The sequence below is a fragment of the Pholcus phalangioides genome, unplaced genomic scaffold (assembly GCF_987345545.1).
Source record: "Pholcus phalangioides strain wild (caught in Gottingen) unplaced genomic scaffold, Ppha-v1.0 ptg000042l_1, whole genome shotgun sequence".
In the NCBI taxonomy this organism is placed as follows: Eukaryota; Metazoa; Arthropoda; class Arachnida; order Araneae; family Pholcidae; genus Pholcus; species Pholcus phalangioides.
The window spans coordinates 33534810-33669032 of NW_028301628.1; the positions used below are offsets into that span (position 1 = coordinate 33534810).

General features: G+C 35.0%; 1 protein-coding gene across 3 annotated transcripts; it reads left to right on the top strand.

Annotated features, from left to right (window-relative positions):
* The first annotated feature begins 5269 nt into the window (after positions 1–5269).
* On the top strand, positions 5270–112832 carry LOC149064927 (uncharacterized). 3 transcript variants are annotated; one of them, XM_089255208.1, is made up of 4 exons: positions 5270–5584; positions 94608–94987; positions 110249–110359; positions 111117–112832. In XM_089255208.1, exons 1-4 carry the CDS (start codon positions 5536–5538, stop codon positions 111477–111479), a joined length of 903 nt encoding a protein of 300 aa, XP_089111334.1. In that variant the 5' UTR covers positions 5270–5535; the 3' UTR covers positions 111480–112832. The 3 variants fall into 3 exon arrangements, with proteins under 3 accessions (XP_089111334.1, XP_089111335.1, XP_089111333.1); XM_089255209.1 differs by lacking the exon at positions 5270–5584 and adding an exon at positions 55891–56150 and having other exon boundaries at positions 111117–112605; XM_089255207.1 differs by lacking the exon at positions 5270–5584 and adding an exon at positions 86224–87101 and having other exon boundaries at positions 111117–112619.
* Positions 112833–134223: the final 21391 nt, after the last annotated feature.

Here is a 134223-nt window from a genome sequence, read left to right on the forward strand (position 1 = left end):
GTATTTGATACTTTCAGAGAACTGTTACAGCCAGAAAACTCTCTCTCTCTCTCGTGAGATTTCTGCTTCTACTGGGACCGAAGTTTAAAGGGTGACATAACGGTTTCCCGAAGGCTTCATGAGATAAGGGTTTTTGCCGGAAGATCCGCTGTTTGTGTCCAACCCAATCCCTCACACAAGGAAATGTGTCTGACATGAACAGCATTTGTTTGAACCTCAGTGAGTTTAAGTGACGAGTCTAGATCCAACCTAAACATTGATTCTCGCCGAACCTTGATCAGTAGAGAATCTGGGAACCAATAGGGCGTCATGTTAGATAGACATATACCACTCCATTGACAGTCTTCCTGGATGTCAGAGCATTTCTGAGCAAAAAGATCTTCAATTCCTCTGTGTGATATCTACGAGGTATAGATGGTTTTTCTCGCTCATTTTTTTTGGTAAATGACAACACTCGTCTACGCAGAGATGAAGTGGTGATTAATACTAAAGGTGAATGTATTCAGCAAATGAATTGGGCAGCAAGATCTAAGGGCCTGAAGCGGATTGAACGTGTCTGTGAAGCGCTTTGTTGTTCACATAAATCGCCCACCTTCGAGAATCACTCTGGCAGATGGGAACTTTGGTGCAGGAGTGAGTGCGGCTACGGCTACCACCAACAACTGTCATGAACTGTTTCGTTAATTGCATAATGACTAGTTGTGCTATCTGTGTATGGGCTGTCCCATATATTCGTAAAAAGTCATAAAAATTGAAAGAATTGATATATTTTCCTGCGGCTTGCTAAAATGTTATTTTCACGAAAAGGGATTTTTTATATTACAAGAAAAAATTTAGTTCAAATTTTTGTCGATAGAAAGCGATGCACGAAAGCAAATTACTGCAAATAAAAGGCCCATAATATGTAGGTATGGTGTACTGCTAACCGATCTCCCCTTTAAAAAGTTTCGCCTCAGAGAACAACAGGCCAACGGTTTCAATCATTACATCGTATCACTTCACTTCTGAAACATAGATAGCAGCACCGACAGAAATCAGACATAACAAAAGATACACACTCAGACTGTTAGGTACACACACTTACACTTCACTTACACTTCCGGTACATCTCACCAGGTAGTATATTGCTCATGGCGATAGATCTGAGTTGTGTTCGGTTTGGAAGAAAGAAAGATATGATGTACGTACGATTTAATAGCTCATTTCTGAATTTCACTGTTACTGGTGCTTACATTAGTTTTTCATTGTGATGTTGACATTGATGGATAAAGCACTATTGGTGAAGTTATTTTAACTCAACCACGTATCACCGGGTAAAGCTTTACGAACGTTTCTGGCACAGAATAGATTGAAGAAAGGTTTAGGTCCAATCACACATGGCGGAATTTCGTGCAGTGCTCTATACCAACAAAAATTTAAACTGCTTTTTTTAAAATCCCCCTTCGTGATAGTGATTTTTTCGCAAACGTCATTCAAATACACCAATTCTTGAAATTTTTATGAATTTTTAACCCATACACACGAATTCATATGGCACCCTGCATATATGTAGTCGTCTCTCTTTATTCGCGGGGGTTACATTCCGTGGGTAACAGCAAACACGGAAAATCCTCGGATAACGCAAACCATAAATGTGTGTTTTTTTTTTTAAGATATCCCATTTAATCTGTTTTTTAATGGGCATTCAGTGATTTTCACCGATGTTTTCTGATCGCCTATTATCATGTCTATTACCCGTTTCTTCTTCATTTCAGTTCATTCAAACTAACGAAGCCCTTGCGCTATATTGCGCATAATCAACTTGTCTTCCACTTCTTAATCTTGATCATCTTCATAGAGTATCGCTTCGGTCTCCGGAGCAGTCAGCTTGATTAATCCCCCTTACGCCAATTTCTGAATTGCTGTTAATTAATTCTTAAATTTACTTTTCTTTGTACACTTCATTGAAATCTTCTCCATAATCTTCTCCATCTACCTGCTTCGCTAACACACAATATATTTCATAACATTTTCGGCTGGTTCCGTAAAAATTGGGGTCGTCGGGGACATATTGTGGCCAAAAGTTCTTCCAACATGAGATGACAGTTTCCATCTTCATAGTTTCCACAGTTCTAGCAATGACACCGATGACATCAGTGAAATTCATTTATGACTTTAAGACGTTTCTAGTATTTGAATCTTCACCGATTGCCTGTACAATCATCATTGAGTATTATGTGTAGGGAGCCATAAATGTTCGCATAACATCCGATCAAGAAGCTGAATAATATGCCAGCAACTGTTGGTGAAGCAAGCATATAGAGGAAAATGATGGAAATTGTTGAAAGTTTTGTGATTTCGCAATTTAGAAGCGAACAAGCTGAGACTTAATTCAACAAAGCTGAGGCTTAAGTTAATTTTTTTCTTCCAACTGGTTAGCACTTCTTGATTGCATGTCTGGACTTGAGTCAGAATATGACTGAGTTTTAACCCACTCAATTATCACGATACGTCCCTGTAACAATTTTTTTCCATCATTTACCAAATAACTCACTATAAGAAATCTAATGGTAAATTTAACTATTCATATTATTTTATGTATTAAATATAACGAGGAAATAACATTATAAAAATTAATTTAATCTCCGAAAATGAGCGTAAGAATCATCATAAGCATTTATCCAGCATTTGATTGAAGAACAAAATGAAATAAGAAAGCAAAAAAAAAAAAAAAAGAAGCTTATTACACTTTCTGAAGCCGCACCCAGAGCTTCATGTGGGTCACGTACACAACGGGCGGTACCTACGTAATAATAATAATAATAATAATAAAAATAAAAACGACGATATACAGTATAAATGAATGAACGGGAAAAAGTATAAAATAATAATAATAATAATAATCGAGCATTGTTTTCAGCGACAGTAAGAGATGTAAATGTATTCTCTGATACGGACGATTAAAATACCTAAAAAAAAAAGAAATTGTATTGCGGAATTTCACTCGTAGTTATTAATCGCTCCCTCCCTCCTTTTTTCGGTATTTAATGAATTGTAATAACAGGTTGCGCTTCCCGATCAATAGATTAGGACGTCAAAAGATCTTGGCGGAGAATAAATGCAATTTTATGCTGTGATGTTGTTTTGCCGAACCATAAATTTTATCTACCGAACTGTAGGCGGACGGTGTTTCATCCATCCATTTTATGTCTATTCAATATAAAAGTACGTACGTATCATACGTATAATAGAGGGAGGTAAAGGTATATAGTGCTCTTCTTTTTGCCTCAAAAAAATTAGAGGTCGTATAAGTATTATGGTTCTTACAAGATTTCTCAATTATCGAGAAAGATAAATTCTTATATTACGGGATCGTGATTTTTGAGGTCAGGCTTTCAGCGGTCTTAAATTTTGTGCTAGTTTGATGTATTTTATAACTATAGCTTTAAAGAGTTCACAGATAGTCTTTATTTACGATTGGGGGGCTTATTGAAGGTTAAAGTAGTGTTCTTCAACCTTTTTATAACTGCTGACCGGTGAAAGTAGTTGAACATTTTGCAGACCAGTGAAAAACCAATCATGAGAAAAGTAAATACAGTAATAGTATTGTAGTAATAATTTGAGGACCAACAAGAAAATACATAGAAATAATTTACGGAACGGCAAAAAATGAATAAGAAAAATAAAAACTGTCTGTTATATTATTTTTTACCAACATACATGTAACGACTATTATTTCCCGATTCTCACAAGCTAGCTTTTTTACCTGCATTTTACCTTTTTTTACTGGTATTTGCCTGTCATCAAGAAAATTTTACGGGCTTGAAACTTTGGATAGAGTTATAATAGTGTTTTTTGTATTTAGTAGGGGGTGTTTGCCTCCCATGAGATGTTTTCCGTGGAGTCTCATTGACTTATGCTTACCATCTGGCCAAAATCCGCTGGCGTATTAACTAGTGTGACTATTATTATTATGCAAAATATTTTGTATCTGTATTTTGATTGAATGAATAAAATTAAAAAAATGATAATTTGCGTACCGGTAAAAAAATGAAAAAAAATATAATAAAAAGCAATTATAATTTGTAGGCTGCGGCAAGAAATGAATGGATAGGAGGAAAAATAAATAGTAGAAATTCTTTGTGGGAGGGGGAAAAAATGCAATAAATAGGAGAAATAATTCGCAGACCTGCTGGTGGGTTAAAACGGGAAAAAAACTAATTATAGATTCGGTATAATATTTCAAACTAAACCTATATAACATTATGCAGTGGGATTACACACATGAATTGAGTGTAATGTTTTGCGGACGTGTAGGAAATTCCTACGGACCGACACCGGTCCGCGGACAAACATTGAATGTTTGCCTGACAACATCTTGGACACGGGAAACATGATTTAAAGACTTATGTTTCCCGTTTTAAGAATCAAATAACAAAATAAAGACTAAATTTTTTTACGGTCCCCTTGTACTTTAACTTTCAATAAGAAAATTGTTGCCCCGTCTCTCCTGATGCCAACAAAAAAAATATTCATGTTTCTAAGTGCAATATTCACAGAGATATTCGAATTCGAAAAACGGAGGAAATTTGAGAAAACACAGTGTTAAAAAAAATATGCGTTTTTATTTTTTATTTTTTCACATTTAACGCTGTTCTTTCCCAAATTTCTTCCATTATTCGAATTTGAATATCTCTGTGAATATTGCACTTAAAAACATGAATTTTTTTTTGTTGGCATCAGGAGAGAAAGAGCAACAATGTTCTAATTGGATGTTATAGCACAGGGATACCGTATAAAAATTTAGAGCACTATTTTGTATGGTCACACTGTATTTTCACTCTCAAAACTGTTACAGGGCAATTTATGAACACTTGTCGACCATTTTTTAAAAATTGGAATCATACCTGTTTATGATCATCATAAATCATTGATTTTATTTTTAAAAAATTACACATCATTAGATCTGCATACAAAAAACGCTGGTTTACGACGCATGTAGGTCTCCTCCAGAAGCAGTCGGCTAATCACGCTTGACATAAAACGCTCGATTGGGACGTGTTGCTATCTGTGTGGAAAATGATCATGCCCGCTTTTCTATTGATGAGTTGACGGCGAGTCGTGCTCGATTTTTCACGTTGTACGCCGCGCAAAAAAACCTGCTCCCAGGAAAACAGGGCCTTACGTTGCCAATAGTTTCAAGTTGAAAAACAGATAAAGACACTGATTTTTTTTTTAATCTACGGGTCCGACCTCGTTGCCAAAGCCCTGTATAATTATACTGTACTTTATTGTAAGCGAAGGGTCCCCTCAAACTTAGCCGCATCGAATTTGCCTTCGCGATTTTTCAAACAAATTTCGATGCCTCTTCCTATACAAGCATCATTTCTCGATTGAAGTTCACTCGTTTAACTTCACAATTTCAAAAATTAACTCGAAAATGAGGGGGATACGAGATATAAGCGAATTCATTTTTTGGTTATAATAATTATAAATGGCTAAATTGACGTTTGATTAAATGTGAGAAGCCATCGAATCAAAGTGCCGCTGGTGGTCATGCCCGAATTCCTTGAACTAGTCCTGTATGTAAATAGCATCGAAAACAGTAAGTTATGTTGCTTGTTTTTTTTCGTGAGGTTTTTGATCATGAAAATATAGTTTTAGTCTGTCTTTGAATTCTGAAGGAATCGTGATTCACATGCATGTTAATCTCTTGAAGTGTGAAAATTTATGTTGGTTGTTATTTCGTATATGAGAACGATGTGACAAGTATGGAATATATTGAGTTTTATTGAAATTTGAACTCATTCAACAACGATCATTGAATCAATCATGGAATTTAATATGAATGTTACGATTCGAATCGAATTTACATATTCGATTGACGGTACATTATATGATAATATATAACCATTTAAGACGGATTTTTTTCCCGTGTGAGCACCGTCTTTACGGTCATCATCAGAAGAGCACCCTCACTTGGACATACGCTGATGCCTAAGTGAGCAAAATTCAAGTTTTTGAATGTAACTTGCATGTTGTTTACGACATATAAGAGAAGTTCATCACCCAGGGCATCTCTGCCTAGCTGCCAACACTACCTACCGAATTACATATTTGCTCTCAAAAATCATTGTACATCATCATCAGATCTTATAATGGAGGGACCGTGAATGATCCCTCGAGGCAATGCCTGGGTGGGCCCAATGCCGGGTTGGAATTTAAGGAATCAGTTTTTAAAAATCAGGAGTACTGTTCCTCCTGCAGTTTTTCACCTTGCAGTTTGACAACCCTAGATCTAGCTGATCACATGCACCATGGGAGGAGGGGGGGGGGGAGTGTGTCTTAAATCTTTTTCGATCCACGAGCACCGTTACTCCTCTAATCAGCAAGACACAGCTGCTCTAGCTTTCTAAATAACATGTTCACGCAAGCCACCTGGTTAGAAATTACCACTTTTATATTTTCTAACATTTACATCAACTTGAATATTTATAATTCAGCATTAAAAATCGGCCACGAGAGAGTACAACTTTTTGATCCTTAAACTTTCCTCATACGGAGATATTCAAAACGATCTCGAGTAGCCCGGAGAACAAGAGACTAGACGACTTGAGTTGCTTGTTCTCTCTCGCACGACACTAAAAAAACGTCAAAACCCAGGAAACTGATTAATGATGAGTTTTTAATGCATTAAAAATAAACGGCCATCTCAATGAATAGTTGGGGGGGGGGGAGAGTGGTGATTCCCGAAGAATTTTTCGGGACCCGATTAAAACTTAATTTAATAAAAAAAAATTGGGAGGAAAGAAAGTCGGCGTCCAAGAAAGGCATGAACATTTAAGGCATTAATTTGGGGAAAAAATTCAGAATTGATGGGAGAAATAATTTCAGAATAATTGAAAATCAGAAATTGATGAAACAAATTTTAGAACTGATAAAATAAAAAATTTCAAAATTGAGAAAATAAAAAATTTCAAAATTGAGAAAATAATTTTATTTTATTTATTCTATAATTTTTTAAGTAATGAAATAATAAGAATAGAATAAGTGAAATAAATTTTAGAATAAATGAAGTAAAGAAATTCAAAATAAATGAAATAAAAATTTTTAGAATTCATGAAATACAATTTTGATAATTTTTTGGTGACTGACTCGGGACACCGTTGGATAACCCCCCCCCCCACCCCGAGATACCACTACACAAGAATATGAAGAAATATTCCGATAACCGCGATACTGGTGTAATGAGGAGACCAGCGTGACAAGTCGCAAATCAACAAGTCGCGCCAAGTCACCGTATAAATTCACGTGTTGGGTCGCTTGGATATGTAGTCTTCTGGTATCTAGACAGCATCGGCATCCCATGGTAAGGAGTTCCTTAAAAATCGTTGTCCGAAGTTGAGACTAAAAAAACTTTCCAAATCTTTAAGGCAGTGTTTCCCAAAGTGGGCCCTCTATAGGGCGATGGGGTAGCGGTAATAGCTGCTGGTTTAGTATAGGATCCTATGGGTTAACTTGAGTTGGGAGGGGGGGGGCGATGAGAAGAAAGAAGATTTAAACAGGCGATGGAACAAGATGTTTGGGAATCTATGAACTAAGGAGTGAAAAGCTGAAGGATTGAATTCTCATCAAAGACGGAGTTGCCTTACACCCCCCCCCCCTCGTTCTCTAAAATCGGTCGGATAAGTCATTTATCGCGGCTTTAGTCTTGAAACGAGTCTTTAATCCAGTAAATTACGAGGTTGATTTTATGATGAGCAAGAAAGATATCATTCAAGAAAATACGTACTCTGTCCACTCATTTCTGGCCCGAATCCAAAAAAATTCTTCCCAAATGTTTTGACTCACGACATGATGAATCATTGCAGCAGGCGTAGGAGCCCGTGGCATTGTGAAGGACATCGGAGTGAGTGCGTGATTGTCCTGGAAACAAGTCATAGTAATTCCTTGTACAGAAAACTATAAGAGAAGGAACAAAAAAATAATAATAAACGTAGTTTCGAAAAAGGCCTTTTCTTCCTCAAATGGAAATCATTTCCAGGAAGCTTTTCTTCCCGGCCCGTGGACGTCCTTCGATCAGCTAGACATCCTATCCATCGAGAGAAAGGCATTTACTCGATTCTTTTTTATTCATTCAAAGAGGAGGATCATGATGATGATCTAATGCAATTAAATATATTTCATTACTGCATGATTATTAAATGAAGACTTTCGCTGTAAAAATGCATGGAGTTTGTTCTTCGAATTCATTTGCTTTTTGGTCAATTTGATTACTGATATTTGTGTTTTTTTTTTTTTGTTATTTGGGTTGCGTGTCTTAGGTGTTTTCTCAGAAGGGCTTTGTCCTGTGGGATGAGCAGCATATTTCTTTGAATGCCACCGTCTCAATGAGATGTTTTTCCGATATCAGGGACGATATTAGGGCGTTTATGGGTAGGAGTGGTCGTATGACCCGTATTTTACGGGACTTTCCCGTTGAATTTTTTTAAAAACTAGAATCGCGGATAAAGAGTCATTTCTCGTCGATGTCAGCGATTTTCTTATTGCTGTCTACCAATGCGGCAACTATTTTTGTGTAAATTGGCAATTATCCGTATTTTCAATCGCAGCGTCCCGTATTTGTCTCGATAAACCATGATTAGCCCATTTATGAATAAATGTGCAATAAATATCTTATCAAAGTATTTTAAATGACAACTGAAAAAAAATTAATGAAAAAATATACAGTAGAACCAGAGCCGCGCGCCCTTGGAGGCGTGTGACAGGTGGGGTCGCACCCGGCTTAGCACTTATGGTAATAGAAGTGGAGCAATATATATCAAACACACACACATTTTTTTTGTAGCAAACAAGATATCTGAGCTTCAACTATGGAATTCTGATTTATTTTTTTCATAAATTCTGAATTTTTATCAATTCTATAATTTCTTCCATTAATTTGGTAATTATTTTTTCCATTGATTTGGCAATTATTTCCTCCATTGATTTGGTAATTATTTCCTCCATTGATTTGGTAATTATTTCCTCCATTGATTTGGTAATTATTTCTTCCATTAATTTGGTAATTATTTCTTCCATCAATTCTGGAATTATTTCCTTAATTTTGTTATTTCTTCCATCAATTCTGGAATTATTTCCTTAATTTTGTTATTTCTTCCATTACTTCTGTTATTTCTTTGATTAATTCCGATATTTCTTTAATTCTGTTATTTCGTTCATTAATTTTGAAGTTTCGTCAGCTTTCTGGGATTATTTCTATCATAAATTCTGAATTTTCACTGGTGTTCATCACTCCAAATTCATCAATCCTAAATTGTGATGTAGGGAATTATTTGTTCTTCGAGATATAGTTTCACGATAGAAACAGAAATAAAAATGTTAATAGAATTCAGTGCCTATATATTTGGTACCTCCAACTCCCAAACACGTTCCGAGCTACAATTTACTGTCTAATTGGCCTCGATACCAGTATTGAAATGGGTATGACCGACATATATATGTATTTTTTAATGTTTTCATACACTAGTAATCGGAATATTTATGTTACCGTAATAAGAGAACACCTACGGGGTAGGATGGGTTCGTGACTTGACATCGGTACCATCTGGCACTGCGTGATTTAAATCAACCATAATCGCGGGTTTTAGTACTCTCTCTACAGCACGACAAAACCACAAACCGAATCCTTTCTACAGAAAAAAAAACAACAACATAGAGACATTTCCATGTTCTAGCGCCGTGTCTCTTTCCGTGACCCCTTATGATATGGCCGACCACTTCTTCATTGTCTTATGAAGACCACCTGCTGGTTGGATCAGTGTGACGAAAAAGCAGTGAAACTGATTATTATTTGAATTGGCGATCACTATGCACTATATAGGCAGAAAAAAAAAAGCCTAAAACAAAAGACGACCTTTTTTTTTTATGAAAATGGTCGCCCGTGTTGACGACGACGACAGGCAATAGACGTGGTGGTGGTGGTTGTTTTCGGTGGTTTTCACTCGCCAAGCCAGCTGGCGGCCAATAGTTAACGTTTCGCGCCGCTTAACTCCCAGCTAAGATCACAGAGGATGAATTACTTGTCCTTTATTATACTTTTTTTTTCGTTTTGATGGTTGTTGCCTTGCTTGAATTGAGTTTTATCGTGTGCCGGCTGGCGTTTTTTTTTTTTGTCTTTTCTCTGTGTTGCCTTCCGGTAAATTCTTGGCACGCGGCCACCTCGAGTATTCAAGGTTAATTGTTGTGCCTCGGTCATCTTGATGGAAAAAAAAAATATATTAAGGTGTGTGTGAGGGCTGTCACTTCTCTCTCTACTACATGGAGCTTAGAACCATCAATTTTTATCGAGTTTTACTCTCAAAACTCACGTGGATTTGCGGTTTTGCGTACTGAATACTACTTCTGTGCTCTGTTTCCTAGTTATTGTCGCTGAAGTTTTTTGCTTGAAAGAAGCAGCGGTGCGAAGCAGTCGCAGGTGTTGCCTCGTTCCCATGGTCAAGTGCACGAGGCATCACGTTTCGAAATCGATGAAATGAGGGGTAATTCATCAGTGTAAATAATGGAAGTAGACTCTCAACGTCAAAAGGAACAATTAGTTAATCTCAGTTGCACGAGATAGAGGGAATTGATTTCAATCAGACATTGGATTTCTTTTTTCAAATGCAAATTTAAATAAAAGGATGTTAAATATCGAGCATATATAGCCGTGGGAGTGCGAACACACCTCTATGATTTTAATAGATCAATTAATGATTGATGCTAATTAAATTTTAATATCAGTTTTAATGGGACAAAAAATTAGATTTATATAAATATGTTATATAGTTGTGTGTACATTCCACTTATATTTTTCGACCCTTCAATGTATGAGAGAACGTTTGTTTTATAATTTAAAATTCCCCATATTGGACTATGTTTAATATATCAGCCCTTAAATGCGTAGCTTTGCATGCGTGCAAAGGGTTTTCTTAGAAGTTCATTACTGCAGCCAATTTGAAGATAAAAATTCAGAGCCGCCTTTGTACATTAGCTTAGGTCATTTTCTTTCCATTTTATGTTTTGAATTTGCTGGTAGATGTCCAAATTAACGACAACAATTCTTTGTTTGTTGCAGAGAGCCATGTGTGGCTGTTATTTAGATAATTTGTTAAAATGCTTTTTTTTTCACCTTGAAGTTTGCAATCCATATTTTTTTTTTTATTTTAGTTTGATCACAAAGTAGTTAGTTATATACTTGGAAAGAAATATTACTTCAATATTTTATATGCGACTTTACGCCCTCTTTAAGACTTTGTATAAGCAGTACAATAACACTAAAAAAAAGTTATCCGCTTAAAAAGAAAAACAAATTGTGCATTTGAGGATTAATTTGTCATACTTGAAATATAATTTACCCTTTTCAAAACATCTTTTCAGTTAGATTTTTCTATTTTCTATAGCTTTAGAGAAGTTTTCATTGATATCAATTTAGTGGAATAGTTGGTTATTGGCTGTATCTTATCAACCACTCCAGGGGCTCTTAACCTATGGGTCGCAGGCGCTAATGAGATAGGTCGTATGAATCTGGTTATAAATTCATACCTTTTAGTTCGAGGGCATCCTAACGATTTCTGCTCTGTCTGGGTTGGGATTCGCCCAGTTTTGGGCCCGCGCGAACCATGATTTTGGATACGAAGTTTTCGGGGAGAAGGCAGCATCTGAAATGAAATAATATTGCAGAATGTACAGGAATACTAAAATTTGATAATTTTCTTGTCCAAAATTCTTCGTTTTTAAGAATTTGTGTTGAGAAGTTGGAATAGCATATTTCCGAAATTAATTTTTTAAAGATTTATGTATGGCGTATTGATGCAAGTAGAGAAATAGACAATTTTTTAACAAAACAAAAATGTGACACAGCTCTCTCCCTTTAATTAAATTTCATTATTGATGAATAAAATTTTCACGTGTGAATTTTACAGGGTGTTTTAAAATTCGCGCACATCATAGTTTATTAATGTTTTTTGAATGCATATGCTGTTTAACAAAAAATAACAAGTTAAACTTATGAATTGAAAATTACCTTTAAAAAAAATTTAAAAGAAGTTTGAATTTACTATAAATGTTGAGAATGCTGGCCTTTCTCACGGACACACGTTTTACCAGATTGCTCGGAACTTTACGAACTCTGTAAGAATTAGTGTCCGATATTGCATTAATGATGTTACGCTTGAGTTCATCAGTCGAATGTATATTATTGCGGTGAGCCACATTTTTAAGATAGCCCCCTCACAAGAAAAAGTCCTGGGGTTACAAGTGCGGTAAAAGAGGTGGCCTAAGTCCGTGTGTAATCACACGATTGACAAAAAATCTAGTAAAACATGTATACTTTCTTGTAAAGTGTCGGGCACTACCCGGTTGAATCCAGGAGTACCATTCATCGCTGTTTATCAGTGAAATGAATTAAGTAATAATGTCTGTGTAGACTTGGCATCACAGTGGAATAAGAAATAATACGCCATACAATCCGACGGAGTGATATAGAGCACAGAGCACAACATTTTTTAAAATCATGCAAGGGATGTTCATGAACAATATGACGGTTTAAATTTTGGGCTATCTTAACAATATGGCATACTGCAATGATCCACATACGATTGATGAACTTAAAACTAACATCGTTAATGCAATATCAGACATTAATTCTGCGAGAATTTGTAGTCTCGAGCAATCTAAAAAAACAAATGTGCCTATGTGTCCAAGAAGAAGGCCAAAATTTTCGATATTTATAGAAAATTCCAAGTTGTTTTAAACTTTTATTAAAGGTAATGTTTCAATTTATCTTAAGTTTAATTTGTTATTTTCTGTTAATAGTTAATATTTATTTAAAAAAACCTTTTTGAAACACCCTGTACGATGAGTAAGTAGCAAAATTTGCATCTGTGGGGATTGTGTGCAGGAAATTACAGTATTGAACACTAAAGTGGAGTAATCCTTTTCAAATCTGGGAATCGGGAAGCAGACATTTTGGCTGACGAGAATGAATGATGATCTTCATTTGAAAAAAAATGCTGCGAGGGTCAGTCTGGAAAAGATGTAATTAGTTCTGGGAAAATATACCAATAGAATTGGTTACATTGATTCTTTGATCATCTAAAATGAAAGAAAAGGGAGATCCTCTCTCTGTTTAAAAAGATGCGCGTAATCGTTTTCGTGGATAAGGGATGTGGCGCCTTGAGATTCTTGGTTTCTTCTGGTCAACGACCTCCCGGACAGAGCGTGTTGTATCGAAATGCTGCAGAAGGGCGTGGACACAATGTTCGAGTGACCAAAGATTTGACACCAAACAACTGTTTTCCTTAGCTACTCTAATGGTTAAAAACAAAGTGATATTTTTCCTCCGATATTTAATGTACTGTTTACATCGAAAATCTATTAAAATTAATCTGAACATTTTGCACATTATTGATGAAACCTGGTAATATTGATAAAAATAATGAATTTATTTCTTTTTCCTTGTATTAAAAGAGACATTATTAGAGTTATTGAAAAAAGGAAAGAAAAGAAAGATTTCAAGAAATTAAATAAATCTAGTTTTGTTAAGAAATAATGCAGATAAACTTTTTTGCATAAAATGATTCATCAAAATGAATTTTAGTTTTAGCGAGTGCCTAATAATTACTTACTTCTAGAACATTTAAGTAAAAATTTACGAATTTCTCCAATTTTTTTTCGCGGTTATAAAATTTTTAATAGTCTGATATCTTAATGAAGTTTTCTTTCTTTAGCATACATTCATTCTACCATAACTCCATATGATGTGTGATGATGCGTTTTTAGGTTTTGTTTGTAAAACTAAACCGTAGCCAATGCAGCTTTTTTTTTTATGTTTCCAAATTCATGTTCAGCACTCCGAATTACATAAGAAATGGGTATTTTTGTGTCAAACGCAGAAACTTTGTCGAAATTTGTTGCAGACAGACGCAAAATTGAATGAAAAAATAAAATCAAAAACCTTACACAAATTTCAAATAACTACTAATCAATATGAAATCAACGCAATGGGATAAGATTGATATTTTATTTAAATATCTCTCTCACACACACGCACTATAAAGGGTGCATAGGTAACGGGGCTTATGACAATTTACTGGCAAACCGTTGATCCTGGAGGCATACCTCGAATTTGAAAAATATCCAAATAACGCTTAGTACTCGGATATGCCATTCATATTTCAAGGGGTTGTATAGTTATTAAAATGAAAAAAAAAATAACTTTTTACACAGTCCCAGTGTGCCCAAACAAGCCAATAAGAAAATTGTTGCCCTAACTTCCCTGAGGTCAATAAAAATTCCCCGTTTCTAAGAGCATCATTGGCTGACACATTTGGATTCGATAAACTCAGGAAATTTGAGTAAAAACATTAGATTCGGGTAAAACACAGTTTACCCGTATTTAATGCTGTTTTCCCCCAACTTTAATCAAATTCGAATATCTCAGGCTATAATGTACTTATAAACGTGGAATTTTTTTTGTTGGCCTTAGGAGAGGCAACAACTTTCTTAGAGTTTTTGAGGCCTGTGTTTGCATAGAAAGTTATTTTTTTATTTTAATTATACAACCTCTTGCAAAATGAATGATGTATCTGAGTTCTACACGTTATTTGAATACTTTTTATAGTTAAGTATGCTTCTAGGATCAACGTTTCGCCAGTGAAATGCGTCAAGGGGGGATTAAATAATCACCCTGTATAGCAGTAGGTATAAATTTCAATATACCCTGTGGACGGATTGTAATAATCCCTTGGGAAATTATGTTCTAATTTCCATTTTGTGTTTGTGTGCATTTTGTTTTTGTGCATGTAGTATTATGTGTGTGAATAAATTTCAATTTCAAAGTGTTATTGATTTACACGTATAACAATTTTTTGTAATTTAAGATTTTTTGTATTCGATTCCTAATGAAGTGAAGCATATTTTTAACGTCATTTGGGTATTCAAATGGTTATCCAAATGCTAACATATTAAAATTATGTGTGTAGTTCACAAATTTTCAAAACTTTTCGTTCAGGAAGTTATACGTATTTCATTAATTTGAAACGTTTGTTTAAAAGTATCATGTTGCATAAAAACCTGATTTTTTTTTTTCTCGTTAAGGGGTTTCATATCTTTTAACTGGTGGAAACTGGTCTAGTAGAAAATTATTAAAAATAATATTTAACCACTGATTTATTTTAAAAGTTTTACACATATTTCCGATTGTATATATTATCCTATGCCAGCGTAAAATTTTACACGTCTCTAATACCCAGATAACATAACATGACATCAATTTAATTGAATAAAAATTGATTCAAAATGAAGGAAAATGTTCAGTTCATGAAATGAAGCAAAAGATTGAAATTTCATTCCCTTAATCTATTTAAAATTAAATCTCAAATTTTAAATTTAAAAATGTAAACAATTTTTTATTTATTTAATTTCAATAATGATTGAGTCAATATCAATCTTTTGTTTCATTCCATGAAATAAACCTGTTCCTACATTTTGAGTCGATTTCTATTCAGTTACATTAATGTCATGCTATATTATCATGCGCACAAGTGGTTTTTAATGAATTTTTTTTGAAAATTTGCAAAAAATTAAGTATTAGAGAAGTGTAAAACTTTTTACTGGCAAGGATAGCATATGAGCATTTTACTAGCTTTTAGCTACTGCTCTCTTCCCTGTCCCACCTTTCTTCATCACATTATGAATTAACTGTTCTACCGTGTCCATTCAAATATTCTTTTCTTTCTCTTTGCATTTTTTTTTCAATATTGTAAGATATGTAATTTAATTGTAAACTCTAATTTGTATAGCACTGTCGTAATTGACTGGGGACAGATAAATTATGTTATGTTATAAAATCAGAAATGTGTGAAAAAAAATGAGAAATAAATTAATAGCTAGTATTTCTACTAGAGAGCTTTAACCATGTTAAAAGGTATGAGATCCCTCAATATCAAACATTCAAAAACGTTGATGGATTATTTATTTAGATAAATTATCCATTATCATTTAGATAAATTATCCATTATCATTTAGATAAATTATCCATTATCATTTAGATAAATTATCCATTATCATTTAGATAAATTATCCATTATCATTTAGATAAATTATCCATTATCATTTAGATAAATTATCCATTATCATTTAGATAAATTATCCATTATCATTTAGATAATTGTTTATCGATAATTAATTTTGCCAAAAATGGTGCAAATTTTTGCATTCGATTCCTGATGAAGTCAACCTTCTTTTCAAAATTATTTCTGAAAAGAAAATAATTTTTTGTTGAAGCACCAAGGGACGTAGTACTCCACGTTAAAAAATGCCATATTACGAATCGTTTCCCACTGGTTCATAATTTCAATGAGTTATCCCAACCAGAGAAGCAACTCGATTACTCATCACGAGTGGGAGGCAGACCCAACGCACACACGAAAGTGAGTTTCTTTCGCTCGTTCTCGTGCTGTCAGAGAAGCGTGCGATTAGTGCGTTTTTTGAAAAAAAAAAAAAAAAATAATAATAAAACACAGAGAAATGTTGGATTATTTCGCCATCGCGATCGATTTTGCACGGCTCAGTCCAAAAACTTTCCCCCATTCCGAGAAGCGATCCGATTCGCGCATGCGCCGGAAAGTTAGTCTTTCGAGGGCACAATCCGTGGATTTTTTTTACGGATGGATTTCTCTAGTGGAATGCGTTTGGATGTGACACGAATATTATATAAATATTTCTTTTAAAGAATCTGATCTCTCTCGTATGTTTCATATTTTACGTATTTTTCGAAGGGATTTTCATTGTTCGAAAAAAAGCGGGAAAAAATCAAATTTCATTTAAATAAACTAAATAAAACCAAAGAAATAAAAACCCTGAGTTGTTTTGTGAATCCTAGAAAAATGTGATGGAATTTGGTGATAGTATTCACCGATCGAGAACAGGTATGTTTCATTTATTTATTTTTTTAAATATTTATGATGTATTATATAAATGTATTTTTCTTCATTTTTTTTTTCTGTAAGGAACAGCAAGATAAAATTTCATATTTACTCGCTGAGTGTAGTTTTGTTCCTAAATAAATTTCATTAGAATTTTTAAATTCCGGTAAAATCTAAAAAAAACAACCCACCTCTTCTGCTAAATGAGTCTCGTAGTTTATTTTGAGTAATTTAATCATAAATTTCAATTGATGTAATGTTTTCATTGTCTTTAAAATTTTAGTTTCGATTTGGAAACTTAAATTTTATTTGAGGTAATTTAATCGAAATAATGGATTTTATTCATCAAATATATTTATAAAAAATTGTTTTTGTTATTCAATTGTTTTTGTGTGCAGTTGTCAAGCTATGAGGCACGAGACTAAATTTTTTCAACGGTTTTTATTAAACACTAGAGGAAAATTTTAGAAGCTTGAGAGGGGCTTTTGGAACGTAATTCGTGATTCTTTTAAATACCAATAATCATATTTAATTATTATTCTGATGTGTTTTAGCTATTTCAAAAGTATAGTATTAGATTTTTCAAACAGAATTTTTTTTTGTCAATCATGAATATCCGCTAAAATGTCTAACTTTGGTCATCGGTTCAATTGACGTTTGATTAAGGATCAAGAAATCCTTGAGCAATAGATAATTAAAAAAAACTAATTTTTTTTAATGAACAAGTAATTTTGATAAGATTTACGAATTTCACTGTGCAATCTAATCAATTTCACCGTTTAATAGTCATGATAATTGACGTGCCAAAAAATTATCTCAATTTTTTTTTGGAATGTATAATTTTAAAATTAATTTTTGGTGTTTAAATGTTTTAAAGCATAATTTCTTTTGTACGTTCCGCAATGCAGCTGTGGCTTATTTAGCTTCAGAATTTAATTTTTAGCTGTTGCGGCTAATTCAGAGCCGCGGTCTAGCTGATGACTTTAATTCCTGACTTTGAAAAACTAACTTTTTTGAGAAATCTCTTTATTTTTCTTTTATCTAGTTAAAAAAATTAATTTCTACTCCAGAATAATGTCTAATGACACGTAAAACTATAAATTCCACAAAATCTAATTTTATTTCGAGTGAGTGCTTTTTATGATTTTATAATGAAAATTGTGCGTGTCTTGCTTATACGGAGTTGTGTGAAAAAGCCACGGTTTTTTACGAAAATATTTGGTTATTTTTTTTAAAGGCAACTTTACACATCAAAGTGGCTTATTTACTGGAAATTACTGTGTATAAATATGTGAGAATGTCTATTATGCCGTACGTGTATCTGAAATTATTTCAGTTACGTATGATTGAAAGTAAGGTACGTAAAATCAAGTTACAATGCATATAAACAGTGGCGTATCATCGGGATTTCCGTCTTAACTCTCTAAGCGGCATAGTAGAAATTATTAAACCCTGTATGAAATCGTTTCAAATTAACCAGGCTCTCTTTCGATTTTTCGCAAGTGCAAAATAAGTGGTGTTGGGAAAAGTTTTCCATTGAAAAATCAACTTTACCATATATCTGGGCTTGTCAATTTTAAAATAAAAAAGGTTTAAAGGCGAGATATCTCGTCAATGCCGCTGAAAGGGTTAATGCATTGCCGCATGGAATAATACCAAAAGTGAGAAAAATAAATGCTTGATTCCAACAGCAAACAAAATTTTAAATTAGAGTGCCTGGCTTAGGTTGGGGACTTAAAATATTTTTTTTGACCTGAGGCCCATGATGTTAGGACGGCCCTGTCAATAACACGCCTCGAATAATTAATTTTTATTTAGTTATTGAAATTGAGTATTTTAATTCTAAAGACAATACAGGGATACATCAAGATGTCCTGGACACATTTTAAAAATTGATTATAAATCAAACAATTGGCATAATAAGGTGTGGTTTGCGCTGAAATACTTAAAATGGCCCAGAATTTTTTTTTGATAAATTTAAAAAAGTTCAAATTTCACTCACAGGTGGCACTGCAAAACGAAAAACTCGACGTAACACATAAAATACAACACAAACAGTGCATAATTAATGTTTATGACAATTTGTCTTATATAAAGCTACCACATTTCAATATGAGCGTCTTATTCAGCTCGGGCTTCATTTAACCGGGTGAAAGGATGCTCATGTTGAAATATGGTGATTTATGTAACCCAAATTGTCAAGAAATGCAGCACAAACATAGCATAGTTAATAGTTGTGTGTTTTGAATTTTTCGTTTCACAGCACCACCTGTGAGTGAAATTCAAACGTTTTTAAATTTTTCTATGAGATAGTGTTGTGACCGTGATACAGAGCGCCAGATCAAATAATATTTAAATTTTAGATCTACATCTCCTTCATCATGGGTTTTCACTACTAAAGTGAAAAATTTTAATTAGACCTTATGTTATATTCTTATTCAATTTTACCCATCCACCCCCCCCCCTGCTTTTTTTTTCTTAGTGTTATGTAACGCAAATCGTCATTAAACATTAATAATACTGTTTGCGTTGCACATTATGTATTATGTCGAGTTTTTCGTGATACGGCGTCATCTGTGGATGAAATTTTGAACTATTTTTCTTAATTCATTAAAAAAAAGCTATAAATCGTATGTAATTTAGTGCAAACCGCACCTTTTTATGTCAATTGGTTGAATTTTTATTAAGTTTTAGAATGTGTCTAGGACTTCTCGTCCACCCTGTACATCGTTCGAGTAGAGGCCTTCATTAAGATGGCTCTGCATATTGACGATCCCAAGATTAAATCGGTCAATTGCTTCTAATTATTTTGACCACTGATCAAATCTTTAAGGAGTGGTTATTGAAATCGTTCGTGAAATTGAAGGTGTCTCTCCTCCTCGCGACTTTTAATATGTTCAAAAGATGATTAGTATGACCTTGGCCTTGGCGACAAGGTTCAGCAGCAGCAGCAGTCTCCGTTGTCGAAGGGTCTTCTTCCTTGTAACAGGTGCGTGCTAATGCCCTTGTAGTAGAAACGTGACTAGCTGACCACTGAGTCACGAATTTTTTCAAGGTCGGATTCCGGCTACACAGTAATTCCATCAAAGAAGAAAGAAAAAAAAAATCAAACTGGAGTAGAGTATGACGACACACAGAGAATGAATGCTATGGAGAGGTAGAATGGAAGAAGTTGGTGTGGTCATCACGTGAAGGTCCCAGTGACCTACTTCTCCTGACAAATGTTACCCGGCGCAATTTTGATGATCGTTATGTCACTCCTTTTTGGCGCGGAATGCGATTGCTAACTTCCTCTGGACTTCAACCAACGCCAATCTAATCGATACCGGCACAGCCAAAAAAATTGTTCGCGTGCTTCATTTCTCGTAGACATGTTCTCCTCCTTAGGACTTCCGAAAACATACATACGACGTGAAATACGAAAAACATGTTCTGGTCATGTGTGTGTTGTTCCGAAATCCTACGAGCATCAAGTGCCAGAATATACAAGCGTGGCCATGGGTTCAGCTACCATGAGTTCGAACTTCCAATGTGATGTCAAGGTACTGCTTAGCATGATAACGAGATTAGCAGTTCATCCTGGTTTTGCGGGCAGGAAAGAGCATAAATTGGGCACCCGTTGCCGAGATTTTTTGCTCAAACTTATTCACCGCCTGGGATCAGGGCCAGACTTAGACAAGTGACACATGCTACCGCATCAGGCCGCAAAACTGAATAAAAAGACTTTCATTAAGTTACATTATGACTTCTTAATAAAGCAATGGCTTAAAATGCTTATCAAAAACAGAACCTACAGGACTTGAATTTTACCCCCCCCCCTTTCCCTCATAAGGCAAGAGCGCACGTGTGTTTATTGTCCTGGACCGCTAACGTCTCCCCCCTCAACAACACATTTAAAACTACACGGGGTGGGAGATGCATGCTTGCCCCTGCCAAAAGAGTATTTAGTTGTGGCTCTGGGTAGCGATTGTTTAGCCTTGACAACCCTTCCATTTTTTGGTGCCCTGCGTATAGATATTGTAGACTTGCCCTCCCCCCACGACAGATTTTTCACGGGTGAATTTATAGGGTGAAGAAACAAAAATAATTGTTCTGTGCTGGATCTCTGACGGCCCTATCCTTACGGGGAGGCCATGATTGTACAGCAGTGGTTCTTATTCTTCAAGTGCCCAGGAACCACACAATGTTTCTCGCTGGACAGTTGGGCGCTATTACCCAAATTGATTGCCAAATGGATTTTTATCATCAAAGTGTTATTAGTATTAAAGTAATTATTAGTAGTAGGCTACTATATAATTTGTTGTTTACTAGTGCAAACCTGGCGGGCGACGGGACATCCGAGGTTACGAGAAGAAAATATTTCCAGATTAAACCGTGGGCTAAAAAAAGGTTGAGGAAACACTGGTTGAGACTGAAGGGTTTAGGGTTCATGCAGGATAAGGAATTATCTGGACTAGTAGATACTGGTAATTGTTGCTGAAACGGACATTATCCTCCTTAGGTCATAGCACCTGGCCAACATGCCGGTGTGATGTCATTATAAATGAAATCTGCTATAGAAACCAATGACAATCCAAACCATACTGCTGTATTGTCGAACTGCATCATCGTCCGATGGTAACGAAATTCATGATATTTTTCATTATTTTTCATGATAGATTCACGATTTTTATAATGTCAAACGGTGATAATCGTGGCTACCACAGATTGGAGAAAGGCATCACTGATCTTCACACCCAGTTCACAGAGTTCCGACATTATTCAATGACTTTTACCAAAATTGTCAACTGACTTAGTTTGATCCTTGTTCTACAGGTGGCCACTAGCATTATAAAAAAAATCGGAGTGATTTTCAGAACTGGTTGATTTACGTGTTGTTGAAAAATGCTAATGTACTTGAAACTAGGATCAGTCACGAGCATGTTGAGACTCACTCCCCGTCACGCTAATGATGTCTCAAATGATAGGAGCTTGAGTTTGTTATGACAAACGAGTTAAGCATCAGAATTGATCTGATAATTTGATAAAAAAAAAAACTTTTGAGGAGCGTCTGCGCGGGGACCCAACATGGAATTTCTGGGGGGGGGGGGTGTTCTGAAGTTTACGCCGTGCAACCCCCCCCCCCACCACACACACACACACACGCGATTTATAGATTTTCAGTTCATGAGTGAATATATAAAAAATTCTTCACAGCGCAATCATTTATGCCCTTTTTTTCCACCAGTAGAGAGCACTGTTTGGCTTCAACTGCTTGAAAGTAACATGTTTGCTTTCTCGGAAATCGTAAGATACCTCTAGCGTGCACAAACTGAAATGTTCATCTTTGATTTCCAGGAATTTGTACTATCAGAGGGATTCAATTAATTTGGTCAAGCTAAACAGTCTTCTACCGGTGTGAAAAAACAACACAAATCTATTTATCTATCTCTCTATATATATATATAATATGTTCTGAACAAAGTCAAACATCCCGAGTCAAAACCACCGAAGCTATAAATATGAAATTTGGTCGGAAGTATTACTTCAAGACGTAAAAACTAAGAAGAGGTTTTTGAAATCGATCTCTAAGGAGGTCATAGAGGGAGGAGAGGGTTAAAAGGTAACAGAAATCACGCCGAGCCGAAACCACTGAAGTTTCAAACATGAAATTTAGTCAGTATTTTAATTTTATGATCTAAAGACTCCCTAAGGGAGGAGGACTTATTGAATTTCAACCTCTAAGAACGTCATAAGGTGGTTCAAAGGTATATGAAGCAATCATGGCCGGGCCGAAATCACTGAAGTTCTAAATATGAAATTTGGTCAGCATTATATAATATAGATACACACTAAGGCGGGATTTCTGAAAATCAATACTCAGAGATCCTGAGGTGTTCAAATGTTACATGGAGGGGGGCGGGGAATCATCACCGAGTAATTTTTAGATTACCAAATCTACGCGCGCGCGTAACAGTAGTAAGACAAAATATGAATAGTAATTCTCGAACTTCGGATTCCCTCTTATTCGCGCAAGAGGTTTGCGCAATTCAAAAGATGAAGAAACACTGCTTTCGGGCTATTCAGGTACGAGTTCTTAGTTCTCGACTCCAGACCCCCGCTTTTTCAGAAAAGTATTAAATACATAATTTTCTGCGTACGTTCTGCTATGAAAAATTGCATTCACCCATTTATACTACCTATTATCATTTATAACCCTATATTACGGAATGTACTACCATTCTGCATTATATTGTAGTAATATCTGATCTGGGCCACACGCGACTCAGATCAGATATTAATGCAGTCCAACAAGTACTTTCAAACTTGCTGAAATAAATACTATCCCGATTTTTAATTCATTGTTTCGGGACACTACTGACTTGACCAGAAAAAAAAAAATTCGTTCATTTTCCCCCCACTTTGGATAGTAAATTTGGTTTCAAAATGCTGTCATCAGCTATCGTTTGCATTTTCAGTGCGGCCAAAAACATTTTTCCTCCCAATGCTGCCCAGAAAACAAAAAAGATTAAACACCCCTGCTTTAGACATTGCATCATTAGTACAGAATCACCCTGTATATATCAATTGTTAATCAGCAAGAGAAAGTATAAAATTAATTTTTCTCCGTATTTTTTTTTTTTACAATGAAAAAACACATCTTTGATAGAATCTGAAGATTTTTCCGACTTCTAAAAATTAAAACCTCTGTCGAGAATTAATTTTATTTAAATTTAGGTACTCGGAAAAAATTAAAAATTCTCTGAAATTAAAAATTTTAGTCATTATCGCAATGATTAGAATCAGCTTGGTCAATTCATTTAATATTGGTAAAATGCCAGAGAAATTTCGGGAAAACGCCCAAACGGTCAACGACGGACACAATTTAGAAACACACCATCAATATCTAAGGCGAAACAAAAGACTCTCAGCGTCGGGGAATAAAAACTTTCATTATCCACATTTTTGTTGTCCTCCCATGTCCCTGGTTGTCCTGGAAAAAGGTCACGTGGCTCTCTTGGCAACCTATCACCAAGCGACTCCGGTAAGTCCCGTGATCTCAGCCCTGGACCTTTCCTCGTTTCCACTTCTACCCGTTTTTAGCAAGATAGCCATCTCGTATTGCACTTTATCTCGACATCCGCCCTCGCAAAGAATTATTTCGAGCATATTCGGCGATACTCCTTTTATTACGAATTTCTCCAGGACAAAAAAAAAGTGACGTCACTGATCCTCGACTCCTACACACGGACACAATAGCGCATTAGGTTCGTAAGCAATCATTTAATAATGTTATTTTATCCCAGGTTGCATACATATAACGGAAAAAATTCTATTTAAATTAGTTATTATCCATAAAAAATATTTTTTATTTGCAATAAATTTAGTTGCAATACCGCTCAAAGACTGGAATAAAATTCTTGAAGATTAGTTATTGCAAAAATATTTTTTTACGGATATAATAAATTTTCAAAGTATTTTATTCCAGTCTTTCACCGGTATTGCAACTAAATGTATTGTAAAAATGTTTTTTACGGATATACGTTCAAGGACTGCGATAAAATATTTGGAAAATTACATTAGTGTATACATATTTTTGCAATATGTTCGATTGCAATACCGGTCAAGAGACTGGAATATAATTAATTTTCCGAGTATTTTATTTGTCTGAATGGTATTGCGATTGAATGTATTGGAAAAATGTTTTTTTTACCGATATAACTAATTTTCCAAGTACATTATCAGGCACAAAATATTTTTGCAACACGTTCAAAGACTGGAGTAAAGTATTTGGAAAATGTAGTTATATCAGTGAAAAAAATATATTTGCAGTGCGTTCAGTTTCCCTATCGTTCAAAAGACTGGAATAAAATACTTGGAAAAGTGTAACCGTAAAAGAATATTTTTGCAATATGTTCAAAGACTAGAACATGACTAATTCCTTCAAGAATTCTGTTTCAGTCTTTGACCGATATTGCAACCGAAAGTATTGTAAAAATATATTTTTTGCTGATATAACTAGTTTTCCAAATATTCTATTCTAGTCTTTGAACGGTATTACAGCTGAACGTATTGGTTTCCAAAAATTTCAGAATTTTTGTGGTGCAATTTTTTCTTGTAAGTCATTTGAGATTTTTGACACTATGACGATACAGCATGAATTTCAGAGACCAAACTGACACGTTATATCATTCAAAATCATGAATTTGTAGATGAATGTACAGCAATACTTGTTCCTAGAAGTCCACTTTCGGATGAGTGGTCGGAACGAATATTTATGATCTATTTTTTCACCATTGTACTTACTATTTCTTAGTATCCTCCGAGAAAAATCCTTTTAGACTTCCTTGAAGTCTTTTTTCCTCTCTCTCTCAAAATTGATTTATATTCCGACGCCATAGTTTCGGGAATATAGTCTCGAAAATGTCGGCCTTTTTATACTATTATTATTTTTATATTGGGAAGTGAGGTTTGTGTAAATGACCCCTTAACTTTCACTTTTTCTTTTGGGGTAAGAGATTTCTTGGAATTTCTTATTTTGTTTCTTGAACTAGTTTGAGGCCAAGGTTAGTTTGTATTTTTCAATTGACAGATTTATGAGATTGCTATATTCATGTATGATAACTAAATACGGCAATATAAATGATTGCAAGTTTTTATTAAATAGTGATTTTTCATTTTCGATCAATATGAGTGGTATTTTTAGCGTTATGATGGGAATTGGGTACGTGTATTGTCACGTGACTGGTGCAACGAGTAATTGGTCCAATCAGGACACGGGAATTGCACTGCATAATGTAAAAGTTACATCGGACGTTGACTCCGTATTTAGCACAATCAAAAATTTCTAAAATTTTATTATGGAAAATTTTTAGTTTGGATATTTTTCAACAAAAAATCTACAATTTTTAAAGCAAGAACTTAGATCAAAACGATATTTGTTTTTACGAATATTAGCTTTTTCTTGGCTTTTATTTTTTGTAAACTTTTTTGGTATGATTGTAAGAAAAAATTAAAGTATATTTTCTAAATTCGGAAAAAAATATTTTTTCTGCTACAATAAGTAAATAATGTTTCTTTCTCACAGGAGTCAATAATGCAATCCTGTAGGAGGGATTATATTGAATGCACAAATTAAAATTTCATAAATCTTCATGATTTGTTCTTAATGTTTTCGGGTGTTTTGAAGCATCGTTTTTTATTCACTTTTTGGATTTGATTTTTTTTTTTAAATTTGGTTTTCAATATTTTGATAAAATTCATCAATTTATTTTTTTCTTGCAAATTTTCCTTTCATCAGTTAAAGCCAATAACGCAATTCTTCCACATGTTCTGAATATTTTTTTTTATACATTGGATTGAAAACTTGTATATTTCCAATATTTTTCTGAAATTTATTTTCCGTTGCAGTCAAAACAATTTTTTTCCTTACCAGTTGCCAATGCAATTCTTTCATGTTTTGTTTTTAACAATGTTTTGAATCTTAATTTTTTCACTTTTGGTGCGGTATTTTAAAAAAATTGTAAATTTAGATTTTATTGTTTCAAAAAATCAATTTTTAATGACTTTGCCCACAAACACCATTTGTCAACGTTTTTTTCTACACAGCAGATGATGTCAACAATAGAATTTTTTTTTATAATTTGTTCCTAACAATATTTTCTTTGAGTTTTGAATCCTTGTTTAAAACTTTGATGTTTTTTTCTTAAAACAATATCATAATTTGGATAATTTCAATGTTTTTCAAAAATCTCTCAAATGATTTTTTCCTGAAAGGATTTGTCCACACAGGGTTTTTTTCCTTTTCAAGTCAAAATGCAAGTCTTTTTCTCTTGAAGAGCTTTCATTACTTTGTTTCTGTATATTGAATATTTGTTGTAAAATTTCTGTATAATTTGAAGCAACAGTTTAATACTTCAATATTTTAAAATCGCTCCAAAATTTTCCCACAAGAATTAGTGAACTATGCTTTTTTTTCTCAAACTAAATCCGTTTCTCTCCATTGCCCTCCAATCATGTTCGTAACAATATTTCCCTCTTGTGTTTTTGAATATTTTGGTTGGAAATTTTTTCTAAATTTTTTTTTCTTAAAATCATATCAACTTTGATATTTTGCAAAAATAAAAAAAAAATGGTTTTGATTTTTTTTTTAGCAAGAATTAGTGTCTACAGTATTGTTTTTTATTAAAGTGAACAATGCAATCCTTTCATGCTTAGTTCTTAATATTTTCCTTGTATATTTTGAATCTGTTGAAACTTCTGGTGTGATTTTGAGTAACAATGAAATGTATATATATTCACTGTAATTCTTCGCTACTTCTGAATGTAATACACAATGAAAATATGATCTAGGATTGAGGAAATAGGCTATATATTCTTTTTACGATTTCTCTACTTGATTTGCAGAGATATTCGAGATGGTTCGTACAAATCTACCAAACGCCAACAACTGTTGACGTTTTGGTCACAACCGAAACCTATGTGATGCGCAGGGGCTTCTCAGAAGTTCCATGAAAATATCCACATCATTAATATAAGTTTTCTAAAAACTTTAAACAATGTTTCCCCCCCCCCCCCGCAAATATTGCAGCCGAGAATGCTTTAGTTGCTAATAACACTGATCAAGTGATCAAGTTTCAACTTTTTTTTATAACATGAGTGAAAAAAGTTTTTTTTAGATTAATTTTGGGGTGCTGAATTTAAATATGAATGTAAAAAGTCTTCACGTACAGTTTTTTTCTGTATGTATGATGACCATTTTTTTAAAAATACATATACACTATTGAAAACTTGCGCCTCTTGAAAATATGGATATTTAACGTATTCTTAATAACAAATACATTTATTACGATAGTTATTTTATTATATCCATACATCGATATGTATGAAATAGCAAAAAAACCCTTTTCTTTCCTCGTACACATACATATAATATCCATAGAGTGCACATGCATTATACAAAACGAAATTTATAATCATTTTTCCAGTATGCTATAAAAATTCATTTCTTTTATGTCGTCGTCTTCCTGCAAAAAACCAACAGTGATCACTCATCATTGGAGGAGGGAATCAGTCTTGATTCCCTAGAAAAAATCTCTTCATTGCGGATGTGAATGATTGCTACGCAGTGAGTTAGTTCTATGTGCAAACAAAATCACTCGATAGTTACCTTATATGAGGAATTACAAATGCTTTCTCTTTTGGTTTTGTCCCATTTAATTTCGGCATTTTTTTTTTTTAATGTTTGAGAAACCTGGAACAGATTTGTTCATAGCCTTCATAATGTTTTCCATCAGCCCCAGGGCCCAAGGGTGTACGCAGCATCGATGGAGAGGGTCACAAAAAAATTTAAAGGAGGGGTGGATTCAGAACGATTTTCTTCCAAATTTTTAGTTATCTTAAAAAACATCTAAGTTAACAGAAATTGATTAAAATAGCTGATAAAGGTATTTTATTAGTCTTTCGATGCTTTATTTTTATTACAAAAATACTTTAAAATGTTTTTAATTTTTGACTGTCTTGATGGGAAGGACATAAGCCCCATTCCTTCCGCTCACACTTCTGATCAGCCTAATTAAATGTGAAGTGGTGCCAAAAAAACATATAGCAAAACTTATTTGGAACATTAGTGCATCTGTGACATTGACTTAGCTTCATTTTTTGATTAAAGTGTTGTATATAAACATAGAGCCCGTGTTTCTCTTTCAATTAAAGAATCTGAGAATCCGGTTGCAATTAGAGATGAAATCAGTGTTGCCATTTCCCAAGTTTTAGATGACAAAAATAGAAATGTGATATCTCTTGTATATATCATTTCCCACGTATAGTCTGAACATGTAAATCTTTTGGGCGCGATAGCGCAGGTCGATAAGATACTCGCCTAAAGTACCAAAGGATGTTTAGAGGTGTCGCGAGTTCGATACCCGTTCATCCTTGTCAGAAAACTTTCCTGACACAGGGGTACAGCAAAAACGGCGACATGACCACAGCAAAAATTGCTACCGCAGGGAGTCCCCCATCGAGGGGTTAGCGCACCAACCTCTCGACGAGTATAAAAAAAAAACAAGCCTGCCGTTCGGAATCGGCAATAAATTGTAGGTCCCGGTCTAATTAGCCTTCGTGAGCAGGAAATGACCGGGATGCGACAAAAGTGATCAATGAACAATGTAAATCTTTTAAAACATTTTAAGGATTTTTCATTAGTAAAAGGGAAATTTTTTTAGGGACATTTTCCCATTGCAAAAACCGTGACACCGTGCAAGCCATCGCCAATCATGGCCTACCAGTGGGTTAAATTCAAAAATCAAATCTTACAAACCAAAAAATCTCCGTCGGGCCCGAAACGGGACATGAATAAAGCAAATACACGTGATCGTGCCAGTTGGATTTCGAAACGCCGGATTGATGATTGGCTAATTTTGTGTTTTCTCCCCAAAAATGAAATATTTTTTGATTTGACGAAACGGCAAATTTTTGGGGATTTTTTCCCCTAAATGTAGGGATTTTTTTACAATCACGGGCGAAATTCGGGAGATATAAGAATTTGTCGGGAGTCCGGTAGATACAGTAGAAATTCTAGAGCCTCCTGGGGGAATCCGGGAGACTTGGCAGCTATGATATATGAATACACGTGCAGTGCAAATACGATCTATGATTCATGGAACATGCCATTTAAAGAAATTTGTGTAGATTTTGAATACGTATAATTTTTTAAAATATCGTTAATTTCACTATTAAAAATGGAATTTATAAACAAAACGTTGTATGTGTGATGTATATTCGATTCAAATTAATAATTATTATAAATATTAATTTTTGAGTCTTGCGTAGCTTACACTGATGTGGCATTTGCTTTAATTTTTGTTTCACTAAACGCTATCCCCAAGAAATCGCTCTGAACTTGATTGTACAAAAAAAATGTTTCGACTATTCAGGATTATACTGAGTATTTAGAAAGCATAGCTTAAATATTTGTGGAATGAAGTAAAACAGTATTATTCCAATTGAAATGGGAATTATACTTTCAATGGGAAAAATACGGTGCTTACGTGAAGCTCACAAACGTATTTTAATGATTTTTTTTTTTGCGCTCACTGCCACACTTTTTTCCAAGAAATGCGGTATATAATAACTTTAGCAACAAGATACAAATTCTTGTGAATATTTTCAAAATTGGTTATTTTCGATATTTCTACGAAACAAACACGTGAAAAAGCAATCGATTTTAACGGGAAATAAACAATTTCACATCGGGGTGATACGATATGCGATCAAAATTCGATTCGTTTCAGATGTAACCGAATCTGTTCGAGGTTGTATTTTTCTACCATCGAAATAAATTGAAATTTTAATTGCATAACGATCTGAGTTCATTTTAATGCTTTGGGATTAAATACGTGCATATACAGGGTGGGCAAAAAGTCCGTAGAAACTTTAAAAATGAATAAAAACCGGGAAAATAACCGGAATAAAAAACGGTTTGCAGGGTTAGCATCGCTAGGTCACGGGAATTTTTCTGGAAGGAAAAAAATAACTTAAAAATAGACTTCGGTTGAAATATGATGAGACGGTCATGCAATCCACAATCAGTTCACCGTTGTAAACCGTGTATGTGGAGCTGCTGCACTCTGCCGTTTCTGGATTTGTGACTCGTCTGCAATGTGTTATCCCCTGTGGTGGTGGTGGTCATGTGGAACCCACACTGCTGTAATAAACGATTTGGCATTCTGTTCGTTATTTGCATATCTTTTCTTTGAATTGTGTATGTCGGCGCCACCTATTGGCTACTGTTTGAGTTATTTTTGTCCTGTCTTAAAAAAATTCCTGTGACCTAGCGATGTTAACCCTGCAAACCGTTTTTTGTTTCAATTATTTTTCCGGTTTTATGAATTTTTAAAGTTTCAACGGACTTTTTGCCCACCCATAATATACATAATTTTTTGCTGAGTTTTAAATCACCCAAACCGACAGAGTTCTTGAAAAAACTGCACAATGGGAAATGCTTTAAATGCTCACATCTGAAAAAATTTACAGAATGTACTGAATTTTCTGTTTATGGATAGATCTTGTTTGAAAAAATCCATTTATCTCCTATTTAACTTGAATACGTCTGAATGTTTGAGTACCAGACCCGCCATATTACACGTAATTATGTGTGAAACACCTGCATCTAAACACAGGGTGCCCCTAAATTCGTAAATAGTTTGAAAAATCTCCCTGGAAATATGCAAATCTGAGTCCTCTATAATGCAAGATGAACGATGAACAGCTCATTTATGAATTTTCCTGTTTTTGGGGTGGTCACGTTTTCGTTGTGACGTTCACAAAGATGGTTAAAGTACTATTGATGAAGTAGTTCTACCTCAGCCACAAATCACCGACTGAAAATTACGAACGTTTCGGACGCAAAAGGTTGAAGAAAGGCTCAGGTTTCCAAACTATTAGGATTTGTTTTAGCACAGTGCTCTCTATCGAAATAAATGCGAACTATGTTTTTCTATGTCGAAGAGAAATTCCCCTTCGTGAGATTAGTTGGTTGATGACCGCTCACGCAAAGAGCCGTTGACCCCTTCGTGAGAATAACTTTATGCAAATCGCATTCAAATATACTATATTTTTAAATTTTTTATGAATTTTCGAACTATATACGAATTTATGGGAACATTTTGTTCTTTAAACGCTCGTATCCCGAAAACTTACTGAATATACTGAAGTTTTTATGTACAGGGTGTCTTGTAAGTGGTAATGCGGCTTTTTTTCGTCATTCATCCTTCTTAGAGGTATAGTTGCAACTTAAAATTACCCTGTACCAGTTTTGAGAGTGAAGATACAGTGTGTAACAAAATAAAAAGTTTTTCATGGTAATTTCCCCCTCCTGTGTTCTCTAACTTCTAAAACGAAAGTTATTGCCCTCTCTCCTGAGGCGAACAAAAAAATTCCAAGTTTGTAAGTATGATATTCACTGAGACATTCGAATTCAAAAATCTGAGAAAAGATGGGAAAAGGACAGCATGAATGAGGAAAAGGAGCGTTTCCGTTAGTTTTTGCTGTTCTTTCATAACTTTTCTCCGATTTTTGAATTCTAATATCTTAGTGAATATTGTACTTATAAACATGGAACTTTTTCTGTTGGCGTCCAGAGATACAGGGCGATAACTTTCCAGTTGGAAGTTAGAGCACGGGGTATCGTATAAATTTTTTTATTTTGCTACACACTGTTGTATTTTCACTCTCAAAACTGGTACAGAGTAATTTTTGAAGGATTCTTGAGCATTTTTTGAATTGCAATCATAACTATACGACGGAAGGTTGAGGTAAAGGCTGCATTAGCACTTACAGGACACACTGTATAATGAAGTTCTGTATATATATTTCTTCGAAAAATCCATCTGTAAATGAATACGTCTGAATGTTCGAATAGCAGAATGGTCATATTACATGTGATTTGCTATAAAAGAGGTGCATTTAAAATATTAACCATAGCCGTATCGATATAATACAGCCTCCCTTTATTAAATTCTTACAAGGCTTTATCGACAAAAACACATTAAATGAGACTATTGAGCATTTTACGGCCGGAGGAAATGGAATTCGGCTAATGGCCAGCCCTAAAAAAATGTGATATTTCTTCATCTGATACTGGAGAAAAATGTTTTTACGTCAACGTAATAAAATAAATTATCTTTGGCTCATTATAATCTCGTAAAAGTATTTTATTCTACTCTTCCTCTTTAGTTTATTGCCCTTGGTAACTTTATACTGAATCGGAGGTTTTCAAACTTTTAATTGTAGCGGACTCTCAAATGAGGACGCGCAACTCACAATTCCTCGACTTACGAACCGTGTACATTTCCAGACATAGGTTAGGAAGAAAGATTTTTTTCAAGGCAATACTTTAGTCAAATGAAAACAAACATCCACAATGAATATTACCAATAAGTGTATAGCATGATGATTTTCAAATGATGTACCTAGTGATGTTTGCCGCTGTGGTGGTCGAGTGGTTATAGTGCCGGACTCGTGATGCGAGGATCCGGGTTCGAACCCCACAGTGGTGGTCGGCTGAAGTTGGTTTTCTGTGGTTCCCAACTTCAAGGCGCGAATGCGAGCCGATCTCCCCGTTAAAAAGTCTCGCCACAGAGAGCAACAGTCCTACAACGATAAATCATTCAATCATAACACTTCACTCATAGTTAGAAAAACTGGGGGCAGATGACAGCACTACACATAACAAGCATTACACAGAAACAAACTTTACGTCAGGTTGCACTACACGTACACGCACATTCCCGCATGTACCGATTCGTTGGGGGGTTTCGCGGGGGGGGGGGTGCATGTGTGGTGTAGCAGTACTAGGTAGGGCTCGGGGATCCATGATGTTCTTAAGTCAGCCACCTCGTTGGGCAATTTGCCTGTTGTGGCGTTGTATTTGTAGTTGTATTTGTATTTGTATTTGTTTTAGGGCAGTGTTTCCTCAACTTTGCTATGTCCCCCCTCCCCCTTTTGAACCAATTTTTTTCTCTGGGGGCGGCTCCGTCTTCTACAGTTTATTATTCAGGAGAGGGACCCTTTTTTACTTATTGGTCAGATTTTTTTTTTTTCAATAAATTTTTAGTGAAACTTTTTTTATAAATAAGGTCGGTTTCCGCATTTCTAGGTTAGTAGTGATTCAGAGAGTTTCTCTGTTCACCTGGTACTATGCAGGGCCATACAGATATTATGTCCATTCCGACCAAACTGTTTCTCTGGAGCCTGTATTAACCGCTTACTTACTCTCGAAAATCATGGTACCAAATCTTGTGTAGTTCCTCCTTTGGACACGGGGCTCCCAGATCAGTCCATATATTAAGATGGTATTTGTTCTATAGGGAGTTCTGCTGGATTCTGTAGACATTCAATTTCTCAATCGTATTTCCCCTTGAATATATGAAATATATTCAGTTTTGAAATATATGACATCCATATTTGTTATGGGCTTCTTTTTCTCAGCTACCTCTTTGAGCATTTTGCCTGTTATGGCGTTGTATTTGTATTTGAAATATTTAGCCACAGCTCTGTGGCCCCATAACACTGGTGACATATAGCTTTCTTTTAAATAATTTTCGCCTGTAGCCCCATTAGAATATCCCAGGACCACAGGATGGTTGGGCACAGGTTGATAATTACTGCTTTTAAGGGGGAGGGGGAGCAAGTAAATCAGCTATGTGTGCTATGGTCTTTTTTGGGGCATAATATTTTCGTTTCAAAAAGTGTAAATTAAAATTTTTCGGAAAAGTGGTAAAAAATCAAATTTTCGCATTTATTCATAAAACATGGCAATCTATTTCGTAAATACGAAAATTACGTATCCCTGCTTGTAAGGTATATTTGAACCATTTTTTTTTACTAAGTATCGGCCAGGTCGATCTAAGATTTGTCAAGACTGCCACAAAACGGTTCCTAATTCGGAGAGTGGCTATAATTGAATTAATGAAGGAAAATTATAGCCAAAAAATAGGACTGTCCAACGGTTAAGAGGTTTGATGCTTGATAAAATCCCTTAGATACAAATAAGAGTCGGATCAACCTACCATGTTACAGTTGTAAGTGCACGTTACATAACGACAATATTTCATGACATTATGGGGCTACGTAATCGTCCGCATACGCAATTTGTATTTATATATGCACGAATTACCACCGTCTGTATTGCCGTTGGGTGCTTCACATTCGGTGGCGATTTTTCTCATTTTAATACCTCGCGGCTGGTTTTTTTTCCTCCACTATATTACATTTTTTTTTCGTTTTTTTGATAGTTTTGGTTTGTGTGCCGCATGACGTTTTTACGCCTTTCTCCTCCTTTTTAATGTTTTCGTCATGGTAACGAATCAAAAACACAGGCAGAACGTTGGGTATTTTTCTTACACTATGGCTCTTCCAGTCTTTTTCGCAGACAACGTCTCTGGCGCTGTTAATCATTTGACAATTATACTTTTTTCCCCCCCATAGAAATAATTTTGATATCCAGTAGACTAGACTCCCCATTTTGCAGTAAATTGAAGATTGATGTACGTAACTCCGACTATCGTAATTCATTTTCTTGAATAATTTCAATTTTCCAACGGTCAACGAAATTCGTTCGTGTGAATTTATTGAGACGGTATGAAAAGCTAAATCTGATGGAGCGACAGAATTATACTGAAAACAATCTGCAAGGAAGCCATATTTTTTTTCATTTCAAACCGAACACGGTCCATGCTCTATCGCCGTCGGGCAATATAAAGTAAGGAGAAATAAACCCGCATTCAATTTTTAATGGAATGATGCACTTGTGCTCATTAGATCGCTCCACTCGTATTCAGATTTGCATCCTGAAGGAGATGGTTGATACCGTCCGTAAGGAACCTGAGTTAGTTCTCTACGACTAAAAAGATACCGTTTCCATCCTTTCCGAATTCATCCTCTAGTTCAGTGATCTCAAACTTTTGCTTCCGCTGCTCTCTTGCCCTAGTGGGCTTGTATACGACGTAATTGAATAAGAAGCACCAATTTATTCGATTGGTGTCTCATTTTTTCTGATAATTCATTATACAGTGCTTGTGGATAACGTGATCGCTCGGGGTTTCTGGCTATAATAACTGTGAGAGCTACATCCGAAAAAATATGGAAGCGAAATCATGACCATATGTCCCGTTTGATAGAACGAGACAGCTTCGTGATTTTTCCCACACAACTGGAAAATGCACCATGCAAAATGCTTAATCGTACCACCCGCCCTTCCCATTATTCCTAAACGGGATATTCTACCTTCAAGCTAAAATCATACATTTTTGTTCAATTAGAATTAACAGTAATCGAATGATAACATTATCCATGATTCTAATAAGCGACGTCTGTAGTAGTAGTCGCACCCGCCACAGGCAATAGATTAAAGAGGAGGCCGAAAATTCAAAATTTTTGATCGCATTATCTAAATTGAATGTCTACAGGTGATATAGCTACTGGAAACCACAGGCTGACTTATCCACTATTTTTGTGCAAAATGTGACGTCAGTTATTGCCATAGCTGTTCCCTATGACTTTATTTTTATAATTAGACGTCACTTTGTAAAAAAAAGTTTTTTTTTTCAACCTTAAGATGAAAGATGACGAGTTTGCAAGGTATTTTATAGTCATTTCACTATCTCCTCGTGAGGACCCGGGCAAGAATACCCCGGTACCACAGTGGTAGTCGACTGAAGAGGGAAACAGGTCTACAACGGTTCAAATATTCATTCATTACACTTACAATTCGAAATATAGATGGCAATATTTTTTTCTCTCATCACTTCCGCCGGCTGCATTGGTTCAACCAACACCATCTATAGCAGAAGGCTTCCGCGCTTAGCTCGTGACATCATTGCAGTTATTTCACTTGTAGCCACATTGGATATAGCAGGCGAACGCATACGTTACCTTCATCTTTTTTGCAGTATATACAATGACTATAGGTGAAATAACTTCTTCAGTAACGTCACGAGCTTCAAGCGGAGGCCTTCTGCTATATATGATGTTGGTTCAGCGCGGAGTCAGATGGCAGCACTTTCTTTCATTCAAACTCAGGTTTATAACCATCTATGGGCAATTTACCCCCGAGTGAGTTGTGCCGGAAGTCTGTTGCTCTCTATGGCGAGACGTTTTAAAGGGGAGATCGGCTCGCATTCGCGCCTCGAAGTTGGGAACCACAGAAAACCAACTTCAGCCGACCGCCACTGTTGCGACAGTGAGGTTAAATGGCAGCTCTGCACTACTTCTACTTAACCGGTACATCCACCTCGTATACATTCCTCTACGGAATTACTAACGAATTGGCATTTGCCAGAATGTGTGTTGTGAATGCACGTGTGGCCCCTAACGTATTATACGAAGTACGAAAGCCTGGATAACCGTTTACTCTCATCGTTTCTCTCTACCTAACATATTATGTTGTGAAGTTGCGCTTGTTTCGAGTTCATGATGCCATCTGTCTTCCATTTTCTGAAGTTAAGATGGAAATGCTTGAATTTTCATGTTTTTTCAGTATCGTGTTGTAGGACTGCCTGCTCTCTGCGCAGAGACTTTTTCAAATGGGAGACCGGCTCGCATTCGCGCCTCGAAGCCGGAAAACCGCAGGAAACCAATTTCAGCTGATCACTGCTGTGCCGTCAACGGGGTTCGAACCTGGATCCTCAGGACCGCCACTATACTTAAAATCAGACTACACTAGATACGCACCCAGACTTAGGTACTCACACTTCTGGCACAACTAACTCGTAGTTAATTGCCCATGGCGATTGACCGGAGTTGAGCTCGATTTGAAAGTAAGTCACCTTATTACAGATAAATGTTTAGTGAATAATTGTCTTCTACATGTTCAAGACATTCGGGAGGAGCTCAGAACGAACACAGAATAGACCGTTTTCAAGCAAAACCCTTGCAAGTTATTCTATAAACACCATCTATGTTGGTCACCTCTGATCAATCATGAAATTTTTAAGTACTCATTTATGCAAAGATTTGTGCAAGATGGGGGAAATTACAAGCAAATATAAACAAGTTTTTTTTTTTTCAGGTGAGAAAAACAATTGATTCATCATCGGAAAACAAAAATACCGTCCACTACAAACAACAGAAATTTCGCAGTAATTTAGTAGATTATGACATTGAATCGACACGCATCAAGGATATAACCATTGATTCGTATCGATTTTCCAAGTCGATTACGAGGTTTTCTTTTTCGTACTCTTACCGAAGACAAACAGTTGAATCATTGACGATGTTACGCGTTACCCATACAAATACAGAAATGTAATAGGAATGTTTATTTGGTCTATTGATTTTTTTTTTTCAAGGTTCGACTTGGATCGATTCCGGAGGAAAAGACATCGAATAACAAAAAAGAAGTGAGAGGTTGACCGTGAAATACTGAGTACGTGGTTTCGTATGTCCCCACGAAGGACGGGTATCGGTGGTAAAAATGTAGACGAAGGTTGTACCCCAGATGGATCGCTCGATCGATGGAGCGTACGCCAGATATAGCCTGTTGCTCGTGCCTGTGTGCGTACGCTAGACGACTATTATCCATACCGTTGGAAAAGAAAGTTGTTTAGTCGGATAGAATCCCTTTACTGTAAAATCTTCCCCATCTCAACATATTCATTGCCATCTGAAATTAAAGACCAATAAGACCAGATACATCCCGCCTCACATCTTTTGCAGATTTCAAGGCGTTACCAGGAGATGGATGCATTGAAATTAAAGACCGCTTTTTCTGAAATGAAAGAAGTCTAACTCTTCTCTGAAATTATACGGGAAAGATGTGTTTGAAGACAACACACCCACAAGTATTTCAATTCGTCTATTAACTGTATATTCGAACTGTGTTGTCTCGAGAATGTGGAGACATCTATTGTTGGTATGTGTGTGTAGACCAGACTGTATAGACTAGAGATCTTCAACGAATGTTTAGCTGGATACCTGTGAACCTTGGATTGACCCGTTGACAAAAAGGCTTACGTAGTTACAGAATGTATAGAAATGGTGATTGAGATTCCTTTATGAAAAAAATATTCCAGGATTGGAGAAAGAAGTAATTTCAAAATTACTTTTAGCCCACGGAAACATAAATTTCAGAATTAAGGAGAGGATTTCAAAACAAAGGGGAGGTGATTCCAGCTTTAATGGAAATAAATCGTAACTATTAGAAGAAATAATTTCAGAGGCGGGGAAAAATGATTTCACCATTCACATGAAAATTCAGAATTGATGAAAAATATTTTTATATCTTAAATATTTTCAGAATTAATGGAAAAAAAAGTAGAATTATATTCAGGGTTATTTAAATTTTTTAGAATAAATGAAAAATATTTTCAGAAATAACGAAAATCAATATTTGTGATGAAAATATGAATCTTGGAATGAATGATACCCGCAAATAATATAGGGCTTCTTGTTTGATTTCATTATTGTATTGGGTGGGGTATGGACGATGTTTGTTCGGATAAAAATTTATACTGTATTAACCATAGGCCTATTCAGTCACTTCATAGTAAGTTGGTGACCCATTCTTGGTCTGTCAATGCTTCCAGTCCTTATTTGAACCCGTTGATAGCATAATACACTGCCTATTCGGTTGCGGAGATGGAAAAGATGCTAGGAAAAGCAAAGTGACACAGCATGTGGGATCACCATTGCCGAAATAAGGTGAGATGTCTCGTAATTGCCGAAATACAAAGCATTAAATTAGGTGAGATATCTCGTAAGTGCTACCGAGAGAAGATTAAGTAAGAGAAGCATTCACGTCGAAATACCTCTCAATAGAGTTACAATTCCATATTGGAGTTTTACTGAAGACAATCTTTTCAAATTTGTTTCGTCTGCAATTGTTCAAATCTTCATAAAGATTGGGTGTACGACGTGTCGAGACAACGAACAATGTTAATGGTATCGAATACTATTGAAGCAAACCCCATTTCCACAGTAGAGATATGCTATCGGAATTCGTTGAATTTTGGATGTGGAGTTCAAAGGCCAAAGTCATTGCGGAGAAAGACACGTGCTGGCCGAGAGGTAAATGCCGCTAAATGCCCGCAATGCATTTCTTTTCTCTTATACGAATGGCGTCTACGAGGTATTTTCATAAATATGCACGATATTTCTTTCTCTTCCTCCCCATCATCCACGACTAGTAATTATCAATTTTTGCAGTTTATTGCACGGCGCCCGTCGCTCTTCAATTGTAGGGTTTGCAATTGCTGCTTCGATTCGCGAGAAAGACGTCCTCCTCTTTCTTGCAACAAGTTGAATAGAATGAAAAAATAACAAGCGATTTAACAAGAATCACTTAAAAAAAAAAACAACTATCATCCCTGGCAGCCGCATGCGGCATACTAAATACGTCTGGCTGCGAGATGACCATGATAATGTGGCTAAAGGTAAACTTTCTAGGAATAAAAACCGAAATGTCACGCTACTGTTTTGTACTCGGAGCGACGCCAGGGGCATGTCACGTACGACATGCAAATGTTCTCGCGTTAAAGAACTCGTTGCTGATTCCATACCGAGAATCCCACCAACGCAATCGAGAAAAAAAAAATGTGTACTTATCTCCCACCACTTGTATAGATAATTTGTCACAATTATCATTTCGGATAGTGATACAATGATTGCAACCTGTTGATATCAAGATTCTAGGTGCGATGTATTCACTTACTCCGACGCCCTCTTCTGGGAATTATTTCAGATGGATCACGCATCAACCGGAAAAGCAAAGTTGAAGCTTTTTTTTTTTTTGAGTGGGAAACAGTTTTCGTTTCATTTTTGTGTCGTTCTAACACGTACGCAAAGAGCTGCTCGTTCGCGTTTGTAACTTTTCCCAAAAATGTCGATTTCGATCCTGTTATTTTTCCCTTTGAATTTCTGATAATTAATTTGCGTTTTTCAGATAACCCATTTGGCTTCATTTATTCCACATTTGGTTTTTTCAATTAGTCATTTAATTTTCATTTGAATTTTTTCCGATATCTCTTTATTTGAATTTTTTCCGATATCTCTTTATTTGAATTTTTTCCGATATCTCTTTATTTGAATTTTTTCCGATATCTCTTTATTTGAATTTATTCTTTATTTGCGTTTTACAGATAAATCCTTCATCTGGCTTTCTCATTTATTAACCATTGGGCTTTCTCATTTATTTTTCATTTGGCTTCTGATAATTCTTCATTTGAATATTTCAGATAATTCCTCACATGAATTTCAGTGTGATGCATTCGAAATCACTCCAACACCCTCTTCTGGGAATTATTTCAGATGGATCACGCATCAAGCGGAAGAAGCAAAAAAAAAAAAAAAATCTTTTCCCACCCAAAAAAACCCTCAAAGTTTTCGTTTCATTTTGTGTCGTTCTAACACGTACACAAAGAGCTCTTCGTCCTTCGCGGTTGTAACGTTGCCCAAAAGCGCCGATTGCGACCCAGTTCGTGACGTCACAGTCTGTGACGTTTTGGGTGTCAAAGCGAAAAAAAAGGATGTCGAGTGTCATTGTGTCGTGTCGGCGTAGTACGTTTCGGTGGTTTTAGTTGATGACACTTATTGCTAACTAATCCTCGTTTTTTGTGGGACATCAAGCGTCGTAGTAGAAACGACTTTGGCTTGAATGCCATGTTAAATTGTGACGCCCCTCCCACTCTTGGAAGAGAATAAAGCACATTAATGGACTGATATTATCAATTATTTTCGTGCTCAGTCTAGTGAATAATTTACATAAGTGGATTGCACATTAATTGCTTCTTTCTCTAATAAATTTATCGATTATTTACTAAATCGTGATTTTCGGTTACGTTAACATTTTTCGTTTGAGCATAGAAATAAAAACGTTTTTTAAACAATATTGGAGGGAGAAGTGTTTCTTATTACTCTCTCTTGTAAGTCTTTTCCAAACTTATACAGTCAAACTCGGTTATTCGACACCGGCTATAACGTCGAAAATTGGCCAACTCGACTGATTCCCACAAAGAACAATGGTAATTAACCTTTCTTATAACATCGATAAAATGCAACTACCTCGGATATAACGACGCTTTTGCCTTCACTTTATGGTATTTTTCAAAGAAATTAATTGAATTTATATATATATATATATGGTGTGCTCAGCAGATAAAGAAAGTTGTCCTATTGATAACCCAGTAACGATAAAAATAAATGTATATGTTTGACGGTTTAACTTACTTATTAGTATACTAACTTTCCCTTATTTTTCTATAATTTTGCCCAATCTTTTATAAAAATGTTCCGTTTTTTTGTTTTTTTAATGAATTTTTCAGTTTGCAATCTTTACTATAATCGGGGATGGGAGACGAAGTTGTGTAATTTATAAATTATATTATGACTATAACAATATGCCTGACTGATCAATGACCATCAATATGATGAATATGGCTATCAACATCCAGATGAATCAATTTTAGATGATTCTTCATTAGAATTTTTCAGATGATTCTTAATTTAACTTCTTCAGATGTTTTTATAGATAATTCTTTAGATTAATGTTTTAGATAATTCTTCAGATTAATGTTTTAGATAATTCTTCAGATTAATGTTTTAGATAATTCTTCAGATTAATGTTTTAGATAATTCTTCAGATTGATGTTTTAGATAATTCTTCAGATTAATGTTTTAGATAGTTTTCAAATGAATTGTTCAGATAATTTTCAAACGAATTGTTCAGATAATTTTCAAACGAATTGTTCAGATAATTTTCAAACGAATTGTTCAGATAATTTTCAAACGAATTGTTCAGATAATTCTTCAGAAAATTCGTCATTTAACTTCAGATAAATGATCATTTGACTTTAGATAATTTTTCAATTGGTTTCTCCAAACAGTTCTTCCTTTGACACTTCGTCAGATTTGGCTTCTTCCTATAATCACCCGATTATCTTCCTCAGACAATTTTACGTTTTTACCAATTTTTCCTTTTTTTTGTTTTGTTTTTTCAGGTGATGTTTATTTGGCCTCCTCAATTTTCTATAGCATCAGATATTTTTATAATCTCCTGAAATCTTTTCCTTTATTTAGTGCTTGGGGCTAGAGTAATCAAACACCCAGGGAAGCAAAGACATCCGGTGCTAGTCCATAGTCGCCCCACACGGGTAAAGGGCTTGCATCCGAGAAGGGACAGAGCCCGAGTCGTGTCTGGTCTGACAAACCATAGTCACGAAGCGTCCGAACGGCGCAGTGGTAAGATGCTCGTCTTGCACTGCGAAGTTTACCGTCAAGGTCCAAGGCTTCGAATCGAAGCATAGAATGTCAAACAAGTTCTTTACCTACCGAGCCTGAGGCGACCACCGATAGATGGCACCTTCATTGCCCATCCAACTCCACTGGTTGGAAATTTTCGTATGGCGTCGTATGTTGAATATATAACCTGAGTTGGTGTGCGGTCAAGTAGTCCATAGTCACACTCCATCCTTTCAATTTAATCCCTACCTTGTTTAAAACAGCTCTACGTTTCATTTTCCGTAACTTTTCAAATAAAGAAAAAAAAAACCCCGTTTAATAAACGTTATAGTTCAAAATGACTACTGAGAGTAGTTGCTTGAGGAGTGAATGACGCAATATAGATGCAACAACCTCCTCCTACTACACTACTTGCTCTACAGTGAAAGAGTAATTATTGCATCATCAGTCAAATAGAGATTGAGAGCCGGCATCTCTCATCTCAAAACTATCGTTAATCCATCAACACAAAAGACAACGCCCCCAATTTCTTTTTCACCGTTTTCTTAACCCAAGTTAATTCTTTGAAGAGTATCGAGACCGAGTTGTGTCGTTCGCACGTGCAACCAACACGCACACAAGTTAAGATCATGTCCGTGTCCTTGGCCGTAAAAGGACCACAACCAAAGGGTGGTTGTTATTACGCGCAGTAACCTACACATTAGCCTAATGAGAACTGAACGTAACTCCGCCATTTTGGCTTCAGACAGACAGTTTCACTCAAGAATTTTATTGTTTTATTAAGTCGACGTTTTTTACAACGACTTTAATCGTTTCTTGAAAAAAAGACGTTATATCGAATGTTTGAAAAAAATTTGGCTCCTTAAAAGAATTCACATTTGGGACGGGATAGAAAATTATGAATTTTTTTTATCATGTAAGCCAGAGATCTTTAACCTTTCAGACAATTGAGGGTAAAAAAAAATATTTCCATGAAGCCCAAGGGCCAACAAGTCATATTGCAGTATTTAGGTTCTCACAGTGGCATCTTAATGGGTGAGCCTATCGGGGTCCAGGACTTCGAGTTACAAAGGGGGCCCTATATTGGATATTTTTATTCATCGTGAGATGTTTTCTCCATTCAATATGAATTTTCTTCAATTCCAAAATTATTTTTCATGAATTATTATTTTTAATTAATTCTGAAGTTATTTTTCATTAGTTATGAATTTCAAAAAATAATTAAAAAATAATTTCCATAGATTTTTGAAATTAGTTTTGGAAATGTTTTTAATTCGGTCTAATTTTGAAGAATTTCGAAATACTTGTGAAATTAATTTTTAATAAACTTTCAATAATTCTCTGAAATTATTTCTCATTTATTCTGAAATTATTCCTCTCATTTATTCTGAAATTATTCCTCTCATTTATTCTGAAATTATTCCTCTCATTTATTCTGAAATTATTCCTCTCATTTATTCTGAAATTATTCCTCTCATTTATTCTGAAATTATTCCTCTCGTTTATTCTGAAATTATTCCTCTCGTTTATTCTGAAATTATTCCTCTCGTTTATTCTGAAATTATTCCTCTCATTTATTCTGAAATTATTCCTCTCATTTATTCTGAAATTATTCCTCTCATTTATTCTGAAATTATTCCTCTCATTTATTCTGAAATTATTCCTCTCATTATTTCTAAATTGATTTCTAAAACTAATTTTGAAATTACTACTTTCACCAATTCTGGAATAAATTTTCAAATTGAATTTTTATCTTTCAACATTTCTATAAACACTAACTATGTAAGCCTTTCCGTCGGCGGACCACTGCAAAAAGCTTGGATGGTCACACTTGATCCCGCCCCCCCCCCCCCGGACCATGCATTGAAGAATCCTGATGTAAACAGTTGCAGTGAAAATGCATTGGCTAGAAAATGTTGTAAAAATTACATGCTTACCCTTATCTAACAAGTTCTCTTTTATCAAAGACAATGTCAAACACAATTTTAGTAAACGACAAACACGCATTTTGTACCTTTCTTTGGGAAAAAAGAGTCGCAGCAGAGATGAGTTCAGAAGTTGGATTGAAAGGTCTTTGTAGGTCGTGATATTAGAGGAAAAATAACATGGCATGTTATCGTACCAGTCCGTATAGTGGAACGCTTGGTAGTAATAACGGGCGTCAACTGTATTGTGTTTGACGTTGACCTTTTATATCTGAGAATTTGGTACAAAGTGCGGGCGTGTAATTATTTATTAAAATTTTATTTCTTACCAACTTTGATGTATTTCCACTGCAACTGCTTACGGTATAATAAAATGAATTTTCTTAATAAGTTAAATTTTTCACACGTTCGATATACCGACCTCCCAATACAACGTCCGTTTTCCTTGAAATGACGAGACTCGTTACAACTAATGTCGATTGTAAAAGTCACACTTACAGACTGATTTTGTTAAGTTTTTGGCAGTTCAGACCTTGTATTGGATTAAATGTTCCATGTAGGTCATTGTATTGCGGATACAAAAATAACACGGAATGCATAAGAAAACATTCGGGACTCATCGTACCGGTAGTTAGAATGGAATGGCAGCAATAACGCGTCGTCGTTATAACGAGCGTCGATTGTAATATCTACTTCAAAGTGACAATCTACCCATTGCTGGAATTTGTTTTTACCGATTGTTTTTTTTTTTCGTTCTCATTATTCGTAATTGTTTTGCGATATCTATTGACGTAAGTTTTTGGTCGTCTTATCATCGATGATGCGCATTTTTTGTTTTTCATTTTCAAATAAATATCCGTGATTTATTTTTATCTGGTGCGTTGACAGCAGATCCTTTCTGACATCCTGGCTCCTTGATTGTTTCTTGTCCTTTTCTTTAACCTCATGTCCACAATATTCGAGCAATATTCTTGTTCCGGAGAAAAATATCATTTGAATCACTGAGAATGAGCGTTTTTTTTTTTTCAATGATAAAAATTTTTCCCGCCGAAGATATTGAATAATTGGATTATTAATTGGATAATTAATTGGGTAAGAATATTGAATTAATATAATTTTCTTCAATTAAACCTATTTTTAGGCGTTTTCGTATATACGCCTATAGGGTCGTAACTAGGATTTTTGCGCCTCCTGAACTTCAAAATTCGATAAACTGTCGCCCTCTAAATTTTGTCACTCGGGGCACATGCCTGTTCTTTAGTTCCGGCCCTACACATATCCATAGTTATCGGGGCTGGACAGAGCGACATGCCTCGGGCATGCATTTTTTTCGGCGACTTTCCCGACGCGGGCGCATAAAAAAATTTAAATATTTTCGGTTTTTCATCGACGATGATGCAAGTGTTCCTTCACACATGCGTGAAATTTCATAGAAATGCATTTTTTGGCATCCATGATGAAAATGTGTCAATGTATTTTGATCGATCTCCATAGTCCTGATACCCGGTACGGTAACGGGCCTTGGTATACTGCAACTGGGCTGTTCTGGGAAACGGAAACTTTACTTCCAACGAAGTACATAGTGGAATTGGAATGGTACTCATGAAAGAAGAGAAACTTCATATAGTTTGTGTGCATAAAACTTAAGTATATTTTATTATATGGCACTTTTATACAGCACAAAAGTGTCCGAAAGGGATAAAAATTATGAGATTCTAAAATAGTAGAGAAATTTATGCGCGTTTCTTTACGACACAAAAATATCGGGAAAATATGGTACCTCTGCTGTGTGTGCCACCTATCAAATAAAAACTAAGCTATAAATAAGTTTTCAAGTAAAACTGGTTGTTAGCTTCAAACCGGTACGCAGCATGAAATACAAATACAACGCCACAACAGGCAAAATGCCCAACGAGGTGGCTGAGAAAAAGATTCCCATAAAAATATGGATGTCATATGTTTCAAAAATATGTCAGTAAGAACAGACAATGTGTTATAATACCATATATATTTTTTTCTGCTGCATACCAGTGTAAAATTTTATGCACCAGAATACCAGTTATTGTAATTCAGCGGCAAACATATAACATATTTTGTAATTACAAAAAAAATTGGTATTTCCACACGTAAAATTTACATAAATGTAAAAAAAAACCCTTTTATACAATGTTTATTGTATTCTGCTCATCGGTTCAAATCTACCGGTCATTCTATTTTAAGAATTATAACAGATAGTTATGTTTTTATTCAATAGGTGTCAGTAGGTCCTAGCTTAACGCGTTGTTCACGTATTTATACTAGCAGAGTATAAATATAAAATATAAAAAGCAAAAGGTTGGGAAATTTTCCTTAGTTTTTTCTACCGGGAAAATTCATTTTCTAATTTATACCGGTCCGGGATAAGCGGACTGCTATGAGAGAAAGGTTGAAGAGAACCGAACTAAACCGTAAAAGGCCCAGGATTTTGGTGGCTATAGGTAATTATATATGTTACTTCACGATTCGACACTATAATGCATCTGAAAGGTTTTTTCCGAGATGTCCCGGTTTTATCAGTGAATTTGCTTTAGATTCCCCTATTTTATCAGGATTTGTCCCAGTTTCAAACTTTTAGGGGAGAGAGCGGGCCACTTCATTGATTTGAAAACGTTACTTGGGTTACTTAAATGAACTGTAAATGTGCCATGGGCCGCTTGGGTGCTCTGGAACAGTTCTGCAGTGATCAGTGAATATACCGCGTCACGTTTATGATCAAGGATTGGGCCTCGGACCACTCAATTGACGTGAAACTGCATCGTAGGGGTCACTTAAGTGATCTGAAAATGTGCCGCTCAATTCATTCTTACAATATTAGGTTTGAGGTGCTACATCGGATGACTTCAAGAGCTGTGAGTGCGGGCAACTTCATTGGTTTGGAAATGTGTCGCGGGTCGCTTAAAAACTCTAAAAATGAACCAAGCGGCACATTTGTATGGAATTAAGTTGGAGGTCACTGGCCACATCGGATGACTCCGAGGGCCACATGCTCTTCAAGCACGTCTAAAGCTCTAGAAAAAACATGTAACGGTAACTTGATTAGTTGAAAAAATGGTTTTTGATAATGGGATCCCGGTTTTGTTTAGTAGAGCCAAATGTTGCTGAAAATAGAATAGTGTGTAGCCTTCTTAGTGTAGGTCATCCGCATGAAAGTTAAAAAGTGTGTGTCTGGCTCCATTTTGTGTTTTTTGTTTTCATTTTTTTCCCGCTTACCGTTCGTCTAACCAAATAAAGAACTACGTCTGTGTCTGCAACTAATATTTTATGAGTTTCAACCGGTTTTCTGCCATTTTCTATATTGGAACACTTTGTTCAAATGTTTTTCTAGCCATGTTCTTGTATATATAAACGCGGTACGAGTGCGAAAAATAAAATTACACTTTCCGGAACTTGCCGCATCAATTTCGATTTTTTCGAGTCCTTTATCGCAGTGGTTGCGAAAATAGGTCCATATGGCCCCTTTGTAGTCTTGGGAAAGTGCTGCCGCACTTTTAAGCGATCTGGAAACCTCCAAAGGTCGATCCTGCGTAGTACCAGGACAAGAAAGAAGCTCACCGAAGTCTATCCCAGGGGTTCAGATGCTGATATTATAACATTTTTGTTGGAGGGGGGTTTTCGCTCCTGCAGTGGGGAGGAGTAAACTACAAGAAGAGATATCAATTTATTTTCTGGATAAATTTGGCATTATTTTAAAAGAATAGACTTAGGTGAAGAAATCGTGAATGTGAAAATGTTGAAATTTCTTCACTGAAGCGTCCATGAAGCCTCTCTTTAGACCCGCTGAACTTTACCTGAGGCTCACGGACCCCTTGGATTGTTTCTTGAAGAGGTTCACGTTGTCCGTAAGCTTGGATGACGAAACAATTAACTTATTGTTTTTATATTATCCTGTACTGAACATTATTTTGTAAAGGGTCCCGTGGCCTGCTAAAAAGGGCCATAGGCACAAAAGGTTGAAAATCCTGCCTTTAGGGCATTGATAGAAGAACAACGGTTAAGTGAATCTCGGTTATAACACGATATCGAAGTCCCGGGAAATTTTGCCATTACAACCGAATTCGACGTTTTCAATACCTTTTTTTGACGAGAAGTATAAGATGCAAAAAAATACCATCATTAGTAATTTACGAAGTTATTTCATTATGAAAAAAGTAAGCATATTTGATCGAGAAAAATAAGAAATTTGGATCATGAATACGGGAAATAATATTCTCGCAAAAAATGTTGCCAATTGCCATCGAATTTGCCAAATATTGCTTATAAATAACCCTTGTCTAGAAATATAATGCTTCGGCATGTCTGCAGTTATTTAAAAGGTATTTCACAAAAAGTAAATCGGTATCTGTGACACTATAGGCCTATACGTGAGATGAGTATTTAATCGCATTCATAAACATGATTTTCAAAAATTATATGCAAATTACTTCCATTCCCAATTTTAGTGAATGCAGTCAATGCTCGTTATAACGCCTGGTACGTTTAAACCAGCTTTTTCATATATACGTTATTTTCGCAAAGTATAACGACCTACAAAAACCATTCAATCCAATACAACGTCAAAACTCAGCTCAGCTCGTTTTTTGCAAAGAAATGTACAAAATCAGGGTTTTTCATTTACCAAAATTCTGTTTGATCTTGAAATTTATTACATAGGTGCATGCAAGTAATAAAATTACAAATATTTTTACAATTTTGGCATCATTACAATTTAATTTTTTAACCTCTAGCATTTTCATTGCAACTTAAATTACAACCAAATAATATAATTTTTATTTCGTTCAAATATGAACTCTCCTAAGATGCTAATTTTTTTTCTTTCAAATGCTCGATATAACAGCCTCACAATATAAAGTTTGTTTGTAGTGGAAGGAGGTCGTTATAGCGAGCTTCATTGAAAGAACGACACATTTTTATAAAAAAAAAAAGTAAGGAAAGGCAAATTACGGTAATATCAATTAGCAAATCAGAGCGTCACACATTTTTTTCAAAAATAGGTACCAATGACAGTGCCTGAATGTGATGAGCACAGTTTCTTGGGATAACGCCATAAGAACAGAAGCAAAGCAACGGGAAATGTGCCGCCTTATGAGAGTTTGTTGCGTTTTCATCAACTACATTGTAAAAGCAAGGTCCATTAGCATCATTCAGGAATACATTATTTAAAAAAAATGAAAACTATTGGGAATCGGAACCGGTCCGCAACACACATCTTGACGTTATTACGATTTCTCGCAGACACCCCAACGAAATCTCAAGATCCTGAGAAATACTTCTCTAAATATTAAAATAGTTAATGAATTCTTCATACAAAAAACTCCGGTCTAACTAGAAATCTCACTCAACAAAACATACACGCTTTGAGATTTCTTTTCAATGAAATTAATCATCACTTTTTCGGAAATCCGAAACCAAACGGAATTCATCATAAACGGAGCCCCCGTTAGAGCGGAAATTCCTTTTTAACGCGTTGATTGATCTGTTTAAAAAGAGATGGCTTCAGGGTTTTTTTTTTTTCGAGTAGTTATAAACCAATACCACATCCGGCAATGGACCGTTTTTATGCTTCGGCACATAAGGCACTTCCAGAATGGGGCCCCCTCTACTAACTATATTCCTATATTATTTCTCGTAGAATAATATCTTCGGTGCACTGCAAAGTAGTTTTTCTTTCTGTCGGCAGCTCTTCACCACCTTTTTTTCGTAACTTCTACCGCCCTTCTTACTCTTATTTTTTTTTTTGGCCTATAGTATTATTTTTTTAGGCCCCCTTAAAACAGGTGAGTAACTGACGAGGGGGGTAAAGAAATCATCGGCCATCTTAAGACTGAAAATCAAGTCTCTTGCCCGACAGCCCTGTAATTTTGTCGGTGTTTTTCTGATGGTTCTATTTTTTTTTTACCTTTTTTTTTTTTTGTTAAATCTTCCGCCCAGTCTTCTTGCCGATCGCCACCCCCGATAGTTACCATCCCACCCAGTTTGTGCACCATATATTCGCCTCAAGATGAAAGTTTTTTAACGAAGATGTCTAGACTTCGTGATTGTAAAAGACCTTAAGAAAAACGTCCTCCTCCCTCTAGGGTCCCGGCTTTCGAAAAAAAAGATGCGTTTTGCTTACTCTTATATACATATAACATACCATGTATATACATTTTTCTTTTAAGGTAAAGAAACACTTTACTTTGACTTGAGGATTCGCCCGCCTTACTGTTTCTTGGTGGTGGCCACCTATACAGGTTGTCCCAAATTGTTCGCACAGCGGATATCTCCGCAACCGTTGACTTTAGAAACTTATTTTCATTTGCGAAAGGTTTTTAAATGACGTGCAGTAACTCGAAATGTCTTGGATTTTCCAAGGGATCGTATAGATGAAAAGTTAATTTTCCTATTTTTTTTGCGTAGAATAATAGGACACATGCTCAACCCATTACCCGAGTGCTAAATTTGGCCCTAGGATTACAGGCACTCGTATGGGTGTTGGACTGCCAGGATGCTCCCAAATCTCTCGGTATGGGAAGCGTACCCCGCACTAACGGTAATAGAAATGAGAAATATACAATATGTCAAATATATACATTTTGTTGCAGTAAACAAGGTGTCTGAGCTTCAACTGTTTGATTCTGAAATTTTCATCAATTCTGTAATTATTTCTTTCATCAGTTCTGAAATTACCGAAATTTTAAAATAAGTGCATATTTTTAGAATTTTTTTTCAAATTAAATTGCTTTGTACTAATTGTTGTTTTCAAGATTATTTTTCTTTTTCATTCTTCAAATTTAATCATTTTTAAAATTTTTCAAGGGAATATTTAACCACTGAGTATTATTCATTTTAAGATATATTTAAATGCATATTTTTAGCCATTTCCTTCATCAATTTTGTAATTTTCCTTCAGCAATTTTGTAATTTTCCTTCATCAATTTTGTAATTTTCCTTCATCAATTTTGTAATTTTCCTTCATCAATTTTGTAATTTTCCTTCATCAATTTTGTAATTTTCCTTCATCAATTTTGTAATTTTCCTTCATCAATTTTGTAATTTTCCTTCATCAATTTTGTAATTTTCCTTCATCAATTTTGTAATTTTCCTTCATCAATTTTGTAATTTTCCTTCATCAAATTTTGTAATTTTCTTTCATCATTTCTGGAATTGTTTCATCATTTCTGGAATTGTTTCATCATTTCTGGAATTGTTTCATCATTTCTGGAATTGTTTCATCATTTCTGGAATTGTTTCATCATTTCTGGAATTGTTTCATCATTTCTGGAATTGTTTCATCATTTCTGGAATTGTTTCATCATTTGTTAGGCATGTTTGAATGCATATTGTTAGGCATGTTTGAATGCATATTGTTAGGCATGTTTGAATGCATATTGTTAGGCATGTTTGAATGCATATTGTTAGGCATGTTTGAATGCATATTGTTAGGCATGTTTGAATGCATATTGTTAGGCATGTTTGAATGCATATTGTTAGGCATGTTTGAATGCATATTGTTAGGCATAGTTTTAGACATTTTTAAATGCGTATGTTGCATTCCTATATAAAAGCATGTTTTCTTCATTTATTCTGCATACTTTTTAGTTCTGCGCATTTTTCTTTTCATTTTAGTCAACAATTCAGTTCTTTCAATATGAATATTTTTTTTCTCATTTTTGTGCATATTTTTCTTTTTAGGCCATATTTTTGCATTTTCAAATAAACATTTTTTCATTTTTTGCCCATATTTTTCCTCTTTAGGGAAACAGGCATTTTTGAATGCATATTTTTCATTTACGTGTATTTTTCTTTCAAAAACTCCTATACATACCCTTTTCTGCGTATTGCATTTTTAAAACGTATTTTTTATTTTATGCACGTTTCGGTATTTTTGAATGCACATTTCGATATTTTTGAATGCATATTTCAGTATTTTTAAATGTGTTTCCACAATTTTTATGCATTTCTTCGGTACTCTTGAATTCATATTTTTTTTCTTTTTGCGTATATTTTTGATTTTTAGTGCCATACTTCGGCATTTGGATGGATTTGTTTTCATTTTCACTCATATTTTTAATTTTATGTCGTATCGACATTTTTAAGTGCATTTATATTTTTCAGTGAATATTTCAGTGTTTATATTTTGCCACACTATTTAGCGCATATTCCGGGATCTAGTAATTAATCTATGACAGACAAACCCTTTGAATGTCACTCCATTTTTGTCCTCCGGTGTACGATTATGAACTCAAAGACGCAGTCACGTGATAAAATTTAATTAAAATTTTGTTAAGTGTTTAAAAAAAAATAAACTCGAACTGCGTATGTACACGTGTTCAATATCAGAATTTTATCATTGGGGGACGGATAATTAAAATTTACACGATTGCATTCAATTTGAATAGAGGAAAGGTGTTTCCGCATTCCTTCAACATTAGTTGATACAAATGTCGTCATTGCGGATAGGATGTGCATTTCTTTAACCCTTTCCTTACGGCATTGCTACGGAGTCAGGCCATTGTTTTTATCAGAGATGGAAATTCTTTACTTAGAGATAAAATAACACACTGACTCTATTTTCGTTTCACCGTAGAATTCCGGTATCTGATTTTTTGTATATAAAACCGATACTACCCATCAAATTTATTTGGAAGACTTGAAACTAGTCATTATAGTAAGGTTTTGATCAAGCAGTGTCTTGTTTTTTGACCGTATTGGTTCAGATTTGATCACATTAACTATATTAAAATGGTTTCAGAATCGAATTCCGGTAAGTAGAATTAAAGATTTATTTAAAAGCCATAGCAGTTAGTTTTAGATTTTATAACTGTTCTGACCGTTACTGGTCGGAATTATGAATCCTCAAATTCCTAAGAGAAGGTTTTTCGTGAAATTTTCTGAATCCTCAAATTTTCGTAGTTTTTTTTGGTGAAATTTTAAATCATGTTTGGCAAAAAGACCAGGTTCGGCTTAACGCATGGGTTCACCCCGGCACCTTTTGTTGCATAAAGGGGGGGACTTTGAACTTTGCATGGCAATTAGCATAAATTGTGTCGGATTTAAAGAAGTCGGGGATATCCTCAGGCATTTTGCCTAAGTTAGGGTCACATTCATGTCCAGCCTGGCCCAATACTCATTCGCAAATATTTTCTTCCAATATTTGCCGTACCTGCTGCGATGAAGTCCCAGTGGCATAGGCTCACTATACACTGGCCCAAATTTCCCTTGGTGAATATAAGCTTCTAAAACACTCTCCATGTTGTGACTATTGGTGTTCTTTAACTAATGTGTGGCCAGATGAATTGAAAGATTGGGAAAGAACGCGGATCCTTTTTTGATTTTGGGTGGGAGCCGGAAGGTCCTCTTCGTTTTCTTCAACCTGCCTCCAACATTTGACGGTCATTATCAATGGTGGAGTGCCCACCTACTTGCCCATGAACAACTTTGAAACGTATTGGGTCAGGCTGGACATAAGCGTAGCCCTAGCTTACGATAGACCAGCAAAATACACTTTAGATTATGCTGAAGATAACAGAAAACTGTAGTCATTAATTTCATTTTTGGTACCGTACCGAACGGTGCATGAGAAAGGGACTAAAAAAACTCCTGGCTGTCAGAATGACTTTTTGCTCCAAGTCGCGGACTCGAATATACGCATATTGATTTCATAAAACTTCACAATACTGCAAATGCTGAGTATGTTACCCTCCTATATCCTAAACCTTCAGTAAAATGTTAGTAAATTAAAGAGCATTTTTCGGTCTAGTAATCCATGAAGTATTCAGAAGTGATCGAGTTGAATATGAGACCAATATCGTGCTCGAGGTTCAGGTGAACAAAAATTAATTTGAATGGTGCTCGCGAGAACTTACAAATATTTCAGATAGCAAATTTTTCGAACTGAATGTGAGTGCATGTCAGAGTTGCCACAAGCGGACTTTGGTGTAAGGCGTGAATTATGCTCGAGATTTGGAAGGGGATCGAAATGTTGACCACATGAAAAACATTTCAAACTATCGACTGTTCAGGCTGGTCTGTCTTTAAGGAGGCGAACCACAGGGACCACAATAGTGACGATTGCCTACTTTTCAAGATCCCTTGCAGTAAATGAGCCGCTTTTATAAAGCAACATCCAAATGCTTGTTGAATCCTAGAATCCTATGCTCTTTTCTCCTAGCAGAAAATTCAGCATGAATAAAATACAGGGTGCCCCATAAATTCATAAGTTATTAAATTCACAAAAATTTAAGGAATTTGTTTGCGAAAAGTTGTCTCTACGAAGGAGGATTTTTTTTTGGTGCAGAAATTTTTTTTAGTTAACTTTTGTCCATAGAGGACGTTGCACCAAAGCAAATCACTGGAAATATGCAAATCAGAGTCCTATAAAATGCAGGATGTACGATATATTTCTGAATTTTCCTGCTACTGGTACTTGCGTAAGGTTTTCATTCTGATGTTGACACTGGTGGGTAAAGTACTAGTGGTGAAGTTTTACCTCAGCCACGAATCGCCGGCTGAAACTTTAGAAACGTTTGGAACTCGGAAGAGATTGAAGAAAGATTCAGGTCCAATCACTCCTGCCGGACTAGTTTTTCTGGTCTTCTACCGACTAAAATTTGAACTAAATTTTTCTTCTGATCCAAAAAAAAAAATCTCTTTGCAAGAATATCTTTTCGCAAACGGCATTAAAATATAACAATTCCTTCAATTCAATTTTAATGAATTTTTAAACTATTTACGAATTTATGGGACACCCTCTATTTCAAAATAATTTTTATCGAAGTTAAGTCAGCCAAAAATATGAATTGAAAAAAATATCAAAAACTGTCCCGTAGAATACAGGACGCACAGCTTTCTTTATAGAAAGCTGCTGCTCCTTCCTGACCCAGGACTCAAAGTGCTGTGTCCGATTTCAAAGAATCATCTCGAAGTCATGCGGCTCCTTATTTAAATCGCCACCTAAAGTTCTGACGTGACAAAATTTATGTCTCGCGTTGCTATTTCAAAAATAGCATTTTTTTTTTTCTATACAAAGAAAAGCGTTTCCGTTTCCTTGTCGGCTTCCGTCCGGGACTCTGAATCATCTTTACGAAATTTCCGCGTTATCTCCGGGAATATCGTAAAAAAGGCATTTCAGTCACTTCATTCTTCAACATAACACCACACATCGTATCCGTATCTTCAAAACATAGTAGTAGTAAGAAAACAAAAGGAACGATAAAAAAAACAAACTAAACAAACGCGCGCAATTCGCACATCAGCAGAGTAAACTGTCATTTCCTTGGAAAAGATTACAGATTGCTTGAGAAATGTTCCTTTGGGGATTATCTCTGCCTGACTGACTCTAGCTAGAGATAGAAAGAAAGAAAAAAACGCCGGTATACACAATGAGAACGTTCATTCAATTCACAACAGTTGTGTGTGTCTGATATTATACTCGTAGATTTTGAATGAATTACGTTCCAGAGTGGCTATTTGTTTACATCATTCTCCGTCGACTACATTTCATTTTTCCTTCCATGTTTACTATGCGTTTTGAAGATTTGAATGAAAAGTAAGCCTCTTAAAATTAATTTATTTCGAATATAGCCAATTAATTTGTTTCGAATATACCGTAAAATTTTAGTAACGAAACTCTTGTGATCCAGGTTGGTAGATTTTATTATTTTATGTGGTCTAAATGTATCCGTAATTTCGAGCAGTGTTTCTTGACGTTTTTTCACCCGTGGTCCCTTTTGACGTGATCCTCATGTGTTTTCGAGAGATCCGTATGATCTGTCCAGTGATTTTGTAGTGTTAAGCAAGGGCCACACACATGTCAAGTCTGGTCCAATAGCTATTCGTGAATATTTGCTTTCAATATTTACATCCCTCAATGCAAATAGGCAGCAGTGGCATAGTCTGGCTAAACGCTGGCCCAGACAAGTGCAATGTCTCTTGGTGAATCTTTGCTCTCAGAACACTCTCCTAGGAAATGATACGCCAACGCGCGTTGTAATTGTTGGCGTTCTTCGACCAGTGTGTGGCCAGACGGATTGAAAGATCGGTAAGGAAGGCGGCACCTTTTTTTGACTACTTGGGTTGGAATTTGGAAGGTATTCGACCAGCCTTCCAATACCTCCAATATTCGACGATCATTGCCAACGGTGGAGCAGCCACACTACTTGCCCATGACCAACCTTGGAACGTATTGGGCAGCCTTGACACGAGTGTAGCTTTTCCTTCAGTACCCATCCATGCCCAAATCGGCATTCCAACCCAGACCTACACTGTCTAAGGCTAGCTCCCTAACCACTCGACTGCCAGGCGTCCATTTTCGGACCATATTTTCTTCTCATGGCTCCCATGTCTTATACAGTCGTCCTTACCATCGTTCAGTAGTGAGACCACCTCTATTTATTGAATTAATTTTTTTCAGTAAACTGAATTTAGTGAACAAAAATCACAAATCAATTTTTTTCATTTTTGATTAAATAAAAATTAAATGGAATAATTTAAATGGTGTAATTAAAATAACAGAACATTTTCAAAAGCGATTCTAATTTGTTTTCAAATTCACTCATTTAAGTGGACAAAAATTTTATAAATATGGTCGGTCTGCAAATGCTTGGCTACAGTTCATTGAGCTTCTCTCTTGTTTTTGTACTATGTAGGGCCCTCGGGCAGAATGTTCTGAGACCCTGTACTTGGCTGAAAGTAATAGTTTACATACACACTTTCGAAAATCATAGTGACGCAACTTAAAGTGCTATGCGGAAGTGCTAACATCACTGAGCTGGAAAAATCTGCATATGCCTTTCGAAACCCTACATAACCCACAACCTCTCAAGATTGTGGCACCCTTGAAAATTAAGTTCATAGTTACCTTGCCGGCATCTCTGTAGGATCCCCATTTTTTCGATGTAATTTAATTTCCAAAATATGTACAAGATGATCTCATGGAAACCAAATTTCAAAAGTTGTCGAGTTTTTCGTGCCTTTGACGGAAAAATTTGGAGCTTTATGCCGGTTAATATCCCTGGGTTGGACATTAATTGAATCTAATTTTTGCAGTACATGAAATTAGCGTCATAAAAATGATTCAAACACTCTGTGTAGTGAAAGGGTGTTACAAGAACACTTATTGCCCAGCTGAGAGTTGACCCCAGACTTATTCAGCTGGAATCTAGGTGTCTTAAATGCATGGTGCACAACCTTTTTTTCAGTCCGCGGGCCAGAAATGCGGTAATTCTGCCGCTCGAGGGTGAGAAACTTGTATATGTAGGATGACTCCCCTCCCCGTATTTCATGGAGCATTCTCGTAATGTTGGTCATCTCAACTTTTCATAAAATTTCCTGTTTTTTCTCATTTTCAAAAGGAGCTTGCTTGAATCTTTAGATCAAGAATTATGGTCATTTTCTTGACTTACGCCTTTGACATTGCTTTAGATCTAATTTGCAACTTGATTTGCCTTGAACACTAACGGGGGTAAAGAAATTTGCCCATGAAAGGGCTAACAATCGTATGGGGTTTGAAATTCATACTTTAAAATAGACCCGGAAATTATCATTTGGCCATAAGATGAATGGCCGCATCTGAGGGGTGACCGTTAAGAGGGGTTTTACTTTACACCTCAGCCTTTGACCTTTTTTGGGTTGTTATTGGGAACTTTGTATGCCTTTTTGAAATTTTTTTGACTAATTGACAACTCTACTTGTTTTTGACAGTTTTTGAACTGTATTTGGGGACTGACTTGCCTTGAAATTGTTTTTGCCGTAATTAGCAACACTACTTACATTTACAAAAATTTTTGGTGATAACTCGAACGGATCGCGATTTCTTATATTTTTATGAAGGAAATATGATCAGCCCATGCATTTATCGTGCTGTGTGTATTTATACTTTCCTACCGGAACACCTTTCGCGGGTCGCATGGAGCCTTTTGGTGAGCCGCATTTGGCCGGAGGTTGGTAACCTCTTCTTAAAATAATTTAAAAGTAAAATTAAAGTGACATAAGGCTTGACATAATACAAGGAACAACATAATACAATTAAATCGAAACTGAGGGGGAAGAAGAAACGCTTTGACGTCACAAGTAAACATAGGTAGGAAACGTCTTATCACATGCGACGGTATTCTGAGAACAAGCAACATCGAAATGATAGTCTGTGTTTTTGAAAGCGTGATAAGGCTATCGAAAGGATTTTTTCAATATTTAACGACATATATCAATTAGAATGATCAATTCGGAAATATTTCGATCGCATCACCTTATAAACAGTGAAACTCCTCTATTGCGAACACCGGCGAGAGCAAGAAATTCGTCCGCAAAAGAGGGATGACCGTAAAAAGCAGAATCTTGAAATACATACTTTATAATAAACCCGTGAAATTATTTGGCTGTGAAACAGGGATGACCGCCAATAGAGGTTTTACGGTACACCTCAATTTTTGAGGTTTTGGATCAAGCCATGTAAAATTAACAATTACTTCAATGCTTAATTTCTTTTAAATTAAACGACATAAAAGTGAAAAAATTATCATTGAATTTTCGAAACAAAAGTTTAAACTTTTCAAAATCCAAAATTGTGTTTTTCTTGGTTATGTTCAATTTGGAGTATTTTTTTTTTGTTGTTGATAAAAATGTGGTGCTTCACCAATAACTAACTTTTTGATTTTTGAAAATATCGGAATGATTAAAAAAAATCAAGATATTTAGGCAGAAAATGAACTAAATCCCAGTAGTTGATACCGTTTCGTTAACTGCTGAATAAATTGCTTAACACTTAGAGCTGAATTGACGAGATATCTTGCTTAAAGACTTCTCATTTTAGCAATGAGAAGCCCAGATGTTTCGTAAAGTTTATTTCTCAATGGAACAGTCTTCCCCTTTACCGTATGCATCCACGGAAAATCGGAAGAAAGCATATTTAGTTAAAGATAGGGCATTTTATTGGGTTTCAGTGATTTATTTTGTGCTGCTTGAAGTGTAAAATGTGTAAAAAATTGAATTTTTATGGTCGAAACCGTCTCGTAAAACTATGATAAAATGACAATGATAAAAACCTCTTATATGAAATCGTAATTTTTCTTGAATAAATATTTTATAGCCACGGCTATCTTAACACATGGGGCCCAACCGGGTGTGATCTAGGGGGGGAGGGGAAAGAAGTTCAGGTGCATTTCAGAGCCTCCATAATAATGAGATTTGCGCTACGATTTTTAAGAATAAGCATTTGAATTATTATTTTCAACCAGAAAATAAAAAATAGCAGAGGCGGGTCGAGAGGAAAAAAAAGCTACCCTTGCGGACCTATTTTTGTCGTCCCTTGACCACGTTTATTGGTCGACAAAGCTTTTTCCCCTTTCAACTGGGATTTTGCACCGTTTCTAGAACAGTGACCGCATAGGTCGCAAGGCCAAAGAGCTACTCGTGGGGAGTGAGGTCAGGATATCACTTACCTTGAGGGTCTACGAGGCCGTAAAGACGGCCCTCCTCTCAGAGAAAGTAGAAAATCTCGGAGGCAGTTCCTGTTCCTCATAAATTTAGTTCTTGGTCAAATATAATTTTTGAGCCCCCATGATAATGAAATTTGTCTATCACTTTTTGAGAATAAGCGTTTAAATCTGTACTCCCAACCTGGGGAGAGGGGCTCAGAACATCACTTTTCCTAGGTGCTCACGAGGCCGTGAAGACGGCTCTTCTGTCAGAGGAGTGCAAAATCTCAGAGGCAGGACTTGATAAGTCCGGGCCCTGAGAAAATACGAGTTTCTGGTTCCCTTGTGTATAGTGTTGTGACAGAGGCGTAAGTAGGGAGAGATGATAATATAGGGGCTGTGCCTTAAATGCATCAGTAAATACATTTTACAGGCGATTAAAAGTGAACGTTCAATCGTGATCACCCTGTATACGTGATTCAGCGAACACCTCGACTTATGAATATCGCAAAATATTTCCAATCGCAACGCAGTTGCCATATTACGATCATTTTTATTTTTTTGAGGTCGGAGAAGCATATAATAAAGAAAAAGCACCGGCCACCACATACTATACACACACGTTTTATTATCCTGCGACGTTACTCATATTACACAGTAACATGATGGCGTGCGACGGCAAGCCATAATTGTCTTATTGCGGAAGATTCATGGCCGCGTTGCCACCCTCATAACCCGATGCAATATTTAATGTCCGTCTGGTGCTCCTGCGTGTTTAGCTCAGCTTTTTTACTGGACTATCCATCCATCTACCCATCGCCATTACTATGAGAAAGACACTGTGCTGACCAGCTCTGTACTTCTTTCCTAAACATAACCACTGTTTTTATATAATCATTAACTTTTGGGAACGCATAGCCATTTTTTTAAACACGTGTAAGGTTTATTCGGGGTCATATAGATCGGGGTTTTCATTAATATACGCACGGATAACGTTTTCTTTCACTGATATGATAAGAGAACATTAATTGATATATTAACATAATTGAAACGACAATGATTAATGCACATTAATTGTGATTTAAAAATTTGAGTCATCAATTTCTGTCAGATTCAGGGCCAGAATTCAACTTGATAGGTATTTGTTGCTTAGAGTGCTATTATAGTGCACGCGTGTTTAAAATTGGTTAAAAACCCGAATTCCAACTTCTTTTAGCTTGAAATTCGGATTTTTAACCAATCGGAGACGACGCGGGTTTCCCAGAATCGGAAACAGGTGTGCACTATAATCGCACCTCTTTACATTTGAAGCCCCGCAAACTGTAAGTGGCACGGAGAAAAATGACCGAGGGCACATTGCATATTGATCGATGCTTAGATCAAAGATTTTCAGACATAGCGGGCCAAAAAAAAACCTATGAAGCCCGATTGCAACATGCCATACTGGTATTTAGACTTACACAGTGGCGTCCTAATGGGTGACCCCAATTGGGCTTAGGGAATAAAACGGACCCTCTGTATTATTGGAGAATCTTGATTTATTCTATTTTTTTTCTGTTTCGGACATCCTCGACCATAAATTCTGAATGGAGACCCTCGTCTGCCTAATATATGGATGAGGTAAAAATACCTGAATATGTAATAGCTAAAAGTCATCTTTTCATAAATTTCAATAGGACTAATATGCGACATTTTGGTCCTGCATTTTCCGGGATCATGCAAGTCAGGGTGCTCGTTGAGATACGAACGGATGTTTTCATTCACTGCCGTGATAAAAGAGAGCATTAATTGATATGTAATTATTAAGAATACGTAATTTTTGTTTACGAAATAGATGCGGCAAATGCGGAATTTTCCATATTAAATGAATAATTGCGAAAATTTGATTTAATACTTTCCCGCGAAATCTTGATAATTTTTATACTTTTTGAAGATAAATAGATAGCAATTATGCTAAGCAGTTGAATTTTACAAATTTCAAATAAGTGGAGCACTTTAATACTTGGCCTCGTAATTAAACTATAAAGAAAATTGTGTCCTTAGTTCTGTTCGCATTTGCCGATAAATGCAAAATTTTTGATTTGGAAACTTATTTATGAGGAATGCAAAATTTGAGAATTTTTTTAATGAATTTTATGGTTGATATCTCTGAACTTAAGGATCAGGAAATCTTATCTTAATTCGACCGATAAAAGGAAATGAGTAATCGTGTGATTGACCTATGAATGGCCAAGTGAGTGAGTTACCGTGTGAATAACGGAGTGAGCGGATGACCAATTTAGTGAGCGATTGCATGAGTCAGTGACTGTAAATGCCGCTACACACTACTCTGACGTTATGTCTTCTCACGTCACGTCAGAGACGTTGTAAATCGTGGAAATTCTGTGACACGGGAATTTCCACAAATCAGAATACACAACTTCTCTGACGTGAAGTAGTCCTACTTCACGTCAGAGTAGTGTGAAGCGGCCTTAAGAGTGATCGAGTGAGGGACCGTATGAGTGACCAACTGACCTGCTCACTCATCCACTCATTCACCAACTCGTTATCTGACTTACTGAAATTGTTTATTGGTGAATTTTTCTAGCTGTGAATTGTCATGGCGGGAATTTGCGTAGCGGTGGATTTTCATTTCGATGAATTTCGTGGCGTTGAACTGTTGTCGGGTTAATATTCCGGTGGCAGATTGTTGGCGATGCATTTTCCTCACATCCAGCTCGCGCTTCAAATCGAACCGTCATCCGAAATTTCCAACAAGTCCACTGACCTTCTCAAGATTCCATCCGCATATCCGACCGGAAATAATCCTTCAGTCAGGATACAGACATGGTATCATAACCACCAAGTCAACAAACAATCGTTAAAACACACAAATTCGATCGTATAGGCCATCCCTTCGGGAAATCCGAAGGGATGCCGGAGAATTTTTCGGGCACTTGAATTAGTCTGATTCATCATTACACGCTGTCTGTAAACTTAATGGCCAGAAAGAATCTGTAGAATTTACCGTGTAGGAGCCTCGGATACAGCAATATTTCATTCGTCGAGTGTCCCTTTACCCTCAACAAACCACTTACGATACATTATTATTAGCGACTTTTTTTTTTTGTTTTGGCTATTTCAGCAGTGGCCATTAATGATTTCAACACGTCCCATTTCATTCTTCATTCCGCCCGAGGAAGTGATAATTATAAGGTTTTTTTTTTAATATTTATTTTCATTTATTATTCTTTTACGGAACTACATTTATTTTATTTTTTTGGCTTTATTTCGCCAACACACTCATCATATCGCCATTAATCTCAATAAAAATATTTGTAGTGTGTACGTGATTCGTTATCGGTGGTATTCTCATTGGAAAACTATTTGGAGATGCATTCTTTTTCGTATTGAAATACATGTTTTCTTCCCGTAGGTACTGGTTCAAAAAATATAAATATTTAGTAAATATATATTTTTTGATAATTGTGTGTACCTTGGCCCTGGCAAGGATGAAAGGATCCGGGACAATTCTCATAATTTTTTATCTTTTCATGCTATAAATTAACACGCTATAATTAACAAGAAAGGCCCGTGAAATGTCTGACCGGGGGGTCCGCAGAAGATCCCAGCCTAGGGGCCTTGCTCCAGTATGTGGGGGGGGGGCCATGTGTACAGGGTCGACCAAAAACATTGACTTCTTGAAAGTTCATAAAAAATATATATAATCGTTTGTTGTATGAATATGCTGCTTGCATTAAAATTGGTCATAGACTTTAATTTGGTATTTCTAGGGAAGTCTCCCGAACATTTTTTAGGACACGCAAATGTTCTAAGCCTTTCAAGAAGGGGAGGGTACCCAAGTCTCCTAACTAGGCCAAAACAAATCTATTTTCCTACATGCCTGGGCATGTATTTTTTCCCACTACATATCCGACGTTTAGCCTGTAAAATTTTGATTCGGGCATGTAAATTTTCGGGGATTTGTCTAATTTTTTTGTAGAAGTTAAGCAAGTCTTCTGAGTATTTCTAGAATACGCAAGTCCAGTTTTTCAATGATACAAAAGTCTCTAAAAGCAGGGATGAAGAAATATATTGCTGGATATGCCCGAAACGTGTTTCTTCAACCACATGCCCGGCGTTATCATATAAACTATTGGTTCAGGCATGTGAAACTTTTGCAGACTTGTTTTGTCCAGCCCAGCTCCTGACTTTTCGTAGGTGGTGAGAAAATTTTGTAAAGTTAGGTGGGGTAAAGTATTCCAAGTATTTCTGAGGGGCGGGGTGATGTCAGTCTAAGCAATTTTAAGGGGTACGCAAGACTCCTAAGGAGGGGGTACTTGTATCATGAATCTCTGGAGAGCAGCATTTTTCTTTTTTTCGCCCGTGTCCCCTCCACTTTTGAACCATATTTTCCCTTATGGCTTGCCTTATCCAGAATCTCCCCAGTCCCCTTTAAAGAGAGATCCTTTTTGCTTATTGATTTTTTTTTAGATATTCACAGTTAACAACAAAATGTCTGAGTAAAATCGAACCCTGATTGTTAGACTTCTTGATGGGGGGGGGGGGTTGGGGTGGCTCTATGCAGTGCAGTCATAACATGGGTGAATTGAACCTCATTAATGACAGAAGACGCTGACCACAAGAATAATGTTTGGTATACATCGAATATCAAATACCAGAACCCCTGCACATTCATCATAGCTGTACGCTAATGGCATCAGGCTCATGGGGGCCATGCATTGTGATGGCTCTTATTCTATGCAAGAGTTCATTTTAGCCGTATCTGGGAGGAGCCTACCTGGCTCTACCAAGTTACATACTTATTCTGTAAAAAAAATAGCATCAGATTTCATTGTCGTGGTACCTTTTATGCACTCGAAGTCCCCAGGCTGTGATCGGTTGAGCTGCCATTCGCCAAGAAGGCATGGTCCTGTGGGCAGTTCTGCCTCTTTCTGAAATTAGTCCCACTTTCTCCCTTAACCCACCCATATTTCAGTAAGAAGCTTCTACATCTGAATTTTTTTATGGCATTCTGTGACAGCCCCCTCCGTAGCCAGTCATGGCTTCCCCTCCAACTCGATTTTTACCTGTGACCATTTTGGAATATCATAGGACTCTCTTCGGTCGAATGACGATTGGTTGAGAAAACCCAATCTAAAAGACATGGGCAAACTAAATGTATAACTCCGAAGAAAAACATGTTGACATATCCATAAGAACTTGCTTTGTAACATCTCTAATCCTATATCGTCCTGCGTTACAAAGCATGTCCCTATTTCATAAATCCCATATTTTATTTTCTCCTACAAAGACATTGATCCCTACCGTAAAGCCGTCGTTATAGAAGGGCGTAGATCTAGACGTATACCTAAATTACGACTTCCTTTCGTCCCACTCACCTTATAACAGAAAACACAATCATCCCACCATCCTTATTGGACCAGCCAGCAAAAACTTTTTCCATCGTTAAAAGAAAACTCATCCTCAACAAACATACAAACCTCTCAGATTTTGCTCGAATCTCCCGAATCCCATTAACCATACAAGTAGTTACGGATAATCGAATGAATCTAAATTCAATTCGTTAGCTTTCATTTTATTTTTGCTTGTTGTGGCCAATGGAGGAGGTGGCCCCGATTCCGTCTTTGACGGCAAAGTGTTTATTGAGGATCGTGTTTTTTTTTATTTTTTTAAGGAAGATGATGATAATACCTTAATCGTTCGATGTGTTTCGAGTGTTAACTTTTGGAGGAAAAACCTCTTGGAAGGGCCCCACCCCTGGAGCCAGAATGAGTGCGGTGTTTTAATAAATATTAATGTAATGAGTGAATTATGGCCCTCTGACCGTTCGTTGTTCGTGATTTGGTGCCTGATAGCGGTGTGTGTAAACTGATAACACTAAAATATCGAGACTAATTTTTTTTTCTTGTTCCTAGTGTGATTTATCTTAATTCTTTCCCGAGACCGAGAGCCTTGTGTCGGCACCTCCCACGGGCATGAACTCGTCTTGATTTTTCAAAGGTATTCGATACGGTACCCGAAGTGAAACCTAAAGCAGGGGTTGTCAAACTGTGAGGCGTTATTCCCTGGGCAGGCGCCGAAATTTTCGTTGGAGGAGAAAAAAGCTTCAGAACTTTGAGAGCTATGAAAATATTTGATTGTTGAACTATCGCAATAATTTAATTATTATAATGAAACTGCACGGTTGGTTTCCTTGAACAAACCATTTTAAAATGAATAAAACACTTGAACGGGAATGCAGTATTAGCTTTCGCAAGCCTGCGGTAGGTGTGTTTCAATAAATGAGAAACGCGGCGTTTTGAAGGTAAATTTTTGAAGTTTACGCGGAAAGCGCGTGTGGGTTTTTGAAGCTAAGGAGAAAAGGCGTGCAGCCTTTCGAAGATCACAGAAAATGCGTATGGATTTTTGAAGATCACGGAAAATGCGTGTGGATTTTTAAAGATTACCGAAAATAAGAACTGCATGTAGATTTTTTGGCATAGTTTGGTTTAAGCAGAGTGTGGATTTTCAAAATGCATAGAAAGTGTAGATTTTTCAATCACAGGAGAATCACGTGTGGATTTTCAAAAAAACACAGGAGAATCGCATATGGATTTTGAAGCTTTGGGTTGCACGGAGCGTAGATTTTGAGGGGCACAGTTGAGGCACGTCAGTATTTTAGCAGCTCAGGATTGACATTTACAACAAAAAATGTGTAGGAAACCGTGTATAAAATATGACAGTATATTACACAGAAGTTAGCAGACAAACGTCACGTCACCGCATTTATTGCATCAGTCATTCCCCATGTCTCACCTAATTAGGGCGAGCGGGAGCAAGTTGGTTTGTAAGTGAAGAGTTGCTCGCACATGACATTTTTTCGCGGAAATCTCTCGATGCATTGAATTTCATTAGTGCAAGAGGTTTATTATAATAGCCGTACATTAACGACTAGTGCGTGGGTAGAATACGGTGTGTTTTTCCTCATGGTAAGGGACACAAAGAAAAAAACCAACATTAATACCACAAAGAAATCCAGTTTGGTATAGAGGTCGGAAGATGTCCTAAGTGGAGTAACCGAGGTCTTGAGCATGTTAAACTGGCCATGATCGAGTTCAAATCCTGCCGTATTGTTGAATTAATATTAACCGGCGTTTCTTCTAGACTTATTTATAATATTCTAGGAAATTCTCGTCAAAATACTTAAATATGTACCTAATAGAAAAATATCTAATTTTTTTTTTTTTTTGTAAATAGTCAAGCTCGGTTATAACGGCATCGCAGATTTCGGCAAAATTTTGTAGTTATAACCGAGGTGTCGTTACAACTAAGATTCACGTTTCCAAGACCTTTCAAGTATAAAAAATGCAATCAAATAGTGTTTATGAAGTTGTGTTAAAAAAATTAGGGCGTCCATATTTGATCAGGAAAAATACCGAAAATTGAGATTATAAATACAGGACATCGCCAACTCTCGTCAGAAAAGTTGCAAATTGTCAGCCAAATCACCAATTATTCCTTATAAATAACTCCCTTGACCAGAAATGCTGTGGTACTAATTTTCCTAGTAATTTAAAATATATTTCACAGAAAAACAGTTGAATTTTAGACGACAAATGTGTGAGATTAATAGATTTTTTAGCCATAATTTTCACCATAATACAATCTCCAAATTATGCAAAAATCGGATTTATAGCTCAGCTTCGTTGCTGTAACAAAAAACTACTAACTTAATTATACAGGGCAGTTTAGCTCAAAGTGACTTCAACACGCTCTTTACAATAATAATTATGCAGGGTGTTTTTTAGTTCAACGGACAAAAACAGGCTCTTCACAATAATATCTCGAATCCCCACATGTAAAGCAGCAAACGTTCATCACTCGCAATAAAATATGATAAATGAAAATAATATAATTATGATTGTACAAAGCCACAATATTCCTCTTTCGAATGACACCAAACATGCAGGAGATCGTAAAGTAATATAATGGATTAAAAATTATAAGAAACTCAGTACGTCCCAGTGGCCAACTGCATAAGTCGCGCGACGTACAGAGTTGTGGGGTTGATTGATAATAATCAATTATAAACTAAAAGATATTAATTTATAACCATTGTCGTAAATTGTATCACTGAAACAAAGATTTGCCAGAATTGTGTAGAGCCAAAACAGAGAAAAAATAAATATTACACAACACATAAAATACGATGAAAGAAGAGATTGAGATCGATTAATAAAAGATAACTAATCGATTTTTCAGCAGGTTAAGAGGAACGCCCAGAATTACAACAATTGAGCGGTGTTCCCACGCTCTTTATATATACGGTTACGCTCGCTTTTTTTTTGTACGCTATAAGTTAACAAGTCAGCTTCTCTTTAGCCCCTCACCTTTGTAATTTTACCGAAGGTAACGGGGCTAAAATCGACGATCTATATACGAGTATATATTTTCGTAAGGCTTTTAAGGAGCGCATCTTTTAGTGTTATTATTTTACTTTTTTTTGGGCGTTCACCTGTCGTAAATATGGAAAATGTAGACAAGATAGTAATAGTGTTATCCCAGTTAAAAATGGACGCAACATTCTTTAACAGTATAAGTATTTTTTTTAGCAGAAAAATATCCAATATGTCACAGAATGAAGCTTTATTGGCAGGAATCTTCAACCTGGTGCTCGCAAAAGCGCCTTTCCACCATTCCCATCTACACACGAATTAAATTCACATTTAAGTATTAGAGGCGGATTTAACGGTGGGCTCACCGGGCACCCTGACTTCTGAAGGGCCCTCGAAAAACCCAAACTTTACACCTTTTCTAATTTGAGCTTCCCAATATTTTCTTTTGCGTCCAGGGCCTCAACTGACTTTAATCCGCCATTGGTATTAGTCAAGGGCGTAGCGAGGGGGGGGGGGGGACTTGGGGGTCTGGTCCCCCCCCCCGAAATGTGAGAAAATGACCCAAAAAAGGGAAAAAGATGGCCAAATCCATTGTTCTGTCACTTTGGTCCCCCCCCGAAATGAAGTGGTCCCCCCCCCGAACGAAATTTCTGGCTACACCCCTGGTATTAGTTGCTATTTTGATCATCTCCAGAAATGTATTAAACATTTGGATGCTCGGTTTGAGTTTTATGGAAGAGATTCTGATTCCTGTAATTATAAATTAGGATTTGCTGAGCTTAGTGTTGCTACTCGACAAAAGCTAGGCTCACGTTCATGTCCGGATTGGTCCAATAGTCATTCGCGAATATTTGCTTCCAATGCTTTCCTCCCCGTGGTGCAATGAAGCACCAGCGCCATAGGCTGGCTACATACCAGGGTTAGACAAATCTATCGTCTGACATGCCCGGGCATTTAAAATCTTTCGTCGATGCAAGTGTTCCTACCCACATGAGTCAAATACCGCAGAAATGTGTGATGCAAATGTGTTAGCAACGTATTTTGATCTATTTTTTCACTGTCCATGTATATATATCAGCCCGGAACGGTCATGGGGCCCTCATATACTGCAACTGGGTTGTTCTGGAAAATGGAAACCTCACTTCCAGTGAAAATGTTTCCCCCGATATTCACGGGAGATAAGACAGATTGCATAAAAACTTACATTTTTTTTGGAAAAATATATTTTTATGACATGACCATTTTCCACAGTTGCTATTGAAACACAGTTGCTATTTTAAAAGGTCCGGAAAGGATAAAAATTCTGACTTATTCTGAAATTGTAGGTAATATTTAAGTGCCTTTCTCATCTACACAAAAATATCGGGAAAAAAATACCATTTCAAAAATATGGGATTTTTGCTGCTACCTATCCAATCGCAACTAAACTATCTAATAATTTAAAATGCGTAGTAGTTGGATTTAAACTGGTATGCAGCATGAAAATTAACAAAATGTGTGACAATACTATACATTATTGTTTTTTGTGGTGTATATTGGCATAAATTTTATGCGCCATAGTACTAGTTATGTTTTTATGTATAATAATTACAAATCCCAATCCACCGGCTAAATTTCCCTGATTATCATTTGTTTTTCTAAACAAAATAAGACCAACAATTTTAATGATAAAAATTGTTTTTTCGGGTCGTTGTTGTTTTTTGGCCGCGAAAACCTTATAGACTATTTATAGACAATTTTAATGATATCAGCTATAATACTAATATATATATATATTTGATTCACAACTTCATTGGCAACTATTATACTCTTGGCTAATAATGGAATTCCACCCCCCCCTCCCTTTCCATCAGTTTCTTTTCTGATTATATTTCTTCATCCTCATACAATAATCGATTTTATATGAATTTTTTAAATTTACATCATTTTTTTTGCACAATAATTATTTTTATTGAACAATAAGCTCAATAAAAATACAGGGTGTCCCATAAATTCGTGAATAGTTTAAAGACTCGTAATAATTAAAGAAATCGGTATATTTGTATGCGGTTTGCGAAAAATTTACTCTCACGAAGGGGTACTTTTTTCTCTTTTGGTACAGAAAAATAAGTTCTAATTTTTGTCGACGGAGGACGATGCTAGAAAGCAAATCATTGGAAATATGTGAATCGGAGTCATATGATGCAGGGTGACTAACAACTCATTTCTGAATTCCATGTTACTGGCACTTAAGGTTTTGATTGTGATGTTGAAATTGGTGGATAAAGCACTATCGGCTGTCGATTTACAAACGTTTCGGACGCAGAAGAGAATGAAGAAAGGTTCAGGTCCAATCACTCCTGCCGGATCGGTTTCCCTCGCCCTCTATCGACGAAAATTTGAACTAAATTATTTTCCTGTTTTAAAAAAAACAAAAAAAACACATTTATTCCCCCATCATGAGACACTTTTTCGTGAAACCGCATTCAAATATACAGATTCCTTGAATTTTTAAAAATGTTCGAATTAGCAAATTTATGAAGACCCTGTATTCAATAAACATCTGAAGCCAATTGATCAACACTCGATATCACCTCAGGAAGTTCAGACCCGTAATAAAAAAAGAAATGCATTACATGCTAAATAAATAATAAAATGAAAATACATATTCAAAACTCATAAAAAAAAACCCGAGGCCATTTTTTCTGAATAAAATCATAACGACTATTTAGATATGATATCAGCTATAATAACATATTTGAACCACAACTTCATTGGAAATGATTATACTCTTGGTTCGCAATAATCCACCCCTGCCCATCATTTTTTTTTTCTGATTATTGCATCAGGTTACGCAACTTATTGAAATGACCTGTTTTAAGCTTTTTCCGACAGACACCAGGTATATATTTTTTTTTCTTTTTCACTCCTTGTTAATAATTTGCTCGTCGGTTGTTGACCTTCGTATCATTATTCTCATCCCAAGTACCGTAAATGTTTTTATTATCTTCATTCGCTATTAGTCTATTTTCTTTTATAAAGATTATTATCCTACCAATTATATATTACAGACCTACACGTAAGAAGTGCATATGGGGATAATTTGATTATTTATGTGCGGCCGGCACGGTTCTTACATGATGAAATGTAGATTTCTTAGTGATATGGTTTGTTTTGTTAGTTTTATACACCTTGATGAATAGAATATACTTAATACAGTGAAACCTCGATATAACGATACTCTACGGACCAAGAAAGAAATATCGTGGTAGAGAGGTTTTCGTTCTATCGAGAGGTAGCATTATCATTAGGCGCCGCCAAAACTTATACTGTTGTATCCCTTCTAAATTGGCGTTGTTAGGTTAATGCCACCATAACATGCATTTCTGAGTGTTTATTCACGGGAAAAAAATTCTAATTGATTGATGAATAAAATTCAGTAACCGCTGTTTCACCCTGTAAAGTAGTTCCTTGTACAGCACTGATGTGCACTACACAAAAAGCAGCTTTACGGCAATTTCATTAGTAATTTTAAAGAGTAGATAGTGCAAAAATGCTTCAGAAGAAGAACCGTTGAGGAATTTAAAAATATGTTGAAGTTGCGATTTTGAGCGAAATGTAATAAATATCGTTTTAGCAGTTTCGAAACCTCTTCAAAAAATATCGTAGTAAAGGATATCGTTGTATTGATAATTGTAAATAACATTAGAGTATAGGCAATTCCAAAAACGATTTGAAAAAAAATTGTTGTAGAGGGGTTTATCGTTGTATCGAGGTTTCACTGTATTATAGAATATTGTTACGTGCCAGGAGTTTGGAGAATTTTGAAGTTTTCGTAACTATTCAGCAAAATAGTGTTATCCCTTTCTGTGTGTCCGTGTCATAACGGAAATCACCAAACCCTTGTTATGAGCTATATATTGTATATCTCATGGATTGGTAAATACTTTGAAAATTCATATAAAGTGAAAGAATTGGCATGTTTGTGTGTGAATGCGGTTTGTGAAAGCGGGTTTTTGTTTCAGAAAAAAATTGGTGCAGTTCAAATTCTTGTTGATAGAGGGCATTGCAAGAAAGCAGATGAGGATTGATTGGACCTGAAACTTTTTTTTTAATCTCTTCTGTGTCCGAAACGTTCGTAAAGCTTCAGCCGGTGATACGGGGCTGAGATGAAAAACTTCACCAATAGTTCCATTTCCTTCAATGCCAACATCACAATGGAAACCTTATGTAGGTGCCAGTAATACGAAAATTCAGAAATGAGCTATTAATCGTACATCCTGCATTTTATCAGACTGATTTTGCATATTGAGTGATTTGCTTATTTGCGGCGCTCTCTATCGACAAAAATTTGAATCGATTTTTTTTGTAAACCCAAAAAACCCCTTCTAGCAAACCACATTCAAATATACCGATTTCTTCAATTTTTAAACTAAAGTATTTACAAATTTTAATGATGCCCTGTATTGATTTATATAACCCTAAAGGTAAAGTTGTACGAAAAAAAAACATACATTATTACTTTTGTTATTAATTACTTAAAAAATCATCATCCCGATGAACTTCCTATAACTGTCGGGGAATATATAATTTAATAATATAATAATAAATAATAATAATAATTTAATTATTAATATAATTTAATACTCGATACGGTAATGGTTATACTTCCGAAATGAAAAAAAAAATTATAGGTAGAATCCATCATTTCTCTCTTACTTTGTATTAAATGTTTTTATACTAACTATAAGTGTATCAGATGGTGGAATGGAAGATGAGATATACAGACCCCAAAAGAAAGGTCAGTAGTGTATAACAGTCAGGGTAAACGGCGCGTGATGTCCGAAGATTGATGGCCATTTGTTTGTAATCAGCTCGTATATTTACCGTGGTCAGTTTGGTTATAAGTAAATATGGCCCTAAGATAATGGTTGGTGGATAACGGAACGGAAATTGGATTTCAGTTATGGAAAATGTGTTGTCTCTTTATTTGTGTATGGACATAAATCCGAAATGTTGCCGATCCAAGGCCGCGATCTTCCTTTACTTATCGATGGCCATTTCTTTTATATGTAGGCCAAGTTAGAGATTAATGGCTTCTGGTGCACTTGATGATTAAGTTGTTTGGGTACATTCTGATCAATCCATGGCTTTTTGTTTTGGCTGTGAGATATTGGGATTCATCTACGAATTTTTTCGTTTTTACCTGATGGATTGGTTGTAATTCTGATAATGTATCAACCTTTATACTGCGCTGTGAGACTCGAAAACTTTCATTGGGAATTTTTTAAATCACTCGGTAACTATTTTTTTAAGAATTTGATAGAAGTGATGAATTGTGAGATACACAAGTACTTCCGAATCTTTCTAAATTATTCAGACTTGTGGAGCACTTCAAGGTTGAATAGTTACTAAGGTATCAGGTAAATTTGACTGAGTCGTAAAATATTAAAATCTAGATATTAACTGCAAAACGGTCAGTACACAGCCCATAGAAATATTTTCTTATTGAGAATTTCTAACCATACGAATGAAGACCTAGGAGGTTTTGACCACTACCTAAAGTAGCAGTGTTTCCAACAGCTGTAAGTCTGGCAATCAGTCTCACCAAGCCAACATCGAGCTCATCCAGAGTTAAAGGCTCCTACATATAGACCCTCAAATGTCAGTACCGCCCTAATAAAGCTAGCCTATGCGTCCAATCACTAACTATCACATAGTATAGCCTTAGCATAAATTTGTAGAAATGTCAAACGAATAATATTAGTCTCATGTATGCAGATGGGACCATTTTTACACAACGGGTTTTTTACGGTCAGGAATGTCATGCGGGATTATTTTCTCACCATAAATTTACTGAAAATTGATTCGTTTTGAAAATGTAGAGGCGATTCCAGAGCCTCTGAGCCTTTTTCGTTGAAAAGTATGTACAATATAACCTCTATTTTTCGTACAGCAGTGGGACAATAGAATTTGTCCGTAACAGAAAGGTAACCGGTCAGTAAATGTTCTTATTGAAGAATTGGAAATAAAACTTTATTATTTAGCCGTAAAATAGTAGTGACCACATCAGCAGGGTGTTCGTTAAGATGAATTATCCTCGACATAATGATACGCTGCCGACCAGGAAAAAATATCGTTGTAGAGAGGTTATCGTTATATCGAAAAGTCGCATTATTATCAGGTTCCGTCAAATTTACGAAATTTTGGCATTTCTTCTGAATTGGTGCTGTTAGTATCACCATAAAATGAATTTTTGGGCACAGGAAACATTTGTAATTGATTTACTGATGAAATTCAGTCAGTTGATTCGCATTGTGAAATAGTTTCACATTTATGCACAGCACAAAGCAAAGCTCCACGGCAACTTCCATAATATTTTCAGAGGGTGAAATACATAGCGAAAATATAGCAAAAATAAATAAATACCAATGTTGTTATTACACACCCTCGAAGAAACAAAAACTGGGGAGGAATTAAAAAATATATTGAGGTGATATTGAGCGAAATATTAAAAATATTGTAACAGTTTCTTGAAATCGTCTTTTAAAAACATCGTTATAGAGGGATTTATTGTAGTAAATGATATCGCTGTGTCGAGAGGAGTTAAACATTAGAGGCTATAGGCAATTTCAAATACGATTTGAAATATATCGTTGTAGAGAGATTTCAGACAGATTTCACTGCATATAGATATCGAACCGCAAAATGTCGAAGTCCAGTCATGATCTATCTCGATGGAAATACGGCAAGAGGAGGTTCATCAATTGACAGTAAACTCTATATAAGATCAACACACTTCGTATATGATCGATAAATTTTGATTGTTCCCGTTATTAGATCGGTTCCCACGATCCAAGGCTATCGGAAGTGTGTGAATTTCAATCGCCAAGCTGATCATAATTCGCCAAATATTTTAACAAGTTCTATAGTTATTTTCAAGGGCTTATGAGGTTAGAAGAAAAGACACCCGAAAAGCAAAGAAAACGGCGAAAAAAGCAAATATCTATTCTACTTGAAGACAAAAGAGAATGATTTTGAAAATGATGGACTTTTTCTTGAGGAAATTCCGAAGGCGCACCTTATTTTATTATTATATATATTTTTTTTCTTGCGGCCATTTCTCAAGGTATTCGGAAAGCATTTCTCTACCGGAACATAATATAATACCCATCATGCTAAAAAGTTGCTACCGGTTTGCGGTTTCCGGTTGTACCGCGGCGGGAAATTTCAAAGCTATTTCTTTATGGAAAGATTTGGTTAATGGAGAGGACGTTATATTTGATGGACGGCTTATTTATTTTGGTTTTGCCACAGTTGGTTGGGTAAATACTAACAAGGGCACCTGAGATAAAGTGATTAGAGATCCCGCTTCTTTTTTTAGTACCTTTTTCTGTGTTTTTTTTGTGCCCTTCCTGTACTTTCTGGTCAGTTTTTAGATCGGCCAGCCGGATGCGGGAAGTCACCACAAGACTAATCCATCTTACGAGATGATGATAAGCAAGGTCTTCTAGGGGTGGATATGTTTCTTTGTGATGATATTATGGGACTATAATAAAAGACTCGGCAAGATTTTTTAGGTATGGGAACGATATCGTGGGAATTTATTGCGGAAATTCCAAAATTGATGAATCCGCATTCAATAACATTTTAGCTAAATGGGTAATGAACATGGGTCTTTTATACCCTATCTTTCTTAAAAACTTATTTCTTCTCCGCCTCTCTCCTTGTCAGTCATTTTTTTGATTAATTTTGGAAATGATTTTCATTAGTTCTGGAAAAAATTTTCATTAATTTTTGAAGTGATTTTCATTAATTTTTGAAGTGATTTTCATTAATTTTTGAAGTGATTTTCATTAATTTTTGAAGTGATTTTCATTAATTTTTGAAGTGATTTTCATTAATTCTGGATTTTTTTCATTTCTTCTGGAATTACGTACAGTAGCCTATTCCTTTTATTAATTTCGAAATTCAATTATGAATTTCCATTAATTTTTGTTTCAGATGTTCACATTTTTTCTGGTGGTTCAATGCTTTTCTGAGAACTGTTCAGGAAAAAGATCATGAAAAACGAGTCTCTTCCTCTTCTTTCAACAAAAATTTTGATCATTTTTGTCGCACCACGGTCATTTTTCTGCACACGAGGGCTAATTAGACTGGGACCTACAATTTATTACCGATTCCGCACGGCAGGCTTGTTTTTTATACTTATCGAGAGGTTGGTGCGCTATCCCCTCGATGGGGGACTCCCTGCGGTAGCAATTTTTTGCTGCCGTCAAGTCGCCGTTTTTTGTTGTACCCCTGTGTCAGGAACGTTTTCTGACAAGGACGAACCGGGTATCGAACTCGCGACACCTCTAAACATCCTTTGGTAATTTAGGCGAGCATCTTATTGACCGGGCTACCGCGCCCAACAAAAATTTTGGTCTTAAGGGTCGACCAATTAGTAAAGTCAATTGGGGACACCCATGAAGGGAGGGGGAGTTTCGCATTTGTTGACTTTTTCTGACGAGGCGGTGGGGAGGGGATTCGAATGGTGATCACGTAAGCGATTGGGTATGAAAATATGAAATTGAGAAATCTATTACTAGATATTCGATGGCACATAATTTTTTACAAAAAAATTTTGTCAAAAGTGTAAATTCGGAGGATTTGGAAATTATAACCATATTTGAAAACTTTTGAAAATGTGTTGTACTGTATCGGAAAAATAATTTCTCTCAGATAGTTAATAATTTCTCTCAGTTTTGTTAATCAGTTTAATTTTGTTTCGATGTAGTGCCATCTGTGTATTAGATCAATTAATACATATTAATTAATTAGAACGAAAGATTTCCGTTTAGTCCCGGAGAAATTTTTTACAATTGTTGAATTAAACATCTTAAAAAAATGAATGACGATAAAATAACATATTCGAAATAAATTTTATGTTGGATAATATTTTTTTAACGTCAGTTGAAACATTATTAGCATAAAAAGTATGATAAATAAAATATTTAAAGTACTACCAAAGAAATATGTTGCAAAAAATCAAGTTTATAAACCCATCTTTTGGAAAGGAAGAGAGCATTTACTGTGCTGTCGAGTTTAACCTTAGATAACTAAACATTCGTATAATAGACTACCCAATAGCTTATTTACTGTGTAACAATGATTTAAGTTTAATTAACTAGGATTAAAGGTGTTCTACCTGAACTTTTCGACTTAAAGGAGTTGTTACAAATGATGAATATATGTAGTGTGAACATAAAATAAAACTAAGGTATCCAACTACGTTTACATACCCTTAAAATTACGTTTTACATTTTGGAAGAAAATATACATTTATTTATATTTTTTTGTGAAAGGGTTATAAAAGTGTAAGAAGGCAGTCGGATATCTTAAGTAAAAACTAATCTGCTGAGACAAGGATACGAGGCGAGACATAACAGCCCACTCGATAAGCTAGTACCCAAATAATGTAAATTACTCCGTGAAATTCCCACTTGCTCATGTCGAAGTTAGTCCCAGCTTGTTTGCATAAAATGATCGATGAAGATCAAGGTGCATTTTGATATTCTAGACGATAATCACAAAATACGTACGACTTGAAAAAAATTTAAGTGGCAAAAATAGTCCAATGTCCGAAAAGTGATTAGACATGAAATAACCTTTTAGCTTTTGAATCACTAGTTCATCAACATTGAGATTTCAATCCACACAAGTACCGTAGATAAACTTTAGCAAGAAATTGAGTGGACCCGCTTATTATCATTATTATTGCATTCTAATTATTTCTATGCCTTTTCCCTCAGACTCCTTACGGCGAGTCTTTCTTGCCCTATATCTGTAGGAATTGAGTCGTTTTCCCAAGGTTAATTATCTGTTTTTTTTTTGTACTTTTTTTGTCTTTTGGTCACTCATTCACCTGGCCCCTCGTTTTCTACGTTCACTTTTGGTCGTTCACATGCTTGCACTCTTCCGCTCATTCACATGCTTGCACTCTTTCGTTCATTCACATGCTTGCACACGCATTTGTTCACAAATGCATGCCGACACTGTCCGCCACTCTTTTGGTCTTTCGTTGACCTGGTTCCTCGCTTTCTAGGTCACTTTTTTTACCATTCGCTTGCTTGCACTCACTCTAGGTCACTCTTATAGTTATTCATAATATGCTTGCACACGTTATAGGTCAATGCTCACTCATATACTTGCAGATTTTCTAGGAACTCGTTTGACCATTCACTGACCTAGCCCTTCGCTGGGCAGAGGTGGATTTATGGCAGGTTTTACAAATTTTGGAACCCACTAATTTTCTTGGTCACTCATTCCTCAAATTTACCGCCTTGCTCTATAGTCCGTTAACCCCCCCCCCCCCCCGTTAATACGCAGCTGCTTAGCTCGTTTGCATAAAATGATCGAGGCAATAGCCGTGAAGTACGGCAGTACGACTTTGAAGAAAAATAAAATTTGTAAGCGGCAATAATATTGTCTAAGTCCAGAAAAGTGATTAGACATGACCTTTTGAATCACAAGTTCATCGACATTGAGATTTCAGTCCACACAAGTACCGTAGATAAACATTAGCAAGACATTGAGTGGACCCGCTTATTATCATTATTATTACATTCTAATTATTTTTTTGCTTTTTTCCCCAGTCCTTCCGGCGAGTCTTTCTTGCCCTATATCTCTAGGAATCGAGTCGTTTTCCCACGGTTAATTACCGTTTTTTCCCGTGTTTTTTTGCATTTCGTCAAAAAAAACCAACAAACCCGTGCGACGCAATACTTCTATGAAAAAATACAAATAATTTTCTAATGATTTCAAAAAAGCTCATCATCATAGCCGTATATTTCCAAAGAAAACAAAATTAATTATACCGAGAGGCAGTAGTTCATTTTCCAAGAGAAGTCAACACGTACATGTCCGTACACAAAAATGTATTAAATTACATTTTAACGAGTTTTTTTCCTCCACTTTACGAGTTCTATTGTATTATGGTAGAATTATATATTGTGGCGCGTTTTTTTGCCCCTGATGGTAAGAAAAAAGTGGCCACGTGCAAAGGAGCACGTCCATTTGTATAGACAGAGGAATCGTATCATGGATCCAATCGTCTTATGTACTTGTTAACAGAACTTCCATTATGCTTTCTGGAAATGATTTAAGCCTTTTCTTCTGATGAGTAGAGCGAGACAAACAAAAAGAAAGCAAAACGTCTACTGGGGCCTCCGTGACGTCACAATAACTCTACTGTCCATTTAGTAGCTAGCGGCTTTGTTTTCATGTCTTTGAGTGGTAATGGATCAAACAAAAAAAGTAATGTGATGTGAGAACAATTACAAATCGACGGGAGACTGATAAACGCATTACAATCCCGAAGTAATTATTAAAAAAAAAAGCTTTTGTTCCGACTCTTGTCAAATCGGTAGAGCTGCGGCCATATTACATGAATAGGAAGAGGCGAAATAAGCAAGAATATTGTTAATTATTACCAATTAAATGGATTTCGTGGTTTGTTATTACTAGAGTCTGCATTATATGCTCTCAAAAGGGGCAAATACGGCAAAAAAACGCTGTAATATACACTAAAAATCAAGATAAATTTGTATTTAGAAATTCCGAGATATGCCATGAAATAAGTATGTACGAAAATAAAAACAAATTCATCTAATAATGCCAAAGTATGACACTGAAAATGGAAAAATACTTTATAGGCAAAAATGGGGAAAAATATGCATTTAAAAGTACCGAAATGTGAGGTTTTCATTAAATATGAATTTTTATCAATTTTGAGAATTTTTCATTAAATATATTCATTAATTTTGATTTTTTCATAAAATTTCAATTTTAATTAATTCTGAAAAATTATTTTCATTGATTGTGAATTTTCATTTATTCTGAAATATTTTTTATTTATTACTATGAAAATATTTTTCATCCATTACAAATTTTCATGAATTTCGAAGTACATAATTTCATGATTGATGGGAACAATTATTTCTCATTAATTCTGAAATAATTCTCATTAATTCTGAAATAATTCTCATAAATTCTATATCTCATAAATTATATCGATACATCTCATCATTCATAAATTTTCTCTCAAAATTCGTTCCTTATTATATATTTTCAAAATTGTTTTGAAATTCTTTCTTGAAGTAATTCTGAAATTACTACTTTCATCAATTCTGGAATAAATTTCTTCATTGAAGTTTATATATTTTAGTCTATAGTTCTATAAATTTTGTAACTATGTAAGCGTTTCAATCAACGGGGTCACTGCTAGAAGCCCCGAGGGCCACATAGGTCCATGGGCCATGCGATAAAGGGCCTTCTGGTCTATGCCATAGTTTAGCCATTCCCTGCTCTCCATATTTCCACTAATTTCTACTTTATTCTGGAACGCCTCCTACGGATTTGTTTTTCAAATTTTTTTTCGACTGAGTTGATATTAAATTATATCATACGTATTCTATGCTCGATCCTTTTCTCTCGTGCAAGAAATTTGGTACTGAGTGCTTTTCAATGAGCGCCGAAGTATTCTCGTGCAACCTGTCGGAAATGCCTCTCGTATCCCTATAGCCTCGTTAAGTCTAAATCGTCTTCAACTGTCAAATGAATCATCCAAACTCAAACTCTTCAAAGCTTTCGGTCACAACCAGTCATTTCCTTAAAAAGATGTTATCAACGGTAGCAAAAGGAACGGGATTCCACTTTTCTTCGATTGTTCTTGCAGAATCGTGAAAGGGACGGTTTTTTTGGTGCTCGAGGACGCTCTTTGAATTCTTGGTGGCATGGCATGCTTTTACATGTTTTGCATTCCTGCCGAAGAAAAAAAAAAAAAAAAGAGAAGAAGAAATGTTTTCTCGCATTCTTATCTAGAGTGAGCGTCACTGGACAGAAATTTTTCACCTTTTTATCTTGTGAGAAGAGCGGGTCCGGGTATTATTATAAAAAGAGAGGATCGAGGTTAAAAGAACATCCGGCCAAAAGAAGAGTGACCACCCGCTGATCGGTATCTTAAGGCATTTTCAAGTGCCGATAATGGAACTCTGAAACACACAAGTAGTATCCAAGGAAACATTTTGTTTGAAAATCTTTTTAGCTTGAGAATATTATTACAGTATTATGGAATAATAATAGACTTTTCGTATAAAAGTCGCTTCATTGCATCCGAACATTCTAGGGAAATCAGAAATGATTATTACACTTTTTGTTTAAAATAAAAATTTCTATATCGATTTTCGTTTTGAAAAAAATTTACGGAATAGTATATAAATACACACACACAGTAATAAAAAAGCAATTTGAAATTTTCGGATATTTGTGAGATTTGTTCAGATACATTTTTTTCTATGCATAAACCGTTTTCGATTTGCCAAATGACCTCATGTTTACATTCACATGGGAACTTTTATGGTAAATATTTTGTTTTTGATGTATAAATTAATTTAAACTTCATTTTTTATTGGCAAACTGCTATGGAATAGTCTTACAAAGTCTTACAAATTCCTTATTTTCCGCGTATCCAAATTTTTTGGAGGAAAGGGTGCTAATCTTTTCGACCCTGATACAAAACTGGCTATAATTCCCCCCCCCCCCCGATTCATTTACGTTTTATTGTACTTATGTCAAAAATGCCTCTTAAAAATTTTCATTTTTCAAAAGAACTTTGGGTCGATATCTTTGTTAAGATCATTAGAATTAGGTACACGTATGTGTACAACTGGAAAATAGAACAATTAAAAACCATTTAATACTGTTATACACTAGTGCGCCGATCTAGCAAAGGAAGACCCCCTGCAGCGGTTCAAATCCTTTCGTGGATACGCAAACTTCCTTTGTGTTCATTGAAAAAAACCGATTCCAGGTGGGTCCAGTGAAAAAAGTTCAAGAATCGTTCACAACACCGTTCAAATTACTGAACAACAAATTGCGAATGCTTTCATTGCATCATCCGCTCGATAATATATACGCACCTTTAAACCTGAGGGTCCTCATATGCGGACCCTCTGGAACGAAGACGGTAAGAGTAGTTTATATATATTTATATATATAAATTTTTCACACGCCCAATGGAGGTGGGTAGAAAGGACTCCAATCCGTGAGTCATGCGTGAATTCCCCCCACAAATTTACTTTAAAGAAGCTCGTGAAAAATCTAAGACACTACCTGAGAAGCGTCTTGACTCGATCTGAAATAATTGAAAAGGTAATGTTTAATGTTTGATTAAGGGAAATATAGGAGTTCCTACAAAAATTCGTTTTATGGAGCCTACTACTGTATTTTAAATTAAAATATTAGATGGGGGAAAAAATTAATCGATAGCGGTGGTTTTAAAGATTCTAAAGCTTCCAGTGTAACGCGAGTGAACCTACGAAAATCTTATAGTTATTGAATAAAAGGATGTCAAAAATGCTTTAAAATCAACATACGATCTGGTAAAAAGGGAGGGCGCGCAGATTTTGATAGCTAAATGAAGCCATAGCAGCAAAAATTCTGATCATTACTACTCTATTGATAAACTAAAAGAGTAGGGCTGTGTTTCTCAAACAGTAAAAATGTTGGTAAATTTTTTTGGTTAAAGAAAAAAAAAGTAAATTGATTATTTATTTAAAAAAATTATTAGTCAAAATGAAAAAAATTATCATGGGTAAATATAATATCGTAATGTTAGCGATACGCTTTAGAAAATATATATATAAATGCATCTGTGACTATATGCGTATTCCATTTTGTGCTTCATGCCGAAAAAAATAGAACTAATTTTAACAGCTGGATAAATAATTTAAATACATAAACATGATCTAAGATTTTTATAAATTACCCTACGGTCCCACAGTTTTCATGGCAAATACATGACAAAAAAACCATTACACCAATTTTTCTCTCCTGTATTTTACAAAGTAGTCCTACACCTTCATTGTCATTTCAGTGCAAAATACGGCTATGCAAAAATTACAACTTTTAAAAAAAAATCTAGAAAGAGTATTCTTGGTGTAAATTTTTGAGAGCTAATGGGGAAATCTTATGTATTCAGAGATTTATAAAATCGTACAAAATTGAGGAGGTTGAAAATAAAATTAAGGGAAAAAATTGTTCAACATTGCTGAACTAGATTATCTGTTAATAAATAACATATGCAATTAGCCTTGATTTTAATCGTCCTTATAATGAGCCATTTTATCTAAATAAAAGCTTTACTTTAACTGATTAAATTGCCTTGCTGTGTTTTTCATCAAAAATGTGATAACACCCTTTACATCCGTATTCACTAAAAGAAAAATCTATACGTTTTTATGGGGTGAAACGCAGAGGGTTCGTAAAATAAAATATTTAAAGTTTCAGCTTATTTATTTTTTTGAATGTAATGCAACAGTTCCTGGTTACAAATTTTACAAAGTTTCATTCGGTTTTCCACATTAATCATGCTATTAATATTTTTTTAAAATATCAGACAGCCGCAAAGAAGGCATTAAGTCTTACAAGGTATGTTATTTTATTTTTCTTTTGGAAAATTCCAAAAACCAGTATGTTTTTCCCGTCCCTGTTATTGAAACCACTAATTGGTGACGAGCAATTTTCGAGTGATGTTTCTTAGAACAAGAAGAAATGTAAGCATAACTATGAACTCATGTTTTCCGCGCAGCCAATGTCGATAGGCACTTGTCTTTGCCGCCAATTCCATCAACCAATCGTGTTGCAGGACTCGGGGCCCCGCCTCTCCGTTTTCCGTGACGTAGAATTTTTTCTCCCGTGACGTCACGTGGACACTTGTTGCTCTTCTTTTTTACGTTAGCCGTTCCGGAGCGCTAGGGATCGAATAGTTATCTGAAGTTGGCGATTTTAGTTCTGTCGCCAAAATAGTTTTGATATCGACAAAAAAAAAAAAAATTTATAATTTAATTTTTTTTTCTGTAATAACTTAATGAAAAAAATAAGTAACAATTTTTTTATAAAAAATGGTATTTATACTGCGACTTTTCGAAATTTTTTGATCAAATTATTATGAAAAATTGGTAATGCAAAATTCTTGTTTATTATAATTTGCTTCAGTGAGGTCTTGATAATAAGACAAAGTGGCCCCAAATTATTTTTGAATTATTTTGAATATTATTAATACTCACGTACAAGAAAAAAATTTTTGGGCTCCAGGGGGGGTCTCAAAAATGTTTGGGATCTTTTTAGAAGTTTCGTGAAAACCTCAGTGCCTAGCTAAATAACATTAATATTTTAAAATTGGGGGAAAAAAAAAACTATTCATGTATAGTGATCGTTATTTAAATACTGTGCCTACGGCTTTATAATATTCTGGGCGATTCCTTGTGCGAATCAGCTAAAAATACTATAGTATATTTGAAAAAGTAGGCCTTACTAAAACATGTCCTATAAACGTACTAACAATATTAAAGTATGCACGTACTTTTTACCTTGTCCTTAAGACCTGAACACAATTCCTTTCAAAGTTTTTCTCAAATACTTTTACACTTTCGCTCATATTTCTTTTGAATTTCAAGAGAATTATCAACTGATCAACTGACATTCGGCTTATTGCATTAGATATGAAAATTTGTCCCTAAAGCGTGACTTATTAATATACTTGCATTTGAAACCATTAAATAGGTGGTATTTTTAATAATTTAATATATATATGTATTTATAATTTTGGGAATCTTTTGAAATTTTCAAATACGTATTTCCGTCGATTTTAGTCAAAAATAATTACCAAAAAAGTAGTAGAGGTTTAAAAGTTCGTTTGTCAAAATCAAATTTCGTATGTGATTTTTGTGTATTGATTTAGATTCAGGAAAACGAGTTAGTTTGAATGTTATGTAAATAAGAAGAGTTTTAGTACAAAATAGAGCTTTTTAATATTTTTTTTGTCATTTTAGTATGCATATTATTCGTTTTGATTTCAATCATAATTGATAATACTAAAACATCAATGTCCAGAATAGATTGTTCTAATAAGTGTTGACTATATAAATAGTACTATTATGTTATTATTGTAATATATTAGTATCCTAAAGGTATCTAAATCTGCTGAGGTCGTTTCGACCTTCATTGGTCAAAATGTTTTTAATTCATTTGGTAATGGTTAAAGACATTTCTAAAAAAGAAAATCTGAATCCTCCCGGAATTCAGCTAAATCCTCTATGATTCAACGTATATTCGAATATACACAAGGAAAACCCATTAAACCAATTCCTTTTCTCAATTTTTTTTTAGTATTTTAGAAAGCCGCATCTTTCAATTGTAATTTCAGTACAAAATATGGCATGTAAGATGAATTTTACTAGACAAACTAGTACTTACTTACTATAAATTTTAGGTTCAATTAACCATTTTAGATAATTGAAAAATCCACTCTAATCACTTTCCACTTTAATTAAATTGCAGTTTTGTTGTATTGTTTATATTAAGAACATGCTAACAGCACCAATTTACACCCGTTTTCTTAAAATTATGAATTTTAAGAAATTCCATTTCTTAAATGATAAATTTTAATCTTTTTTTTATGGAAGTGAACCATAGATAACTGTTTCTTCTTTTAAAAAAAATCGATTTATTCGGATAATTTAGGATAACTTCAGATATTGCGTTGGCGACATTTTCACATCCAAACTGTAATAATATCCGTATTTCTCCGGAAGCCACCACATAAGAAAAAAAACCAAAAAAAACCTACAACAACCCCGCAGCTCCGAAACCCACGTGCGTTTTCTTTCTCGTAGTAAAAATTCATTCTAGTCCACTCCACACACAATCTCATTTGCTCCTCCCATTGGCCAGCCATTCAATGAGTATTTAACTGGCGCGTGCGGCTACTCTCGCCTCACTCACTAGTTGTTTCATTCATAGCCGTCAACTTAGACAAGAAAGCAGGTTTCAGAGCATCATCCCCAGACTTGTTTTGATTTTGTGTTTCTTTTTGTTTTTTTTTTTCTTCTGGTACCTATTCTTCAAATAACTATTATTTTTTTCCCCCCCTCGTAACAAAAAGAACGTTTTCCCTTTTTTTTTTCCCCAGCGTGGTACTTTTATTATTTATTTTCTTTAAAAAAAAAGAAAAAAAAGGATGTTTTAGTATGGTTATCTTTGTTGTTCATTTTTACCTGTGAGTGGGGGACCGGTCGCAGCGAGCGGCGCAAAAAGGCTGTTTGGTTCGGATCTAAAAAAGCAGTTTTCTTGCTCAGACAGCTTGTGGTCCCGTGGCATACGAGAGGACGGACGGACGGACGGACTTTACCCCGACCGACCAGCTACTAGCTGGTGCTTGCCTTGCTGGCTGGCTGGCAGGCTGCTGCTGCTGGTCGTCGTCGTATGTGTCTCACTGTTTGTTTTCTTGCAACTTACAGTAGTTTGTTTTGGGTGAGGTAAAAAGAGTGCAAGAAGAGCTTTTTTTTTTTCACCATCACTGCGATCAGCAATATCATCCTGCTGGTGTGGGTTGGTCGTCGTGCGCGCGTGCTGTTGTCATCTTGTTTCCCCCCCCCCCCCGACTGGCGGGGGAGTGAGTAAGTTTTGGTGAAAAGAAAACGGCATTTTTCCCTTGTGTGGACTTGAATTTATCGCCGCATTGTTCTCTGCTCAAAAGTACAAAGAAGAGTAAGGCCAAAAACTACTCAACTCAACTTTGAAGTTCATCCATGCGCAATAGCGGCTCTTCGGCCGCTGGTTGTGGCTCCTCTACCGTCTCCGGATTGCTAACCTACATAATCCTGGTAGTGCTGCCGGTGCCACGAGGTAATGTTCCTTTTATTTTGTCTTTTTTTTTCCCCCCGACTGGTACATAATCATTTAAAATATTATAGTATTAAATTAGCTATAATATTCGTTTTGATATTTACCGTAATTTCATAGGTGTAATCCGTAGGAGTTAATTCGGTTTTTTTTTATCTGGTGCGGTGGAGAAAATTTAATAAAATTTAAATAAGGAAATTTCAAAGTACTTTTAAATATTCAAGTAGAAAATATTAAAAGTTACTAAACAATATTTACTTTATGATACATTCCATAAAATCGTGGTGAATTCATAAACGCAGTTGTAAATTTGTGCTGTTAACATTTGTAATTAAAACAATACATCAATAGCAATTTAATTAATTATAGTGAATATATTCATCAGATAAAATAGCTAAGGGTAAAATATGCAATTCGCCTTCATTTTAATGTTATCTGTGAACGGACAAAATCTTGCCTAGCAAAGTTGAATAGTTTTTACCTTGAATATTATTTCCAATTCCTTCAAATTTGTGCTATTTTAAAGATCTCCGAATTCGTAAAATTTCAGCAGTTCTCAAAAAATGACACCGACAAGGAATCAATTCTTTCTAAATGAAAAAGTATTGCAACTTATATAGCTGTGTTTCGTACTGAAATGATGCTAAAAGATTTTTCTTTCTAAAATATTGAAAAGGAATCGGTATAATGCGTTTTTTGACCATGCATTTGTCATGCCTATTCAAATATATACGGAATCATTGAGGGTTATAGATAATTAGAGTAAATATTTATGAATGTTATATAACGATGGTACATGGCATATTTATTCTCTATTAAGTAGATATTTATTCTACTATGAAGAATTCCTTTTTTTTCTCTGAATTTAAATATTACATATATTTTTGCAACATATATGGCAAATTATTATATTTATACTAATATACTTCATCGTTATAAGTACTACCCGTCACCATTACCCCTTACGTTTTTGAAAACCATGATTTTGGATGCTTACGACGCTCATTATGACGTGGATCGTACGTTAATTGTTTAAAAGACCTATCACAGAGAAACTGATTAATTATTAACATTACTATGCAGGAAGTATTCAAATATGAACTTATTAGAATGCCAGAATTTGACACACATTCTCTATCAGATATTTGTTTGCATATTACAAGAAAACGGTAATTGTACGTAAAAATATGAATTCAATATATTTTTTGATGCTATGCCTACGTTTATGAGACCTAATTCCGGGAAGAAAAATATAATTCAGTCATTGTATAAATAAGTCTTTTTTTTTTTTTTTTCACAATAAGTGGAAGATGGTTGGTCAGTTTGGTTTTGATATTGAAGATATAGTGGAATTTTTATTAATATTACTGTATTATCTAAAATTTTGAAGGAAAGTCTTCAAATTTTGGATCAGTTGAATGTCTAAAGAAAAGGAAATTTTTACGCTTCAGCAAAATTATATTGGATACTCGTTGTTCAATGGTTTTACTTATTGAATACATCGTTGTCATCTTGAGTTTGGTAGAAAATAAATTATGGTCTTAAATTAGTTACGAAATACGAATTTTAATGTTTGACATTCCCCCAAATCGGTACAGTAATCCTGTATTCAATATGAGTTAGAGCTTTTTTTCCCCCTCATAAATGCATTGATGGAAAGCGTGGGAAATGGATGTCGGTTTCGAAACTAAATAACAGTTTTATATTGCGATTGTTTTTCGGAAAACTTAACAGGATAAATTTTGTGTGTACTGGGTACTCGGAAACTTCATAAATTTGCTTTAATTAAATAAGTGTTTTAAATATCCATGAAAAAGACCAACAATTTCATTCTGGAACATAATTTTTTAAATGGAATTCAGGGTGAATGTGATTTGTTGTACAAAATAAATCAATTTGTCAATTTTATTGCAATCATTTTCATAGTATTCATTCATTATAATCCATTAATATATAATTCTTTTTACAAGCTGTATTCAGTTTTCTACTATACTGATTATCTTTACACAACTAATGCAAAATAAAGTTGGCGTACACATTGTTTCAAAATAACTATGTAGTTTTTTAAATTTTTATCTGTAAAAATTATCAACTCCCCTCTTAAGAAATTCATAAGACCTTGCGTTACACCGTTAGCTTCTACTACCCACCTGATCCATTACAATGAACCACGGGAGGTGGTATCATCCATTTTGGATATTATACGCAGCAGTGCTACGTCTTTTCCAATGAAAAAAGTATTCATTTCAATGCTACACGAATAAAATTTATGGTAAAAAAATATATTTTATCAATTAGAATTAAAATCAACTTTAATTTCTATCTTCATTCACTTCTGTGAATTGTTTACACTGTTCCATATACAGCCCATATATATAACCATACATATAACCGAACCTATAAATATGCAAATATTTGAGCAATAGGTAAATTGTAAATTTTATTTGTTCACGCTGTAAAATAGTGTTCTTCAACGTTTCCCGGGATTCAGTGAGTACATTGTAAGGGGATCGTGGGATCATTTTCATTTCCTACCGTTGCATGAATGACACATTTTGTGCAGTGAAATTGCAATTTATTAAATTTTTTATGAAATGAAAATGAAAAACAACAATACATTGCGGATTTTATGTGGGGGTGATTGAAATTGACCTTCTGACACTATGGGGGAGGGGGGGCGACGGCGGCATCCGCGGAGCATTGACCCTCACTACTGGGTGGGGGGGGGGGTAGTTCGCGATGTCAAAAAAGTTCGGAAACACGACTGTAAACCGGTGTAACATTGAACATTAGAATTATAGCGTTATAATGTTTTCTTACATGTGAAACTTGATGACTCAATTCAAAGTAGATGACTCAAATATATGATGTAACTGAATGGAAGGAGGGGCCACGGAGAGATTCACGATGACAGTTGCCAATCCAATTCTATTCGATGTGATGACCTTTGGTTCCGACCAACGTTCACTGAACCACCTATCATTTTATTTCATATATTTTCTTTTGAAAGATCTTTCCCGGAAATGTGAAAAAAGATATTTTCATTTTTGTCCGATTTTTTAAATTCAATGGAAAAAAAACCCGTTACGATATTCTCTTATTAATCAATAATATAGTCCATTTATGTGCAAGCTATTCAAAATTTTCGGTTTATTGCGAGTATGTCCAATTTATAAAAGAAAAACTAGATAATTCTTAGAGACGAAAAACTGATTTGAGGAAAGTCATTGTGGGAATCATAAGTAAGAAATCGGAGTGAATGTTTTTTTTAATAAATATTATCTATTACAGTATTACAGTTGTTATCCTTTGTAGTTTTCGACGTGAATTTTGATGGTCAGTTATCAATTGATATTGATTGTCTTTGACGTTATCGGACGTCGGCATTAAAAAGGTAAGGGTTAGGTTATGGAGGTTTTTTTTTTTTTTGTAATGGGAACGCTGAGCTTCTAAAATATTTCTCCCCCTTCAGTGAGTAGCTTGACAGCGATTGAAACAGTGCTTTTAACCCTATACGGCAGGGGAGCACAGCCTTTTCAGTCCGCGGGCCATATATGCGGTATTTCTGCCACTCGCGGGACAGAAAATTTTATATAGAGTGACCATATGACCCGTATTATATTACGGGAAATTTACATGTTAGTCGTCCCAACTTTTTATTAATGTTCAGACTTTTCGTTTGTTTTCAATAAGGCGTAGTTGAATTTTTGGAAAATCGAGAATCAAGATTATTTTCATCACTTATAATTTATATAATTATGAAACTCATAATTTATTGTAATCAATACATCCATCTTAAATATTATTGTCAAGGATATAATGTGTACGTTTTTGGGAATTACATTTTGACTTTCAATACCCATCATTTTCCGCGATTGGCGATTTCCCAGAAATTTTTGCGATAGTTGGTAACTTTATTTGCCTTTGACATTTTTTCCTTCGTCATTTATATCGCTTAATCATAGTTTATCTATTTCAAATAGGTTTAAATTTTCAGTTATATCTATCTCACCCGTGGCTATCGAAGTTCTGACAAAATAACATACACGTCTTATGACCAAGTTCAAGAAATTCCTAGTCCAGGAAATGACCTATTTAAGTTCGAAGTAGACTAGTATCTCGCATATTTGGACTAGTACAAGAATTGAATCAGACATTGGCCGTGGCATAATATAGTTCGATTCAACGTTGATTGAGTTCATTCTTAATGAAGAGGATGGGTTATACTGGAGATACTTTCCCATTTTGAGTTCAGACCTGTCAAATCAACTCATAGTTTATTGATTCTAAATAGTTCTAAATTTTCACAGTTGTATCTCGGCAGTGGTTATAGAAATTTTGCGAAATATTTTATACGTCATCGCCACGGCTTTTGGAATCGAAAAAAATTTAGGCGTCAGCAAAATTTCATAGGTGCCACTCATTCCCCCTCGACAAAATCGGCTCAATATAAGGTATTCTTAGACTTGAGAACCACATTAGATGCAGGAAAAGGTCACACAATTTTCGAAAATTTTGAGCTGTCCCCCAGACTTCAGTTGCCGTACATAAAAAAAAATCAGGCACAAATATTAATTTTTTAGTCGCCATAGAAACCTGGTGCATGGGATTTGTCCAGACTTAAACATTTGAAGCATTCTTAGATCTGGAAATGACTGGCTAAAGTTTGAAGTTAGGCTAGTATCTCGCATATTTGGAAGTTTGGCTAATACAAGAATTAAGTCAGACATTGGCCGTGGCATATTAATTTTGAAGCCAGAACTTTCGATTCAACTTTGAGTTTATTCTTAATGAAGGGGACCTTGAAAAATGTTCATATGGCCTTGAAAATAATAGAAACGAGACAGAGAATGGAAAAAAAAAATTCATCATTTGAAAATTAATGAAATAGATTCTCTTGTTGAGTACCAGAGGGGAGAAACTTGTTTTCACGCATAACTACATAATTATCGTCTCTCGAAAAAAAAAACAACAAATACGCAAATGAAAATTTCAATTTAATACCGTATTTTATGTACATTTCTCGAATCGGAAACGAATTATTTTTCTTATTGATCTATTTTTCAATTGAGATCGAGGAACTGGAGGATTGGCGAAAGTTTATTTACACTTTCTTCCCCCAAGAGTCGCCAAACAAATTAGAATTCTGACCCCGACTGCTGTTAGACATTTATATGTGCTATTTTTTTTCTTTTATTTTCGAAGCCTGATTGATTGATGTAGTCGGAGTTACCCTGTAATTAGTCTAGTATTTGTGGTAACAACGATGCAAAAAGAGCTTCTTTGTGTGAGGTTTGCGATGAGAGAACTTTGATCATGATATTGGCCACACCATTGGTCTGTCTGTCTTGTATATTAAATAAAAAAAAAAGTGATACTCTCACAGATCAGAGCCGTACGTAAAGAGGGCATAGGGCTTTCATGCCCTCACACTACCGATGTTTTTAAAAATTCAAAATATTTGAGAGAGAGAGAAAAACGACGTTGAAATGCTGTTTTAAAATAATGTTTTTAGACACTTCTGAATTAAAATTTTCCAATTAAAATTTCTTAAGTAGGTTCAGCGCATCCCCTGTCATAGATACAGCATTTTATTTGCATAATGTAAATTATTAATAATTTATAATTCAAATACTTACTTTTATATTTGAAGCCAAGGTTACATACAGTTACCAATTTTTAATACAGAATCTCAATTTGTTTAGATATTTAATTTCCTTAATGATGAGTTTTAACGACCAATTTAAAAAAAAAATTATTTCTCAAATGAGTTTAATGACCAATATTTTTGTTTTTAATTTTTTAACTGTGAATGTTAATAACCAATTTCTTATATATTTAATTTATTTGATGCTTTTTATAAATATTTTTAAATTTATGATTTCTTAAATGATGAGTTTTAATGACAAATTTCATGCACTCAGTTTCTTAAATGATGATTTTCGATGATCATTTTTGAAAATTTTGTTTGGAAAACGAGTTTTAATGATAGTCAATTAAAACAATTTAAAAAAATCTATTTTTTTATTTTATTAAATTTCTTAAATGAAAAGGTTTTATAACCATTTTCACGTATTTAACTTCACGAAGTGAATTTTTAAAATGTTCTCATTCATTTTTACGTTCAATATTCATTTAATTCATACACAAAACGAACAGTAAATTCGTAAATAGTTTGAATTTTGTGAAAGACTTGAAAGAATTATTGTATTTGAATGGAGTTTGCGGAAAAGTTATTCTTAAGTATAACTTTTTTTAATTCTACAGATAGGTTTAGTTCGAATTTTCGTAGATAGAGGGTGCCGCATGGAAGCGGATCACTGAAAATATGAAAATCAGAGTCCTATAAATTGCAGTGTGTATGGTTAATATCTCATTTTTGAATTTTCATGCTTGCTGGCGCTTATATAAGGTTATCATTGGTGGATAGAAAGCAGAATTGGCGAAGTAGTTTTACCTCAGCCACGAATCGATGGCTGAAGCTTTACGAAAGTTTCGGACACAAAAGGGATTGAATAAACGTTCAATTCTAGTCATTTCTGCCGGACAGGCTTCTCTTGCCCCTTTATCGACGAAAATGTGAAATGAATAATTTTTCTTTAAAAGAAAAATCGCTCTTCGGGAGAAATTTTTCGCAAACCACATTCAAATATACCAGCGTTTCTCAACCTATGATCCGCGACGATGGTATATGTGGTTTCGATAATTTAATTCCCCACTGTATGAAAAATTATTCTACTGTTGTAATTGATATTAGTGATATCCATATGGGTTCAAATAAAAACGATTTATTTCACGAAAAAATAATGAAATGATCATATGACCATATTTCATCGAAAAAACTACGGTAAACCGGGATCTTGAACAGGGTAAAATAACCAATTGTCATCGAAAAGTCGGTCAGGAAGTAGGTACAACCAATTTTTATTAAAAATTGCTGAAAAATTGTGGAAAAAACGTTGAACCTGATATATATGCAAGATAAATATCTATAATTTTTGCTATAGTTATCAAAATATAGTTTACGTACTGTATTATGAAAATGCCGTGTATTCACGGCTTCAGTAAAATTGCAAATTCGAATAAGCATCGTTAAAAAAACGGGACAAATGTATAAAAATATTCGAAACAGCCAAAATTACAGGAAAGTAACTTAACAACCAAAATTATCCGTAAAATTGTTTCAGATATTTTACTGGTTCTTGGGTTCAGAAAAGTTGAGAAATCTGAAATATAGAGATTCCTTCAATTTTCATGAATTTTTAAACTATATACGAATTTACTGGACGCCCTGTATTTATTGGACACCACCTTGGGTGATAAGTTTTAATTCCCAAATTTTGTTTATGGCGAATTATTTAATTTCTTGGCAATGAATCCAGTCACGCTTTTGAATATTATGGCTTCTTTCATATTTGTGTCAATATTATGAAATTGATCTGAAATTTATTATTTACTTTGATATTGATTGAATCTTTCATTGAAATTTTTGCAAATTCTTTTTTGTAGATCATCGCCTCCCCCTACTCTTTGGGGCTAGCCCTGTGTTCAAGTACTTGTGCAGTTGGCACATCAGCAGCAGTAGCAGCTGTCACAATCACCACAGTTTCTGGGGGAGCTGCGAAGAGTGGTTTCTAAGGACTCTCTGCTTATTATTGCTATTTACCTCGGCGGCATCGATGGCAGTGACGTCGTGGGAAGGCACCACCTTACGTGGCACCACGGGCAAACCCAAGTGGGAGAACCCGTGCAATGTACCGGGACAAATGTTTGATTTCAGCACGGACCTAACGAATGCCCCATTATTTCAACTCGAAGACCTCTATACACTTGTGAAAGGAGCAGCCAAGAGATCAAGGCTTCATGGGAACGCTTCAAAGATAGATTTTGTAAGTACACATTTAAATGCTATTTCATTTTTCTCGATATCTGTCAATGCTTTATGGTTCATTATATATGTTACAGTGAATGTGATAAATCTGGTATTATACATAATAACCGGTTATTATGCATACTTACCAATCGTTCAGGTCAGTATGATGAATTTACCACTTTTACCGGCGAATATGCATGATAATCAAGCGTCGTTGGTAAATTTGATAAACACTGAAAACGTTATCACTTTTACCAATTTAATTTGATAAATATAAAAAAATTCCAAGTGCGTCTAGAATGTGATGAATAAGGTCGGACCCCGATATAATAACAAATTTTACGACCGTGCCCCCGATAAAACACCTGCATGAATTATCTTGTATATCATATACGATTTATCATGTTAAACAACGAGGCGACGCTTGGGATTATGCATAATCATCGATAAAAGTGATAATTTTTTTAGTAGGCTACTTATTGAATTTACCAACCACACTTGGGTACTATGCATGATGAGTGGTTGTTATAGCGAAATTTATTAAGTTTAGTAATGACTTTGGGTACTATGCATAATCACCAGTAAGAGTGATGAAAAAAATTTAGGGAAATTTATCAAACTTGCCAAAATGTTTGGTAAATATGCATAATAACCGCGTTTATCACATTTAAAATAACGCACATTTTCATGCTAGTCACATTAAAATCGCATACGCTAGGGGCACACAAGCTTTTCAGCCCGTGACCCAGAAACATGTAAATATACGGAGGAAGTAACTAAGAGACACAAATAATCGAAAAAATCTATATATCACATAATTTATTATAGTCAAATACGTATATTATGCAAAGTGAATGTGAATTCTTAAATAGTTCAAAAATTAAAGGAATTCATACATTTAAATGCTATTTGAAAAAAAAATATATAAACGAAGGAAATTTTTTAATGCAAAAATAAGTTTAGATTACTGTCGATAGCGGACAGTGCACGGAATCAAATCGATGGAAATACGCAAATCAGTCCTATGATTGCAAGTTGTGCGATTAACAGCTCATTTCTTTAATTTCCTGTTATTACATATATAGTATTCATTGTGATGTTGAAATTGTTAATTAAAGCATTATTGTTAGTTATTTGCCTCAGCCACAAATCGTTAGCTGGAGATTTACGAAAATTTCGGACACAGAAGGGATTGAAGAAAAGTTTTGTGAGAGAATTCAGTTGATTTGTTCTCGTGGAGCGTCCTATATTGACAAAAATTTGATCTTTCTGAATTTTGAATTTTTTTTCTTCACCAAAAAAATCCCCCTTCTTGAGAATAACTTTTCGCAACCGCATTTAAGCATCAAAATCCATTAAATTTTATAAATTTTTAAAAAATATTTACGAATTTATCAGAGACCCTGTGTAGATAGAGAAGACCACGAGAACTGTATTTTACGGGAGATTACCGTCATTTTACCGTTCAAAGCTTCTGATAGTCCGTGTTCTTTCTCGTATTTTCAACGAGGCTTGCTAGAAGCTTCATGCTTTACTGAAATCATGCATTGGGGTTATTTCAATAACTTAGTCATGATTTTTCATAATAAAATCCTAAAATCCTATTCATAATTAATTGTGCTCTTATTACATGTTCGTTATATAATTTACGTGTTCGTTATATAATTAAGATTGCATTGCTATATTTTAAAAATATGACATCCATATTGTTATGGGCATCTTTTTCTCAGTCACTTCGTTGGGCATTTTGCCTGTTGTGGCCTTGTATTTGTATTAGCAACTTTACTTGATTTTGACAATTTTTTTAGCTATAAGATAATATAACCATGATTTTTTTTATGTGTAGTGCTATATTCCATCATAATTGTTATTTTTTGTGATAATTGCTTTATTTGACATCCATATTTTCTATTAGCATATTTTTCCAGCCACCTCGAATTTACTCATTGTGGCCTTTTGTATTTATATAATTGGCAAATTTAACTTGCATTTGTGTAAAGTTTTTGCCGATAATTTGCGATGTCTCGTATGGGTTCTTATTTCCCGTATTTTTATCGAGAAGATACGATATACCTAAACCTAGGTATATATCATATTGTTACTTTTCTACCGAAACATATTTCACAGGCCTTATGGAACACTTTAGTGGGCCGCATTTGACCCACGGGTCGAAGGTTGTGCACCCCGGCATAGGTTGTTTAATTCCACATAAATAAGCTGAAGCGAAAATCTCGCATCAAGAGACAGAAAAAATCCATCAGAGTGAATCTTCTCAACAGGTTTTTCATAGATTAAGTCCAATTCATCTACTTTTTTTTAAAAAAAAAAGGGAAGAAAAATTGGAAAGAAAGTAAGAGTTGATGTAGTTGTTATCGGTCCAGTGATTGGAGTCATGCAAATGCGATGATTTACAAGTGAATTGAAGGTAAGGAGAGAGAGAGAATGAGTATAAGAATCCACATTGCAATCTAGGGATAGTCTAATTTCACGTCACAGTGGATTCTTCAGAGTCAATGTCAATGAACTCAATTAACCAAGGAATTTTAAAAGTATGGCTTCTAGGCTTGTGTTCGAGTGAAGGACATGAGGTTGATTTCAATGATATCACTGAACCCTTCTGGTATGGATTCGGAACATCTATTTGTGTGGACTTCTGGATAGACTACACTATTTCCATTGCGAAGTTATAAAGCAGTTTTCAAGAATTCGGAACTACTATAATGAAATTTTTTATTGATTTTAAGTGATATGTCAGGAATTCAGAAAATTTTTGAGGTACATTTTTTGCTCTAAATTTCTTGGGGTTATGAAATAATATTAATTCAGAGTCGTTGCTTCTAGTAACAGTCAGGGAATGAGTGGGGGAGCCTTACATCTAGGCACATTATTTTTCAAGCATTTTTTCTCACTCAATTTTTACAGTAAAATTTTACTGAATTCAATTTTAGTATTTGTATACTGTATGAAACATTGTATAAATTTTAAATTACCTTTCTACTTTACTGTAATAGTAAAATATTGATTTTAGAAAAAGCAAAAATGTTCTAGATTGATCCAAAAATGTTCCGTAAGTGATGCACCTTTGGTTATGCATAAGAGAGTATTGAGTTTTGGTCTCGATGAAGAAAAGTTTGATAAAATTTCACTAAATTTATCATTTTTACCAGCGTGGTGATTATGAATAATTCACAAATAAAGTTGGAAAGTCCGAATAAATATAGAAAAATTTATAAGCTTGCTTTTTTTCACAAAACCAATTATTTTTATCCGTACAGGATGCGTGCACTACACATTTTTCAATGAAAATTAAAATAAGTGAAGATAAAAACATTCATAAAAAACATCAGTCTTGTAATGTTGGTTTTTTTCACACGTATCAAAACCAACACTATATTCGTATTCACCATAGTTATGTACAGTTAATCAAGTATTTAATTGAAGATTTATCATATTTAACAACACGAGCTGGGATTAAACATAGTTGAATGTGAAAAATTCTGGGTTTATGACGAAAAATTAATAAACCAGGATTTGGAAAAAAAAACAAAAAACTTTTCCTGATTTTATTGTCCGCTATCTAGAGTGTCTGCTAACGGGGAGTGAAATGCATTGCCCTATGCCAAGGAACGAGGGATCGGAAAAGTGTCCGTTAACGGGGAGCGTCCTTTAGCAGAGGTTCCAGAGGTTCACCCCTTCGGGGGTGGGGCCGAGGAGCTTACGTTGCTTCTTGCGACAGAGTCTGGGTGTCTCGCGGTTTCTCCAGAGGTACTCCACTGTATTCGATTCTAATATTTTCGGATATATCCCCATAGAGAAATCGACTTCACTGAAGCGTTTATGTAGAGAAAGTTATCGACGTAGAGAATAAAATAAAAAGTGAAAAGAATAATAAAAAAAAAAAAAAACACGAAAAAAGAGGTAAAAGAAAATAGATTCCATTTGCATTGACCGTGAATGGTAATCGTGACATTGTTCGTGAAGGTGAAAAAGAAAAACATGCGGATTCCTATAAGAAATAAGGAAGCGATTCTACAAGGGTGCCTGACTTGTCTTATTATTTGGTTTGATATGACGAATATCTTTTCACTATCACATTCCTTATTTATCTGCTCGCCCACTATTCTTTTATAACGGTGAGGACGCGTCACGACTTCCTTACTGTGCTGAGGTCACGTGTGAAATCATACTTGTGAACAGATGATGCATTATTTTTTTCGTAGTTCAAGAGCAGTAAAAGATCACGTGAAGATTCACATTTTGTGTGTGTGTGTGTGTGTGTGGGACAGGAATAATAATAAAAGGTGGAATATTAAAGATTTTTTTTTTTTTTGGTTATTTTACAAATGTTTACCGATTGTGTATTTGGCCAAGGTTCGGCAACCTCCGTGACACTATATTAAAAAATCCATGTGACATTTGGTTTTTGTGTGTTCTCTTGATGTCGATCCGATTTGGTAACTGTTGAGTTCTTCCGGGGTGTTATATTAAGCGTTTATATGATGTGTGACAGTTGTTATTGGTCGGTGGAGGCATGAAAGATGTTTTGGGTGTGTGAGAGAGTCATTTTCTCTGTGCAGTGTATGTGCTGTCGAATTTCATTTTTTATGACTGACTGACTGGTTGTTGAACTTTTAGGGAAGCATGAGGGCTGAGAAATTTCAGCTAAAATTTAAGTAATTCTTACTGGTGGATAGTCTTCAATTTCATCTCTTTTTAAACATCAAGAATCTTGCCACTTCTCATTTTAAATTAATTCGAAGTTCTGATTTTCAACGGTGTTTTCACCTTTTGGTCTTGCAGAACTCTCGAAGTAATTTTCATGTTCTAGAGTAGTGATTGAATTCTCATATTCATAAAGTAATCAACCGGCTTAGTTTTCTTCGACACAGTTGTGCCTGAAAAGCAGCGGTTTTCTACTGAGTCTCTTCAAGCCAGTCAGTAACCCTATGGGGTTCTGCTTGAAGAGCATTTTTTTTCAACCGATGGCCTTTGAGACAATGCATAGTCAAATAATGGACGAGATTTTGGTATCCCAATGAGTATGAGCGTTCGAATTCACCAGAAATGGATATTTTTGTACAACTTTGCACACGTTAACATATTTCTGCCCTCTACTTGCTTTCCAACTTATGGAATCAGGTGTCTTCACCCTAATGTTCGTGAGCACCCAAAAAGTGCTGGATGCTTATATCCGATATCATTTTCTCTAATTGAGCAACACATTTAAGGATTAGTATTTTGCTTCAGTATGTGCCAAAGCAGCCTCTGTGGGTTCTCTTCCTTTAATGACGGACATTTATTGCAACTAGGAAAGCAGGCAGCTAGATGCCTGGTCAGTCGCGGCAAGCATGCATTTTCGGCACCCTTTGTAATTTCGAACGAAAAATAAAAGGGTGAAATTTGCACCCCCCCCCCTCAAGTTGCGGTCCGGATCGCAACACGAAACAGGCTGAGAACCCCAATTCAATGCCATGAAGATAGCCTTACTGTCACACAGACATTTCATAGGAACACGTGAAGATCTACTGAACTAGTTTTCAAACGATTACGGGATGCACCTGAAACTTTCTTGCAAAAAAAGAAAACAATCATAACATCCAAACAAGGTGCGGTTTTTACCCCCTGGTAATTTTATTACGTGGTAAATAAGGTTTCCGGGGAAAAAAAATAAGCAAAGTAATATACATGTGCGAATTTGAACCGAGTTAAGGAAGAAAATATACAACGAGGTTAAGGCTCGAGATTCCCGCCTCCATGTTGGAGTCTTAACACGTGGGATGCTCTCAATTAGTATCGCTGAGGCCAGGATTATACTATAAACGTTTTCTAAAATTTCTTTTATGAAACGAAAAATTTAATCAATAAGTTTATCGGTTGCATTTGCTCAAATCTAACCTATGGTTGGGTTTTTCGTTTTATAAAAAATATTTTATGAAACTTTTATAGTGTAATCCCGGTTTAAGTCTTAATTTATTTAATTTTTAATTGTTTTCAACAAATGTTTACCTAAAAAAATCAAAATTAGTTTGTTTTAATTTTCTATAGAATTTCGCACATTAGCATAAATTTTTCTAAATTGCATTTCCAATAAAAAATTTCTTGTATTTTTAAGATTTTCTGTTATTATGAAAATGAACATAATTATATAAATGGTCACTTGACCCTCTATGGACCCCGTGTATGTTTGTATGTTCATAATAAATATGTGGTGATAAACCTATAATACCAAATTATTTTCTAATTTTTTTGTTTGGTGTTTTAAAAAGTACAGGGTATCTAGCCCATAAATTCTTACAGTTTAAAAATTCATAAAAATTAGAAATTGATGTATGTGAATGCGGCTTACGTGAAAGTCATCTCCGCGAATATATTGCAAAGGTATTTGTTCTTTTGGTACAGGAAAAAAAAATCAATTTTTTTGTCGATAGAAAGCGCTGCACGAAGGCAAATAATTGGAAATATGCAAATCAGAGTCCTATAAAATTCAGCGTGTAAAATTGACGGCTGATTTCTGAATTTTCCTGCTACTGGCGCTTACGCAATGAAACCATTGGGATGTTAACATTGGTGGATATAAAATTGGTGATTAAGTTGTTTCACTTCAGCCACGAATCACTGACTGAAGGTTTACGGACGTTTCGGAAGCAGAAACGATCGAAGAAAGGTTCAGGTGAAGTACGACAAAAATTTGTCCTACGACAAAAACGTCCTCTAACGACAAAAATTTGAACTAATTTTTATGCATCTCAAAAGGAATTCCTTATAGCGAGAATAATTTTTTCGCAAATCGCACTAATATTTTCAATTTTTTATGAATTTTTAAAATACTTAAGAATTTATGGCATAACATGGAAGGTAATCGCTAAAAGACTGGTTGCGTCTTTTAAATATTTTTTATACCAATTATTACTTTTAAGGTATTTAATGGCGAAAAGTAAGAAAAAAAATTGTTAAATTTGCATCTCTTTATTATACCGAAATAAGTTCTACATTGTAATATTTAAATGACAATTCAATGAGATATCAGTGACTTGATTTTTGTAATATCTGAGGTCTAAAAAATTAAATGTTTTGTAATATATATATCAATCAAAATATTGCTTAGAAAAACATAATTTCGTTGTTTTACAAATCGGAAAAGTCTGACATTTCCTCCGAGAAAATTCAGCGCCTCGCAGTTTGACAACATTTGTTATACCGTAGAAAAAAATGTTATTTACACAAAAATTTACATTATACATATGGTATCTTCTGTATCTAATTCCACGAGACTTATTTATGCGCATCATAAACTTCACAAATTATATAAAAGCATATAAATTTTATTCCCATGGAGAAGGCAATGCCTCTGCCATCGTTCGGATAAATAACTACCTCTGGCCTACAAATGCCATGTACATATGAAGTCAATATAAGAGAATTTCATTTTGCCCTATAAATGTCTATTTGCGCAGGGGCCCTCTCTTTTTCTGTTGATTGCTTGGCAGGGATCGAGGGTCCTAATACTGTTAACCAGCACTCCAATTCTTTCAAGAGTGATCTAGTTTCACTTTGATGTCGTATCTGCAGGGGTCCAACGACCTTACATATTATTGAGGAAGAAAATAATTGAAAATTTTCTAGTTAATTCGCGTTGGTTCAAGTTACAAAATTTTATATGAATATACGTTTTAAACTAATATTTGATACCTGCTTTTTCCAATAAAATAATCCTTAACAATATTTTCTTGCTCTATTTTATTTATAATTGACTAAAATTTTCTAGATAAATGTTCAGTTCTATTAGAATATATTTTTTTCTATGGATGTATATTATTGTAATCACTTTATTCTAAAATAAAATAAATTTAATTCTTCATTCCTGAATTCAGTATTTTTTTCCCGAATAAACTATTGGATTGATGTAAATTATTAAATTTATTGATTAATATTTCAACAATTTATGTATTTATAAAATTAGCATAACAATGAATAAATGTGGTAATATCATAAATATCCAAAAGTACCATTTTTTTTTCTACACTTTGAACCTTAATAACGAATTCTTGTCTTAGAATCATGTTAATCAACATATATTGCTTTCAAAGAGACGTTGAGGCCGAAAAGTAATTTATTGGGCAGTTTGCTGACGATTTCGTACATTTATTGAGCTTTGTAGAAGTGGTTTGGGCTTAAAAAGATAATATTCTTAAGCACGAAAGTAAATGTAGTATATATGCTATAAATAGCAATGCTCGGTCGTGGATTGTAGATTTCTATTTGGACAGATAAATATAAAATTTGTTTTATATGATAGGAGTTAGTCAGACTGTGAGGATTTCCTATTGGAGCTCCAAAGTTGTCGAGGGCGGCGTTAGAACTTCGGAACTTTTTAAACAACTACGTAACATACCTTATTTTAAACTATTATTTTGACATGGATGAGACTTGAAGACGCGCGTCCGCGTTTAGGAACCTCAGGAAAGGCGTGTGTAGATTATATGGAAGCTGAGGGGCAAGCGTATGAAGATGAGGGATCCTCGGGGAGGCCATGTACAAATTCTGGTCGATCGAGCTGGGCATGTGGTGATTCTGGAAGTGAGGGTAAGGAGTGTGCAGATTGTAGAAGCTGGTGCCTATACCAGCTGGGGATAGAAGGTGGCGTGTGCCTCTAAAAGGAGGGGGGGGGGCTGGAGAAATAATTTCTATATTGTAGAACATAGTTTGCCAACCTTTTTTGTCCTATCGCCCCCCCCCCACAACGCAATATAACCCATAGGATCCTATGTTATACCCGTAGATTCTACCGTCCCCCGGGGGCGTTAACCACCACGTTGGGAATCACTGTTCTAGAAGCTCACGGAACAGGCATGAGCAGATTCTGGAAGCTAATCAGAAATGGATTTTTTATAATAAATATGTTTATTTTTCAAACTATATTGACATGAATGGGATTTGAGAAAGTGACACCCACGCACATTAAAAAAATTCAGGGAAAGCGTGTGTGGATTTTGGGAACTCGGGGAAGGCTTTCGTGGATTCTACGCGAGGTCCTGGGGAAGACGTAGATTCTGAAATGCCTGGGTGAGCGTATGCATGTTCTGAAAGCTTCGGGGAACCATAGCAAAAAGCTTGGAAATTCCCCTATTTTTAAAGGTTTGGATAGCATTAAATCTAATTCAACTTTTCATCTTTTCTCTCAAACTTCCTATGCAACTTCGAATAATTTCCAAAAAAAAATATATATATATATAAAATTAAATAATGAAAATAAATAAATTAAAACTGGATGAGAGTCCGTGACGCATATTGAAAAAATGCTTGTAAATCCATTCATTTAATTTGACCAATGTTTTTCTTTTTCGGCTTTCCTTCCGTAGGTCGCAGACTATTTTTGGTTTTTCTTTCCTTATTTTCTGAAAAAAAAAAATGTATTTAGGTTTTTTTTTTCCTATTTCTTTTATTTTTTTCATGACGTTACTAGATGCAAACATGGCTTAAATGTCGATGACGTTATACGTTTGTCCAGCCCACGAAATCTTTGACCTGTCAGCGCGTTGGAAGGAATCATCCGCTAAATGGTGTATCTAATGATGATCCCACCTTTCAGTTGATCGCTCATTTCGGCACCCACGGTCCGTGTTTCTTGCCCACGCATGACAACCGATATTATCTTCGGACAGCTGAACTTTATTAGCAGAAAAGTAAAAAAAATAATACATGCAACATTTATATAAAAAAAAAAAAAAAAAAAAAACAGAAAAAACCGTGTCACGGGTGATAAGTGAGGAGGAGAGAAGAAAACATCAAAAAAGGTGACGTTGAAAGGTGAATAATAGTAATAATGATTCACATCTCACCTCAGAAATCCCATGATGGATCTTTCTTGAATTTGATGGAAAAAAAAAAGACTGCTTTTTCCTTGAAGTGACCGAAGTCCAATCATATGATCCAGTGGTTCTCGACCTGGGGATATGTGACCCTTTTATTGTCCTGGGATATTCTAGGGGGAGGGGCGCGAGTAAAAATCGGATGAAAAATGAGTCACGAGAAGTATTGAGAGGGGGGGGGGGGCACAGAGCGCTGTGAAAAACTTTCAAGTGATATATGGTGGGGAAAAAATGACTACTTCCCGAATCCAGTAGCGCTGCCCATAGAACCAGGGCCATCTTAGCCCTGAGGCCCATGTGGGCATGACCCGTGACCACATTTCACTAGAGGGCCTTCACGATGAGATCTGGTAGTATGATTTTCAAATGTGAGTATATGAATATGTAAGTTGTTACTTATGTACTAGCTAAGTATGAGGTCCCACAACATGCTCGGGGACCAATGATATTTAGACGACCTTGCATAAATCCCCCACAAGAAAGGTGGTCACTGAACTCTAGCCCAGGGTAAGCGTGGACCCAGGGGGATGTATCGGGAGGGTCGATTTACTGTGCAGTTTAGTTGTGTTATGGATCATCCAGTATTTTACACATTTTTCCCATTTAACACGGCTCTTGGGAAGGGGTGATGACCCACATTCTCTGGAGACATGGGATCCATGACTGGCCCCAGGTCTCCAGAGATCGATCTTATTTATAAAATTTTTGTTCCCCATAAATTAAATTTTGATTAAACTTAATTCGATAAGTAAAAAAGTATATGTCTTGTGTGAGGGTAAGGGGCTCTGGATAAGACGGGGCTACGAGAAAATAATGACCCAAAGGGGGCCATGGGCTGAAGTTGGCTGAGCAACACTGATGTAATCCAATATTACACCTGAGCGGGATTTCCCTTCTAAGACACCGGGCTCGATTCGGAAATAATTGCAGGGCTACATTTTCAGCACCGATTTTATATATTTTGTGGAGGAGGGGAGAATCGGGCATGCACAGATTTATGCATTATCACAGAATGTGCAGGAATGCTGCAAAATATCTACCCACTAATGAAAAATCAGAATTAATTTGAGAAAATCCCAGAATTGATGAAAATTCTGAATCAGTGGAAGAAAACGTCGCGTAATTGGTGGAAATTCAGAATTAATGAGAGCAAAAAAATACCAGAATTGACGAAACTTCAGAATTACTGAAAGGAAAAATCTGGGAATTGATGAAATTTCAGAATTAATAAGAAAATTAAAAACACATTTGATACTTTTGATACTTTGCCCTGTGTGACCGCAGATGTCACACACCCCTAAGGGCAAGTATGCACATGAGCCTTTTCGAACTTGTCGACTTCATGTCTGTGAGATTACGAATGACCTTACGATAGTGGAATTTATCCAAAAAGCATGGACAGACCAAAATAATCCTTTGCTATCCGGTTCAAAAAACGTATGAGTCATACTGGCCAGTTCTAGATTCGTGATCTCCACCTTCATTGAATCACTGATAACGCAATCACTTTTTTTTTTAGCAAGGGAAAAAAAATCAAAACGTTACGTTTTTATGGATTCTCGAGTTTGTTTTTTGTAAGTGAAATCGTGATGTGCAGCTTAAAGAGAATCTATGCTGTCAATGACCTACTGACTCAGAATCTGAATGAATATGAAGATCACACTAACCAGTTATCATTGCTACACCCTCAACGAAAGAGATTATACGAAATTTTCCCGCTCAACCTCGATCAAGTAAAATAAGAAAAAACATAAGAATAATCATAATTGGAATCTGAAAAATCGAATCTTTACAATGCGAATGTTTACAAAAACCATTTTTTCGGTAAAAAAATGTCAAATTTATAGAAATGGATCCGATTTCATACCAATACCAGAATTGAATTTATAAGCGTCTCTGAAGAAATTGAGGGAGATATTTTCTGATGTTATTCGATGGATAATTCAGTGCTTTATAACGAGGAAAGGAGGCGGGTTTTAAACCTTCACCCCCTGAAAAAAGTTCCGGAAGAAAGGTAACACACACAACGATATATCTGCCTGACCATATTTCCTCTTGAAAAATACGGGACACCACCAATTATCGTAGAAAGAGAAATATGAGACGCGTGCGCAGATTTTTGGAGCATGAGAGGGAGTGTTTGGCAATTAGAAGGTGTGTGCTGATTTTTGGAGCTTGAAATCTTGGGCAGATCTTTCTGAAGCTTGAGAGGAGCCGTGCTGTGTTTTAGAGCTTGAGGGCATGTACTGATTTTGAGAACTCCAGAGGGCTATGTGAATTTTGGGAGCTCAAAGGCTTGTACGGATTGTTGGAGCTTAAGAAGGGCCTGCATATTTTTGAGTTTGAACATGTTCAGATTTCAGGAGTTGTGTGTATACAGATTTTGCGTTGCCAAAAGTGAGCAAACTTGCCATATACCACTGAAGAATATGTGAGACGAATACTCGTATTTATATAACTATACGGTAATTTCATTATAACTAATTAAGGTAATTTAAAAGTTCTGAAAATGATAATTTTCAAATTAGTAAAGAATAAAAATAAGCTTCGTTTAACATAGGAATAAAACAGGACATTTTATAAGGTCGGGACGACCAAAAAAAAAAAACAAAAAAACGGAAGTATGGGATTATCCTGTAAAATAATATGGTCACCCTTACACGCAATATACTCGTTTCTGGTCTGCAAGCGGTAGCGATATCATATATCCAATGGACTGAAAGCGTAGTGCACCCTTGACTTATACGACACATTCAACTAATTGAATACGGCTATTGATACTCTCAACGACAGAAAATAATTGTAATTGCATTAAAAACAAATTGAATTTATATGAAGTTGTGTTGCCGCATTCTACTCTTCTAACACGACGATTGGGATGATGTGCTTCTAGATTTATCAAATGTACTTATTTATATATACGTTATGACGCCTGAAGTGAAAGGTCAGGGTATTGACCTCGGGTCATACATACATAACTGTTGTGTATATTAGTTGTTTGGAGTCAAAGACCTATTGCATACAGTCTATTTTATTGCCTTTTTTTTTTTTGAAAAAGAAATTTAACTCCCCTTTTTGCCGCATCCGTCAGAGAAATGTCTGATCCGTCAATCTCTTGCAAACCCACGCGATTATTTTCCCATACGTGGGCCGTTTCTTATAGTGGACGTGCGAACAATTTTCCAATATCTCTTTTATAAGTTGCAATGCTAAAATCTTCCAGTGGTGATGATTCAAAAGAATACTTTTGATGCATTTAACGCATTCTACCCTCTCATAGAAATATTTTCTCGTGTTTTTTTACGCCATGTGATCAACATTTACCGTCTAAGTATTTTGATGGCGGGAGGAAAGGAAGAATAATAATAATAAATTAAAAAAAAAAAATTGAATTCCATTCAAGTTGCACAAGATTTAGCCAATAGAATGCTTTTTTTTCCCTACATTCTTTAAGATCTTTGGGTAAGTAAAAATAATAGTAAAAAATATACATAAAAGAGGGAAGGAGAAAAAATGAAGCTCAGATCTGGTTTTCCCCCAGAGCTTTAGCATCTAATTTTTTTAGCTGCCACTGTATGTGTGTCTCTCTTTATTTCCACTGTCCCTTCTGGCCCTGGCACAAGGCTATAAGGCATCACTGCTGCTGTCACGCTACCCTCAAACAATGCGGCGAAGCTACTTCTGCGTGAAAAGTCTATAAATTTTCAGTGAAACGTCGTTTCCTATGGCCATTTACAAAACTGAATTATGCTTCGGAAATGCTTTTGCCTTTGGGCTGTCACTTTTGCTTTGCTTCCCATCCTCGACTCTCTCCTTTTTACCCCATCCATAGCATAACTTCATCTGCTACGCGAAACTTCAGTAAATGCAAAAATATATTTAAAAAAAAGGAAAGAAATGATACTACCTCAACAATCCAAACTTGCGTATCATTGGTAGAAATGGATTTGTACATTACAAAATGATGAAAATTCATCAAGTTTTGTAGTGGGTATTTTTGTGGATTGGATTTTAAAACCAATTAGAAACTCTGATGCAGTAATATATTAAACACTAATTTTAAATAAATGTATTAAACATATATTTAAAAAAGAATATCGATGTGAACTCAGAGAATGGCATTTTGGAGTTATGCAGGCCATGAGAATGGTGGAAAACGTCTCTACATATTTGAAAAAGAGCAACAACTTCCAACTCTGCATATACGTTTCCTAGTACGTATAATAAAGACCAGCTTACATGCGTCAAGTAGTTTAATAGTTAACTAAATTTAAAGCTGTCAAGTGCTTTGAAATGTATGCAGACGTTAGGGGTCGTTTACACTCCTTTGGTTGTCAAGTAGATAAATCCGGTTGTATTTTTCGGTTAAGCTGGCCCTATGCTCATGCGCCAGTGGTTACGACCTCGTATTATTCAATGAGCATTGACTACTTGATCACGTAAGTTGGGGAAGATTTTTTGAGCACTTCGATGACTTAAAATTTAGTAAACTATTAAACTATTTGACGCTTGTAAACTGGTCTTGAATCTGAGTTGATTTTCATTCAGTTCCATACAAAGTGAATCTTTAGAATGCAGATATCTCAAAACATAGAAATTTGAGTAGTTGCCTTTTTGAACTGGGCGGCGTGTATACAGTAGAAGCTAAATCCGTAACAAAAAGGGCTGAAACTTTTTGGATACTAAAAATACAAGTAAATAATTAGTAAATATTATGAGCATTAATATGAGTAAATATTTCTGTAGAGCTATAAAAAAAGTAAAATAAGAGGCTTTGAAGCTAATAAAGCAATAAATGCTGTAGAAATATATTTATGGATTTTACTCATACTATTTTACATAAATCAAACATTATCAGTTCACGAATTATTTCAATTACTAATTTGGTGTCTGACCCCGCCTACATTCTTTCAGCCGACGTGTATCTTTAAATTATGCAAAAATATATAAAACTATTTTAGCTCTGAATTAGGGGTTTTACTGTGATACTCTTCACACAAATTGTATGCTGTACAAGTCATGTATCCAATCAATAGATGTTTGTAGAGAGCAACGAATCTATCCATGGCAAGATTAAACTTTTTCTACTTCAAGGATGGTTCAGAACTTAGTACTCAATATTTTTTCTTTTATAAATTCAATTGAATTCAATGGATTTCAAGAGATTTTTAGCAATACAAAATAAGTTGGTTTTCAATTTAATGCTTATATAATTTTTTTGAATCATGCATATTTTCCTGTTTTTTTTTAGTTCGGGATTAGTTTTCAAGCAAAATTTTGTTAACCTGGAAGTCCTATTAAACGTTTAAAGTTTTAAGAACTTAGTGAATATGAATGAATTCTGAGGTCAAAATGATTTTCTTCAGATTTGTGGATTTATAACTAATATATATGTTTTTTTTCCACAGTTGAACGCTACGTTCAAAGATCCAGATTTCAATGAAGCGACACTGATACATAGGCAAAATTGGTTGCCGACACTTCCTCCGTTAAGAGAGCCGTACTTCCGAAGCCTTACGGTAAGCAAATTAAAATTCTTTATTTTATGGAGAGATTTTTGGGGAATAGAATTATGTTGCAAATAATAATTAAAGAACAGTGATTCCCTACCAGAAAGACCCGTTGATGTGCTTCGAAATCTGCAGCGGGGCCGCGATATACACTATATTCCCAATAACTCGAACTCGACAAGTCTGTGTATATTTTCGAGGGAGAGGTGTGTATATCTTTGGCGTTTGAGGGCGTAGGGGAGATTTTGGGGAGCATTAGAGAAAGTGTTTGAGAGCCTGAAGTGTGCTGATTTCAGAAACGAAGGAGTTTGCAGATTTCAATATCTTGAAAACGTGAAGATTTTTGGAGCTCGAGGGGTGTGTACAGATTTCGGTAGCATTGAGGCATGTGTAAATTTCGATAGCATTGAAGCATGTGTAGATTTCGATAGCATTCAGGCATGTGCAGATTTTGATAGCTTGAAGACGTGTGCAATACAGTAGAGCCACTACAGAAAAAAGTTGTTTGATAACAGTAGAAATTTCATGATTGAGAATTTATTTTTCCCCTATAAATTGGAAAAAAGGCATCAAAATTTGTTGAATTTAATGTAATTACAGTAGATGAGTATGCAATTTTATGCTCAAGATTTTGATAATTGACATAAAAGTAATCAATGGATATGGCCAATAAAAAAATTATATGATGAACTAAGATGATTAATTTTAAATTCCATTTATTTCCATACAACACATTAAACGAATATTTTTTTTAATCTCTCCGCAGAAAGAAGAAGCGTTCAAGAAATCCTACGAACTTATGCAGTATTTCATGGTCGGAATCGAACAAATTATCATGGACCAGGTTATCCACGGCGGTCAGTTCGTGAAAATGTTCCAGAAAGTCGAGGAAAACCTAACCCAGGTTTTGTGCGAGCTGCAGTACGGTCTCATCATTTTACGGATACCTACATCGCCGGACGTCACGCGGGACGTGATGAGCCAGGAATATCGTGACATCGCTGGCAGGGCCAGCAGAAACCTAAGGGACTACTTGATTCTCAGAGACTATATCGAAGCTGTGAAATTCGTCGAAGAACAATTCACATATTTGTTGGAAAGGACGTTGAAAGATAAAAAAAACAATTAGAATAAATATTAGTATAAAAGGGGCTGAAAAAAAAAAAGTATGGTCAAAAAGGTGCGGACACCATTTTGTTTTTCTCCACCATAAATTTTGGTGATTTTTGACCCCCCCCCCCCATCACTGAAAATTCATTGAAACTGTGATTATTTATTTATTTTTAATTTATTTTTATGGATGTGCGTGTTTTTTCCCCCCCAAACGTTCACCGATATTTTGTGAAGAAACAAATATGGAGAATTTTGAGACTTTCATACAAACACTAAATGGTCGATATTCAGAGATTTATGTCGTAGAAATTTCAATTATCCGCATATTTATTTGAAAAAATTGGCTTTTTTGTTTTGTATGCAGAAAGAACTGCTAATTCTGCAATTTTTTTCTTTTTTTGCCCGCCGTATCGGAAAAAAAAAAAAATCTTGTGATTTGTACATTAACGTCACTGTATCGTATTGTGTTATGTTACATATACAGATATGTACATATATATATTAATCGTGCATGTAATTTAATTTTTGTAATTTTTTTTCCCCCACGGTCAAGTCTGTTATTTGTTGCTTGTATGGAAGCGAATTAGATGATCAGGTTATCATCGTTTGAGTTATTACGAACGTACGACGTTCCTAATGTTTTCATGTTTTAAAGATAAAATTTACAAGAAATTGCACTTTTTTTTGTATGCGTGCCATGTTGGATACATAGAAAACAAAAAAAAAAGGTAATATAAAGCCAAAGGAGTTATTTGGATACTTATACAAAGAGAATGATGAGATGTTTGCATCGACATTTCTTACTTTTTTGTTTGGTACACATTGTGTTGTTTTTAAAAATGATCATTCGATTTGTGTATGTTTTTAGTCAATGGAAAAGCCAAATCAATTTTTTTGAGTATTTTTTTTTTATGTATAATTGATTTAATTTTAAATTAAATCATTACCATGACTCGATCGAGAGCAAAAATTGTAGATTGCATGGATGTTTTCTCGTTTTTTTGTGTTTTTAATGTTGGATTTTAATATTTTTTTTCCTTCACGAACATTTTTCATGTAGAAAATGTTTCACATTATGTAATTTTTTTTTTAAATGTGAGAACGCGATTATTGTAATTTATACATCTCATTTTTAAAAATTCGTTGACTTTTTTTTAAAAAAAATAAAAAAATTTTTAACTTATATTTAATTTTTTTTGTTGAATTCATGTTTTTTCGATGTTAATTTTCTTTTAATATCATGATATTGCCTTTAAAAAAATGAAAAAAAATTTAAATATTTGAATTTTTTCTTTATAAAAACGTTTTTTTTTGTTTTACAAAAACGTCAGACATTGAAGAAATATTCGATTTTAATAAAACATTATCCAATGAAAAAAATTGAATTTTTTTTTTTTTACAATTATGGGTTCATAGTTGATTTTTTTGGGAGAAATTATTTAATTTTCAATCCGATTAAAAAAATTCAATAATTTGAAAAACAATTGAATTTTTTCAAAACAATTCCTATTTTATTTGGGGTGAAGTTAAAAATGAAATTACAAAATATTCCGTCTTAATAGAATATTCCATAACCAAGAAATTGAATACGTTTTTCCTCAATTTATGGATTTAGAATTGACTCTTGTAAGAGAAGTTATTTTTTCAAATTAAAAGAATATTTTAAAATTTTACCTAAACACTGATAAAAGCCAATAAATTAAACGCATGAATATATTTTTCATGTTTATGGATTTCTGCGAGAGAACTGAAAATATCGAATATATATTACCATAGCATCAAATAATACTAAATAGTCATATTAATTGACAATTTATAAAAATATCAATAAATTATGGAATATCGGTAAATAATGGAAGAATATTTACCGATAATTCACAATACAAATCGGTAATTCATAAAATAATACATACAAATAATATTTCTTGTAATATCCTTATTTTCTTCTCCAAAGTCAAATTTACGTTAACAGTTATGGAATTTTTTTTAGAAGTAATGTACAATTATTACGGCAAATAAAATTAATTTTGAAGCAGACGAGTATGTTTCGATATAGTCTCAAATTTGCGACTGAAATTACTAAAATCCGAATGTAAAATATCCCGGTGTATGTGCGAAAAATTTGGATTTCATAAATTTGAAAATGTATTGAGGAAAATTTTCAGTTACATCAACATACTTCATATGAGAAATTTTAAAATTTATAACGTTTTAAGCTGCAAAAATTGTTGGGAAACTAAAAAATAGAAAAGTAGTTTTCCAGAACTAAGAGAAAAAATTGATCGACGTGAAATAAAGAATTGTTTTTCTCCATAAAAATTTATTTTACAATGGATAGATCTGTTTTATTAAAATGTCTGTTCGTGTTGTGTGTGTGTGCGTGTATATATATGAGAAAATCTTTGAAATGTATGATTTAATGCAGGTTGTGCATTAATTTATAGGAATTATTACAGCTGTATGATTGATTATAAGCAAGGTTATTGTTCCTGCGTTCAGTATAGGGATTTCGGATTTATTTTTTCCTATATCCGCTGGACTTTGTGTGCATAATTTCCTATTTCTAAAAGTTCCTAATGTATCTGGTCTAATGAATTTTTTTTTTTGATGAACATTGCATGTTCAAAACGGAAATATAGGGTCTAAAAATATTACGTACTTTCAAAAATCTCCGTAAGAATTGAAACAAATGATAAAGAATCAAGAAAAGAAATGCGAATCAGTAAATTAAAAATCAAGTATATTTTCCATCGTACACGGATATGTTCTCAGAATATTCTGGAAAATAAATTCTGGTCATGTCATGGCAGGTATAATTTTTTTTTTATTGGTATCTAGACGAGCAAAATGTCAATTAAATTGGTAATAAGGGAGGATTTCATAATTCCCTTGGCAGCATTTTTCTGGTGGACCATTGATCCTAGAGGCATACTTCTAATCAGAAAATATCCCAAATAACGTGTAGAATTCAGATACGTCATTCACGTTACAAGGGCTCGTATAGTTACTAAAATATATAAATTAACCTTTTGGCCACTAAACATGGCCACTCTGTCCTTAAAACCCCAATTAGAAAGTTGTCCCGTTTCTCTTGAGAGAAAAAAACCACTTTTCTAAGCGCAATATTTACATTGACATATTTGATTTCAAAATTGGAGGAATAGTTGGAAAATAACAGTAATATATGAGCTTCTCTCTATTAGTTCATGCTGCTGTTTGATAACGTTCCTCCGATTTTTGAATTGAAGCATCTTGGCGAATATACTTACAAACCGTAAATTTTTTTTTGTTGGCCTCAGGAGACACAGGGCAACAACCATCTAATTGGGTTTTCGAATACAGGGTGCCCGTACGAAAAGTTAGTTTTTGTTTTAATAATTAGATATACATCATTCATATTGCAAAAGGTTGTCTGAGTGCTACATGTTATTTGACTACTTTTTCTAATTGGAAGTATACCTCTAGGATCAACGGTTCGCGAGAAAAATGCAGCAAGGAGAATTACGGAATCGTCCTGTTTAGTAAATGGAAGTGGAAAATAATCTCCAGTCTTTTTGCCTGTAGCGGCCCATCTTTTATTGTATTAATAATATAATTTATATGAATGCGTTAAGTACTGTATAAGGTAATATACTCAGCAGTCAAAGTTTTGAATTGACTAACGTAAGAGAGAGTTGTTAAATGTATAAATGTTAAAAAATGCATAGTGCAAGTTATATACTTGAAAACATTTTAAAGACTTAAAAACACTTGGAAAAATAATTCAAAATGAAATACTGTTATAATTTTTTTTTGATGTAACTGAATTCAAAATTGAATTCTAAAATTATTGCCAAAGTAATCAATTTAAATGACACTATGAAAATCGATCTAGATGTTCTTTCCCATGAATGAGATGCTGTATCAAATGACGCGCGCATTTGAGAATATTTTTGTATTTCCAATTGGATTTTTATTTCTTATATATATTACATTTTTCCTACTCTGTGGAAGTAAGTTAAGTAGTTGAATAGGTTTTTGATGATCTATTCTTGTTCCAACCGACGCAAAGTACATATATATATATACCTATGTGAATGATGTTATTTAGAAAAATTATATACTTTCTATTTAATGGTAGAATTCAAAAATCCCATTTTTTCCTCTACCAGCTTCTTTGCTGTTCGCCATTCCCTCCTCATGTGTCGACGTTGATTTTTCGCACTCGAACATATGGGAAAATAATGATGTAATTTTTTGTAAATATTTCAACATTATATGTGTGTTTTGTGTGATTGTTGACAAGGTTTCATCCGCTATTGTGTAAAGAGTTGAAAATAAAGTGTTGTATTAAATTGAAACATTTCCTTATTATTTTCATTTCATATTCTTAACCCATTCACTCTCACTGACGAGTTATCTCGCCTTTTTTTTTTTTATAAGTCTCTTATTTCAACAGAGATAGAGACCACCCTGAATTTTTTGTTGAGCTAATTTTTCTGCAGCTGCTGAAAATTGTTAGAATGACTATTTCATTATAAAAAAGCACTGAATTTGACTGGGGAGTCCGAATATGTCAATTCCGCCTATGCATTTTTCAACAAAAAGGGGTAAAAAGTCGCACCCTAGTGTTCTCTATTACGAGGAATGACTTTGATGTGAAAGGGTCAGGGGCCCTTGGCAAAAGTAGGAGGAACCAGAAGGATAAACAAAAATGTTTGGTTTTGCCTTGAATATATTTACGGTCCAGTTCAAAAAACATCTCAAAATTCTTTATTTTGAAATATATATATACAGTCGACCCCACTTGTAACGTTTTCCCGCTTACAACGGTTTTTCATGACGGTTTTTAAAAATAATTTTAAGCGGGATCCACTGAATGAATGAACGCCAGAACTTTGCAACTGGACTTACCCCGTTGCCGAGATCTCTTCCAGCCTAGCTTCGTGGCAGAGTCTGGAACACAAGCGGGATCCACTGTATATTTGCAACGGTGGAAAATGTTCTTACATATTGCAGAACAGCAAACAACTTCTAATTCTGCTCAAACGCTCCCTATTATAATTAAATCTGAGTTGATTGCCATTCATTTCCATACAAAGTTAATCTTTAAAAAGCGGGATCCACTGTATATTTGCATTTTAAAGATTAACTTTGTATGGAAATGAATGGCAATCAACTCAGATTTAATTATAATAGGGAGCGTGTGAGCAGAATTAGAAGTTGTTTGCTATTCTGCAATATGTAGGAACATTTTCCACCGTTCTCATGGCGTGCATAACTTCGTAAATGCACTTTTCTCTGAGTTGTTGCCTTTTTGAAGTGGGCCGTTATTATGCATACTTACCAATCATCTTGGTAAGTTTGATAAATTTATAACTTTTACTGGCGATTATGCATAATAACCAAGTGTCGTTGTTAAATTTGATAAATATGAAAAAAATTTCAAATGATTCTTGAATGTATGATAAATGCAGTCGAACGCCGATGTAATGATAAATTTTACGATCGTACCCCGATGTAATGATGCAACACATGTTTGAATTATCATGTATAGTATATAATATAGTACGATTTATCATGCTTACAAATGACGTGACGCTTGGGTATTATACATAATCACCGGTAAAAGTGACATTTTTTTAATACTTATTAACCTTACCGACGACGTTTCGGTACTATGCATAATCGCCGGTAAAAGTGATGAATTTAGGGAAATTTATCAAACTTACTAAAATGCTTGGTAAGTCTGCATGATAACCATATTTATCACATTTACAGTAACAGATATATCCTATAAATTTGAAAATCAAAAATTATGAGTATTTAGTTCAAATTTTTGTCGATAGAGGACGCTGTACGAAAACAAATCACTGGTCTTGCAAATAAGTCTATAAAATGCAGAATATGCGATTAGTAAGTCATTTCTAATTTTTCTTGTTTATGGCACTAAGATAAGGTTATAAATGTGATGTTGATTGTTGGTAGATAAAGCACTATTGGGAAGTAGTTTTACCTCAGCCACGAATCGCCGGCTGAAGATTTACTAACGTTTCAGACACAGAAGAGGTTGAAGAACGGTTCAAGTCCAGAATTGCTTTCATGCAGCATCCTCTATTGACAAAAAATTTGAACTTTAAACTATTTTTTTTTCTGAACCAAAACAAAATTCTCCTTCATGAGAACAACCTTTTTGCAAACCGCTTTCAATAGTGTGTACCTATTCCTTTAATTTTGATGAATTTTTAAACTATTAACGAAATTTATGGGACACTATGTATTTAAAAATAATTTAAAAGAAAAATTCATTTCTGCCATAAAAGTAATATGACATTAAAATATACAATGCATTTATTTGTAATTATCCCCGGTCTGGGCTTACGCAAGTCATAGCAACATGCAAAAACTGCAATCTCAGCAAAACACGATGCTAAGGTCTCTTGTGAGGGCTCCTAAATTTATACATGGAGCTGACATCAGGAAAGACCTGGGTATACCCCCTTATACTGGACTTCATCAAGGAGCTATCTACAACCGACCATGACAAACTAGAGAACTCTGAATACGGTCATCTCAATGAGATAGTGGATTACGACCCATTACACAGAGAACAATATACCATAGGCCAAAAAGGGTACTGCACACTGACTGAACACTCTACTGATAAAGAAAATTATGTATTCTATTATTATTTTTGTTATAAATGCTTTCGAGAAAAAAAAATGAAAAAAATGAATATAAAAGAAGAAAAAATTAAAAAAAAAATTGAATTAGAAAAACGAAGAGATAGATTGGAAAAAATATATATTTATATATACTGTGCATTTCTATTTTTATTGTTGTGTATAAGTCATCCTATTATATCCCTCTTTATCTACTTTGTCACTGGTATATTGTACTCATTCTTGTATCCCTATGTGTTATCTCTATATCTTAGAGACCATTCAAGTATTACGTAAGCAATTTTCAGCCATTTTTGATCCCCCCCCATTGTCAATAAAACACTGACCCCTTCCCCCCTTGTCAGCAAAATTTCGTCAGCGGCTTAGAATATTTCATATATTCAAAAAGGGTGGTTGATGACGTAAGCAACCTTCAAAACCCCCCTCCCCCTTTGTCAACAAAAGTCAGCAAATCCGAACCACCCCCCCGATGCTGACGTAATACTTGAATGACCCCTTATATGTATTGTATGTGTTATATGGTTTTTGTCTACCACAACCATGGCCCCCACATCCTGAAGCAGGGCCCCTAGACTGGGATCTTTTACGGGCCCCCCGACCAGACTTTCACGGGGCCTCCTTTATGATGAATTTATAGCGTGAAAAAACAAAAAAATGATTAAAATCCTCCCGGGCCCCAGGGCCGGAGCCTTGTCAGCCCACCCCTTGTGGGGGCCATGACCACAACGATTTTTTTTTTAATATTGAATACTTTAATTTTTTTCCCCCTTATTGTGACCTTTTAGAGCTCATACTGCATTTATACTTTGGACATGATGTTGGACTGGATTTTTGTTTAACATTAACATTTGTTTAACAGACTCATGCTTTACACATACACGTACAAACTTGTCTTTGTCCTTCACAACGCCTCAGAAAGGCTATTTGTAAGTCGTCAGACAGCCTCATTGGGCTGGGAAACGGCGAAATAAATTAAATTCTGTTCTGTTTTTCAGCCCGATTCCGATAATCTGTCGGAATTTATCCGAGATATTCATTTTAATCCATGTAGCTAGAGAGAGAGAGAGAGATAGAGAGAGAAATAGGTATAAATCTATTTTATTGTAACTATTCCATCATTTCCACTAATTAAAGCCAGACACACGTTGACTTATACATGCTATTTTCTGTTGTTGTCTGTGTACTGTGTATTTCCCGACAGCATTGAAATGCGTCCAGCCAACTCGAACGTAGACGTCAACGACAGTGAAAAGGAGGTGAAAAAACCAACAACAACAAAAAAAACTAGTAGAAAACGTTCAAACAAAATTTAGGGAAACGAAAGTTGGCTATTGAAAAGTGAGATTCAGTGGCATATCCGCAGGTCATATCCTCTGGGGTTATTTTCTCTGTGATGGACCGTCCAACCTAGAGATAGAGACAACACCCTACCTAAAAGTCGTGCCTCAGTGAACAACGCCTATGACAATGATTCTTTTTCCACTCGGACCGAACCTTTTATTTTTACAACTTTCACATTCAGAGTCATTTTCGCTCCTCTCTGTAATAAGTGAGTCACTGTTGTGCTTTTGCGACATTCCGAAAAGAATAGACATCACCCAATACTCTCTTCGTGCACAGTTCGTGACTCTTTGTTCATACCTTCCATTGAAGATTAGTTCCTAATATTGACGTCAATACGCGGTCCTGATGCCCTCGGGATGATTGTCATTGTGTGTGTTCATCATTACACGGTCTTTAAATAAGTTTCAGGAAATTTATTGGTCCTTTTTGAAACGCTTCGTTCTTTTCTGAAGAATTGCTGACCCCGGTTTTTCAGAATGCGGTAGGGTTTCATGCTATTTTGATGTCCTATTACGTATTCAGAGTGACTTCTTATATATATTGCCCCTAGAAGTTCAGCCCAACTTTGTTGTAACGACATTGAAGACCTCGCGAAACTTCGTCGTTACAACTGAAATGTCGTTATAAACGTGTGGTTTACGTTTCCAAGAACTTTTTTGTTGAAAATGTAATCATATATATATAAAATCAAAAATAATGAATTCGTAAATGGTTTAAGAATTTTTGAAAATTTAAAAAATTGGTAGTATATTTCAATGCGATTTTTTTGGCGAAAAATATATTCTCACGAAGAGACTTTTTGATCCAGAAAAAAATTAGTTCAAATTTTCATCGATACAGGACGCTGCACGAAAGCAAATTTCTAAATATGCGTTAATATAAATTTCTAATATTTAATCAGAGTCATATAAGATGCAACTAACAGCTCATTTCTGAATTTTCTTCTTACTGGCGTTTACAGTTTACATGAGATGCTCATTGTGATGTTTACATTGATGTATAAAGCACCGTAGTTTTACCTCAGCTAGGAATCGCTTTACGAATGTTTCGGACTCAGAAAAGATTGAATAAAGGTTCGATAAAAGAATTTGCATTTGCTTTCATGCACCGCCTTATATCATAAAAAATTTTAACTAATTTCTTTTCTGTATAAAAAAAACCTCTCTCCGTGAGAATAATTTGTTTCGCAAGAGTGACATTCTAATTTTAAAATTCCTTCAATATCTATGAATTTTAAACTAGTTACAAATTCATGGAACAATCTGCATGCTGCATTTTCAGCAGAAGCATCTCTAATTCGAGAAGTTCTATAGTTTAGAGGTTGCGGCCTTTATCGAATGTTGATCACTGCTTATACGGCAGATATTTTCAACATTTTTCGAGTCCCGCGATCTCCGTGTATGCCAGTGGTCAACAAAAAGTGTTAAAAATGACAAAAGTTGTCTACTCATCGCTTCTTGGCGATATATATATATATAATTGTATATATATATATATATATATACATATTCAGTATACCTATACCCGCTGTATGCCTCTAGGGGCGGGACAGCAATATATATGATTGATATAAATGTATATATCTATAATTATTTTTTCACTTTTTTTACACACTCTAGCTCACCTTTTTCTCCTCTTCTTTTTTTTCGGTCTTTCTTTGTCTGTTCTGCACTTGATCTTGTGTTTTTTTGAACGACGTCACTCTAACACGCTAGGGTTGCAGAATTTTCAAATTTTTGGCTTTTACTGATGTTCACAATATTAGTATTTAAAATTTTTTTGACTGACCCATACTAACCGCTGTGGTGGTCGAGTGGTTATAGTGACGGACTCGCGATGCGAGGATCCGGGTTCGAACCCCACAGTGGTGGTCGGCTGAAGTTGGTTTTCTGTGGTTCCCAACTTCAAGGCGCAAATGCGAGCCGATCTCCCCGTTAAAAAGTCTCGCCACAGAGAGCAACAGTCCTACAACGATAAATCATTCAATCATAACACTTCACTCATAGTTAGAAAAAACTGGTGGCAGATGGCAGCACTACACATAACAAGCATTACAAAGAAACAAAAAAAAAACTTCCCGTCAGGTTTCACTACACGTACACGCACATTCCCGCATGTACCGATTCGGTGGGATGTGTAGTGTAGCAGTAGTAGGTAGGGCTCGGGGATCCATGGTGTTCTTAAGTCAGTCATCTCGTTGGGCAATCTGCCTGTTGTGGCGTTGTATTTGTATTGTATTGTATTGTTTTGTAATTCCACCGAACTTATTTTTTATTAATATTTTTGTGCGTTTTTAAATGAGTAGAAAATCAGTGGTAACTTTTTGAAGACGTTACCTTGGTACACTTTCCTTGTAAGCCGAAGATATTGATAAGCCTACATTGTCATAAAGTAAGGAATCAGATTTTAGCTGACCATTTACGCATATGTATTTCGAGAACTTTAAGACTAGAAAATTTTCAGATGATTCCTTATTTAGGATAGGGGCAAGTGATTGTCAAGAGTTAGTCAAAACAATAATATCCATGTAGGATGGTTGCAATCACAGCACAAGTCACACTCACCTTCAACGATTTCAGTTTTGGCGTCCTTTTTCCTTGGACGCCAAAATTGGTGCCCCCCCCCTCCCCTCGTCACCTATGCGACGTTCCGAAAAGCATAGACATCATCCAATACGCAGTTCGGGACTTTTTTATACCTGCTATTGAAGATTATTTCCTAATACTGACGTTAATACGCGACACTGATGCCCTGAGGATGATTCTATAATTGTGTTCATCATCACACAGTCTTTAAATAAGTTAGAGAAAATTTATTGCTAGTTTTTGAAGGGTTTTTTTTTTTGAATTATTGCTGACATTGGTTTTCAGAATGCGGTTGGGTTTTATACTATTCAATGTTAAATTATATATCCAGAGAGATTTCGTATATTGTCCTCAGAAATATTTTGTGTAGAAGCAGTGGTATCCGAAAGTTTGGATTTGCGGTTTAGCTTTTTTGTAATGCTAAGCCAAAGTATGGGTGTGCCCATATATGGCATACGCGCAAAGTTAGGCATTGAATAATGTGAATTATTGAATGCAATTTGCATAGATTGAATGGATTTGTTTATTCTAGTTGTCGATCAAGACCTGGAGAGCACGAAATTGAGCACCAGCATGAATTGAATACTGCATGAGTACCACGTTGAACAGGGGTCTTCAACTTTTTAGATAAGGTGGGCCAAATTGTATCTTCCCATGAATCCCGCGGGTCGCCAACTTGTGTAATGTAGCGACATCTTAATTGAAGGGTCAAGTTGGGCCACCAGTTAAACAGGGACAAAATAATTGAAGACTAATTTGTTCAGAAATTATTTCTTTTAATAATTATTTAGATTCTTTTGTAATTATGGACTTGGCTATTTTGATTACTTCTGAAAATATATTTTTAACATTACTTCTCTGAAACGTTTTTGAACAGCTACTGATTAAATTAATTAATTCTGAAATTAATTTTAATCTGAAACCAAGTTAAACGATTCTGTAATCATTTATTTCGTTAATTTTGAAATGGAAATCTTTCTCACTGTATCTTAAAATCATTTCTTTCAATAATCATGCAATTATTATTTTAATTATTGTGAAATAATTTTTGTCAGTTATTTTGCCATTAATTCTGAAATTGTTTGTTTCAAAAATGCAAAAACTATTTCCATTTTTAAATAATTTTAATCAATATTCTGGAGTTATTTATTCCATTAATTCTGAGTTCTCATCAATTTGTTCTGGAATTATTTCTTTCATTTTTCTCCGAAATTATGAAATTATTCCTCTCATTATTTCAAGATTTCTTTCATCAGTTCCAAAATTATTTTGCTCAATATTTATAATTATTTATTTATACTTATTTATTTATAATTATTCATTTATAATTATTTATTTATACTTATTTATTTATAATTATTCATTTATAATTATTTATTTATACTTATTTATTTATAATTATTTATTTATACTTATTTATTTATAATTATTCATTTATAATTATTTATTTATAATTTATAATGATTTATTTATTTATAATTTATAATGATTTATTTATTTATAATTTATAATGATTTATTTATTTATAATTTATAATTATTTTTGTGAAATTTAGTCTAAATTTCTGGAAGATTTACGTAATCAATGACGAAGGAAAAAATGATTCTCCTCGGCAAAAATAATCTGTCCCGAATTTATGATGAACACAAATGTCATACCTACATATTTTGAGTAAAATTGACACAAGCAAGTCCACAGCTATAATTATTATTATAGCAATTATTTAATGTGTTCGTCCATCTGGTCCACACCACAAGAAATTACCATACGCCCACCTCCATTCAAAGATATTGGTGCAGGCGTCGCCACGTCGGACATTTGTCTTCACGGCCGACACATGTGTGGCTTTTTCTGGCGATCTCATGAAATGCAAATGATGGAATAATTATTTAATGTCATCACATTGGTAGAATCTTTCTTCTCCGGGGTGTCATGTGTGTTGCATTTCACGTAGGTATGCGGACAAGCTATATTCATGTGTAGACACGTCACCAGGGATAAAAATCATGTTTTTCTTGAAAGTCAGAAATTTCAGAGACATGACTAATGTAATTCACTCACATTTATTCTTTTTGATGATTCTTTATAGCAGCGTTTCCTCAACCTACGGTCCGCGGACCAGAGGTGATCTGCGACGATGGCATAGGTCAAGGGTGCTCAACCTTTACGAGAGAGCGGGCCACTCAAGTGATCTGCAGATGTGTCTCAGGTCACTCATGAGGTCTGTAGATGTGAGGTCACTCAGGTGATCTTCAATTATGCCGCGGGTCATTCAAGTGACTTGGGAATGTGCGGCGGGACACTTGACTGACCTGGAACCTCACAGCAGAATATGCAATAAATCTGAAAATGTGCTATGAAACTGCGCCACGGTGATCTGTAAATATGCCGTGAGTCATTGAAAAGATCTGGAACCGTAGCGCGGTTCACTTTCCTCAAACATGCCGCGGGTCACTTAACTGATCTATAAATGTGCCACGGGATGCTTAAAAGCACTGGAGCTATGCCGTAGTGATCTGTAAATATGTTGCGAGTCATTGAAATGATCTGGGAATGTGCCGCGAGACACTTCAGTGATCTGGAGCTGTGCTGCGGGTCACTTAACTGGTCCGGAAATATGCCGTGGGCCACTTGAGTGATCTGAGTCACGGGTCACTCAAGTGATGCGGAACTGCACCGATGATCTGCTAATGTGCCGCTTAGTTCATTTTCACAAAATTAGGTTTGAGGTCACGGGCCACATCAAATGGCACAGGTGGGCCACAGACAGACTTGATAAAATTATTCATCTGTTGTAATTGATATTAGTAACATCGATATCGGTTCAAATAAAATTATACTTTTATATTTAAGTTCACTTTACATCATCGAGAAGAATGAAGGATATTGCGATCCTAAATACGAAATATCACAAAATTTTGCTCAAAATTTCAATTTATTGCTCTAAAGGCAATTCGCTAATTACTGCTAAAATTGATGAAGGGTGTGGAAATAAAGGCGTGCTACAAATCGCAGCAAACAAGAATATTTCAATGATCAAAAAAATATTCAAATGATCTGATGACCATATTTCATTGAGGAAAAATTAAATTCGGGAAACTGGCGACTTAAATAATAATCCGTAAAATACGGGACATCATCAATTCCCAGAAAAACCTCGTCAGAAGTAGGTGCAATCACGAATCGTAATTAAAATTTCAACAAAAAAAATTGAGTACAAACGTTAAATCTGACAAATATATGAGATAATATACATAATTTTTGCCATAATTATCACAACAAAATTGATATTATGAAAATTATTGATTTTGTATGTTGTGTATTTACGGCTTTAGTAAATTTACAAATTCAGGTAAGTGTCGTTGAAAAAACGGGACAAATTTATGAAAGAAATCCGAACAACGAAAATTATAGGAATGACCCGTAATACGGGACACAAGTGGTCCGTCAAATTGTTTCAGAAATTTTGCTGGTCCTGGTCCTTATTTTCAGAAAGGGTGAGAAACGCTGCTTTAAAAAGAAACGCTCGGTACTGGAAAAAAGTGATTCTGACAGTAGATTTGTTTTCACAGTGACAGACCCGCATTGTGAGGACGCGGGTTCGAACGTTACAGGTATGCAGTGGTGGTAGCCTGACTTTGGTTTTCTGTGGTTCCCAACGAATGCGATCCAATTTCCCCGTTAAAAAGCCTCGCCAAACAGAGCAACATACATACCTACGACGATACAAATATTCAATCACTACACTTCACTCACAGTTTAAAAAACAGACGGCAGCACTAAAAATTCATGAGCAGTACTAGATAAGCTGTAAGACTGTTAGTTACACGTGCGCACTTCCGACAGTAAATTGCCCATGGTTAGGGACCGGAGTTGTGCTCGGTTTGAAAGAAAGTAGATTTGTGAGACACATGCACAAAATTTATTCGGGAAACGGTTCTATTGTTGGTATGATATCTTTTCAAAAGATGGCGCGGCAAACACCTCATGGCGTCTTTGATTTAACCAATATATTTGTATATTTATCCACAAAAAGAGTACTATATATTGTAAAACAAAATATTTCTTATATTTCAACTAAATTACTAATTTGACTGAAATATACATTCGTGGTTAATTTACTTTTGAGAAAATTAATTGAATGAATTAAAAACTTTTATTAATACATGGAAAAAGTTGCAGTCCTCATTTTTTTCAATGTGGGAAAGAGGGTCTACCTCTAAATTATAATTAATTTTTTGAGTTCATATTTATCTGTTCGGACCTTTCAGGTCAAGATAAATTACGTATAACTGCGAGAATTAACCGAGATTCCAACTTGGTGCCGATGAACCACAAAATTTTCGTGGATGATTATCCTATGGTACCAAAGGGCATCCTGGATTTATACGCTGATGATGTTATATTAATTTCAACCGACCGGAAGCCTTTGAAGGCACTAAGTAACCCCCAAGAACTGATGACAAATGTCGAAAGATGGAATGCATACAACAATGCCAAGTTGAATGTGAACAAATGTGTGATGATATGACTCCCAAACCGAGATATCCCATCAAACACGATCATTCTACAAGATATCGTGCCATCGACTTAAACTAAGTTTCTAGGTGCCACCCTGAATGAAAGACTGAACTTCATTAGCCATACCAAGAACAAAATCGAAAAAGACTCAGATCCTCTTGGAGAATCTATCGAGATTCTGCTATCCGAAGTCGAAACGCAGTTTGAGAAACAAAGTTTTGATGTTCGAACAAATCATTCGTCCAGTGTTAACACGTGGTGCCCCAGCTTGGGCTTTTATAACGGGAATATAGTTTTGAATGATTTTAACCTACTTAACACGAATATCACCCTGAAAAGAGTTGTATTATCTCTTGTTTTTGAGATATTGCCCTGTTAACAGTAAAGTGCTTTACGAGTGTTATTGTATGGTGAAAAAGTGGGAAAAAGAGTAAGAAACATTGCCAGGGAAAATGGTCAACTTCGATGCTGGATGACTATTTTTGGACAATTATACGAGATGCTCTTGATGTCCAGTACAAGCGCAATGCCAAACGAAGTTCATGCCAAATTTCGATAAATGAATTATTTTGCTGTAATGCAGTTGCGTTTCTATGTATTTGTGTTGTGTTGTGTTTTTATGTATATTAATGTTGTGCTTTGGTGAAGTTTCTATTATATTTGTGTTTTTTTTCTGTACATTTATTTTGTTTTCTATACACTTTTGTGTATTTCAATGATTTGTGTTATTATACGTTTACTAACTGTGCAATTTAGGGAAAACCGTAGTATAGCCAATCCATCCTTTTTAATAGACAAATTCATGTTCAGAACACCAATTTAAATAAGAAATGACTAGTTTTGTTTCGGATGCAGAAACTTAGTGAAAATTTGTTGTTTAGTGCCGTTAAAGAGGGAATCAAGTGGCACGAACCAAAAAAGAATAACCGCCTGGACCAATTGATACTAGAGACATTCATGAAAAAAGGGCACAATGTCTCATCAGGCTCTGAAGCTCCCAATTAGTTAGTAAGAAGATGAAATTGGCATGTTGAGGTGGAAGATTCGAATGATCTAAATACACAATACATACAAAATATATACAACGCCTCCACTGTGACGGGAAACACAAGTTTTCTCCTCATTTCTTTTGAAATCCCAAGCTGCGGTCTCTTATGTGCCACTGGGCACACGTGCAATTTTTCTCCCTGGTCATTGGGTTCAGCTATAAGTTTTAGCAAAATGGCTTGCATGTTACATCGCCTTGATAGCTGTCTTCATAGGGAGAACGACGCGAGTGATTTGATACTCGCGAGAACGGCGCAAGGGGGCCACTACTATTAATTTTCGCTAGTTTTTCCGACACAACCCTGCCTCTTTTGAGGTAACGGAAGTAAGCTGCTTTGCATCAGTCCGGGGTTGTGAGCGGTTCTATCTATCTATCCCAATTAGCTAGAGGAATTTCTCAATAAACAGAGAGGTGATATTCATTGGATTTGAATCCATAATAGGCTACATAGCCACACTCGTGTTAATGCTGGCCCAATAATCATTCTCAAATATTTGCTTGTGGTATTTGCCTTCCCCTTATGCAAAGGAGCAGGCATAGACTGGCTACACACTGGTACAGCTTGTCCTAATATTCTCTTGGCCAAGATAACAGAACCGGTTTTTCAGAACAGTCTTCGTGTTGTGACTGTTGGCGTTCTTCGACCAATGCGTGGCCAGACGGATTGGAAGATCGGATCGAAGGTGGTTCCTTTTACATGGGTTGGAAGCTGGAAGATACTAACTAGCCTTCCAGCCTCCAGCATTTGCCGATACTGCCAATGGTGGAGTAGTCACACTACTTCTCCGTGAAACGTGTTGGGTCCAGTCTTGACACCGGTCCATGGTTCACCCAAAATACACCATGAGCCAGAAAAACACCCAAATACTCGAGGGGCTTGGACAAATGAGCCACTTCAATGAAAATATCGGCAACTAACTTCGTTCTGGGATGACGACATTTCTTTTCGACCACCTAGTGACATAATTATCAATTTTTCTATAGCGATGTTCCAGCGCAATCTTTTAGTAAGTTTTCGTACTAGCAACAGGACTACTTAATGCATTTTATGGTCTGTTATACAAATCTGCTGTCGGAAATAATTTTTTTAAATACCCAGGGTTTTTGTGAAATTATTTTTCCCAAACATCGTCAGTGCACTTACAATGATACCCTGTGCAACATTAATATTTCAACCGCGAGGAAATATACTGCTGGGCGTAGTAATATGATCAATATGATGATAATTACTCACATATTTTATAATTACCCAGAAATTTCTCACTATGAAGTAAAAATGAGGAAATAAATGCATGTTTCAGATGGAATCTTCTAATTTCACCCACCAAGAGAAATGTTATTCATACACATTCTAAATATAAACATAAATAAAGGGTTTGATATTACAGATTAGCTATGTAAAACTATGATAATCCCTTAAGTAGTCTCCGGGACAGGAAACTACACTGGCAATTTTAATACACGTGCGGACACTATCGCTATAACCGGACAAAAGAGGTTTCACGTCTATTCTCATCACTCTTTTCGTACAAAAACCGTTTCGCGACTGAGGTTAAAAGTGACGTCATACTATTGCAATGAAGTGCAGTAATAACAATAAAAGTCATGCTCGGGTTAAGGTCATGTAATGACCCTTTAATGCGAGACATATGAAGCCGCAGCTTAATATTAATAATGATGAGTAGTTTTTTTTTTTAGTGAAATAACGGGCGCGGTTAATTGAAATTGCGGTTTTGCTTGTGGTTTTTTCATCGTCGACGGGGTTCCGCATTTCTCGTGCCACAGTATTGAATGTAATATATTTTTACATATCAAACTATAAATTAAATATATTGCTTGGTAAGTATCGCTGCGAGGCAATGATATTTCACTGGGAATGATCGAAAACTTCAGAATATTTGAAATTTTTCAGAGATAATTTTTTCCCTCGGTATTATACTCGTAGATATAGGGCATAGTTAGGTGTAATGGCGTATTTACAGGGGACTTTGAGCCCAGGGTGGAACTGACTTCAGCAGACTTCAGAAAGGCGGAAAATTTGAGGAAGCAGTGAGCGGGAAAATTGGTGGAATGGGGTAAAGAAAGCAAAATTTGCACAGTCAATAAATTCACTTCTCCCTAAAGAGCAAGGGACCATGTCAGGGAGGGACGAAAAGAGTGACCCAAACAGTGTGAGAGCATGGGCGTGATCAAAAGAGTGACCTAGAAAGTGAGAAACAAGGACAATGACTGACCAAAAAAGTGACCTTGAGCGTGAGCAAAGCATGTGAGTGACCAAAGGAATACTCTAGAGGACGAAGAACAAGGTCAGTGAGTGACCAAAACAGTGACATAGAAAGTGTGAGTGATCGAAGTATTAATTAGGGACTGAGGCGGATTTACAAATCGGGCAACAGCCGAGGGTGGTAAATTTAAGGAATGAGTGGACAAGAAAATCAGTAAAATGGGAGAAAGACGGCAAAAAATTTACCAAGCCAATAAATCCATTCTTACCTTGATAGAGAGGGACTAGGACAGGGAGTGACCAAAACAGTGATCTAAACAGTGTGAGAGCATGGGAGTGATCAAAAGAGTGACCTAGCAAGTGAGAGACAAGGACAATGACTGACCGAAAGAGTGATCTAAACAGTGTGAGAGCATGGGAGTGATCAAAAGAGCGACCTAGCAAGTGAGAGACAAGGACAATGACTGACCAAAAGAGTGATCTAAACAGTGTGAGAGCATGGGAGTGATCAAAAGAGTGACCTAGCAAGTGAGAGACAAGGACAATGACTGACCAAAAGTGTGACTTTGACCAAAGAGTGACCTGTAATATTCGCCGAGTTATTTGAATTAAAAAATCGTATGGGGGGAAGAACAGCATTTTTCCGTGATCTTATGCGGTTCTTTCCCAACTTTCCTTCAAATTTTGGAATCCAAATATTTTAGTGAATGTTGCAGTTAAAAGCACGGGATTTTTTTGTTGGGAGCAGCATAGACAGGACATCAACTTTCTAACTCAAAGTGGAGGACAGGGGAAAACGCATAAAAATGTAATTATTTTTTAAAATTTTGTAACATGCTGCTCTGAAAACTGGTACAGGATGATTCCTGAAACACATTTTGAGCATTTTTCAAAGTAGAATAATTATACTTCTACGATGAACGTTTGATTAGATAAAGGCCGAATTAGGACTTACAGCACACCCTGTACATATAACTTTGACATATGTTCCAACTAAAATCCCGTAAAAAGAAATTAGTACAGCATGGTTGTATGCGTTTGATTATAACTTGGACTGGACTGTAATCAATATTCTTGCAGGAAGGAAATCGATCGCAAGCAACGAGCACTTTTGGTGCTCGCGAGTAATGAGTTGAAGATACATGATCAACATGAAGAGGAATGAAATATAAAAAATTCCATAATCAAGACCGGCTTCGTAGAAAACAATGAAAGCAATTTTATTATTGCACATGCCATATTCTACTGAATATTCATAAATCAATTGGAAGTAAAAGAATGTTAGTATGCGCCATCTATCAGAAATACTTTGAAACTCACATTTTAGATCGTTATCATTTTAGTTTTCGATCACTTTCAAATTATTGTGTATAACATTATAATGACTTTTGTCTACATTAATTATTTTTAAAATATAAATTATAATTTTTAAAAATAATTGAATTTATAAAAATTTGTATTTGTATTTTTATACAAATTATATAATTGTTATAATTGTAATAATTATTTATTTTAGTTAATTTTAAATAAATAATTATTACAATTATAACCAGATACTGCGTTGGTAAAAGTTAATTTTATCACTTATACGGTTTTGAAATTTTTTTTTCAGAAACTACTGAAATTTATTTAAAATGAAAATCAATAATTTTTAAATGCAGTTATTACATTTTCAGTAAATTAATTATATTAGCTGTTTGCTCATGGGATTTTCGGAAAATTTTTATCTCAGTAGAATCATATAATATATAATTACTACATAATAATTATACATACTCTATGACTGTAATTTATTTCATTAAAATTAAATGCTCAACTAAATCGAAATAAAAATTATGAAACTATCAAAAGTTTGATAATTCCTGATATATAATACACAATGAAATATTTTTCAAATGTTAACTTGGTTAATAAGTAATAAAATAAATAAGTAATCAAAATAGGTAAATAAAATAATAAATTAAGTAATGTTTTAAAATTAAATACTTATATTATCTCTTCGCATAAAAAAATAAAATAAACAAATTTAGAAATTTAATAGTTGATATAGAAATATATAAAATGCAGCGAAGCGAACTGAATAAGCTCATGCTCAAAAAACCAAAGCGAAAATAACACGCGTTATATGAATAAATAAATTATGATGTTCGATCATGGGTAGAAAACAATCATGTTTATTCACGGTTAAGGCTATTTATTTATTTGAAATTTATTTCCCTTACAATATTGGATGATTTCCTTCGTGGAAAATTCACTTCTTGATGGCTATCCAAGGTTTATCGTTACAATTATTGTCAGGTTTAATAGGAATGTAACAACAATTTGGTGACATTAATGGCTTTTAACCTTAGGACGGATGTCAGTTATGCTTCGGCAAGTGCATCATGTCGACGGAAATCTTGGTGTTTCAGAAGGTCAATTTCTATTGATTTTTTCTGATTGTGATTTTCTTATGAAATAAATTTTCATTCATATATTTCGTGAATTTTTATGTAGTTTTAGTGTAGTGTAAAACGTCTGAACATTGGAAGTAAGTCTCAGTATGGACCCATTACTGAAAATGTAGTAAAACCTCTCTTTTGCGGACGCCTGTGGGACAAAAAGAAATGTTCCGTAAAAGAGGGGTTTGAAATGCGTATTTTTATTATACAAGAGGAAAATATTATTTGGCGGTAAAAGAGGGGTGACCGTTAAACGGGTTTTAACTGTGTTTTATCCAGGTTTTTTTTCCGATTTTAAATTTATAATTTATATATATATTTTAGATCGAGCTTTTATTATGATAAGAATTTCGTGTCCAATAATTTCCAGAAAATTGTTATTTCCATAAAATTAAAATTCGTATGGTTTTCTATTTTTTTTTTGGTGTTATAACTGGGCTTTGTCAAATTTAAAATTTTTTTCCACACCTCCCACGAGGAGGACCCCCATCGGGTCCGTGAACCCGTTGCTGAGAGCACCTTCCCTACATTTATAAAGGGAGTGCTTAAAAATTAGTGATTAATTAGTAATTTACCCCATTATTTCAAATTTTGAGTCTCCCTCGGAAATCCAAAAATTTTGTTGCCTTCACAGGGAATCACACCTAACCATTTTGAGAATCCATATTGCTTGTGTATAAAACTTGCAGGAAAATATACAGGGTGCCCAATGAATTCGTAAATAGTTTAAAAATTGAAAAGTCGGAATGAGGTTTGTGAGATTATTCTTATGAAGGGGGATTGTTCTGGCGCAGAAAAAAAGTAGTTAAAATTTTTGTTGATAGAGGGCATTGCATAAGCAAATTTGGAGAGGATTGAACCTGAAAATTTTTTCAATAGAATCTGTGTCCGAAACATTCGTGAAGCTTCAGCCAGCGATTCGTAGTTGAGGTAAAACAATTTTTTTGGTGTTTATCTACCAAGTCAACATCCCAATGACAACCTGATAGTAATAACCTTGCGCCAGTTAACATAAAAATTCAAAAATGAACTGCTACCTCCTGTGCACCCTGAATTTTATAGGACTCTGATTTATATATTTCCAGTGATTTGTTTCCATTCAACACCCTCTATGGACAAAAGTTTACACAAAATTTTTTCTGTACCAAAAAATGTACAACTTCGTAAGAATAACTTTTCACAAATCGCATTCAAATTTTCCAATTTTTTAGAATTTATGGAACACTCTGTACACTATTACACGAGATCGGCCACAAACTGGCAACATGCGGGCCTGATACGGCCCTCAATAGCTTCGTATCAGGCTGATAACGTCTAATAATTGATGTATTATTTAATGGATCTCAATTTCTGAATTGTCTTAAAATTTGAATACATTTTTTAAAATCAAAATTAAATTATGGAAGTAAGTTTTCACGAAGTGATTTCAAAAGCTCTATCCACGCCTCCCGCAGAAAAAAATTCATTACTGCTCAGGAAAGCTCACCTTTCGGTCAAGGCTGTCTCAAGATAATTGTAGGTCCCCAGGAAAAGTGATTTTCCTGAGGGCCTACCTGGCAAATTTACATGTTAACTCCCGAAATTTTCAACCAGATCTTATTTTGTGATGCCCCGGACCGTCCCTGAGTGGGCTTACGTGTTAAGACGGCACTAATCTCAGTATGAGAACTTCTGATCTGAATAATGACAGAAAATGTGCTAAAAATAAATGAGAACCAAGTCGAGAAAAATGAAAGATATATTACATTTATTTAAATATCATCATAAAATAGGACAATACAAAAGTATTTACACATATCTCAACGCACATATAAATACATCGGTGGGTTTGATTCCAAACTGGTCCAATTGAAAAACAACACACATTGAAGAAAACAAAATATCATCGGTATAACTCATCATTTCAGTTCAAAGAAATTTTCTTTGATTTTTAAT

Excerpts from the sequence above, each read along its gene's own strand:
- LOC149064927 (XM_089255207.1), top strand. The coding sequence starts at position 87,005 with ATGCGCAATAGCGGCTCTTCGGCCGCTGGTTGTGGCTCCTCTACCGTC. Across the intron at positions 87,102-94,607 it reads AGTGCTGCCGGTGCCACGAG|ATCATCGCCTCCCCCTACTC; the intron begins GTAATGTTCCTT and ends TCTTTTTTGTAG. Across the intron at positions 94,988-110,248 it reads ACGCTTCAAAGATAGATTTT|TTGAACGCTACGTTCAAAGA; the intron begins GTAAGTACACAT and ends TTTTTTCCACAG.